Source organism: Thermobia domestica, chromosome 13 (assembly GCF_964235325.1).
Source record: "Thermobia domestica chromosome 13, izTheDome1.hap1.1, whole genome shotgun sequence".
In the NCBI taxonomy this organism is placed as follows: domain Eukaryota; kingdom Metazoa; phylum Arthropoda; class Insecta; order Zygentoma; family Lepismatidae; genus Thermobia; species Thermobia domestica.
Genome location: NC_137466.1, coordinates 199,360,345 through 199,482,240, shown reverse-complemented (window position 1 = coordinate 199,482,240; position 121,896 = coordinate 199,360,345). Strand labels below are relative to the sequence as shown.

General features: G+C 34.9%; 2 protein-coding genes across 2 annotated transcripts; one reads left to right on the top strand and one right to left on the bottom strand.

Annotated features, from left to right (window-relative positions):
• Positions 1–368: 368 nt before the first annotated feature.
• LOC145668943 (S1 RNA-binding domain-containing protein 1-like) lies at positions 369–46,015 on the bottom strand. The gene is made up of 16 exons (XM_081737227.1): positions 45,980–46,015; positions 43,823–44,212; positions 42,378–42,580; positions 39,822–39,939; positions 37,298–37,530; positions 33,454–33,769; positions 32,284–32,464; positions 29,705–29,848; positions 27,140–27,290; positions 24,584–24,783; positions 16,893–17,082; positions 15,026–15,196; positions 13,520–13,636; positions 11,318–11,403; positions 10,734–10,904; positions 369–7,257 (listed from the first exon to the last, which is right to left on the bottom strand). Exons 2-16 carry the CDS (start codon positions 44,207–44,209, stop codon positions 7,058–7,060), a joined length of 2,868 nt encoding a protein of 955 aa, XP_081593353.1. The 5' UTR covers positions 44,210–44,212; positions 45,980–46,015; the 3' UTR covers positions 369–7,057.
• A 19,488-nt stretch (positions 46,016–65,503) lies between these two features.
• LOC145667462 (uncharacterized) lies at positions 65,504–69,950 on the top strand. Its single transcript, XM_081734939.1, has 2 exons — positions 65,504–65,590; positions 69,309–69,950. Exon 2 carries the CDS (start codon positions 69,314–69,316, stop codon positions 69,737–69,739), a length of 426 nt encoding a protein of 141 aa, XP_081591065.1. The 5' UTR covers positions 65,504–65,590; positions 69,309–69,313; the 3' UTR covers positions 69,740–69,950.
• The last annotated feature ends 51,946 nt before the right edge of the window (positions 69,951–121,896 follow it).

The window sequence follows — 121,896 nt, the reverse complement described above, 5'->3', positions numbered from 1 at the left end:
CATACATTTTTTTTTTTTTTTTTTGAATGAGCATGTTTAAAATATTAATTATAGGTGAGAAGCGTCTATTTAAGAGCTCCCATCACAGCGCAATTAAAATACCTATAATTTTACAATAATTATGTGATATCTTCAAATGGATAAAAGATAATAATCGAAAAGTGGAACAAGAGCTCGAGACAATATTATTTGACATGAGATACCGTTATCACAACTCACTTATCTGCTTTCGATTTCCAGCTATTTAGATAGTCGGCATTATTTTCGCGTTTATAAATGGCTGCAACCGGAAAGCTACTAGGTAACTCGTTATAACGGTACCTCATGCAAAACAATATTGTCTAGCGCGCTTTTGTTCCACATTTCGATTTTCTTTATCTATTTGAAGATATCACATAATTATTGTAAAATTAGCGGTAATTTAATTTCGCAGTGATTAGACCTCTTAACTACATTACAAAAGACCTGTGTATACAATCACAGGGTATACATTTTTAATTAATAAGATTGCCAGCTCCAGACTATAATTCTTAAAGCTAAGAAGTTTTATATGATTATTTACACCAAGATACGACATACCAAGCCCTGTTCTCTCTCTTTAATAAGAATTAGTCAACTTACAATATTGTACACAGTTTTCATATTTTTGCTTCAAATATTTGATAATTTTAGAAGAAAAAAATAACATATAGGTATTTTGTGTTATTTTCGGTCTTTCTAGAGTTAAAAAAAAAAAAAAAAATCTAGTAAGAACAGTCCATGGAAGCCAACACAATTGACAGTGATAATAATATTTCAAGTTTGGCTTCATATACTAGAACTAGACAGGCACCGTTCACAAGCCCATGAAACATTATAAATGACCGTAGACCAGAAAACCCTAGACATGTATTTTACGATTGTGAAAATGTAAGATGTACTCACCAAATTATACATTATAAGATCATCTGTTGTTACAATTCCGCTATTGGCAACCGACAGCGCATGATTATATGCCTAGTGATCGAAAAAAAAAAAAAATAATTTTGTATGCTTGAATTTTCTCGTAATTCCGTTGTAAGTGCATAAAGTTTCGTGCCAAGTGGCAATTCATGTACGCGAAATTTGAAGAGAAGTATTATTGGTGTGGCGATAAGTATTTAGGGTGACTGCAACATCGTAACAGAAGGATGAAGAATTGAGGGAGGCTTTTCAGTACAATCTCATGAAGTTCTTGTGACGGGCATGTCGGGAGTTTAACAATCCTCACACAACAGTACGGAAAATTCTTCATAAATGTTTACAAGTGAAGTCGTACAATTGAAGTTCACTTTCAATTCCCTTCCACCCATTCCTTTCCAACTGCTCTCCGCACTTTGCACTAAAACGCAAAAACGCACACATGAGGAGAGTTTTTTAGCATTAAGTTTTAATCCTCACCGACCAGGCAACCTTTCACTTTTCGAGACAAGTAAACTGTCTGCATACGAGACTTAGAAAACCACCATGGTAAAGTCAAACATAATCCAGTTCCAGTTACCTCCCTTACGGGAGATTTATATAAAGGAAATTCCGGCCTTAGAGCCCTGTGGACTGTTTCACTAATGTTGTTTTAAATTAAAATTGTTTGAAATAAGATTATGTATTAAGATGGCTCGTGCCAAAATGGCCGAATTAGCCTGTTTTAATTATAATTGTCTTTCACACTGTTAATGTAATAAGGAAGGATAAGCGGCGCATGAACATATTGAAAATGAAAAACAGTATATTAAGATTGTAACAAATAACAAAATTGTTAAAAATATTGAAATGTAAATAGTAAAAATTAAATGAAAACTGAAAGCAAAGCTTCCCAATACTTAGGGTTTACAGCGCCATCTCTTATCCCCAAACATAATCGGGACTCGCCAAAAATCAGGTCTGCACCAGGCAACAGTTACTGAAGTGTCATTATTGAATATTTTATAGCGCTAACTTCATCCTACAGTTGAACAGCAGTTCTCACACTTCCATGTTCTAGCTTTCCTAAAAGAGGAATTGCTACATTGTTGGATGCATCGTGTATCAATACATCCTCAAGCATTCACATACTGGCCGCCACGGTCACCACGTTATACGACTTCCACAATCTGAAACAGCGCATCACAGCTACCACCGCCGCAGTTAATGAGTCTGGTATAAGCTGAATCGAACTGGGGTAGACCGTGTGACCAAAGGTGGACACATTGAACATTTGCAAGATCTGGAAACATAATTCGGTGACTATATCTTTCATTTTATAATCACTCAAGCGCATGTCCATGCTTCTTTGTGAAAAATACAGCCATTTGTATTGTTTCACGGATTCCATGAAGAATGGTGCATAATAAAAGATCAATAATGCAGGATGAGTCAGAAGGTTAGAAGGATATCCAGAATTGTTTTAGAATTTAGCATGGCAAGTGCAACAAAATAAAGTCCAAAAACACAAGACACATATTTAAATCTGTAATCGTACACAATTAGTTACTATATATGAAAAGCCTAAGGAATTACTCACCAATTTCATAGTAATTTATTTTCTTCCGAACGATTATATTGGCATATCTTATATATCTATATGTGCTGTATTTGCTGTTATAGCAGGAATTATTCACTGATTTCAAACAACAATGAACCCAACATGCCTAAAGATTCCGTTCCTAACTTGTGGGTTAATATTACATTCTTCCCTGCCTGCAAACATCTGTTCATTCTATTCAGAAATTAGTTGGAATCTATAATGTTTAGTTAATTTCTGGCTAGAATATCTCTAATACATAATCTGTAACTCAAACTACCTCTATATCCATCGTACATATAATCAAGATTTTCACCATGCTTACGTAAGGAACTGATGTAAAAATGTTTATATGTGCTGAACATTTTTTACAAATCATTTCAAAGCGATCGGTACACACAAACTTTCTGATATGATGCACTCCGAAGGAAAATTCTCCGTTCTCAGAAAATGGCAATGATTAAGTATTAATTCCACATTATGCTTTAAAGTTGTTGAATTCATTGTGTAACAATGTTATTAAATATCAATAAATATAATCTATATACATTGAATATACAATATAGCTATTATGATCATTACTTTGTCCAGTTAATGTTATTTACAGAAATACAGCAGTCATTCAGACTGTGTTTAATTCAATATAATTCTCCAGGATAATTCCCACATGGAGAAAACGCTGGACATAAAACGGTATTATAAAGCAACTTATCTACCATTTTGACACAAACAATTGTTTCACTCATTCTGGCTAAAATACTATCCTTGGCATATGGTGTGCGATCCTAAGTTTACACTGCAGATAACTATTTTCAGAAATCAGCATTTTAAACATGTCCGTATTTTACTAGTGAAGGATATAGTGGGGTTTTGACTTGTATATCGCTCATATGCTGGTCATTTTGAACAATTTCTTTCATAATTTTAGAGATATAATTAATTATCTGCACTATAAATTTAGGATATCACCATATACCAAGGATATTATTTGAGCAAAAAAATGGAGTAAACATAATGGATACAAACTAACTTCTGAGTTGGTGCAGCAGATACTTGTTAAGCAGGCAACCGAAATAATCGTCCCGAAGAAAATAAACTACCGAGCACTGAGTAATTCTTTAAGTTTTTTATCTATTAAAAAGGATGCGCACTCCATGAACGAATTTGCTAGCTACGTTATTGTTGGGAACATGGCTGTTCTGTGGCAATAGATGCTTATTTCGAGCCCCCTTTGACAAGTAAAAAAGAGTTGCTGTATACAAATGTAAATACGGTTTACTCAAATATTCTGTACAGATTTAAGAGTGAATTATTTACATTATTCACATCATTCTGACTCACCCAATATGTGAAATATACAAGAAATACACAACGAATATAATGATAGAAAAGTACAAAGCTATGACAAATTATAGTATAGAAATACAATAACAAATTATTTCACTCACCTTCAAAGATTTTTCTTTTGACTATTATGAGTTAAGAGTAAAATTCAACTATTCCGTTCAATTCAAAATAATAACTGTAAAGCTAAAAGAGAAGTGGATATGAGGCGTAAATAACTTGCCAATTCCACTGTATAACATAACGGTTGCATTTTCAAAGTAGAAATGTCTGATTTACGTGATTATCACTGACTACTGGGTGAGAAATAGAATAGAAGGTGACGTAGTAGGCAGGTGGCTAGAAATGTAGAACCAATAATGGCATGAAGTCCATGAAATGCTGTTGTTATAAGAAAAAAAGTTGAGCCGTTAATAGCATCCGCAATAGTAAAAGGGGCTTCATAATCATATGCTTGTAATGCTGTGACGTATAGTTCTAGAAGAATTATTAATAGAAAGCCCTATGTTGCTTGTGTTTGATTTGCTTCTATTAATCTGTGATTAGCTCATGTTTCAGTGATTTCTGAGGCTAGAAGAATGTGACAGTATTAAGAAGAGGTACATGTATAGAATTAAAAGATACAATTTCTATGGGGGAGGGGGGTCAAAATGAGCCAATTTCTACTGTCGGGGCTAGACTTTTGTGGAAGAAAGCCCAGAAGAATGAAATGAAGAAGAATATTTCAGAAATAATAAATAAGATTATACCTCATCGAAGGTCTAAGGTTACTTGAATGGTATGAAGTCCTTGGTAAGTGCCTTCTTGAGTTACGTCTAGTCATCATTGAATTATGGTTATAATTAATACTGCAAGAAAGAATAGAGAAGAGTCGTATTGATGAAATCATTTAGTAAGGGCAGTGGTTGTAATTAAAGCACCTAATGCTGCAGTAAGAGGCCAAGGACTTTGATCAACTAGGTGATTTTGTGGTGCTGACAATTTCTCTCTTGAATATAGTGTACCTAAGACTGCAACTACATAGGATTGAATTACTGCAAAGGGGGGAAGGGGGCTCTTTTCGGAAAAGTGAAGATAAAGGATGATATCTGAGATCATTAGAAATATTCCAAGATATGTCTAACATGAAACAATATGCTTTGACTAGTCAAATATGCCTAAAATGGCTACATTTCAGTCTGGGAGTTAAAGCGTTGAGGCAAACTTTTCACATTCGCCGCAATAAGCAGCACTGAGTCACTTACGTGAGTAATTTACACAATCTGGCCTGTTACAATAAGCTAAATTCAACATGAAAAGAGTAAGTGTCCACCGTCATTTATTTTTTCTCTAAACAGAAAATTTTCGAAAGTTTTATGCTGTCCTTTACGAAAAGAAATTACTGTGAAAACAAATAAGTTTTGAAGTTAAAGGAAATTCGTGAGACTAATTTACTTAGGAATCGAAAAATCAATCATGCGCATGTTGAACTGCTTCGATTTACTCTCTTCCATGTTATAATTTAAAATATTCTGTTGTCAAAGTCAAAATATTTACCAACTATGTACTTAAAATTCTTAAATTTTTCCTTAACTAAGTCGTGATACGTATTGTCATTTTGCTAGTTGTATTTATTGAAATTCTCGTTTAAATCTGCCTATTATTTCGCCCGATGCCCTCTTAAAATTAACCTTTCTTTCTTTCTTTTTGTATGTGATTTAATTCATGGATAATTTGACCGATTCGGACTTTAGAATTGTATTTGTGCTTACTAGTAAACAGATACAGATACAGTATCCAAGTCCCATGAATCCTGTGTACGTTCAAAGAGGACTGTCGAATATTCGCTGTTTAGGCTAAACAGAAAAATTCTTGACAAGTTACAGATTTTGATTCTATATATGTATCTTTTGTGTTAAATAGTGTTGGTCAAAGGCTATTTTGATGAAACTGTGTAGCAACACTGCAGACATGTAGCTGTATCGTGTGACGTAGCGGCTTTCACGAGGCAAGTGGAGGTGTTCTGATAATCAGTCGTAAACATGTCTCGACAGCTGTAAGTGGCGTCCAAATTGGAAATGCGTGCAGTGATTCGTTTTTTTTTTTTTGGGGGGGGGGGGCGAAAAGGTGTAACTGCACTGCAATTTATCGGCAGTTGCATGAAGTGTATAGTGAAAATGCAATGTCATATGAAGCTATCGCGAAGCGGTGCAACATGTTTGAGAACGAACAGATATTGACAACAAACGTGCGAACTTCTAACAAAGTTTAGGTGGGAAGTGCGGGATCACCCTCCTTATACCCAGACCTTTCACCATATGTTTGATCCCATGAAAGACAATCTTTCAAAGCAACGACACCACTCGGATTACGAGGCGAAAGCTGCAGCCCAAGAATGGTTATCGGACATTGGACGGGATTTCTTTGCAGAAGGCATAGAAAAACTTGTACCATGCCTCGACAAATGTTTAAATAACGGAGGTAACTACGTTGAAAAATAGACTGTGAATCGAACTTTACGATACAAATAAAGTTATTGTAAAATTTGTATCATTTTTATTTTCTTAAGCAGTGCAACTAATTTTTTGACTTACCCTCGCAGATGATATTTACTTAATTATAAAAAAAACGGACTTTCAAACATAACCATGAAATCACTTTTACACTGTGTTTATTAAAGCTTACCATTCTAGGATTTACGTGAGAAAAAAAAAAAAAAAAAAAAAGAGCAACCAAAGAGGCTTCCGATCATAAAGAAAAAATAATTATCGTTAATGTATGTTTGAATATGCAGTTTATCTACCTAGGAATATACCGTATTTCTATTTCATTCTTCGACTGATGCCTTCTGAAATGAATACCACAGCTCATTCAAATGAGCCAACGATGTATTTTACATTGGCTTAAGAACTACGTAATAAACCATGATTCTGAACACACAGAGATTACAATAGGAAAGTTTCAGTTAACAGTTATTAGTTTTGGAAACAACAGATCCCTTTATATTCTAAAACTTCCTCGTCAATCAATAGCACTGATCTAATAACGTTTACATATATGAAAGGGAAAAAGTATTAAGCCTAGAAAGCCTCTATTTGGATTTTTTAAAGCTTCAGTTTCGAATTCATTAATATTATACCGACATTTGTACATAACTGACATTCTAAGAGTTCAGGCTTTCATACAATATACATCGTTGTAAGACTCTATTACATCTTAACTAACGTAATTGTTTAATTTACTTATTAGTCTTAGAGCGATTTGCCTCTTTTTCTCTCGGATCTGCTGTACGGATACTTGAACTTGGTCTCCTGCTGACAAAGGACAGCGTCTCATTTGATTGACATGAAGTAATCCTGAAGTTCCGACTCCAATGTCCACAAAAGCACCAAATGGAGTAACATTTTCAACCACACCTATCAAGCAAAGAAAAGTTTTCATTAATAAGTAACATTACATCATAAAGCTCCCAAGACACATACACCTCTAAATCAACCCACAAAAATTAATTTATAAGCTTAAAATAATGCCCAATTGTTCAGTTGTTTAGGGAAATTAATACCAACATATATGCACTTAACTATGAAATCGGCTTCATTTGAATGGTGACTCTAGTTCCTACGTTTTCACATTCGATACAATGTTAGCTAATGATTGAATTCTGAATTGAAACTTTCGGTGCGAGCGGTCCCGGGGTTCGATTCTCGGTGGGGGAACTCGGTCGAAAAAGTGTAAAAAGCTTTTTCAGACCAGCCATCCTGAATGAGGTTTTCTTGGGTTTTCCTCATTCCTACCAGGCAAATGCCGGGATGGTACCTAACTTATAGGTCTCAGGCCGCTTCCTTCCTTCCCCAATCCTTTCTTCCCATAGTGTGGTCGCCGAGGGACACCATCCCTCATACGTGACGGGCTAAATAGCCATAGATGAAGAAAGTCCAGAAATCTAAATCCCTCTAAATTCATTTTTTTTTTTCTAATACGCGATCTCTCCCTAATTCTAGGTCCTTTTATAAGTATCTGATTACGTTCTAAATCTTGAATAGCTTTAATATACTGCGTTTCCGTGAATCGTTGCTGATGAAATCTCAGCAACAGTAGTCCTAATCATATCCAGCACGGTTCTCAGAAAAGCTCTCAACGTTGTTAATGGTACACTACAGCTAAAGAAGTGTTAGGCATTTCACATGCATTTTGTTGGCATCCCTACAGGATTGAAACGCATTGCATCAAACTGTTCTCTATCCTTTTCGGTGTTTTAGCCAATGTTGATAAAACTAGTGAAATAAATTAACAAAATTTATGGTATTGAAATGATACCAATCCTAACTGGATTGTTTCAGCAAAATTACAGGGCGTAAGAAAGTTAATAGTGTGGGTGCAGTACTCGGTATACAACCACTGTCCATCTCATCTTCATTGATGGTAATTTCAACACCAAAAATTACAAGAACTTCTTGAAGGGGTATTTTTTTACGAGCACTCGGAACGAAGAACTCTCTTCTGTAATATTTTAACATGATACTAGCTGAACCTGAGCTATTTACACAACGCAAAGTTCTAACATGAGTGTGAATCTCCTTCTCACTATATATGTGCAAGTCCCTTTACGAACACAAGTAAAGGACAGGAAGACTCTCAAAGGAAGTGAGTTGCTAGAGACAAACATATAAATGTAGTATTTTAATATATAGAATGTTGGGATAAGTTTGTGGCAAACTTGGATGTGATAAATGATACCAAATGATTATTTTTCTTCTTTCTTATAATTTCATACCCGAGAACGCCTCATTGTGAGTTCACAAGCCTTCGAAGTTGCCAGCTTGCAACAGGTTATGTCATTCAAATTAAAGCAAAGCGCCTGAAATGTCCATCAACCCGCTATACGTAGCTCCTCTACTGGTTGCCTTTCACAAGGGTATCAACCTTAACGTCCTAGTGACAATATTAAACTAATAAGGTCAAAACGACGCCTAAAGTAACGACTTTTTTTTTTTTTTTTTTTTTGAATGCGAAGTGGCCAATCTACACAAAATTTGAAAAAATGGAAAAAAAATGAAATGATATCTTTAAGTTTTACGTCCCACGTACACAAAATTTGAAATCGACCAGCGAAAACGGCACGTTTCTAGCACTTGTGGTCTTCGAGATCTCATTGTCGAAAGGATTGACCACAAACACACAAACCTAACATTTTAATATATAGATGTTCCACGCTATTACGGTTATAATATCCGAATATGATTGGTTTCCTGAAAGGTGGATAGGGCGTCTAACCCAGATGGAATAACCCTCACAGTCACCCACGAATTTAATTTTGGTGCATTTAGAGAGAACAATATTTCCACAAACTAGCAAAAATTCCCGCGAAATACTGCAAGATATAATTCTACGAAGTGAGAAGAGTTCCATGTGAGTTGCTTATATCTGATAAGGAAGGTATCACGAAACATCGAAAAAGTCTGATACATCATATATTAGACGCAATAAACAACGTTTACAAATTATTACAAACATGTGTCAATTCATCTCTTTAAGTAATCACTCTTCAGAATTGTAACCTAACATTTGTCTTACCCATTTGTGATAATATATACAGGGTGTTTCAAAACAACACCGACAACGTTTGGGAGGTGATTCCTAACACCAAAATAAGACGAAAAGCATAGACCAACCTGCCGAAAACATGAGAAAATGAACTTTAAAGGTTCATAGCTACAAAACTATGGGACCTATCGTATTCGGGTCAAGACTTCACTTAGGAACTAATACGAGCGCTATCCAAAAATTCATGTTTCAGAATCTCAAGATACTTACGCAACAATTTTTATAGAGGGAGATTGGCTACGGACATATAATTTGAAGTACTCACCATTTACTTCTAAAAAAAAATTGTTGCGGAAGTAACATAAAATTCTGAAACTTGGATATTTGGATAGGGCACATATTACTTCCTAAGTGAAGTCCGGACCCGACTACGGTAGGTCCCGTAGTTTTGTAGCTATGGACCTTTAAAGTTCATTTTATCATGTTTTCAGCAGCCTATAACTCCGAAAGGAAGCATTTGTGCACTCAGGTTGGTCTATACTTTTTGTCTTATCTTGGTGTCAGGAATCACCTCCCAAACGTTGTCGGTGTAGTTTTGAAACACCCTGTATTATTATAGAATTGTAACTTTTTTCCTTACTCTGTATATATATATATATATATATATATATAGAGAGAGAGAGAGAGAGAGAGAGAGAGAGAGAGTAAGGAAAAAGTCAGGTTACAATTCTACAATAACCTGATCATAATGACTTGATTCCCAGTAGAAGTAGAAAGCAAACAGGGTGTCTACTACAATTCCAAAATGAAATTTCGTGACTTTTTCGTGACCTTTTCTTTACCAAATCATAAAAATTTCGTAACATTCTCAAAAGCGAATTTGGGTGCGAATTAGGCCGAATTTTCATGCATGCGATAGAAGAGCGTTGCTTGCGATTTGGTAGTGTCTAAAACCGACCATAGACATTTTTGATGATGAATTTTGACGTTTTATAGAACACAATTTCCCAGTCGTACTTATATTTGTACAGATAAAAAGGAAAAAATCGTGACCGGAAAGCTAAATTTCGTGACTTTTTCTTGACTTCCATGACCGTTTTCTGATTTCGTGACTTTTTGGTAACTTTCGTGACTTTTATGACCGATAGACACCCTGGCAAACTGAATAATGAGACTATAAATCAATAAAGAAGAAAATAGCCAGAAATATTTCGTTTTATGCTATAGAAATAAATAAAATTTCGACGATATATAAACTTTTTAAGTCCTAGCAATTGTAGTTAGTTTGGTCAGACTATACACATATAAGTATACGTCCATACATGTACTCAAATACTCTTGAAATTACCTGTCAGCTTTTCGTTGATTCTTAAATCCATAAAATTACGAACTTCTTGACGAAAGAAAGGCTTCTGAAATTTGCTACGAAAATCGTGATCCAATGGCTGCTGTAAACCCTTGATAATTGAACTCAGACCTGATTCCACAACTCCAAGATCAGAAGCGAGTTTTCGCAAACCTAATTTGAGAAAGCAATAATATCAAATTATTCATAACTTACTTCATTATTACTACCGATATAAACGTAAATCATATACTAGAAGCTTATTTTAAGAACATAAAGAAAAAAATTATTGATTCTAAATTTACTTTTTAAGCAATATCCAACATTACGAAAATTTTATGTGTTAAATATGTTGAAACATTATATGAAATTCTTCTTGAACTTATACGGTAACTAATATTAAGGTGCTTAGAGTTGTGCTTAATTTAACAAGAAGCTGACATTATCAGTTTTAACGTTATAAACATATAATTTGTACTTTTGCTTTTTTTTCCTCTCTCTATAAATGAAACTTCTTTAATCTTTCATATACCAGTACCACGTTTCGACAAAATATATTTCCCTTAATTTTAATAGTACCAACGAACCTGTTGATCGAACGAATTCCTTTAGTATGTTGATAAACCTCTGACTTCCTATTTCGTTTGTGGTTAATTTACACATTGATATCAAACTGCAATGAAATGAAAACATTACGAATTAGAATCTACGTAGAAGTTCAATGTTTTTCCTTAAGCATTTTTTACAAAAAACGACTTCATACTTACAGAGACTGTACGGACTATGATTATTACTATTTTCTAACTTACTCTAATAAATTGTAACCTTTGTCTTTGTTTCCTTTGATTATGGACAATATTTCTGCGTTGATCATTTTATAATTTAGAACTTCATAAAAGCATATGTTTAATCTAAAATTATTATATTATCAAAAGTCTCTAAATTGTATAATAGTTATTATCAGATTAAAAGCTCCAATATATTTTAGACAAAAATTTTCTTGTAAGCCTTATATCTGGAGAACTACATACAGTTAGCCAAACCCAAACTATCACTTAACTTAGTATGATGTGCTTATTTAGTAAAAAATACGAAAACTCAATTTAGGAGCTGTTCAAAAATTTTGTGGTCCTGATCCAAAAATTAATTATCGCCCAAGAGCGCAATCTTTTGATCCATTTTTTTTTATTATTCCTAAAATTCTTGTTTCCACACCAAACAAACAATAAAATAATATTTTCAAAAAAATACTTTAAGATACAATTAATGAATATTATTTATTCTGCACTTTACCTATAACCTAATTCAACTTTCCAAAAGGTTAAGAAAATAAATAAATAAATAAATAAATAATAATAAAAGAACTTATTTTCAGTTAGTTAATTGGTGAGTACAGCGGTTGGTTCATTTCTCTGGAGATTGAGACAGAATATCACGTGTTTACAATGGAATAAAAGCTTTAAAACCTTCAACACAGCTTATTTTGAGTCACATGACTATATACTTCGTACTATGGATGACATCTCTTCTGTCCCTTTCTCCAAGTACAACACGTAAAAGATTCTAAATCCCTACGATTCCCGATTCTTTCCACAATTCTAAGCATGTCAAATACCTAATTCCATGTGCCTATAGAAAGAACGAGCGATTAGCGTTGAAAATCACTGGCATTGTATTTGTGGAACAGTTGAAAAGAAGAACTAAGATAGCGATTAAGTTGTTATGGTCAGACTATAGCCTGACATTTGCTTTACCCTATATATACATCAAAATTGTCAGGTTACGCTAAAGATTATTTTAAAATTTATAGGCAATGTGTTCACCACGCTGAGTATCAGAAAATTATTATATCTGATGTTGGAGAATCAGCATTGACTTATTTAGCGTCGGAGGACTGGGCAATTTCCAAATGGAACTGCCATATTCACTCTCCAAATCGAAGTAATGCAGTTAACCTGTATAATCACCAACGATGTATTTTAGGCAAGCGTCATTACACTTCTCAATGAGACATTGAATTTCGATATACAGTTTTATTCATATATTTTCTGCTCATATGTGAATAGAGTTGGAATTCACTTTCTAGAGGAACTATAATAAACAAATATACATAAAAAATTAAGGTATATGCCTGTGTTATATGAAAAATGTGTTGACCAAATAGTTACCGGTACGTGGCGTTTTTATGAGCAAAGGTGGCAACTAACTTTATCTTACTTCGTTCATGGCTGTGACTGTATCGCCCGAAATGTTTAGATTTGTCGTGGAAACAGGCTTCCTTTAATTATCTTTATCAGTGAAATGGGGTTTATCGTAGAGCATCTTTCCTATAAACCTATCGCAACAATTGGTACAGTTCCGTGGAAAGTTTCTTTAAACTCGCCCTATACTTATTGTACTAATTTTAAATTGAACAAAAACGCAGCAAGCACGGAGGCGAAACTCATCTGCCGCTATGCCAATCAATCGCTGTTATCAGATGTGTGTAGTGTTTCACTTCCAAATGTTCCACAATAGTTCATTCACATAGGGTGTACCTGCATGTGGATTTTAGGGCACAGTTGTAACCATGACATTTATTGGGAGGGTCATAATTTTTCACTGAAAATGGATGTTTTTTTTTGGGGGGGAGGGGGAGGGCGGGAATGTAAATTTAGGGGAGAATGGGCACCTATGATACGGACACCTTGCTGAGAATAATACACTCCTTTACTTCTTTCCCCAAACCATGATTAATTTTATTCTATTTTTTTCTGATCTTTTTAAGGCATATCTCTTCACGAACTCACCGTGTTGCAATATGATAAGACTCAGGATGAATCCATGTTTGGTCCAGTGGATTAAATTCATGTAATACTGAGGACTTCTTTCCAGGTTCTGTCTTCACTGGGTGATTGCTCGTATTACTGTGAAATAGAAAACAAACCTACCTCAATTCCAAATACTAAAAGAAGCTTTACACTTATTATTTACAAGAAGCACAAATAATTTACTAAAAATAAAAAATAATTTGCATCTGGAATTAATTAATTATTAATTAATTTGTAATTGTTTAATTAAAATTGAACATTACTTTAAATTTACAATACAAATATCGAGTACTAATGTAAATATTTATTGAAACAATTAAATTGTGTTCCCTGTCACAAGTCACTCGGATAAAATCCCCCAACATGGATAGAAGAGACACTTTTCAAGTGGCGTATCCTAAAAATCTAAGATGTAATTTTTAAGTTGTATTCTGACAGATTTCCGTAATAAATTACGGTATAATTATATGTTTATCAGTGGTAAACGCTATAACAGAGAAATCGCTACTGCAGTTTCTTCACGTATAATGTTAGAACTTCAAAGGCTCAGACTCAGTCCCTTTCCCCTCATAACCACAAAACAGCACCCAAATGTTGCCAAGAGAACAATTGAAACTTCTATAAAAAATAAATAAAAATGTCACAAGACTTTCAAATAAGTCCGGATCATATATACACAAGCACATACATACTGTATTTTATTATATATATATATATATATATATATATATATATATATATATATATATATATATATATATATATTATTGTACATGATGTAATTATTAATGGTTATATTTCTTATCACTACTTACTGTCTAACACTGAATTTATTCAGTTTTTTATACTTTAGTTAGCATGTCAAAAATTCTAACACGCACTCCAACCTGCACTAACTAGTATTGCCAATCACATATAATACACACACATATATATATATATACACAATAGGCAAAAATATCTCCAAAACATGGCAACACACAAAAAGTCAGCTTCATCGACTGCCTTAAGCTCGTCCATAAATAAACCCCACATTGAATTTGGTGACATTCTAAGCCACCTACTACGATGCGGCACCACTAGATAGCAACTATACACAAGGAAACCGTATCAGTATACATGAAAATATAGAAAAGAAAGTAAGAGGACTTCTATTTAAGGTTCTATTCCGGCATTTATTCATTTTTTTTTATTATAACATTACAGTTTATAATTCACGAGAAATTGGAATACTTACAAAAATCTCTTGTCTCTATTCAACTACGAATAAAGTCAAATTCATAGATTGGGAGTTGACTTGAGACCTCGCCTTCGTTGGACAATGTTGTAATACTAAACCACCGAGATACTCTTTCAGTATTTGTTTTGTAAGATTAAAGAAATTCTAGGTTTCAAATACAACAGTACTAAAAATCAAGTCAAATGAAAAACACGAACAATTCATAGCACAAGCAAAACAATTATAATAAAACTTGAAATCCATACCTGTTTTGAATAGATTCTGGCAGAATTCTTACAAAGCCAGCACACTGTTCGTATGATTTAGAACCAATGCCTTTCACAAGCTTCAGCTGTTCCCTATTCTTAAATGGACCATGAGTTTCTCTCCAATCAATAATTTTCTGAGCTTTGGTAGGATTTAATCCAGCTATTCGCCTGGAACATAAATGGTACTTTTAGAATAATATGTAAGAATGTTTAAGTGGCAATATACAAGCTATAAAAATGTAATAGCGAATAACCTGTGAAGAATGTGAAAGAGTATAATCGTGAATAATCTGTGGACAATGTGGTATAGCAAATAGTCTGTGAAGAGTGTGAGAGTACTGTCAATAGTCTATGATGGGGCATGAGTCAAGAGTTTGTGTGAGCAAGAGTGAAGTTGGAGTATATAAGTGGGTATGCCATAAGTATTATGAAGAACATTATTTAGCAGCATGAAAATAATAATTAGTAAAGTGTATTTGAAGTTTATGTGCATGTACCCCTATTCGTAAATAAAGAGTAACTTAGTTGGGAAGTGGTTATTCTTAATAAGTAAAATTAATAGAAATAAAAATGTATGGATTTTTGGCAAATTCTGTGTTTATATGTTTCAAGAATGCCTTAACGTGGATGAATAACAGAAATAATAGCAGCAAGAAAGAAATTACTTGCGAAGACCCCAGATAGGATCGAAATTATATAAAACAAGAAATAATATTTCTGAATACAAGATCAGTATTTATTTTTAAGCTGTTGTTGTATTTGCTCTTGCGAGTACTAATATTTCTGACTTACGATGCAGAGTCAACATATGTGGTCCTATCGGAAATAAGCACAGGACAACACGAATCAAAGACGCGCATATTAGTCATTTGAATAAAGGGAAATAAGTAGCTTATCAATACATTTGTTTAAGATATAGATCCAACAGTCTCCAGAATTAATACCCACAAAATTTCATCGCTATTGTTCCTTAATCTACAATATCCGTAAAATATTCTGTAATGATGTGAATGTTGGCGATTTGTAGACATAAAACGCATTGTAAGAAAGAAAGAAAAAACAAAAAAAAAAAAAAAAAAAAAAAACTAAATCTTCAGAATACAAAGGGATCTCAATAGTCTTGTACTTTATCCTCTGTTTGTGTTACTATCTAAATTATATCTTAAATAAATTTGTCATTAATACACTATTTCATTAGCAATTCATAATAATTTCTATATCAGCATTGGAATTTGAAGCTTAAAATATATAAAACCATAATCATGCCTGTTGTTTTGTATGGCTGCGAAACATGGTCACTTACTCTGAGGGAAGAACATAGACTGAAAGTATTTGAGAACAAGATCCTGAGACGAATATTCGGACCCAGGAGGAATGGGAATGGGGAATGGCGGAAACTTCATAACGAGGAACTACATAATTTATATGGTTTACCCAATATTGTTAGGGTCGTCAAGTCTAGGAGACATAAGTGGGCGGGTCATGTAGCTAGAATGGAAGAAAGTAGAAACGCTTTCAAAGTCTTGACTGGAAGACCAATCGGAAAATGACCATTAGGAAGACCTAGGCGCAGATGGGAGGACAATATTAAGATGGATCTCGCAGAGATTGGAATACAAAGTAGAAACTGGATGCAGTTAGCTAAGGATAGAAGTCAGTGGAGAGCTTTTGTGAACGCAGCATTGAACCTCCGGGTTCCATAGGCCATAGAGTTAGTTAGTTAGTTAGCATTGGAATAAAGTATTTTGTACTAAGTAAAGGTGAAAGTAAATAAAATAAATAAACAGCATATGAGTTTGAGTTCTTACTTCTTTCCTTGAAAAAATACAACAAAATGAAGCTCTCTGAAATCTCAAACTCTTACCTGAGTAGAAACAACGAAGCCCGATTTAAATCGACTCCAACGAAGCTAACACATTCCATCATGACTTCATCCACAGCAGACCGAAGTTTATTACTTGGAATATCATGCTGATACATGCCGACGCCAAGATGGCGAGGCTCAACTTTCACGTATTCTTCCAATGGATCTTGAAGACGGCGAGCCAAAATAACTACAACCAAAATTGAACAGATAGTAGTTTCAAAATATACAATTATAACTACATCGTAAAATTAGTACCAAAATAAATTAACTGTTTAAACAAGAATGGTATCGTTAATAATTTGTCTATTCACCGAACAAAACTCATTTCACTTCTTCCCAAATTATATTAGTGTATTAACATATAACAAAATGTTCTCAACCTTTTTCATTTAATCGTCTTAACTTTTCATCATCCTAAATTCAATGTTTTAAGAGGGCCGCGATGGCTCAGTGGTAGAGCGTTCACCTCTGGTGCATGAGGTCCCGAGTTCAAACCCTGCTCCCGCCAAGTGAACTTTGTGGTGGACAAACACCGTGTGCGTGGGTTTTCTCGGGGTTCTCCCGTTTCCTCCCACTTTCTTCATTCCATCATTTCATTCATTTCTCATCATCACCGTCTCCTTTAGGCTAGCCGGCATAAACGTGGTACGTAAAACTGAAAGATTTCATTTCATTTTCAATGTTTTAAGATTTTCTAAGTTAATACTTTACCACCAAACACAAGGATATTCAGTTAAGAAAATGAAATGAACTATTTTAGGTTAACGCATCATGATTATGCCCGTTAGGCTAAGAGAGACGAGGATTAAGGCAAGTGAATGATGGTGGAATGGGAAAGTAGGAGGAAAACGAACTTACTCTGGATGATTGAACAAGGGACCTCACGTACCAAAGGTAAGTGTTCTATCGCTAAGTCACCGCACCGTGGCCCCGACATCCAGTAAAGAGATATTTTATGTGATAGTGAAACAATACATATTCATGACATTTTAATATGTAGTTGTTACTAACTTCCATAGAGCTCATTAATCTTGCCGTATTATTTGATTTTTTTAAAAACACAATCATGTTTATTTCGTTTTTAATTTCTTGTTATCATCTTCTAGTATAAAACTGCCTGGGGCTGTTCAATAAACAAATTAGTTTCTATTAAATCTCGACCACTGAGAAGTGGAAAAAAAAAACATATCAACCCTCTTTTAAGCGACCACCTCTAGCTTATATCTATGAAATAAATAAATTAAAAAAAAAAATTAAAACTTGTCAGCAACTAACATTCTACACCGCAGAACATCATGTGATCCAACTTTCCTCTTATTTTTATTTATTTATTTATTTATTTATTTATTTATTCTAGGTGATGCCAAATTGCATGGGAACAAAAATGAATACTGGAGTAAACGAATTTAAGAACATCTGGTAGGAATTCACGGATATGGCCCAAAAGTTGATACTGAAGAAGCTGGTAATGATCCCAGGAATAGCACCCGTGGGACATCTGGAATCTATATATATAAAAGTAAAAGTGACTATGTTTGTGATTTAATAACTCTCGAATCACCCGACCGATCTTGATCTAATTTTCAACATAGATGAGGTTCGGGCCTGTGATTTATATATATATATATATATATCATTTCACTTTGACAGTGCAAGTTTGAGAGAGGGAAGATATATAAAAATGATCGATATTAGTGTCGAATCAATAGTTTCCGAGATCGCTGAGACACTTATGATGTCGTTTAAATCCAAATTCAGCCCACAATAGTCATATTTAATTTTTATTTATATAATTTACTTATTATTTTCTGATTTTTCATTATATTTTGTTTCTATCTACTTGAGAGCGCTTCAGTACTAGTAAAAAGTGTCTGATTAACGGAACATATTACTAATTTTTCTTAATTTAAACCAGTGAAGCGGAAATCAAATATTTGACTTTTACGTCCCACGGTTATGCCGGTAAGGCTAAAGGAGACGGTGATGATGATGAGTAATGAATGAAATGGTGGGATGAAGAAAGTGGGAGGAAACGGAGAACCCTGAGGAAACCCACGCACACAAAGTTCACTTGGCGGGGGCTGGGATCGAACTCGGGACCTCAAGCACCAAAGGTGAACGCTCTACCATTGAGCCACCGCGGCCCCCACCAGTAAAGCGGGTAATTGACGCCAGTATATATACAAGATTCTTAGTGTAGTTATACGGAAATAAAAGTTCTCTAAAATGTAAATCAAACATCTTGTTCCTCAAATAATACCTCACTTGCATTCACATTACTATACTATACGTTTTGTAACAGCAGTATTATATTTAAAAAATAAAATTGTTACTTTAAAAAAAAAGACAACCCATATTAACGACCACCCACCTTAATGAGCGGTTTTCCGTGCAACTAACAGTAATCGCGTAAGAGAAGATTCACTATACACACACAACAAACAAACAAACAAACAAACAAACAAAAAAGTCATCAACCGGGAATGACAATCGACATTACGCACATCAATACATGAACTAAACACTAGGCTCTACGAGAACAATGTTCTTTTACTTTCAACAATAACCGCAGCATAATGCAGTTGAACTATTTCTCATTTCACGATATTTGTAAGGAATTTAATTTATCTTTAGAAGAGAGACTGGAAAACCCGTTTTTTCTGTAAAAACCGAAAAAAAAGTACGTCTTTTATATAAAAATTATAAAACAGTCTACGTAATTATGTGTATATGTGGTGTATTAAAAAAGTAATGAGACTGTTTTTTTTAACGGTGAATTTTATTATTTTTACAAATTAAGGTTATTCCCTCCAAATTGGTTTCCTTGTGCAGTTACACAGCGACTGAGGCGTTGTTTCCAGTCTTCGAAGCTGTTTGAATGGCTTCTGTTGGGATACCTTTTAGTTCTTTGGTTACGCTCTTCTGGATATTAACCAAACTTCCAAACCGGTGCCTCTACAAGTAGTTTTGAGTAAGGGGAATAAAAAGTCACAGGGACTGAGATCTGGTGAATAGAATGGATAAGTAACCACAAGAATGTTTTCTTCTACCAAAAGTTCATTGCTGGAGACTGCCATGTGACATAGTGAGTTGGTGTGGTGCAGTATCCAATCCAAGTGCGCTAATGTCTGGTCGCACACGTGCACCCTTTTTCTGCGTCTTTCACAGACTTCCCAATAAAAAGTTTGATCGGCAGTTTGTTCGTGGGACATCAGGGTTCCCACAAAAAAGTGAAGATCGATTTCCCTGACACGAATTCTTGTTTTCCCTGACATAAATTCTTGAATACAAATGGGAAGATATGCGGTAAGTTCTATCATACACTTTTTTAAAGGCCTCCTCCATCCCCATAGCCGTCCAACACACACCTTTAATTACTATTTACATATTTCAATACCGTTATGTTCAATATAAGTAATTGTCATTTATACAAAATTTAACATGTAAGTATATAATAATATATGTTTGACACAGTAACACATACCTTGACATTGCATTCTTCTTTTTTTCTTGAAAAACAATAAGAAGCAGTCAAGAACATATTGCCAACTCTCTCTGAGCCTAACACTATCAGTCCTAATACTACCAACTCTGAGACATGTTAACCCTCACATTTACATTTTTAAACAGAATTTTGTTTTGCTTTCAGTTCTTGAATTTGTTCAACTAGAGTAGTGGTTCTCAAAGTAGGATCCGCGAGACCTAGCCAGGGGGTTCGCGACGCTTAGAAATTAAAATGTGTTGTAATAAAATGGAACTCACAACTGTTATGCAAGAAATATTTTTAAGATTAAGAAACTGCAGCTGTGGGCAGTACGAGTACAAAACAACTATTCATCATTTCCAGTGCTCAAGGATTTCATTTGATTTTTCAGCTGAAGAACTCTCTGCTGAAATGCACAAAATACTTGTAGAACTTGAAAGCATTAGCTGCAAGTTTTCGAGAGTATTTCCCTGTCCCACAACCTGGTAAAGGTTGGATTGAAAATGCTTTCACTAATGTAGAAATCCATGACATACAAGGTATCAATCTCCCTAACGCAGAACAAGAACTGCTATTGGAACATCCTGCGATACTTCATGGAAAAACATTTTCAAAGAAAATGAACTTTGTAGCTATGGTTGCGTGTGCATTGTGAGTATGAAGAGTTGTCTAAAAAGACACTGCAACATTTGATGCCTTTCCCTACCACTTATTTATGTGAGCAGATCATTTCTGCTCTTTGCAGTATTAAAACCTTAAAACGAAATCTTCCTAATGTGAAATCGGACCTAAGATTGATGGTGACAAAACTTATTCCAGATTTCAATGAAATTATGGAAAACACAAAGAATTTCATTCCTCACATTAGTGACCCCACATTTGAGAACTGTTTATCAAGTGGATTTCCTTTAAAAAATAAATAAATATATATATATTAAAAAAAAACTGATTTTCAGTATTGAAAGTTACTATATTTTCAATTGAAACAATCATATATCTTCAGAATAAATTACTTATTACATTATTTTTCTTGATCTCTTTCTTGTCAGTGATTTTTTAATATCATTTGAAATTTCAGATAGCATTGCAAAGAGGTCCGCAGATCACTTTCCGAATGAACAGGGGTCCGCGTTAACGGAAAGTTTGAGAACCACTGAACTAGAGTGTCTTCTTATTGTTTGCAACATAATTTCATTTGTTTCTTCCTTCTTCCAATTTCTTAACTTCAGCACTTAATTTTATTCTTTCACCTTTGATTTTTACTTTACTCTGCACTTTGGATTCGTTTCTGTCTAAAGTATTCATCATAGCATCTCCAAGCTGAACGAACAGAGAGAAGCATTCTTCGATCAATAGGAACAGATTCTACACCTCCATAATACATAACTGCATCATGTACCCGCCTTTGTGCTACTAGAGAACCTTTGATTTGGTTTTCTACAATAAGTGTCTTATTGACTAAGAACTCGCACTCCACTGAGGTATTGCCGTGGGATAAAATTACATATTTTCACAACATGCCACAAATTAAAATATTCTTGTTTCTTGGACATTACTTTTGCAAAGAAGTCATCTAACCTGATGATGTCCATCTTCTCTTCGTATTCTCTGAAACCACGAGACCTTTGAATTTCAGTACAGAAAGACATAAATTGACACTTTACTTTCTCAGCTACAGAATCAGATATTCTGTTATGCTAATGCAGAGTTTGTAGGATGCGTTTCATCCTAGTCTGAGCAAGTTCTGGATTGTTCTTTTGTAGCCTGGAGTCCAAAGCTGACAGAGCACGTACTAGTTTGTACTTCAGAGGACTTCTTTCCACTATCTTCTTGATTATAGCCAGCAAAAGGTTTTGACAGTCAAGCCTGAAAGCTAGTTTATCTTTATCTGATGATTTCAGTTCTTTCAGTAGTTTTTCTGTCTTAAAACCAGTGTCCATCTTTCTTATTTCTAGTAAATTTTCATTTGCAGTCAAATTCAAAGCAAGAAGCTTCACTGCACTGCCTGCAAATTTCATAATGTTTTGTTTGACACGACTCATTAGATTCCTTAAAAGAGAGAAAGAAGTTCTGAGTACAGGAAACAAACAAATGGCTTAAGACTCTGGAATTTCATTTAATATGGTTCACACTCTGCTGTGACAGTTTTGAAGAAACTTAATTTATACTTCATGAATTGTAATTGTCTTGCACATTTACGTTCCCTGACTTTCCATGACATTTTACGCAAAATGCATGATTTCCTTGACATGTTTTCACTTCCCTGACATTCCTTCATTTTCCAGAATGTGGGAACCCTGGATATATTTCTTGTAAACGATCCCAAGACTATCAAAAGAACAAATGCACGAGATTCATCTTCCACTTGTTAACGGCCTTGTAAAATGGATTTGTGCCATTTGAACACTTGTACCCTGGATAGGAAATTGTTATCCATAAACCTTCTTTAAATTTTTTATACGTCACAGTAGCGGATTCGCCAAGCTTTACACAAAATTTTATAGTACAACGCTGCTCAAACTTTTGACGGTCTATTTTCATAACGCGTCTCTCAAACTAACTTCACTTCAGGCGCTTTTTAACAATCGTGTAACAACTGGACCAACTTCAAACTTCTACTGAGTCAACGACAAGGCTTAACTTAACTGAAGTGTAAAAATGGAGGAGCAGCATTGTCAGCTCATGCACAATGTTGGCAGTCTCATCTTTTAACACACACACACACACACACACACACACATATATATATATATATATATATATATATATATATATATATATATATATATATATATATATATATATATATATATTTTAAATGGCTCTACTAAAATTTCACTGTTTTGACTAAACAAAAGAGAATTTCAGAGATTTTTCAACATTCTGTATATTCAAGGGACTGAGCACAACATGTTAGTTACCTCGCTTTGAGCTGTTATTTTCTAAACATAAACAAGAGTATTTATCACAGTATTGAAGACAGATCCAAGGATATGCAAGTTACATAAATATTTCCAAGCAGACTAATCGGAAATGGCAGAGCACAAAACAAAGGAAGGGCATGCCGATCATTTCTTGAAACTATTTTACAAATGTTCACGATAATAGGATAGGGAAGTGAAAGAAATCAGCCATCTCAACACAGACGTTGGCTATCAACTTAGTCCCATATGGATTTCCTTAATCAGACAGTATTAGTCACTGACCAATCATAGCCCTCCTTGTATAACGCAGATCGTATATCGTCGCTGCGCCTCGAAGAACCGTTATGTGACATTTTTGTCGAAAATGAGTTATGTCGTGCAAATAAACCAGAAAGCTGTCAGGCAGCGTCCCTTATAATGTCATAAGTTAATATTAAATTGTTTTGCAACAACAATGAAAAATTATAGATTGAAATTAAAGGCTTCTGGTTCTCATGACGTACGCATTGATTAATGTATACAAATCCTCTATGTGCTTATAAAGGCGCAAAAGGTGCTACATAAACACAAAAATACTAATAGAATACTGTTGAAGCAAGTTACAACAATATGCAGTGCATAATATATGCAGAACCAATCTTATTACATTTTTCAAGTGTTTTCGTGTATTTGGCAAAATTTTAAAGAGTTCGGAATGTTTTCTGCTTCTCCTGAAAAGTTGTGGTTTTAACACACAGCGGTTCTTCGATGCGCAGCGACGATATACACAGTTCTTCTGTCTGGTCTTTATAATATTGACCCTGCAAATGTGAACAATGTCTGTTCTCGAAACGCTGGACATCGAACGTATCAGCTGGTTGATATCCCGAGAACAGTTATTTGCAAATACAAGAGGAAATGACAATTTAATTCCACGAAAAGCTTAAACATGCCGTAGAATTCTTTTCCGTATAATATTCCCCCTCTCACTAAAGAAAGATTTAATCAGAAATGAAAATGAAATGAATGAAATGAAATTTTTGAGTTTTACGTCCCACGGTTATGCCGGTTAGGCTAAAGGAGACGGTGATGATGAGTAATGAATGAAAGGGTGGAATGAAGAAAGTGGGAGGAAACGGGAGAACCCCGGGAAAACCCACGCACACGGTGTTTGTCCACTACAAGGTTCACTTGGCGGGAGCAGGGTTTGAACCCGAGACCCCTAGCACCAGAGGTGAACGCTCTACCACTGAGCCACCGCGGCCCCCATTAATCAGAAATGAACTTATTACATTAAATACCTGCACTAATGTACTTTTCTTCTATATTCCTCAGTTCCCTGGTACCCTCGAGCGTGCGGGAAAAGACAGAAATCCCTCGAGAGTTCACGGTAGCAAATTTAATGTCCAGAGGGTGGAAAAATCCAATCTTGACAAGTCTGCTTAGCTGATTTTCTACTTGTCTCGACAAAGTACCACTACCCAGAGCCAAAGTCTCACAACTGAAAGAGAAGCATCAGGAGACATAATTACTTAAAGTCAATGACAACAAATAACTATTAACTGAGGACACAATTCAAAGATGAAAGGATTAAGAAGTATTAAATGTTAAAAGTCTTCATTTTTACTTAATATGCTTTTATCTCTATATATGAAAGAAGAAGACCTCAACGCGGAAACCAAACGGCTTAAGCTAGTCTTGAAATATTGACAGTGCATTGGATGTGTAAAGTACGCTTCAACTAAGGAAGTGTTTTTGAAAATTTGACAGGGAAGGGGGTGTGGCAATTACTATGGTAAAATGTCCATATCTCCGAATCTATGAATGATAGAAACATGAAATTTGGTACATGGACTTCCCATTTAAAATAATTAGACACAGAGTTTCACCGTTATATATATTTCCTTAGAAGGGAAGGACAAAGGTGGAGTTACAATTGTTATAACAAGATGATCATATCTCAAAATTCTTTTAAGGTCAGAAACATGAAATTTGGTACTAAGATTTTTTACTTCACTTACAAGGAAAAAAATAAAAACGAAAAAAAAGACGGTGGGTGGGGGTGCAATGATTAAAATAAGACTGCCGTATCTCGAAAACCCTTAACGAAGGTAGTAAGAGAGAGAAGGGGAACTGAATAGTTATACATACACCTATTACTATACATTTTTTTTTTTTATGAAGTACCATTGCATTTTACTGTTGTTTTTGTATGTATAATGTGTGTTAGTTTAAATGAATGTATTGGTTTTTAAAACTGAATAAAGATTAGAGGGGGTCAAAGTGGTTCCTAAGACGCTTAAATTTTTACCAGCTCTGGGAATACCCCTTTGGGCCTTTATGTTAGAGGCATGAAATTTGGTATTTAGATTCTTTGTTTAAAATAAGGGTATGTTTCAATGTTCCATGATGTTTCCCTTAGAAGGAAAGAAAAATGCGGGAAGAGAAAAGGGTGTGGGTTGCAATTATTATAAGATGACCCATATCTCGAAACCCCTTAGATTAGAGATATGTTAGGGGATATGATTTTTGGTACATTAACTCTGTATTCAAAACAAGTGGGCATATGCCAAAGCATTTCAGGACATTCCGCCACAGCGTTTCCCGAAATTCCACTTTTAACGGGAGAAGGGGAGCAATTTCTAACCCACAGACACGGTGTTATCCACTACAATATAAATTTTAGAATCAACAGGGATTTTTTTTTTTTCGATCGCCACTGATTGAGTAGCATGTTTCCCAGACGCAGGATTGGAAGAAGGAAGCCTATAGAACAGTTAATAGTACAGTCACCTAACTTTAATACTATAATCCTTTAGGATTTTTTAGTTTTCTGGGCTTTCGGCATCAAAGGCCACTGAGCCCGTCATTTTTTTTTTTTTTTTCCTTAAGGGATGACGTCCCTCGGCGAGCACACTATCCGAGGAAAGGGAAGAAAGAAAGGATTGGGGAAGGAAGGAAGCGGTCTGGGACCTATAAGTTAGGTACCATCCCGGCATTTGCCTGGTGTGAATGAGGAAAACCTCATTCAGGATGGCTGGTCTGAAAAATCTTTTTACACTTGTTTGACCGAGTGCCCCCTACCGGTATGAAACCTGAAATCCGGATCATCCCCAAAAGAAAGACAGAGAAAAAAAGAGCTGTAATTATTGTTTTTGAGACAATGTGTTCAGAATAGTGGTAGACATGTGGAGCAGGTATTCCACGTTCTGATTGGACTTCAAATATTTATTAACATATCAGACGCTTACAGAAAGAATATAGCAAGGATTTGGTCTATTAGACTGTTATTTAAGAATTTCGGTGAAATAGTTGATTATAGCCTGGTTGTAAGATTAATATATTTTCGTAGTTATGTTCCAGTGATATAACTGTGTAACGATAGGACTAAGGATGCTAGCTGCTAGCGGCAATTAAGCAATCAATATTGCGTGATAAAATGATATGAAGTATAAGGAAATACAGTAAGTGGCTATTTGGATGTTGACACAAATAAGATTGGCTGGTTGGTTTGATTTCGAGCACCAAGGCTATACCAGACGTAAACCTACAGCTTAACATGGAATCCGAACCATATGAACCCCAACCAAGAATCAAACCCTGGTTTCCAGCACCGAAGGCGCATAATCCTAACTATGTAGCCACGACGAATCTCTACACCATTAACAGTATACTGGACAGTGAACATAGAAATGTCTAGTGTTCTTTTCCATAATGCAGAACAAAACTTAAGACACGAAAGATATGATAAAATTACTAATAGAAATCAAATATTGAATCACAATTGGTTTCATAGACACATAGTCAAAAAGATTTAATGTATGTCAATTATACTTCATTTAATCTGATAGTCATACCTGTGTTTGATCATAGCCTGTTTAAGTTCCACGGCTTCTTTGGAGGACAAATAAGGCAAATTCTGTCCTTTTTGTACAAGAAAATTCACGGTGGCTGTGTGAAGAACTTCCCCAGAAGGAGAAACTATGGCTATTTTGCACGCACCAAAACCTGCAATATAATAATAATAATAATAATAATAATAATAATAATAATAATAATAATAATAATAATAATAATAATAATAATAATAATAATAACAGTTAAGTAAGAATACAGAAAAACATCCTGAAAACCGAAAAAACATTATATTTATTCCACGTCAAGAGCTCTCTTGGACTAAATGGTTTGTGTCCCAATATTTAATAAGGGAGACCCAGGTTCGAATCCCGGCGAGAATTCATGTGATTCGGATCACAAATTACACTGTAGGTTCATGCCTCATACAGACTTGGTTCTGAAATGGATGATAAACTCCAAATAAACAAATAAGTAATTCTTACAGAATTTATGATCATACAACCACGAAACTTTATATCGACACAAAAATTTGGTTATTAACTAAGCAACGAATCATACTAGGGACAAAATATTGGTAGAAATTAGGAATGAGCAAAATCGTTTTTTTATTTTTAAAAAACCGGAAACCGGTTTCTGGAAAACCGAAATCCGAAAAAACCGATATTTCGGTTTTCACCAAAACTGGTTTCGGTTTTTTTCAAAACCGGTTCGGTTTTCACCAAAACTGGTTTCGGTTAAAACTTTTGGAAAACACAAAACTATTTCTGTAGAAACGAAATCGGTTTCCGGAGAACAACGAAACACTGTTCTTTTCAGAAATAGAACCAATTTTGAAAAAAAAAAAAAAAAAAACAGCCGGTTTTGAAGTAAACCGAAACCAGTTTCGGTGAAAAAAACAAATGTATTTTGGAGAAAACCGAAACCGGTTTCGGTGAAAAAGTTTTTTTTTTTCAAAATCTTCAAATTCGGTTTCGGTTTTCCTAAAAACCGGCTTTTGTGCCCACCACTAGTAGAAATACCTGATCAAATATAAGAGGTATTGAAAACAGATACTTTTACATATCATTGGTAAAATAAAAGAAAACGCGTTACCTTCAGTTCTGCAGGTCTTTAAGACAGCGAAAACAGAAAAAAAAAAACTTTTGTTAAAAGCAACAAGTCTTACAAACTTTAAACAACTCAGATTTCAAACTAACACTAATAAAAACATACCGCCGCTGTGGCTGATCACAGCTCCAAAGCTCAATGTGGACAAAATCAAAACAGGTTTTTTTTTTTTTTTTTTTTTTTTTTAAGTATATTAACGATATAAAGTAATTTTGCATTCAACATATCGTCCAAATTATTAGAGATTGTTTAAAACTTATGTTCAATATCGACGGTTTGGAGAAGGAAAGAAGTATCTTTTAACGTCAGTAATATGATTACTTTTCAAGCTGTTTAAATTATAATCCTGCATTTTCAGTACCATAAAACATTAAAATATAGACCCGGATATTTTGAGAGCTAAGTGGTACATCATTCTTGTAAAACTCACCCGAAAGAATAATCAAAAGTGAACTGAAGGCAAAGAAAAGCTCTCATGTATAGAATCAAGCGATAACAGGGTGTCTATTAAAATTCCACAATGAAATTTCGTGACCTTTTCTTTACCAAATCATATAATTTCCTAACATTTTCAAGAGCGAATTTGGGTGCGAATTAGGCCGAACTTTCATCCATGCGATACAAACGTACTTTGCTTGCGATTTGGTAGCGCCTAAAGCCGACCATAGACATTTTTGGTGTTGAATTTTGATGTTTTATAGAACAAAATTTTCCAATCTGTACTTACATTTGCAGTGGAAAAAAAAAAAAAAAAAAAAAAAAAAAAAAAAAAAAAAAAAAAAACAGCTAAATTGCGTGACTTTTACGTGACATTCGTGACTGATAGACACCCTGGATAAGGAGCAAAACGGGTGTCCGTCAAGAGAAAATATTACGCTAAACTTGAGGTAAGTTGATATTAGTGACGTTCACACACCGTCGTAAAGAAAGTGTGGAAGCTACCTGACTTAAGAAATAGTGCAGCAGGGCAAAAAAAAAAAAAAAAAAAAATATATATATATATATATATATATATATATATATATATATATATATATATATATATATATATATATATATATATATACAGTGACCGCATATAGTGAAGCCATATAGTGACCGCATATCACGTAACATCTGGCTAGCAGAAGCCCTTCTTATTTGTTGAGCTGATTTATTATTGATATTGGAGAATAGTCTATTGAGGAATAACATACGTAATTCAAGTTCTCCACTTGGACTTGTAGGTTGCTTGTACGTATATGGCGAATTCAACGTGAGATCCAAACACGTACTCTTGTACGCACCTGTGGCGTGGGAGACCCGGGATGTTACACTCAAAATCAACTCATCTCAACCCAAACATGTACTTCTAACGGGAATCGAACTCAGGTCTTCCTCACAAAATACAAAAACGCTAATCACAGGAAAACATACACATATTATGAAAAGAAATCATACTATAGATGGCCACCTACCAGCGTCAACACCCATTATGACTTTTCCTCGAACAGGTGGTGTCAGAAGGATCTTCCTCAAATTTTGGGAGAACACTTCGACAGCAGTCTTTTCTGCTCTTTCAGTTAATTCTGTTCGAACTTGTTTGGCAATGAATGGATGAACTACAAATCAAAAAGAACAATTGTTACAAGATATATTGCCAAAAGAAATAAATAAATGAAAGAAAAGAAACACGAACTATCTGAAACGCAAACTGAATAATAATAATAATAATAATAATAATAATAATAATAATAATAATAATAATAATAATAATAATAATAACAAACACATGAATACAGTAAAACCCGCCTTTAACGGAACCGCACGCGACTTACAAAATTTTCCGTTAAAAGTAAATTTTCCCGTTAACGAAAGTAGACCTATACTAAAAAAAATTAACCCACACACATCCATACAATGGATAAGAAATAAAATAAAATGCCGTAAGTAGTTTACTCAATTACATTATTTATTTCTGCTACGAATTAATACACGCAACACTTACAAAGAACAGAAAAAAATGCCATAGTTCCGTCAAGTGTTCTACAGATAAGTTTGTTCCATCAAATCAGGACAAAAGATGTCCTTTCCCGTAGTCCCTTTTCTAGTTTTGGCTTCCTTGTATTCTATTATTGGCGTAACATATTATGCTTCTTGTATTATGTTTCTAAACGGATTAGAAAATGAGTTATTGCACTGGCATTTGAAAAGAACTTTATGAAACGGTATCTAGGCTCTTGTGTTGCGGAACGGGCTTGGTCGACTAAAAGTTAAATGAGTAAGTAAGGTAACGAAAGAACGAACTTTCTTTGCAAATAACGTTGTACATATACCTGACCTCTCGTAGGATGTCTAAAAATTTTCTAAACGCTGCATTCTGAAACTTCAAATGTTCCGTTACAAAAAATATTTTGATTCCCGTTGTTCGCGTAAGACAGTTTCACTTTAATGAAGGGAACGTAACACAATTTATCCCTAAGTTCTTGCGACCATCAAATATCTTTATTTAATATAAATTTACCGTTTAATAAAGAATACGTTGAAGGCAGTTTACACCATACACGAATAAATAATCTCACCGTAAACGAAAATACCAAACTCCGCTTCAGTTTTACATTGATGATAATTTCCTTTATGACAATGCAAGTTTGATCTTCAAATCATGGCTGAACAGTGTGTGCGTATTGGGAGATGAAACACAGCTTTAGAAGTGTTTTACATTAAGTATCAAGAATTTAGTGGATGAAAATGGCTTGATCGAGTGTAGCCAAGAAAATGGAATACACACATTTTAAAGAAATTACGGTACATGTATGGAATTGTAATACGCAATTTACTGTAACAATCTTCGCTATACTGTACGCATCAGGGGGGTTGAACATCACTAGAGCTATGACTATTTATAGACACGGAAACATCGGCCTCATGGATCAAAGCCAACCCGAAAATGCGCAAGATGATGGGCACACAGCTGCTGAAAGGGACATTTAAGATTGTGGCATCCTGTAATCTCTGAAAGAAACCCTGCAATTTAATGTATTCTTACCAAACGAACCATAACGAAACACAGGTTTCTGCATCATAAAATAAAACTTACACAAGGAAGAAAAAAAAAACTATTTCTGAAGATACGAACACTATCTACTACGCAATAATCCATTTTTAAGTTTAGGATTTAGGATTTGGATTTCTGGGCTTTCGGCATCTATGGTCATGTTGGCCCGTCACGTTTGAGGGATGAAGTCCCTCAGCAAGCACACTATTCAAGGAAAGGGAAGGAAGGAAACGGCCCGGGACCTATGTTAGGTACCACCCCGGCATTTGCCTGGTATGAATGAGGAAAACCCAGGAAAACCTCATTCAGGATGGCTGGCCTGAAAAAGCTTTTCAACCGAGTGCTCCCACCGGGAATCGAACCCGGAACCACTCGCAACGAAGGCGAAAGCATTAATAGCTACGCTACGCGGGGCCACCTATTCTTAAGTATATCTTGACGATACCAGTAAACACATGATCACATACCAATGGTTTGATTTACAACTTGTACTTAGTAAGAGTCATACACTTATATTCAATTAACAGTAACATTTTACGCTATATATTTATACACTCTAGAAGTCAGTCAATTTTCAGTTGAAAAAAAAAAATGAAATGAAATTTTTGAGTTTTACGTCCCACGGTTATGCCGGTTAGGCTAAAGGAGACGGTGATTATGAGAAATGAATGAAATGGTGGAATGAAGAAAGTGGGAGGAAACGGGAGAACCCCGAGAAAACCCACGCACACGGTGTTTGTCCACCACAAAGTTCACTTGGCGGGGGCTGGGATCGAACCCGGGACCTCAAGTACCAGAGGTGAACGCTCTACCACTGAGCCACCGCGGCCTTAATTTTCAGTTGAGAAACAGCAAGAGATATGTAGAAAAGCAAAAGCAAAATCATTATGGGTGAAATCAGTACTAGCATTATTTACGATTAGTGATTCAACGCTTCACTACAGATTTTCTTTAAAAAAAAAAAAAAAAAATATTCACCAGAAGAAATAAAATACTTACTCTTTTTATCATAAGCATCTTGAAGACTCTTAGTGAGAACGGACGTTCTGAAATCATACTGTGCACCACTATTGAACCAACGGACATTACAGAATTCTTCCACTCTCTCAAAGATAGAGAGTGGTACTACTATTTTGACAGTTAACACTTTCTGATTTTCTCCGCGATTAATAGCCAAAATCTAAGAAAAAAGAAGAAAAAAAAATTTTCAAGTGCCAGAAAAATATCGTAACAACTGTAAATATGAATCAGTTAATAAAATTCATTTTGCAGCTACTTAAGATAAACGAAATTTCAGATTTAAAGTAGATAGATTCAACTAACAGGCAACATACATAGAACTAAAATTTATTAAATTAAAATTATTTCTAAAACAGAAAGAAAAAATACTAAATTTTTGCTTCGATAATATGGTTTGTATTTCTGTGTAACTGCCTACGTCTAGATGAAACTATGCTAAGCGTGATCCCGAAAGGCACAGAACTTTTAATGTTCACTTATCGTGAGGAGCTGAGGCCGTACTGAATCAAAAGGTACTAAACTTCGGTTAAGAAAGTCAAAAATAATAACGTTCGAACCTGATCGGTTGAGTTGATTTTCAGTTTAACGTACCGTTCAGCAGCTAGGCTATCTGAGAGTGGACCTACTAATTAACGTGCAATCCGAACCACATGAGCTCCCGCCGGGAATCGAGCCCGAGTCTCCCACGCCAAAGGTGCGTACGCTAACCGCTTAACCACGAATGAGCTCTCGAACCTGATCGGCTCACAATGGGGGTACTATCTTAAACTTGAACCGTCCGGCCAGCAAAGTTCTTTTCTGAGCTCTTCGGTTTTATTAACACCAGAAGAGAAAACATAATAATAAGCTATATTAGAATTTCACATGTACCCTCCCTGTCTTAATAGTCCGAATGTACTCTAATATTAAAACCGTTTAAGAAGAAACGATACGTGTAATTTGTGAATCATGAGTTTTAACAGCGCCATCGCATGAAAGAATCGGTGAAATTAAGGAACTGGAAGGAAACGGAAGAATCCTAAGAAAACCTACGGATACCACTGCTTATCACATTCGAATATGACTAGATCTAAGCCTTCGCGCTAGAGGAAAGCGCCCCACTACTGAACTACTTTACCCCACTAGATAACGACAATACTAGAAAATCACCTCGTGCTCTTTTAAATCCTTTGTACTACGCCGAATATCGTAGTATCTTTCGTATTTCCATTCTTCTACTGGTTTCTCTTTCCCAAAAATAAATACGTTTTCCTTCTCCATCACAGCGTCTGCTGATGGATTTTGGTGGACACCAAAAGGTTCAGCCGTTGATTTTTCTTCTCCGATTTTGTTGATTTCCTGTTTCACATCAACCATTTCTTCCTTCAATATATTATTCTCTTTTTTCACAATGGATGCATTTCCAGACTTCTTTTCCACTTTTTGGAATTTCGAGCAATCCAACACGAAATCAGTAACGGGCATTCTGTGATTTTTTTTTTAAAGAGAATTTTAAAAAATCAAAACAATTTTGCAGGTTTTCTGAAATACAACTCAACAACATAATATAAACTAAAATTGCCATAAAATATAAGTAAAAATATACAAAGATGTACAGCGGGGGACACTTCTAAATGGTACACCTTAGCCGTATTCATATGGCTGTACCATTTAGAAGTGTCCCCCGCTGTACAAAATTATTAGAAATTATAAATAATATTTATGTATTTATTTATTGAACAAATTCCCAGATACAGCATAATTTTGCCATTTTACATACTAAAATGTTAACAAGCAGGGGAAGAAAGAAAAAAGAGAAGAATAAAAATAAATAAAATAAATACAACAATAACATCAATAGTGTCAACAAAGAGTGCAAAAGTAATATTATTTGGTCAGAATGCGTTTAATTGATCTGTCAAACACCGGGTAACTTGAAGAAATCAGTTGTTAGATGATTATAATAGTTCGGTATTCTGTAAAAAAAAGAGACCTCTGTATAATTGCCAATCTAGGGCAGGCAAGATGGAATTAAAGTATTCGGAGTTTTGCGGGAAGGGACATGTAAGGATAGTTCTTGAAGTAGAGTTTCCGATCTTATGAAGAAATTTCAGCTCAAAGTTATTTCTGCGTATTTCCGGAGTCTGGATATTAAGATGTCGCAAAAGTTTTTCCTTAGCTAATATGCGAAGTGCGGGAACACAAAAGCGTACTATTGCAATAAAGAAATTAAGAATAGAATCAAGTCATACATAGGTGCGGCCATGGCCCATATGGGAGAGCAGTATTCGATCTTGGGTGCTATTAAGAATGTTGCTAATGATACCATGGTGCGTAGTTCAGTAAATCGGTAAAGCAGCCCCAATATACGCACTGATTTCTTAAGTATTGAGGAGATGTGGTCAGAGAACGTGAGTTTTATAACAAATAAGTTACAAAACAAGACTCTGATAAGGTTCTTGCTACACAACATTATTAAACCCTTTTTTCTGGTTGTTTTGAGGTCTCATGAATGCTTTTCACAGGTTTTCGATTTTTTTTTTTTTCCGATTTACCTTCTCAAAATATTTTGTATTCTTATTATTAATAGGTAAAACAATGATTCTTCATTGTCAATCAATTCGTCATTGTTTTGGCATTTTATTTTTCTTTTCGCTGAATCAACAATAACAGTTCAGACAGCATTTGAAAGTGACGTAACAACAACAGAAATTAGATACACTGAGGACATCCTTATTCTTTCACTTCTGAACAGCTTCCAAAATAGAAATGATAGATAAATTAAAACATCACATCACTAAAGAGAGTGGAAAATGAAGTTATCTTGAAGGTTGAAGACAAGACAAATCCTGGGAGTTAGTACAAGTTCTGTAGCACGAAATTCAAAGGCGATGGAAAAATCACGAATCCATCCAATTTTAACGAAAAGGGAAACGTAATAGAAGGGCAGTGCTACCTCGTGAAATAAAGAGCATGTTCTGGCGAGAGCGATGCAAATGATGTATTCTGACACAGGTTGGCTGGTTTAAACCAAGGTGGTTTAAACCAGCTGTTTATAAAAAAACTGGTTTCAACCAAAAATAAGAAAAGAACGAAAAATGCTTTAAATCGTGTGAACTTCATGGTGACGTTTCCACATATCAAACCATCTGCATTAGTTTTATCTCCTTTTCACCTTTTAAGGTGTCCCAGTTCAATTCTCGGTCAAATCACAACCCTTCTTTCATGTGTAAACCAAGTAGCGGTTTGGATGTCACTTTAAAGCGAAAGTCTTCTTTATAACCTCGGTACTATATAAAGATGTTAAGCCTAAACATACGAAACGAAGCCAAATTGTATGTTTTTGCTTGCCTGAATGCTTGTTGTTTTATAAAGAAGCAAAGGTTGCCTAAATGTATTGATAGACATTTGCAAAATTTATCGACTGCCTACGTAGCTTCCAACATTAGCTTGGAGTGGACTTCATTTTAATTTTATTGAATGATATCTACATACTAAATTCGGAATTTAATACCTCGGTTTTAGCGTACTGATTATGATACGTTGACCTTCGATTTTACATGCAAAGCAATAACAGGATTTGCTTTGCATTTAAAGTAATAACAGGATTTTCCCAATGGCTAACGCGGGAGTTTCCCGATTTATATGTAATTATGTATAATGGTTTCACTTGTGCAACTATTTCTTTTTGTCCCGAAATGACTCTTGACAATTATATTAACAAGTATGTAAAAATCAGTACAACGTATTTTTATCAGGAGTCCTTCGTGAGTGAGTCGGCAGACTCATTGCATTTGTGGCCAATTAGACCCGGTTTCGAGTCCAAATGGAGGACAATTTCTCTCGGATGTAAACCGGCAAGCTGTTTGGATCCCGCTTTAAGCTTGTAAGACCCCTTCCAGCATAATCCTGTTGTTGCATAATAACAGCAAGGCGAAACAAACTTATTTCTGTCCATATGTATTATAAATACATAGAGCAAATTATTTAAACCACAAAAACCTGGTTTAAACAAAAAAGCCGGTCTTTTTGGTTTTTTCAATAAAAACCATGGTTTTTGCCAACCCTGTTCTAACAACTCAGCTCGGTATTTCGGGCCAGAAATATTTGCCTGCACTATTCGGTGAAAGTTGCTTCAGAATAGATCACTAGATAGAAATCGCACAAGAGACAACATCTAACGTTTGTAAAGATGTAGAAAACGAATGGGCTATATATTAAACAGTGTCGAATAATTGCACCGCTTCCGTTTCTCCTACTATTGATGTTGTTCTTGTTGAGTTGAGTTTAACGTCCCGTTCAGCAGCGAGGCTATATGAGACGTGGATGAACTGATTAACGTGTAATCTGAACCACATAAGCTTCCGTTGGGAATCGAGCCCGGGTCTCCCACACCAAAGGCGCGTACGCTAACCGCTTAGCCTCCTACCATTGATGTATAGTCAGAACCTATATTTCCGTTTTGTTTGAAATGAACAGAATTTCAGTGCTTTGATTTTGTTTTCTTTTCGTGAAAATTGAGTTTTGTTATTCAAAGGTTGATTCATTTATATTGAGCCTAATTTGAATGTGCCACTTACCTATGAAATGCCGTGTTTCCACCACCGTGGTATGACACAAACTCGGTTATTTTCTCTATTTATCATATATAATACAGGAAAAATGGTTAATTAAGTCAATCAATTTATGCCACTATTGGTAAATTTCAAGAATAATATAAGAATTTAAAAGGATATATTCTAAAATAAGAAGTATGAGTGATTACAAATAAATTAAACAAAATATAATATAAAAATTGATTATAAATAATGAAATAAACAGCAAGCTAGAAAAGAAGATGATCAAGAAAATGATTACTAGATCTAATTCCGAGAATATATTTTTACAGTCATTTAGTATAATATCCTCTATATGTTTACGAAAACTTCCGATAAGAATTATGGACAACACTAATCAATAGAATAAGTTACACCAACTGGTTATTAAGAAAATGTAATCATATAGTACAACTTACTGATTTCTAATCACTTCCATTAGATCTTTATTTTTATTGATTTTATCACTTATAATTTGAATGAGACTAGTTTCCAGTTCCTTTTCAGATCTCTTCCCTTTCACTTGAGCATCAATCAATTCTGAGGGCACCAATTCCTCTGTTCCTTCAAGCACAATCTCTGCAACACTTTCCAACCCCAAGTCACGAGCCTTATCAGCAATTGTTCGCCTACCTAGCTTCCAGGTAGTTGCCTACGGAAAATCAAGCAACAACATGTTTTTGAAGTTTATACACAGACTCATGTGTAAACTTACTATTATGAGTTTTTTTCTCCCGAAACGGTACGTATTACCAACACCTTTTTGCTGAAGTTCACAAGGCAGTGCCATTTCTCTAGATTTTTTTTTTTTGGGGGGGGGGGAGGTGTATATATACTGACTTCGTATCTTGCAGTTACTGTGCGATCATACGGAGACCAGCACTTTCAATTTCGTCTATCTCAAAAGCAACTCTTTGGAGTTGCCTCTCTTTACACACCTACCCGTGAATGATTCGAATAAAGAACTTCCGAATAATTTTAGCAGCAATTCTAATAAACTTCAGGTTAGCTGGCCTTAGCAAAATCCGAACTTGTTCGATTAAGCCATCACACCAGGCACGTAGCCAGGATTTTGTGAAAAAAAAAAAGGGGGGGCGTCCCATGAAATACTGTGGTCATCACACGAGGGGCTCGATCATTCAAACTATTTTACTGGAACATATATTGGTTCGTTCACCCATGATATCGTAACGGAGGGAGGAGGGGGGGAAGGGATGAAATTCTGAAGGCCCAGGAGCTCGATCAATCTAAAATTCTTTACTATCAACTTATATTGGTTTGTTATTACAATAAAATGAGGATATGTTGGTACGTATTTTCATAACAAACTATGAAGAAATCTCGAGTAAAAGAATGAAAAAACGCATTGAAAAAGATCTTACAATATTTACGTTCTTCCTCTGTTCATTCAAATATAACAATTTTCCTTTCATTATGACCTCAATTATGACAAAAAGTACATATTCACTATTATAAAAAATACATGCTCAATAATGTCTTGTTAAATATTTTACAATATCTGGGCTCCTTTCTCTGTTGAATCAGATATTAACAGAACTTTCTTTTCACATAAATTTTTGTTTTCATTATTCCGTCAACTACTGTCTGTTTCAAATGACAGGTTAAAGGAGCAGTAAAAAATTGCTTTTGAAATAACATGTTTGGTACTGCAAGGATACAATGACGAAAAATTATGATAAAAAATGTCCACGCTGTTACACAACGGCACTATGCTTTCGGAAGCTTGAAATCTCCCTGACTAGTAGCAGAAATTCTGAGAATTCCGTAACTTTTCTAGAAATTTCAAATTCCCTGACTCTTCCAGGATATCTCGCTCATCTCGCCACCATGTATTGCAAGTAATACAAATCTCCTCATAAGAAAGAGTAACCAAAAGCTTCTTTTTTTTTTTTTTTTTTTTTTTTCAACGTTGATTCTTCTTTTTCTCATTTAATTTTCTTTCATCCTTCCTTATTTTTTTTTCATTTCTGGTCTGGACAGGGAAGGGGTGGGGGTCCGGACCCCCTTTGACTACGTGCCTGATCACACTTAACATGCAGACAACAATATTATTTACATCATTACTACGAACTTAAGTGCATTCCGCTTTGGATGATCGGGGATTTTGGTTCTAATAAGCGATTGATCCTACTAACAGATATCCTTGTCAGATTGTTTTCCTTTTATAGGGCAGAGACTTTGGTACTGGTTCCATTAATCAGTGACCCTACGAAGCCTACTGTGCTAGTTTGTTCACTCAATAGGAGTGCAGTTCGGCAAATGTCTTTGAAGTTCCCATGCAGAATTTTACAATAGTATCCCTTCCTCTCTCCATCCCTCATTTTGACCGCATTTGCACGGTTGCAACGTCTTAACAACCACTATGTCTTTTTTTTCTTCCCAATGCTATGGCTAATATGAAACACATGTCAGGCAATGTAAGAACAAAGAAACTGGTCTTATAGAATCGAGCACTACCTTAAAGGAGAGCATTTAAAATTGTGACAACTAAGATTCCACGTAGATTTGACAAACGACTGTCAATTATTTGAAATAAGAGTTCTGGTTGGCCGTGTAGTTATCGGGGGTGTTTTCCGAAAGATCCCTCGGACGATAACTTATTTATGGCACGAGCCACCACACGTAGAATGTCGCATTTTTTATACACAAACTGCACTCCGATTGATGAAACAAACTGTACTGGAAAAGTTTAACATTTAATTGTCATTTCTATTACACACGTATAAATGCAAATCAATAAGAGATAAAACATTAATACGCTTTAAATGCTCCACTTAAAACAGGTTACTATTTCATGTAATAATATGTTCTCTGTGCACTATCTAACCATCAATATAGATATATTATAATCTTCTAACTTCAGAGAAGGAGATTTAACAAAATAGTCATAAAACAAGAATATAATAACTTTGTTATACTTACAATATGATCCAGTTCACCCAAAGTGCGGCAAGACAAAATGGATGTCTGTAATTCATCTGTCAAAAGACCTTTTTTCTTCAAAGAATCTATCATGGTCTTAGCTTTCTTTTGAATCAATCTGAAAGAAATAGAACAATCAAGTTAAATTGTTGGCCTACCACACGAATGTGTAGGTCTTAAAGTAGAGAAATGTTTATACACTGAAACCTTTCAGTTGACCTCTCCTCCAATTAGGTTTATTTGTGTGGAATCTTATTTCTCTGTAAACTGACAACATATGTACCTTGGAATTAGGTCGTATTGTAACGTATAATGAAATAAAAAGAAAAAGAAAAAAAAAAAACTTTTCTGCTGCGTGTATTATCTTATTAACGTTGATATTTCGCCACCTTCCCTTCTGTGAGCTTCATCAGAGGTTCAATTTATTTATGTAGTTACGTACGTCTTCTACATCTTCTCTTTATGTTGAACCTAAAATTGAGTTTATTGGTTTTCGATGTGCTTTACGCTTTGCATTACTGAAGTACAGATAAAACTATCGGATCATTCAGCCTCACTCCAGTGTCTACATTCCTGAACTCATTAAAGATATGCAACTCTATGCTCCCTAGTGAGAAATTGGCTCTTTCGTGACACGTGACTAAGTGGTCATTGCATGAACTTCCCTTCGCAACTGTTTCGAAAATTGCTTGAAATGGATCTGAATTCCTAGGCTGTAGAAATTTCTGTCGATTTAAAAATGGTGTGAAACTAGTTGGTGGTCCCTCTGAGTTACGATCTGTTTGCGACCAAAATTCTGATATTTTGCACGCATGTGTGTTAGATCATTCCTTGTAGTGTGGACAATCCGTTTCGATACACCAACAAATCACGGAACTTCATTTACTGTATGTTCGTGGGCACGTCCAAACACAATGACCTCTGTTTGGCATTCTGTCATATTTTTGCTTTGATTAATCTTTATACGAACTCAGTTCACATACTGGAACACACCCTTAACTGCAATGTTTATGAATCTGCAGTGATGACTCATGAAATTTCGTGTTACAAGCGAAACGCCATCTACAACGAAACAAACGAACTGATCGCTCTAGAAAGGTGACAAATTCTTCCTCCATTGTGCTCATTCTTTATTATTTGTTAAGGAGTTTGGTTTACTCTACATATATTTACCCTATCCGTGTGTCCATCCGTCCGGGAGATAAAAAGTGTCAAGAACAGGTTGATGGATCACCACCAATTACGGTCATATTGTAGAGGATCAGAAACTAGAAATCAAGTTCGTTGAAGGAGGTGATACTTAAATTGTAAATGATAGAAATCAACCAGTTCTGGTCTTTACATTGATCATTATAAAGCAAAAACAGTAACAGATAGTGAGAAACGGTTTTCTGCAATTAAGCGTCCTAAGAATACATTTCATCTCCGTTACTTAACTCTTCACTAAAACCGGAAATGGTAGAATTTCACTACAACTTCCGATTTCAATATTGTTCTGCATAGAGCAAAAAACGGCAAGAGTTAGCGAGAAGCGGTTTGTTTTAGAATCAATTGAATATTCTAAGAACAGATATGATCTCGCTTAACCTTCTATTCAAGACAGAAGTTGCCGAAATCAACTACTGCCCGTTTTACCGTTGATCAGGATAGAATAAAAACGGAAATAGATAACGAGAAGCTGTGTTCTGTAATCAATTAAGCGTCTCAAGAACATGTCTAATAAAACCGGAAGTGGCAGAAATCTACCACCATTTCCGGTTTCAATATTAATTGAAAAAATATCATGTCCCTATTTTCAAATTTCTTCATCGCAGATATTATATTTAACTTAGCATTGAGAGTTTTCAAAGCCATGAAATATTCAAATTCATCACCTACTCTTAAGAACATACAAGAAGCATAACACAAGACGAACATGATGAACCACACAAACACACACACACACAACGTTGAGCGGAGCGTTAACTATTACGAGAGAAAACTAAAAGACTATTATGATAGAAGAAAAAATAGACACAGAAGGGTTCTCAACCCCACATTGAGAGCTTAAGCATCCACCAACCATCCACTGTGCTTTAGAAAGAATAAAAGCTGAAGTGAGAATAAAGCTGACTGTTTCACATGTGGCAGCAAATACTGAAGAGTAATGACTAATAAGTTTCAGTCTTTTTCCATTTATTTTTATATTTTTCTTAGAAAACTGCCAATGCAAAACATGAATCACAGGAAAAGTCACTTTACCTCCCAAAAAAGTAACTTTTAGTGACAAATTTGAAAAAAAAAAGTAACTTTTAGTGACAAATTTGAAAAAAAAAAGTAACTTTTAGTGACCAACTTGAAAAAAGTAACTTTTAGTTAAAAAAGTGACTCGCTATGAGCCCTGTACTTGTTTTAATATTACACTGCTTCACATCTAAGTTTAACCTTCTTAGAGACTGGTTAGTCGTATTATTATTATTATTATTATTATTATTATTATTTTAAATAATACAGATGTCAAACACGTAAGGAGACATATTTAGATTTATTTTTAACCAACTATATGACTATACTTACTTAAGTTCTTTATAGTTCTGTTTTATGTCGCGCAATTTCTCCGGAGTCAAACAACTATTCTCTTCCTTCCTGAATCGTGCAATAAACGGAATAGAATAGTCGTCATCGAAGAGCGATTTCACATTCTGGGCCACTTGCGGATCGATCTTCTGAGACTGAGACAGCATGTCCACTTCATCCCACTCCATCTTTATTGGGACGTCCTGCAAATAAGAAATCGTTTACAATTATCAGAAATGATATAGGCTATACCTAAAGCAAGTCTTTCTTAGATGTTTCGGGACCTCATAAGAGCTAACACTCCTAACAGCTATCTGTACGGCTACAATGTCCGAATAGTCGTTGCATTTAGTTCCTGGTCTTTAGTTCTGGTGTATATAATGAAGTTTCGTTGTTGATTCAAAATTGTCAGGCAATCACAAAGATGCTTCAACTAATATGTAAAGAGTTTTAGCCTAAAAAGCCAGAAATGATTATATTCGAGGCTCACACACTACAGACCTGCATGGGCCGAATTATTTCGGCCCGAGCCCGGCCCGGCAAGTTTTATAAAATTCTTGGCCCAATTGCAATTAATCGGCCCCAGCCCGGCCCGACCTGAAAAGAAATCAGTGTGGGCCCGCCCAAGCCTGGCCCGTGTAGGTCTCTATCACACACTGATAACGCATTACTCAGTTGAAGTGCACCATGTGATTGGTTATAATCTTTCCTGGGGTGTAGCATAACAGAATGTCAACAAAATAAGGACTTCCTACTTTTATGCAATTCAATTTCTAATATAATCACCCGTAACTAGCAGACTTAACACCTTAACCTTTCCGAGATAAACAGCTGAGTTTGCAACGTTAACTCTAAACTATCTATCCTAGGAGAAGTAACACTCTCAATGCATCTATCCTGATTCTAAGTCGCACTGTATAAGTAACGAATCCAGTGGACTTTGCGTCTACTCTAATTCACCGATACACAAGGATGAACCGTTTTCAGGTTCATAAGATGGAAGCCATCTACATTATCAACAGCAGGTTAATGAGAGAGAAATATGTTCCTTGCATACACAAAAATTCATTACACTTCATTAAATACACTGTATTTCATAAATATTCAATAAAAGACTAAGATTACGACAAGATTGGCAAGTATATGTGTCTCTATGGCACTGAATATTATAGTATTTAAGCTCTATTTTCATCCCTATCACAGTATCATTAAGGCACGGTGTTAATATCATTGCCTCCATTAGACACTATTTTAATACCTCATAATGTGTCTGATAAATGTAATGATGTATTGCAGAAACTGAAACACAAAGTAATAACTATTTGTTTTGAGCATCTTGAATTTTCATTTAAATGATTCTGATCTCTTTCTGTTTGAAGAATGTTAAGTACTTTTCAATACGGAAGATGTAAAAATAACAAATTCTTTTACTTTAAAATACTTACTTCAATCTCTTTAGGCTCTTCCTTGGAATAGTCCACAACTTCCTTCTTCACGATTTCTTTCGCATCATCATCTTTCTTCTGCTTACGTTTCCTTTTCCTTTCTGTAACTTCAATTAGTTCAATATCATCATCATCATCAGTATCACTGTCCTGGGCATCAAAAACCTTCCATTGCAACGTTGGAGCTTTAGCTTCTTTCTTCTTTTGTCTTTTGTTGACAACTCCTAAACGAACTACGCTATCATTTAACTGATTCTGTTCAGTGTTACCGGTTGGTCCACTGTCATCAAGGAGTTCATCTAACTTCGTGAGTTCTTCCTCTAAATTTACAGCAAGCTTTAGTTTCTTCTGGAATTGACTACATGTCCCAAACTTAAATCTCTCCATTATCTGCAATGATATTCAAATAAATATGAATAAAGTTATAACAAGAAGAAATAACTTATAAGAAATAGTCAAATTCTATATTAAAATATTTTTATTATTATTTTTATTTAAACCACCTGTAACTTATCGTTTTAAGTAAGAGATTAAACATAGTCGTCCGTTAATGGCTAATTTCGAAATTTCAAGATCCTTGTACTACATATGCTGTATCTGAGAAAGAAAAAAATATCAAAAATTCTTACAAACTGACAATTACAACTCCAAAATTTGTAATAGTTGAAGACGGAAGAAGATATGAGTTCATTCTTATTTCATAAACCCTGCTAGATTCTCAAGGGTAACGTATCTGTTAAAGGAACTAAAAAATCGTGTTCATGTCAGATCAGCTTTTTATTTTGCATTTTTTTCAGAGCGTAATTTTCTCTTAATACTATTTTGAGGCAACAATTTTTATGTAAATAATATTCCTCTAATTCAGGAAAAGGTCATCAGAATTATTTCAAATGCAGACAAATTAGCTCAATGTAGAGCTTGTTTTTGAGTTTTACGTCCCACGTTTATGCCGGCTAGGTTAAAAGGAGACGGCGATGAGAAATGAATGAAAATGGTGCAATGAATAAAGTGGGAGGAAACGGGAGAACCCCAAGGAAACCCACGCACACGATGTTTGTCCACCACAAAGTTCACGTTCAATTTCGTGTTCAGCTAGTATTTAATCTATGCATATCGTTTTTATCATTCATTTTATTATGACATTTCATTATTAATTTAGTTATAGATTATTATTAATTTATACTTATGTACCATTATTATATCACAGTTTGACGTTGTCTATTGCTATCTATAGCTTAACAACAACAAAATTCATTATTATTATTTATTAGTTTTCTTTCTAAAATTGCGTTTTTCCTTGATAAACAAGTTTTCACGCTACTCTGGCTGATATTGCTCCTAATTCAAAGAGCTGCCCTGACCTTCAGAATCTAGATACTGAGTTGAAATTTTGACAGGAGGCTAACCCTCCATGGCAAAAACCACTTATGCGTTTGATGCATAAAAAGGGCGTAACCTCGCTTACGCTCTTACTGCGTCAAACTCCTTAATTTATATCGGTTGGAATTCATGCCAATCAAATATACCAGCGTGAATTCAGACATTTGACTTTAAAAAATAAATAAATAATAACAAACGCTTTGATTGTTTCTAATATGTACGGACTAATACATAGATGTTACAATCGTACTTTCCACGAATCGTAACATTCCATTCCATTCATTAATTGTTATTAAATGTATGTATTGTTGTTAATCTTTGCTTGTTTACTTTTAAACATTATTCGTTTAAATACGGAATTTATGTACGAGGGTACATGTTTACAATATGTTCGTTTTGTTTAGGCTTATATTGCCATCTCGATTGTGAATAGTAGTGCGTAATAAAAATTCATTTTAATAAGCAAATATTTTGACATAAACACCAGTAATTATTAACAACATTAAAATTTAGGAGGAATATAGCCTTTTCTTTTGTATAAAAATCGAAGTAGAACAATATAGAATTTTGTATAATATGATGACAATTAAATGTGACGGATGTAAACAAACATTACGTATTAGGCCTAAATCCGATATGTTTAATATGTAAAAAATTTAGTCATGCACGGTAGTAAAGCAGCAAGTCTAAGAAATAACAGGCATAATAAATTTTTATTATATTTTAGATTAATTACGAGAGTAAATTCAATCAGTTTTGTAGTATTTTGAAACTTACCCTTTGGTTTATCGTACATAACTTCAATGAAAACAAGTCATGTTTATAATCAGATAACAGGATGGACTACGTGAGTGAAAAAAAATAAATAATTTGACAAAATGAGAATCGTGTAATTAGAAATGAATATAGAAAGGGTAGTTTTCTTTTAATTAGAAAAGAATTTAAGTATTAAAATTAATGGGATTAATGTACTCCAAAATTTGTTTATAGATGTAAACATTAGTCTGCTCCCGAGAGGGCACGATGATTTACGGGCGATTACGATGTGAAGATTTAAAGAAGCTAGGATCCTGCAATTAAGTGCCCACAAAATTAATTAAAATTTTGTAGCAAAAGAAGCTACAATAGAACTCAAAAGTAATAAAAAGTGGTTGCAGAAAATATATGCTGCATTTTAGAAGTACCTAGTAAGGAGAACACAGGTAATGAGATTGACACTTCAAATAAGTTATCGTCTAAATTCGAACATAATAAAGGAGACATTATAATAAATCCTACTTCAGTTGGTCGATTATTATTCCCCAATGAACTTAATTAGATTTTTATTTTTATAAGTGACTGTCAGTATATCCGTTCTGATTACATTGAAGTTATAATGCAATATTATGAGTAAGTAATTTGTCTTCGTCCTGTCACACAAACACAGACAAGCTATGAGGGGGGGAGTGTCCTAACTTGTTTTGCTTCAAATGATGGATCCATCTTTATTATTGAAATTTATAGTTAACCAGACGTGGAATATGACTTCTTTTGGATTATGTAAATATTTGAGTTAAAAATGAACTATTTATCCACTCTATTTCGATATGAATTAGCTACTGAAGACTGATAGCGTTTAAGAAATTAATAAAAACACTCTTAGGCAGTTGTAATTAGCCGGAAGCTAATAATCATAACGCAATCAGTTAAATGAATACGGGAATAAACAAATAAGAATATCTCATTTGCTACCCTGTACTCAATCTGGATGATGCCTATGCTTTGGTCCTTAAATATATGCATATTTATCAACACTAATGAATATATCAATTATAGGATTAAGTTAGTTAGATTAGGGTAGGTAACGTTAGATTAGGTTAAGTATTATTATGTTGTTATTGGTCTGTACTATGCTGAATTTTGTGGCTGAGTCCAATACTATAATTATTGAAGAAACTTGCATAAGGAAATGAACTATGTAGTATTGATAATAGTGAGATGTAATCCTCATTAAGAAGGGAATATGTTTAACCCCATCGTCAGATAAATATATGTACCTGGAAATATGACTAGGTCATTGTATAATCCGTAAAAGAATAACAATAATGTTGAATTTACGTTTCAACCCTGTCACTAGGAACTTTGTTAATAATGCCATTACGCACATAGAACACATGTTGTAAGAAAAAACTTTTCATAAGGGACCAAGCATAGAGTATAATTCATATGCTAGGAATTCAAAGAACATCCAGAGTAAGTAGTGTAGTTACGTATTCCCTATCAATTGTCAACAACTTAATAAGGAGATTAATAAGAGGATAATAAAACAATATTAGCTTTATTGTACATAATTTAAATGTCATGAACTACTTCGTTACAAAATATTGCAAGTTAATTTACAATGAGTTACCGTATGTATACAGGACATCAAATATATAATGAATCTCAATTTTCATGTTATATGTTGTCCCAGTTTCAACAATTGTGACTTCAGTAATCCAGTTAACTTCAATAAAATTTATTTTTTAAATAAAAAATCAATTTAATTTGTTTATATCATATTCTCTATAATCTTAGAGTCATCATTGGAAGTGTCACTGCTGCATGTTCCTGGATAATCTAGAATGATACCGTTGCGCTAAGGATTTTTTTTAAATACATATACTGCTAACAGATATACTGCTTTTTATTCAGTAACTAACATATTTTTTTTATCTTTCAATAATCGATAATGTTTTTTTTTCTAACCCAGTGACGAAATTTAGAAATGTACGAGATGCATACATTCAATTATTTATTAAGTAATGTTACAAATTGGCGACTTTCAGCCAGGATTGATTTAATTTAACTAGAGAAAATTTAAATGTGGAGTGTACACTCCTGGTGAGACTATAGTCGCTAGTAGATGAGTAAGCAAATGAGGTAAGTGTTTTGTGGACGTTATCCTCTCCCTTTATTGGTCTGTCTGTGGGTGTGTGACGGACGAAATTTTTATGAAATATATATGTTTGTCGATTTTAGTGCTAGTGATATGGAACCAAAAGTTCATAAATGTTGTGAAAGGAAGAGGATTCCGAACAGTAGCGAATCCGTTGTTTGCGATAAGTGTGAGGCAATCTTTCATGTGACATGCATAAAGTTGTCGGAACTGGAAGTTGAGTCAATAAGGCAAAATAATGATAGTTGGGTATGTCAGGAATGTGTACTCGAAATTGATATTGGGGAAAGTTCTAGTGATAGTGTACAAAGTAATGAAGCAGGTTGCAAAACTGTTAATGAAACTATTAGTGGTCCAGTTCTTAAGGAAACAGCTGTGAATATTTGTTCAGGAAAAGAAAAATGCGATGCTGGACTCAGTCGACCATCTAGGGAAATAGTTAGAAGTCCACCTGAAATTGAAATTGGAGGGGGACCGTTGTTAGAAACTCTGAAATGTTTAATGGAAGGATTTCAGCAGAAATTGTCTAGAGATATTAGTTTGATGCAGGCTGAAGTAAAAGCGAATATTCGGGAGTTGGACAAATCTATAAAGACGGAAGTAAAAACGGATATCAATTCTATAAAAGCTGATATAAGTTCTGTAAAGTCGGATATTTCGAATTTGAATGACAAAGTATCAACCGAGTTGTTAACAGTAAAGTCTGAAATCCAAATGGTACAGTCGCAGTTAACGGAAAATTTAAATGATGTGAAAGCTAAGTGTTTTGAAAATTTTGATATAGTTGTTGAAGATATGGGAAAAATGAAGGAGAATTTGTTAAATATTGAAAAAGAAGTTAATGAGAATATAGTTGCAATATCAGTAAATATGGAAAATAAAGTAGATGTCTTAGTTAAGGATTTCTCTAAATTAAGTGTATAAGTAAATACTATTAAAGAGAAGTGTGAGATAAATTGTAGTCAAGTAAAAGAGCAATGTAAAAATTTGCAAGAAGCAAATGAAAAGATGTCCGATCAGATAAAAGCTTTAGAATATGATACGATGAATGTGTTCCAAAAGAGTTTAGAAAAGTGTAGTGAAAAGGAAAAGAGGTTGGATAAATTAGTAGATCAAAAGGTACATGAAGTTAATAAGAAATGCGAGAATCTTATTAAAGAAAATATTGGTAAGTTAGGAGAACGAATTGAGAAGCTTTCGTGTTGTTTAGATAAGCAGGAAAAACAGAAAGAAGGGCCTATTATTGTTGATCCTTCGTCGGGTAGTAAACCTGAACATCGATGTAATAAGTTAGGAAGATCGAAAGAGAAAAACAATGAGTATGAGACTCGGTTGAAAGAAATTGCTATGGATATAAGTAACAATAGCAGTAGCGCTTCTTCCTCAGTAGCTAATTCAGAACACGAAGAAAATAATGAAGATGAAAATAGAACCTCGTTCTGTAACCGTAGAATTAGAAATCGTAAGCGGCATGGTAGAGTACGCGGAATTAGGTCTGAAGCTCGTAGAGTTAATAGTAATTCAACCTCTAGGAATGGGGAAAGACGAGACGTTGGATGAATTTCGGGAAATGAAACTAATAAAGATGATTCATCTGATATTATATCAGGTAGACGATCGGGAGACTACTTAAGAAATCTTCATCATTTCCCCAAGTTTGACGGGAAAACCTCAGGATCTGCTAGAATTTTTCTAGATGATTTATTACAAAGTATGAGTATGTACCGACTTAAGGAAAAGGATAAAAGGTACATAGTATCTTGGTGACTCGAGAGAGCTGCCAAGACATGGTATAGAAGTGTTGAAACTCGAATCCGAACTTTTGCAGATTTTCTCAAATTGTTTAAGTTACAATATATATCTCCGCAAGTAGAGAGGGCACAAAAGCGCCGTCTCTACTCACTGCGGTATGACAAAGCTAAATTTTCATCATTATCTGACTTCGTATGGTACATTATAGATACTTACCATTCGGTGGTGAGTTCACCCTCTGACCAGGAGCTTAAGGATCTAATTTTAGATTGCCTACCTGCAGAGGAGGCCAAAATATTTAAGTTAGGAACAGTTAACACTGTACAGGAATTAACTTTAAGATTGGAAGACATGGAAGGTCATCCTTCAAATTTGGAAACACAAAATCTAAATTATCTGAAGTCTCCAATTAAAAGACCAACTATTAGACAGTCTGGAATTGAAAGGGGTAAGAAAGTAAAAACTGATAATGCTGTCCAGACTGAACCTATGAGAATAAACAAAAGATTTGGAAGGAGTAATTTTGGCAAAGACAGTAACAAATGGAAATTTGATCAAAACAAAAATTATAATAACCCTTCCAAACGTCGAAATTGGAGTGATAACAGTAATAGATATGGTCCCAGCTATTCAAACTGGAGTCCTGGTTCGGGAGGTGGACCCATTCCACTGTCAATGGCGAATTATAACCCAGTTCCTCCACCATATTTACCTCCTCATACGTATGGAATAAAGTCATTCGGACATTATCCTTCAATGACTATGTTCAATTCATCACTACCAGTCCCAGTAATGACAACAGTAACTTCGGCGTTAAATCCTCCGTATTCGGCGGTAGAAATTAATTCCAGTAACTCTAATTATCCATCAGTCGGAAATAACGGGAGATCGGAAAACATCGAGCAGTCGCTCTTAGGGGAGGGTGGCGTCTGCTCACCGGAATTTCTCTCCCCAGAAAAGGAAAGCAATTGGAACAAGAAAAATTCAAAACGTACATCAGAGCCAGTAAAGTTCATTATTTGTTTCGTCTTAAAAGATGAAGAAGAAGATGATTGTACAAATGTTGAGATCTTTCCGTCACCCATGGTTAATTGTGAAGTAGGAGGAATGCATCTGAATTGCATATTGGATACTGGAGCTGAGCTAAATCTTTTGAATTTAAATATTTGGTCGACATTACAAAATTCTTTTCCCTCAGCAAAACTCAAACCGGTATCCAGAATGCAATTAAGTGCTTTCGCGGGCAAAGATAATTTCTCAGTTAAAGGTTCATTGGAGTTAACCTTAAATATTCAAGAGAGTTTATTTAACGTCCCTGTATTCGTAATAAAATGTATGAAAGCTGATTTATTACTTGGTTCACCATTCTTTATAAAATATAATGTAATTTTAGACAGTGAAAACAGAAAATTAATTTTGAAAAATGAAAAATCAAAAACAGTGATGTTAGATATTTCTTACCCAAAGGTATTATTAGTACAGTTGAATAATAAATACCAGGAACCTTCATGTGATCCGGAAAATCTAGCCTTAGGAATTACTAATTGTAAACCCGCTGATAGGTGTAATATCCTGGCTTCTAAATCTAATGATTATGGTGAAATTTCGGAACATGAATTAGAGACTTATGTCAACGAAAGTAAAAATTTGGACCATCAAACTAAAACCAAATTACTGCAGTTATTGATTCGGTTTAAGCATTTATTTAGCGAATATCCTAAACCTATTCGATGTGAGCCCTATAAAATTGAGCTCCCAGATAATGAACCTGTTATAGGGAGAATCTATCCTGTGCCTCAGTCCATGCAAGCAGAATTTGAATCCGAAATAAAGAAGCGGATAGCATTGGGGATTGCTAAGGAAAGCCCGAGTAGTTATAGGAACCCAATCCATTGTGTACGAAAATCTTCTGGAGGAGTTAGACCCGTGATTGATCTGAGATTATTGAATAAAAAAGTCATTTCACCGAAAATTCAGGTTGAACCGATTAATGAAATACTTACCCGAATTGCTGATGCAAAAATTTTTAGTTCGATGGATGCCACCATGGGATACTATGGGGTTAAACTCCACCCTGATTCATACAAGCGTACCAGCTTCATTTACTTGGGCAGACAATATGTTCTTCGTGTTCTTCCAATGGGATTAAAGTCTAGCCCTAGCATTTTTCAAAATATAATGAATTCATACTTTGGACTCGAGACCAGACATTTTGTAATAGTATACCTTGATGATCTTTTATGTTTTAGCAAAAACATGGCACATCATTTTGTTCATCTGGAGGAAATATTTAAAATTCTAGAGTTCGGAAATTTTGCATTGAATTTCAAGAAATGCCAATTCTTTGAAGAAGAAATTTTATTTTTGGGACATGTTATAAATGGAAATGAGATAAAACCGAATCCAAAACAAAACGAGGCTATTAAGAATTTTCCAATACCGACGACTAAAAAGAAACTCAGATCATTTCTAGGATTATTATCTTGGAGACGGAAATTTATACCAAATTTCGCAGCTTTAACTGCACCCTTTTTCGATCTTTTAAAGAAAAATAATAAATTTAACTTAAATCCAGAGGTATTAGAATTATTTCAGCAATTACGGTTATTGATAAGTGAACCACCTGCTATAAGTCAACCTGATTTTGAAAAACCATTTCATCTGTTCTCGGATGCAAGCTTTGAAAATTTAGCAGGCTACTTGGCGCAATATAATGATACCGGAGATTTACTTATCATCGAATATGCTAGCAGGAAATTGAAATTACGTGAAATTTCGTATTCAGTTTTTCAATTGGAATTGTTGGCAGTATTATTCCTATGTGAACATTTTTCTTATTACATATTAGGAAGAAAAGTCACAGTTCACTGTGACAATAGTGCTGTCACTTTTGCATTTACACTTCAAAATTTGGATCCCAGAACAACAAAAATTCTATTAAAGCTTCAGCGCTTTGATTTAAATTTCCAACATATCAAAGGAACAGATAATCAAATAGCAGACATACTCAGCAGAAATACTCCAGAAATTCCAAATGAACTGACACGTTATCGTATAAATTTTGTGACATATGATCAAGAAAATTGGTTTAGATATCAGGAACTAGTGGATCTGCAATTTACAGACAATTACTGTCAGCTGCTAAAACAGAGACTAGAGAACGCTCCTGAGAATGCAGAAATAAAGTTAGTTAATAACTTAATCTTTATTAGGAAATCTAAATTGAAACCTTGGCTGCTTGTAATGCCTATTTCTCTAACAGGATTATCGCTCGTATTCATAACACACGGCATTTCGGAATAAATAAATGTATGAAAGTAGCACAAAATTTATTCCTTTGGAGAAAACAAAGAAAGATGTTTACACAATATATTAAAAATTGTGAGTTATGCGCCAGAACAAAATTTTCAAATCGAATTGTGGCCCGAGAAGAACTTCATATTAAAGCAGATAGACCACATCAGAAAGTATGTATTGACATCGTAGGAAAGTTACCTGGTAGTTATGGCTATTATTTCATATTGTCAATTATTGATGTGTACAGCCGATTTGTATGCTATTTACCATTAAAAACTGCTACCACAACAGAAATTATTAGAGTTCTTGATAAGGAGTATTTTTATATAATTCTTTATCCCAACCAAATTGTGTCGGACAAAGGTCCACAATTTATGTCTGAGAAGTGGAAAAAATATTGCGCAGACCATAAAATGAAACATATTCTAACAACCCCATATAATCCGAAAGCAAACGGGATCGTCGAACGCTCACACAGAGAACTTAATCGGATAATCCGCTTAATGTGTTACAAGAACCACACGAAGTGGAAAGAAGTGTTGAAATTGGCACAAGATCTTCTAAATTACTCTTACAACAGCAGTGTAGATAATACACCAGCAGATATATTCATTTCATATTCGGCAACCAATAAATTCAGAGAAAATTTTCCGTGGCCTTCAGAGTTAAAAGATACAGAAGATTCTAAAAGGTACATCCAAGTTCATCCCCGAATGCTAACGAAAAGGAAGAGAAAATTACAATTGAAACAACCTAACCCTAAAGAAATTCGTGTAGGAGATTTGGTAATGACACGAACGCATTTCCTCTCAGACGCATACAAGAAAATTACACATAAATATATGCCAGTTTATAGTGGTCCTTATGTTGTCACTGAGGCCCAAAGAAATTACGTGGCTTTAAAAGATGTGAATGGGAAGGAAGTTCCGAAACAAAATTTTTCAAATATAAAGTTGTTTGACTGTTCGGAAGAAAAAAAGAAGGAAATATTAAAAAATTTCAGGTAGAAAAAAATTTAATTCTTTTAAGAATTAAATTTTTTTTAAGCCGCCAAAGAGGAAAAATGTTACGATCATACTTTCCACGAATCGTAACATTCCATTCCATTCATTAATTGTTATTAAATGTATGTATTGTTGTTAATCTTTGCTTGTTTACTTTTAAACATTATTCGTTTAAATACGGAATTTATGTACGAGGGTACATGTTTACAATATGTTCGTTTTGTTTAGGCTTATATTGCCATCTCGATTGTGAATAGTAGTGCGTAATAAAAATTCATTTTAATAAGCAAATATTTTGACATAAACACCAGTTATTAACAACATTAAAATTTAGGAGGAATATAGCCTTTTCTTTTGTATAAAAACCGAAGTAGAACAATATAGAATTTTGTATAGTATGATGACAATTAAATGTGACGGATGTAAACAAACATCACGTATTAGGCCTAAATCCGATATGTTTAATATGTAAAAAATTTAGTCATGCACGGTAGTAAAGCAGCAAGTCTAAGAAATAACAGGCATAATAAATTTTTATTATATTTTAGATTAATTACGAGAGTAAATTCAATCAGTTTTGTAGTATTTTGAAACTTACCCTTTGGTTTATCGTACATAACTTCAATGAAAACAAGTCATGTTTATAATCAGATAACAGGATGGACTACGTGAGTGAAAAAAAATAAATAATTTGACAAAATGAGAATCGTGTAATTAGAAATGAATATAGAAAGGGTAGTTTTCTTTTAATTAGAAAAGAATTTAAGTATTAAAATTAATGGGATTAATGTACTCCAAAATTTGTTTATAGATGTAAACATTAGTCTGCTCCCGAGAGGGCACGATGATTTACGGGCGATTACGATGTGAAGATTTAAAGAAGCTAGGATCCTGCAATTAAGTGCCCACAAAATTAATTAAAATTTTGTAGCAAAAGAAGCTACAATAGAACTCAAAAGTAATAAAAAGTGGTTGCAGAAAATATATGCTGCATTTTAGAAGTACCTAGTAAGGAGAACACAGGTAATGAGATTGACACTTCAAATAAGTTATCGTCTAAATTCGAACATAATAAAGGAGACATTATAATAAATCCTACTTCAGTTGGTCGATTATTATTCCCCAATGAACTTAATTAGATTTTTATTTTTATAAGTGACTGTCAGTATATCCGTTCTGATTACATTGAAGTTATAATGCAATATTATGAGTAAGTAATTTGTCTTCGTCCTGTCACACAAACACAGACAAGCTATGAGGGGGGGAGTGTCCTAACTTGTTTTGCTTCAAATGATGGATCCATCTTTATTATTGAAATTTATAGTTAACCAGACGTGGAATATGACTTCTTTTGGATTATGTAAATATTTGAGTTAAAAATGAACTATTTATCCACTCTATTTCGATATGAATTAGCTACTGAAGACTGATAGCGTTTAAGAAATTAATAAAAACACTCTTAGGCAGTTGTAATTAGCCGGAAGCTAATAATCATAACGCAATCAGTTAAATGAATACGGGAATAAACAAATAAGAATATCTCATTTGCTACCCTGTACTCAATCTGGATGATGCCTATGCTTTGGTCCTTAAATATATGCATATTTATCAACACTAATGAATATATCAATTATAGGATTAAGTTAGTTAGATTAGGGTAGGTAACGTTAGATTAGGTTAAGTATTATTATGTTGTTATTGGTCTGTACTATGCTGAATTTTGTGGCTGAGTCCAATACTATAATTATTGAAGAAACTTGCATAAGGAAATGAACTATGTAGTATTGATAATAGTGAGATGTAATCCTCATTAAGAAGGGAATATGTTTAACCCCATCGTCAGATAAATATATGTACCTGGAAATATGACTAGGTCATTGTATAATCCGTAAAAGAATAACAATAATGTTGAATTTACGTTTCAACCCTGTCACTAGGAACTTTGTTAATAATGCCATTACGCACATAGAACACATGTTGTAAGAAAAAACTTTTCATAAGGGACCAAGCATAGAGTATAATTCATATGCTAGGAATTCAAAGAACATCCAAAGTAAGTAGTGTAGTTACGTATTCCCTATCAATTGTCAACAACTTAATAAGGAGATTAATAAGAGGATAATAAAACAATATTAGCTTTATTGTACATAATTTAAATGTCATGAACTACTTCGTTACAAAATATTGCAAGTTAATTTACAATGAGTTACCGTATGTATACAGGACATCAAATATATAATGAATCTCAATTTTCATGTTATATGTTGTCCCAGTTTCAACAATTGTGACTTCAGTAATCCAGTTAACTTCAATAAAATTTATTTTTTAAATAAAAAATCAATTTAATTTGTTTATATCATATTCTCTATAATCTTAGAGTCATCATTGGAAGTGTCACTGCTGCATGTTCCTGGATAATCTAGAATGATACCGTTGCGCTAAGGATTTTTTTTAAATACATATACTGCTAACAGATATACTGCTTTTTATTCAGTAACTAACATATTTTTTTATCTTTCAATAATCGATAATGTTTTTTTTTCTAACCCAGTGACGAAATTTAGAATGTACGAGATGCATACATTCAATTATTTATTAAGTAATGTTACATAGATACAACTTTATAATCGAAATCAAACTTGGATTATTACTGCTCAGTAGGTGGTCTCCCAAACTCGTCCAGAATTTACTTTTTGATTGCTCCGATTGAAGAAATCGTTCTAGGAAACTGATCCTTGAACTGTTCCGAGGAATCGCTTCCTATGAATGATCTGCTCAATGTGCCCTTTTGCCGATAACTTCTAAGATTCCAAGGTTTGAAAAAAAAACTCTTTTTTTAAAAAAAAAAAACTACCTGGACCCATATGGGTTCCTTCGGGTTCAATTGCGTCTTTTCGAAATATTTCAATGTATTTGATGTAAAAGTGTTAAAATGTGATTTATACATCAAGATTGTTATTGTCATAACTTGCAACAATTTTCTATTCACTGCTGTTTTGAAAAAAATGGCAGCCATTTTGAAATTTTTGGTTGGTTCGCCGAGAAAATCTATACAGTAAATTTAGAATGTCTCGTGCTTCTACCCTCAAAAGTCCGAAAATTGCACACTGCAGCGTGGATACCCGCTATTTTGAAACTTTACGTTGGATCGCCGCCGAAATACATACAGCTAATTTAAAGTGTCTCGTGTTTCTACTCTGAAAATTTAAACTTTAAAGACCGAAAGTTGCACCCTGTAGTGTGTGTAGTACAGGCAGACAAGCGAACAAATATAGATCGAGTCATCCTAGGAGCCGCAAATGTGAAGAATAACACTTATTAATTTAAAATAACGATATAATTCATGATTTATGAAATAAATGTTTCAAAATGTCTTATATGAAATAAATACTTTGCAGCGTAAGATAAATGGTCTTATTGTTGAAGTTTACTTCCGATACTTTGTGCGTTCACCTGCGAGAATTTCCCGAACACTTCTTTCACGATGGATTTTTTTTTTTTTTTTTTTTTTCGAAAATGTAGCTTTCTTTACTGTACATCGAAACCTCCACTAGTATGGAAGTTTGAATTCAGCGCTTGAAATAGTAAGCGTTACGTAGTCTTCGGAACTCCGAGCACTAAGCTTCTTAAATTTGACAAGAATTGTTATGCTATTGCTGATGTTGATTCTGCAGAATCCTTTTTGAAAAGTAGAAACAAATGACTGAACTATATTGTTATTGTTGGAAAACCGAATTTTAGTGAAGAATACTTGTGTTACCATCAAACATAAGAATTTATACTATTGATATGCCACACTGACTTGATCCCTAGTCTTCCGTTGCAAGCGCTGCTATCGGCTGAAGGAAATCCACTCGCTTTCTCTCGCTTAGCAACAGTTGGACCCTTATTGGTTCAACGCGTGGGTGTGTGAGGGTGTGAGCGTTAGTTCGCATTTTTGCCACGGCTCAAGTCATTTTGGCAGCACAATAACAGTTTTACAAATGTATTTACATATTTACTGGTAATACCAACACCTATTACCTTAAACTTGTCACACATATGAGGGATAACGTCCCTCGACGTCGCCTAGTCAGCGAGCACACTTTTCACGGAAAGTATTTTTTAAAATATAAAATTACATATTTTACTTCAAATAGGTTATAAGCATAATCCATACATTTTAATTTGTTCTATAATTATCTCAAGCTAAGGTAAGTTTTTTATTCATTCAATGCATTCAGAACTTTATAAAGGTCTTATGTTGAATGTTGTTGTATACATTAACGTGAAAGCATCTAATTTGCCCAAGGAAAATCCAAAATCTGATAAAAATCACTTTCAATGTGATCACCTTAGTTGTACCAATAATATACTAACACAAACATCAAAAACACAGGTGGGTTTTAAGGTGGGTCTAACCCGAAAAAGCCACCGGGTTTTCTCGGGTTAGGCACACTCGGACAAAACCTGTAAGATTCTGGGAGTAAATTTCTCTATTAAATAATTGCATATGATAGTATAGCAGGTACTAGAATAGCACATAATAATTTCCAGTGCACATTACTTTGCATACATATTAATCTCTACGCAATTATTTGAGGATGCGCCAGTATAATAATAGTCCAGAACGCCCTAGAAAATCATTTAAAGCAAGGAAAGTGAAAGTTTTTTTTTTTTTTTTTTATTTGACAGACTATTAATCTACACTAAAATTTAAATGGAATTGTACATAAATTTAAATATCTCTATTTGGCTAATGTTTAGCAGAAGTGGTCCAGCAATTTTTTCTAAAAAAATGTTACAATTCCGGTAATTTCTGCTCACATTAATGCATTAGGTTCGGTTAGTTTATGTTAGAATACGTTAGTGTAGAGGTCCAGCGTAATTCCCCCCCCCCCCCAAAAAAAAATAGAATTTCGCTTATTTCCACTAATATTAGGTCAGTTTATGTTAGTTCAGGTTATCTTAGATTAGTTTAGTTAGATTTGGTTGTGCTAGGTCTAAGTACTTGCATCATCCATTTCTTCTGTAAATTTTGTATTTTTTACGTGCTTCTGGACCCCTTCTGCTAAACATAACCCTTTTATTCTCACTTTAGGGCAAAACAATCAAGACTTCGAAAAGGGACTACCTCAGCAAATAACTTTCTGTGATCCCTGTATCCGTCCCTCACTTTCCGGAGGATCAGAAAACCAACCCAGTATTATCATACTCGGTAAACACAGGAAGTATGTGCCTAAGTGACAAATTAACATTACTCCAGCAGACGGTTCTACCAAACTGTCACACATTCCTTACATTTTGAGGTTAGGATAGATCTTTTTTTTTTTTTTTTTTTGAATACACCGGTACATTTTTAGCAGAGCATGCACTAAATGACGAGCCCCATTACTATTTGCAGATTGGTTTCAGGACGTCTAAGTATAAATATAGTGTGAACGTATGACACAAAAGCTAGTACATAAAACACGAACAAACTTGTGCTAGGTGGCCACTGAAAAGCATGAATGCTATCTGAGTCAGGGCAGGAGCACAGTAGTGGCCCGAGTGGTCATTGAGGGGGGCATTACTCGAGCAGACGGATCTACCAAATTTTCACACATTCATTGCGTTTTTTCGATTTCTACTTGCAGAGCATGCACTAAATGAGGAGCTACTGCATAAACCACGAACCAACTTGTGCTAGGTGGCCACTAAAAGCATGAATGCGATCTAACCGATTTAGAGCAGGAGTGCTGGAGGGGGATCCGAGCGGAGCGAGGGTGTGTGTTCGTAGAGAACAGGCGCGTCAGCGACGGGGGCATTACGAATAAACAAGAATAATGGAAAAGAACAAAATATCTGAAATAATTTTCACCTTCAAAAACAGTTAAATAATCGTAGTAACTCTTACTTTCAAAATGGCTTCACTGGTTTCCCGGGTACAAATGGCTCGCTGAGAGGAGAACTTAGTCTGTTTTGAATTTTTACTTCTTTTCCACACTTCGCATACTTGATTTTACGTTTCAACATACCATGACGCTGCAAAAACTATATAATATGACGCTCTTTATCACATAATAATTCTTTGTAATAAAATCATATGTTTGCATTATATCAATTGCTAACACGAACAGAACATTGCCGCCGTTTATTTCTACCAGTTTCGCATTCTTGTATTCTTCCGCTTCAGTAAATAGTTACACTTAGTGTACATTCACTCCCATTCAAAATGTATTTCAATATGATATCTAATGACAGAAATTACATATATTCACACTCTTACTCCTTTTACGAAAAGTGTTTTACATCGTATAAGTTCTGTGATGTCAAACACTATTACCTATAAATTTTGCTTTAGGTAGAGCCGTCTGCTCGAGTGAACACTTGAGGGGTGCAACCATAGGGAGCAAGCGCGTCAGTGATGGTGGGTATACACAAAAGCGAGCATAGTGGAAGAATACATTTGCACATACAATACTTTCACTATAACTGAAAATTCATTTCAATATGATGTGCATTTGCAATTATTACTTATATTAACACTTTCATTCCTTACGAAAAGTGTTTCACATCGTATTTTACCTATGAATTTTCTATTTGAAAGAACCGCCTGCTCGAGTGATTCCGATAAATTTTGTAGAGAAATAATTATAGCCACGTTTGTTGTATCTCTCGTTTAATTCACATATACTTGATACAAATGGAAAGTTGGTAATAGGATACGAGTTTCTAAGCCATTAGATGACAAATTTTGCAAAAAGCATTATATTCATAGCTATAATTGGACGCCTCCCTTAACTTTACCTGCACATAATATTGCTACTATGAATTTTCATTTTAAAAGAATAATTTCTGATAATGAATAATATTAAGGAAAGATTATAATTTTCAGTTACCTTTTTGGATTAACAACAAAGCAATTTATTTAAATCGTCGCGGCGATACGCTGCGTCGTTACTCTTTTATTGATTCGTGAGGTATGTTATCTGGTGTTGCCAATCATTCAACTCAAAGTTCCACCAAATTGGTGAACCAAATCATCAAGAAAGGATGGCATTTAGTAGCTCCCTAAAATCCATCGACAGCTCCGGAGCCTGTACTATGACATAGTGAACTGTCGTAAACGATCACTGGGAATCAAAATTAACAGTTCCGAAAACACTGATAAAACCTGGGAGCACGAATTCAATCTTCCGCAATTCATCATTCAAGGCCTTATGCAGAGTTCGCGCGTTATTAGGTCTATACTGAAGCGTTATTAGTGCCATACTAAATAATTTGATTAACGTTTCCTGCAGTAGTCAAGCTTTTAGTATTACGCTAATCATTACTCAAAACAACTGCATGATGCGGTTAGTGTTTCAGAACTATGAACGTTGACTAGCAGCAATTATTTATAAGGGTTAACCAAGGGCGTCGATTTCTCTGTAACTTTGGGGGAGCCCATTCATAAAAAAAAACATATATATAACAATAAAAAATACATATTCATAAAAATATCTGAAGGCCCAAATGAGCTTTTGGGAGGGGGCCGAACCCCGGTCATGCCAGGATCGGCGCCCTTGTCACTATGAGGCACAGTACCGATTTCGAAAATGCTGTGGCCCGATTTTCACCACCAAAACACCCCATATTCACCCACCCAACCCCAGAAAAAATGTACATGTTTGCAGAGCAATCATATTCACTTCACGCACTTTATCGGGCGAGACCCCCCAGAAACTATACTACTACCTACTCAACTCAGCAGAAAATAAATACACTCTCACAAGTATGAAGAGCAATAATCATAATCATTCAGTACACTTTGCGAGGAGTAAATTATTTTAATACTTTGATTATATACTTGAAAATCTCTCCCACTCCCTCTCTCTTGTTGTTCTTTAAGATAGATCAAAATCTCAGTACTCACCCACTTCAAAGTCAATAAGCACCTCACCTAAATGTAGCCCCAACTGAGGGATCTTTCCCAAACTTTTTGCTTCCCAGTAAAGGGTACGTTACACAATGTAATCCACAGATGTAATCTTCTTCAGTTCATCTAACCCTCGCTTGCGCAAGCGCAGGACACTATTGTTGCCTGAATGCAGGGGCTGCTAAATATGCGATTCGAACTGGCATTGGTCGCTGGAAGTGTGACGTCACGCGGAAGAGAGGAAATCGCGTCTTCTGCTTTTAGCATATACTTTTTGGGGAGTTCTTAAGTTGACATAACCACAGCAACAGAACATGACGTCACTTAATGTCGTCACTACCCTGGAACAGTTAATGCACAGTGTATCCATAAGCAAGGCAGCTCTGTTGACAGCATTACGGCTGAGATAACATGCCAAGGTGGATTATAATTTATGACATATCTGGAATTTGTCGTGTACAGGTGGACAATAAAAAACACATTATGTTGTTACAGCGGTTGTGTGAGTTACATTTTACATTCAACAAACGAACAAGATTATACACAATCAATGCACTGAATAATGCGTAAATAATTGCGGCTTGTACCATCAAAGGCGGGAAGAACGCCGGGATTTTCTAAAAAATCTCATTTCGTGCTGCGCACTGATACGTGTATCAAGATTGAAATTTCAGGTTTCCTCAGTTATGTTCTATTTTATAAGTGTACTGACATTCATGATATAACAATTTCTTTTAAAACCAAATGAACTCTTGTAGATTTAGTAAGTGTTTTGGAGTGGCAGAAACGGGATTAAGAATACGTGGACATTTTTAAAATTACAATTTAAAGGTAAAATGTGTTAATTCAGAACAAAAGACAAATGTTTAGGGAATTTATTTATGAAGGCGCAGAATATTTAAATCATTTGTGAACATAGATACAGGATGTTGCTTTCATTTCTATGAAACTCTCCATAAGTGCGTTATTCCAGGGCTGTAAACTAATGTACAAGGGACTTGAAATATGACTATTTCGCTGCCTGAACCTACGCTAACCTAACCCGAACTACTGCTACTCTACTTCTACTAGTATACTATTATTACTACTACTAAACTACTACCATTATTGCCTTACTATACTACTACTACTGCTCCTACTAGCCTATTATTATACTATCATTCCTACTACCAGGGCCGAAACCAGCTACAAAGTTTGGGAAGGCCGTGAATATATTACGGGGGGCCAAGTCATTAAAATTATCTTATAAGTATATAAATTGTGTTTTTGTATTAATAATAAAATTTTGTATTGAAGTCTGGAGGGGTCACAGAAAGTTGAGGGGGATCTGGTCCCCCTAGCCCCCTCTCGTTGCGGGCCTGGCTACTACTAAACTACTACCCTACTACTACAGTAGAAATGACTAGATTTGTCAACAACAATAGCTTTTATTGCCCTCTTAATTGCTTTTATGGCTGTATACATTTGATGTCAATATGGCCGTGTCGGCCTTGGAGAGGCCGGTCCCGTCCTTGGGGGAGGTTTCTGGGGGAAGTGGTTTTATTACTTGTGCAATAGAGGTTGTTTGGAAAAGTGGAATGACCTTCTTTCTTGTTGAAACACGCTCCTATACGATTCTTGAATCGAAATTATAATCAAATTAGAATTAAAACTATGATTTAGATAATTAGAGCATTGGTATACGTCATTGAACGCAATCCCTAGCTTTAAACATGATCCAACACGATTTTTGATTGAGGATACGGCTTTGAACGCTGTTCCTAGCTTCAAACATGATTTAATACGATTTTTGAATCGAAATTATATTCAAATTAGAATTAAAACTACGATTTAGATAATTAGAGCAGTGGTATACGTCATTGAACGCGATCCAACACGATTTTGATTGAGGATACGGCTTTGAATGCTGTTCCTAGCTTTAAACATGATTTAATACGTTTATTGAATCGAAATTATAATTAAATTAGAATTAAAACTATGATTTAGATAATTAGAGCAATGGTATACGTTATTGAACGCGTTCCTTAGCTCCCACAAGTTTTTTCCCCATTAATTTAATTATGATCTGACTTGTAAAGCTCGTAACTAATTGAACACTCTTATTTGAACTAGAAAATTATGAATAATGAATATGATTACACCCTTTAAGCTCCAATGTTTAGCAACGATTTTTAATGGTGCGTTGTTTTACGGAGTAAAGTATTAAGATAGGAAAAAGGAAGGATAGGAAGAAATATTTATTTATTTTCATTTATTTTTTCTTGTTGCGAACTGCACTTCTTTCGTTTAGCTTGCTTGGCTCTTAAATGACAGACTTAACTCTGCTATTTTTCAGCGTTGCTCAGTACGAAATTCGCAGATACGCAAGGTTCTGTGTTCTCTCCAAGCGCCATTGTAGAAGTTCAGTTTCTCACACCCTATGCAAACAACCTTGCGATATGATTGGCCATGAAAAACCAGTTTGCTCCACCTCCAATGTTTAACCATGGGAGATAGATACCTTTAGTTTGAGTGAACGGGAGAACCAACCCTTCCCCCGCTTCTCTTTCCATCATCAATGTCTTGTGTGAACAAGTTTCTACCCGCTCCCCACCCTTCCCCGCATCTCTTGACCGCATTCTGTGTGATCAGGTTTCTACCCTGCGACAAGTGACACACATTTTTTCCCCACCCCTCACTGCCACTCTTTGGCTGCATCCTGTGTGAACATGCTTATACCTTCTCTCCCCCCAACGGCGATAACTGACACATTTTTCCTCACAAAGGGTGTTTTTCAAACCAGTTCTGGTGGATGGTTTGCGGACAACAACCTCTTCCCCGCCCACTAACCTGATGGACAAACAAGTAGGATGTCCTTGTACTCATTGCCAATAACCTGATGAATAAATGGTTGTCCTTCATTTTGACTACTGCAAAACAACACACACACACAAAAAAGAACCTGTAGAATGGTTTTGTGTAATCCCACATACAATAATTATGCTGTTCTTTTCGGCAAGATACAAGTTATTGAAACAGTTGTTGAAATGATAGCTATATAGCTTACTGAATAAAGCCGGAATTTTAAAATTTAGGAACATTGTTGCCTGAACCCAACTAACGAATTTTATTGCTTGGTAAACAACTATTTGCTGTGAAAAATACGACAATTTGGCGTCTTTAAGGTATGAATTGAGACATGCTGGCGATGTTTTTCAAACTTTAGGCATTGTGTGAAAATTCCTTGGTATTACCTCTATAGAAAAGAAATATTTCCTTCGATTCGGCAAGAGACCGACAAAGGAATTCTTTTCTGATTCTTTGCAGAGCGAGGCAATGCTGTATTACAAGGCAAATTCATTTACTTTATTTTTTCTCCCCCTATTCCATTCCCCTTATGTTAATGAATAAATAAAAAAATATATTATATAAATGGAGTACACATTTCCTGTATTAACAATTTTGCTCGTGAAGTCTTCTGCCTTGCTTCTGCATTGTTTCTTTAAAGTGATTTTCTGGATTTTTCTGTGTTTGTTCAAAGAAGAAGATAATATATTCAAGTAAGTTTTATATCATTATAATTGATTAGATATATTTGCATAAGTATCGAATGGTGGGACTCCTCCTAGAAAATTAACACATATTGTTTTTCTTATGAAAATAATTAACACGGTGTAGAAACGAGCTATGAGTTTGCCAATATGTTTCAATTTGTGGGGAGCATAACGCCCCGAACCTTAGGGATTCACGTCTGACTTATATTCCCTTACGTGTTTACCGAAAATCGGGGAACTGTGCATGAGGGATAGTCCCCCCCAAACCTGAGGGAACCGCGTTTGACTTATAACAGCTTCTGTGTTTGCCAAACAGGGGAAACCATACATGGGGGCATAGCCCCCCAAACCTGTGGGAACCGCGTTTGACTTATAACAGCTTCTGTGTTTGCCAAACAGGGGAAACCATACATGGGGGCATAGCCCCCCAAACCTGAGGGAACCGTGTGTGACTTATAACGCCTTATGTGTTTACCGAAAACCGGTGGGGAAGCATACATGGGGGCATAGTCCCCCAAACCTGAGGGAACCGCGTTTGACTTATAACGCCTTATGTGTTTGCCAAACAGGGGAAACCATACATGTGGGGCATAGCCCCCCAAACCTGAGGGAACCGCGTCCGACTTATATCGCCTTTTGTGTTTGGCAAACAGTGGGTTTACCAACACCGGAAAAGCTAGCTTCCTGAACGGTCAGCACGAAGGAACGAAATATATATATATATTTTTTTTTTAAATGTTTGAATACTATGTTTGAGTTTTAATTCCGTTTCGGTTGTGTTTTTGGACAAGTTAACCACAGGAAAGAGTGAAGAATGGAACTAGCATTATTATCATAGTTAAGAATATGTGGGGACACGAAAAATATCTTGGCAGTGTTAATCTTTTTAGAGAAAAAATGCGCGGTGACATCCCTTAAGAAAACGCCAATGAGATACTTTATAGTTTTAGAAATGCGTGGTGACATCCCTTAAGAACCCCCAATGACAGATGGACTTATAGTTTTAGAAAATGCGTGGTGACGTCCCTTAAGAACCGTCAATGAGGGTTGGACTTATAGTTTTAGAAATGTATGGGGACATCCCTTAAGAACCGTCAATGAGATACTTTATAGTTTTAGAAATGCGTGGTGACATCCCTTAAGAACCGCCACTGATGGACTTTACGGCAAAAAAAAAAATCAAGTGTGCAATTTCTTTGAATCTTTATAACTGAAATTGTGATTAAACAGAATTGCGTACTGTCCAATATTTTTGATGGTAGATTTTATATAAATACATTGTGTCTGAATGATTTGTCATGAATCTGTATTCATATTGGGATGTCTATTCGGAAAATAAGCAATTTACACATAAAGAACACTTTTAGAACAGATACATATTCAATATTTACTACAGATAATGTTCAAAATATATTGTTTAGTGTAAAATAATTAAGTTCAACAGAAAAGATAGACATTTGTTTGCTTGTATCCCCAATATTTAGAAAATCAGTCAGTATTAAGTGTACAGATGTATTCACAAAGTGTTCAGAAGTGAACAAAAAGTGTTTAGATCCGCGAAAAAGTGTTTTCACACTGAAAAATGTACTTATATAAAGAGTTCTTAGTTGTAGTGGATGCAATTTCCAAGATACATGTGAATATTGCAATTTTTACGTAAATGTGTAGACTTTTCTTTCCCACAGTTAGACTCGAAAGAAAAGAACTACGTTCATTGAATCATTTTGAATCATAGCAACGGACTTTTCCCTTTGAATTCGTATTAGAATGGGTTGTTCATCACGAAACGTAGTGAATACTCAAACGGTTCTCTTTTCCAAGACATGACAAATGAAAGAATGTAATTAAGTGAGAGAAATTTAAGGTTCTTTATTTCTGAATAAGTGTTGGGAATATGAACTTGCGTATTTTTAACATGTGTTGCAGTATTCAGAATCTTAATCATATGGTACTCACATGGTTTTTGTACATACTAACTTTATATTAAGCAAGGTAATGAGTGAGAAAAATAAATATTGGCTTTGTAAAAATGAAATGAAATACGAAATATTTTGTTAGGGGTTGCAGAAAGAGAATCCAATGCAGTGTGAACGCGCTCGTTTGCGTGGAGGAAGAGGGGGGGCTATACCCGGAGTGAATTTCCCCTCATAACTTTTCCAAATAGTGAACGCGCTCTGTTGCGTGGTGAAGAGGGGACACTATGCCCGGACTGAATTCCCCCTCACAACTTTTAATTACTGAATGCCGTCTTTTGCAGTGAGAGATTTCGGTTTTATCCCGTCTTTTTTTTTTTTTTTTGGCACTAGGATTTCAATGTAAACGTATGCAGCAGTACTAGTAGAGGGGGTTATCCCCCTGAAAGACTGGGGTTCATCCCCCTGAAATGATGTGGTACCGCACCACTTAAGTAAATATTTGCTCTGTCACTGAAAGACTAGGCTTTATATTCCTTATTTAACCCAATAGTTTTACTTATACTTTGATAGAATATTAAGACCAACAGAATATACAAGCATGTGCTATGGTTTATTACACATTGAAAACATATATACTATACTCACCTGAGAAATATACGGAACTTTGTCACACACGCGTCAGCACTGCGGGACTTTCAACGCACAACTAATCTTTAATTATGACTTTTGCCGCTAGGTGTCACTAGTAGTTCTATTAAAATAGTATTAATCACTATTGCTAATGTACTGGTTCTGATTTTTTTTCTTGGAAACATATTGGTAGTATTAGTATAAAAAGTATAAGGAATCCGCAGAAATAGTGTTTGTTCAGTTGGTATGACCTAGGATTGAACTACAGACCCCTAAACATATAAAGTGAACACCTTACCACTTTTTTTTAAATAAATAAATAATTTTGTATGAATTCCGTTTTATAACATGTTGTTGGAGTGGACTCATATAAGTTTTTTTAATCGGGATTGAGATATATAGGATTTTACAAGTGCAAGAGTTTTTTGCGGGTGAATTAGATTTATCTTTTATACGATGATGAAAGATTGATTTGATTTTATATTTCCGATCTCTAAACATTTTAACCTGTGAGATCAGACAATTTTCAGCAAGCACACTATTCGGGAAAAGAGGGAAATTAGGTGTCACGCAAGACATTTGTTTGGTGTAAATGAGAAAATCATTATTATTATTATTTTTTTGACTGAATGCCCCGCCGGTAATTGGACCAGAACCGTTTGCTTTGAATGCGTTTTCGGGTACGTCCGCGTCGCGACACCTTTATACCGGGAATCGGGCCCGGGGCCGCTCACATTGAACGCAAAAGCGAAAGCAAGTACGCTACGCGGAACCATCCGCATTAAAGCCAAAACGCGTTAGCGACTACGTTGTGAGGGAACACTAGTTCCCCATACCGGGAATTGAACCCGGTGGTGCTTGCACTGAATGCAAGAGCGTTAGCAATTATATTGTGAGGGAACACTAGATTTGATCTTAAGTTAACGGTACGTTTAGCTTTGGGTCTTACACAACACAGATAGTTTGCTTGTACAGATTTATTGAGAATTCGAAAATGTATAAAGTACTCTGCCAGAATTCTACATAGCTTTTGCAAACTAAAGATAGTTTTTATAGGCTAAAAGAAACTGATTTGTACGTGGATAGAATAACAGAATTTTTATTTCTATTAAGTATAATTTGCACTATTTTGGTAAAATTATGTTGTACTAATAACATTTTTTTTTATTATTTTCCAGAAGAAATGGAGTCCCAACACCAACCATCAACATCATCATCCGCTTCTTCCTCCTCCCTTAACCATATCGAGTGGTTTGAAAAAATACATAATTTATTAGATGTAGCAGAGGGAAAGAAAAGGAGAAGAGATGAGGGGACATCACAAAGGACGAAAAAGACGCGCTACTCACCAGTGGTAGAAGTGGTTCAAAAAAGAAAAGAAACTACACCAGTGGAAGAAGTAACAGTGCCACTAACTCAAGAAAGAAAAGAACTTCGACCAGTGGAAGAAGTAGCAGTGGAAATAGTGGGGGAGCGGGGTAATAGCGGGGCAGCGAATGAAGCTGATATATATTTGAACGATGGGGAAGATTGGGTTATAGTGAAGGCAGGGGAAAAGTGGGATCGATTAGAGAAGGCAAGAAAATTGAAAGAAAAATTTTTGAAATAAATAAGTTGTATATATATTTGTAAATAAATTGTGTGTTTTTGTTGAATGGGTGCTGGGAAATTTGTGTTTTCTTTCCTCTGAATTTTTAAAACCTTTCCAACTTTTTAACAGTGCTGAGGTATTTTGATAATAGTCTCAATAACTAATGTGCAAACATATAAGGTTTCTTCTTCCTTTATATATACTTGAAATTAATGCAGGTTCTATTTTGATGAATGGTTGAATTTTGAGTTTATTTTTCAGCAAGAAGTCTCTATTTTTTTCTAAATTCTTAGAACATTCCTTGTAAGAATTAATTTGTTGTCACATGACCTATCTTCGGGAATCGAATCCTTGACGAGTGATATTAGAAAATGTTTTCGTACAAATAAAAATATTAAATGTCCAACACTGATGTACTATTCAGTTAGCCAAGACGATCATACTAACCACTTGGTCATGAAACAATTTTAGTTGGTACAGTAGAAAACAAACTGTTCAGGGAACTATACTGTACAAACCTTGAAGATTTCAAAACAATTGAAAAGAGAGAAAGAAAATTGCTTATTTGATTTTTCACCAGTAATATTTCTCTTTGTCTTGTGGTAAACTAATCAAAGTTTAAACTTGGATAGGCTAAAGGAGACAGTAATTATGAGAAATGAATGAATGATTTAATGTTGTTTCGTCTTGAAAAACTCCAAGAGAGTTCACTACAAGTCTAACTGGTGGTACTACCACTGAGCCACTGATGTCTTATATTGAAATTTGAAATCATATTCTTTACTAGTTAAATAAATAAATAATTAGTGGTCTCTCTTCGCTATGTATTGAAATGATTTCCCCTTGACTGTGTATTAAAATGAAATGTGATACCTCACAATTATTTTGTTTAGGATAAAGCAATTGGTAAAATGAAGAAACTCTGAGGGGAACGCTTGGAAAAGTTACAGACACAATATGTTCAGTCATAATTTTAGTTGGTCAACCCGGAATCTCAACCATCTAAGGTGAAGTTTGGTTCCACAATTAGTTTGAAAATATGTATTCGTGAGGATAGAACAGTAAGCAAGTGTATGTCAAGTCTCATTTTAACATTTAATTGGTGTAAACCTCCCTTGGTTTTGAATTTGTGAGCGTAATGTGAAAACAATCTTATTTTATTTGACATCACATTTGCGTGGCACGATTAAGGAAAACTTTACGTAAGATAGTCATGATACGTATGAATTTGTTTGGAGTTTGCCATCATCAAAGCTATTTTCTTTGTACTCCTTAGACAGTAAACTGATAGACTTTGAAGTTCTTTTAAACATTCTACTTGGGAATCGAATCCTCTTATTACTTATTCTTTTGAGTATTTCTTGTATTGGATTATCGGCTTTGCGGTATGTATTTTGACTTACCAATTACATTTTTAACGAATCGCTTGTTCAAGCTCTGCTTTTGTGTTATTTCGATTTTATTAAAACTCAGCTTTTGAATTCTTTCGTGTTATTTATAATAACACTAAAGTCTATGACTATATTAAGAGCTACTTGTGAAATAAATGGAAAATGATATTAGAAAACTATAAGTACGAATAAAATTTAGATGTCAAAGACATGTACGCTATCCGCTTAACCATACAAACTTTTGTTTCATCTCGTCTCATATCATAGGCAAGCTAGAACAAAGAGAAAAACTATTCTTATTACTTTTAGTGTGAAATCGATACATTGATCATTTAGTGTAATCTCCTTTCCTTATGCTCTGTAAGCTAAGAGAAATGAATAATGCTGACAATCAAAACAAAACAAAATGTACATTTAGAGGAAGAGAGAGATGAATAGAGAAAGGTATAGAGATGGAGGGAGAGAAGTTCAGAGAGAGAAGTACAGAGGGAGGTCCAGAGAGGAAGGGGGAGAGAGAGGTCCAGAGATGGAGAGAAAGGTGCAGATAGGGAGATAGGGAGAGAGAGAGAAGTTCAGAGAGAGAAGTACAGAGGGAGGTCCAGAGAGGAAGGGGGAGAGAGAGGTCCAGAGATGTAGAGAAAGGTGCAGATAGGAAGATAGGGAGAGAGAGAGAAGTTCAGAGGGAGGTCCAGAGAGGAAGGGGGAGAGAGGTCCAGAGATGGAGAGAAAGGTGCAGATAGGGAGATAGGGAGAGAGAGAGAAGTTCAGAGAGAGAAGTACAGAGGGAGGTCCAGAGAGGAAGGGGGAGAGAGAGGTCCAGAGATGGAGAGAAAGGTGCAGATAGGGAGATAAGGAGAGAGAGAAGTTCAGAGAGAGAAGTACAGAGGGAGGTCCAGAGAGGAAGGGGGAGAGAGAGGTCCAGAGATGGAGAGAAAGGTGCAGATAGGGAGATAAGGAGAGAGAGAGGAAGAGAAAGAGGATGAACACTACAAGAAGTTTGTATTCAATAATCTTCATGGTTTTGCGAAATATGTTCCTATCTTTCTTCCCAACATTACGATCTTCAGAGTGAACTGAATTTCTCATAAGCAATACGAAGCTAGAACTAACCTAATGATGGATTTGTCAACAATTTCATAGTTCTCACTGTAATTTTTCGTATTATTTTAGAGTGCATATGCGTAGCAGACTCCTTGTTAAAATTGTTTGAACACTAAATAATGATAAGTAAGCACTTCAAAATTAGACCTGATATATAGCTGAAGCTATTAAATACCAACAAGTTGAATGGGCTCAAGTCAAAAAGTATACTTGAACTGAAATCTTTATTTCTAGTGGGTATGAAGAACACCTCTTAAGACATGTGTGTGAATAAATGAAGGAAAACATGGGTGATGGGAATCGAATCACAAACTACCACATCAGAGATGTGTACCCTATTACATATAAAGCTATTTGATTGTACAACAGATAAATAGGCGATATACTACACTTTATCCGTAAAATAAATTCCAAATTCATGAAACGTAAGAAGGAAAGGGTGCAGAGGCCGATGTTGGAAACTTTTATAATTTACTCAGTTTACTTTAAATATTATTAGGAATTAGATTTTTTTTTTCTTTCTTTGTTTGAGCTTATCAGTATTTAAGGACATGTTAGCTATGAAGGTCTCAGTATCTATTTATCTATAAAAAGTGTACTGCACTCTGATCAATATCGTCACTCGGAGATTTATCAAGTGAATATGAGAATTTGTATAAGTTTGTAGCAAAATAGCTGATTTGGACAGCGAGTACATCTGCAACATATATTCGCAACCTACACTAAACAATGCTGACAAACATTCTCGTTCTCCTTAAACAATGAAATAAATGAAATCTTTGAGTATTACGTACCACATTTATGTCGGTTAGGCTAAAGGAAATGAATAAAACTATGAGGGAAAACGGGGAAAATTCCCAAGAAAAGTTACGAACACAATATTGTCCGGCACAAAGTTTACTTCTCAGATCCTTAAACAATTTATTACTCCCATTTGATTTTGCCTATGACCAGTATTATTTTAGGTAATGTTTTGTTGTAGCCCCATCCGGTTGACAACTCTGATGAATTTTACGCTGGAACCAAGTCAAAAGCAATACCGAATGCAAATAGAAATGGGGAGTAAACCGCTAAGGCTTCAATGGGTAATAGGATAGGACGACTGTGGACAAAGTAGGAAACTCAGCATGAGAGAGAGAGACTGGTCAAAAGTAAGAAAATGATAATTAGATACAGCTTAAGATAATCATTATTGGAAAATAACAAGAGCAAAGGACTACTTAAGAATCGGAAAATCTAGTAGACATTGTTAAAATCTTCCCTTTAACTTTTAAAGGGATTATTTATGGATCAAATCAAACTGTCACATTGCGTTGGAATCCAATAGTCTAATTAAAACAAACACAGGCAAAGGATCTATTGGTGTCCAGGTATCGTGATTTCTAGTTATTAATCTAAATGTCAGTATATAGAAATTCAAGCAAGCGCGGGTAAACGGGACGGGTGACTTTGTCAGTTATAAGAAAACTGTTGCAAAGATGTGATATTCAAGCAAGCGCGGGTAAATGGCATGGGTGACTTTATCTGTTTTAAAAACTGTTGCAAAGATGAAATATTCAAGTTAATTTGAATATAAGAATCACTTCATAATCATAAAAGAATAGCAACTAAAACTAATGGGGATGGAAACTATGAGTTTCAGGTCTACTTTAAACTTGTTCAAACCTGTTTTCATTGGTTAATCCAGATAATACAATACATCCTACTGCGAAACGTATAAATACCAGGGTTAACAAAGGTACATATAATAATCTTGTGCCGTTGTAGTCGAAAAAGATTTCTTCTCCGTATGGTGGGCAGTGAAAATATTTGTGCCTAGTGTTTTAGAAAAATACATAAAAACAACAATATTTTCAAACTGTTGAAAATTTAAACTGAAAATGTCTAATGCTGAAAACGTATGGCTTTGTTTCTGCGATAACATTCGCATAACCACGCAGTGCTTAATAAATGCGTTTCAAGTGTGGGAATCTAAAAGAAGAGGTATGCTTCTTTGCAGTGGATGTGCACGCGGATTAAAAGACGCAATAAACCATGACTGTATTCTGTTAGATAAAAATATATTGAAAACAAAAGTACTAAGTATTGTTATGGATATTGATACACAGGATGAAATTTGGCATGAGTTTCAAAAGATGCACGGCAATACTTTTAATAAATTAGAACAGTTTTTTCATATATATGATGATGCCATTCATAATGATACATTTCTTAATCAACTGATAGAAATATTCTTGCAGAAAGATTTTAAGAAATTCTTAATTTGGAATAAAAACCATATTGATAGTGATAGTGTTTGTGATTGAAAAATATGAAGAAATAATAGATGTATGGATAAAATGTTACTCCTCTGTAGGCATATTACACATACAAAGTGTAAAAAGGATTTGGTATGACTTGATTTCTTCTGTGAGCGTAAAACTGATAACAAATAAATCTAACTGCTGTAATTCTCTAAGAAACTTGACAATAGTTACTGCATAGTTCGGTATAGTGCGATAATTTTAAAGATATGTTTTGATAATGATGAAAAGAATGTGGTAAATGCTGCAAAGAACTGATTAACACCAATACAAAATGAAAACTATGTACAACCCAATTTAAAATAATGAAAGATACGCTTCTGCTAGAATTATTTGGGAAATAAGTGTTTATAAGTCTTGATGAGTTGTTAGCATGTGTTAAAAGTTTCATAATGTAAGAATGAATAGATAATTTTTACTAAATAAGTGATAGTAAGATATTCAGTATAATACATTTAAGATCCTACAAACAATAACCACAAAAACATTGGGTTACAAACGTTTATGTATGTTAGTTATCAATTGGTTCTCATACAAGGTGTAAATTTTGTTTGCCATCTTTAATTCACGGATATATTATACTCTTAACTCATTTGTTCTTCTCATAAATAATTATCTGGTGTTCAGAGGTTAGTTTGTTTTCGAACTTCTTCGCATCTGCATTAGTACAACCATGTTAATGGTCAATACTAACATTGGGATCAATGCACAAATCCTTAGTCTGTTTTAATACTAGCTCAGGATAATTCTTTAGTTTGTACATGCAGTTACGACGTTGATCAGTCTTACCCATTCCGAGGATGACAATATACATTGTTTCTCCAATGGGATGGAACACTATTTCCGAAGCGCTGCATAATCTTCTTATTTGACCGAACCACGGGTTCAACCTTTTCCCATGCATGGATCTCCCTTCTTTCCAAATGTTCATTACTATTTAAAACATTTTCAACTATATGGAACAATACATCGGGTTTCAATTCCTTTTTTAGGATGTCATGTTATGTACATCGTTTGTTTAATTTTGACGCGAACTTTCAATAGTAATACTGATAAACATATCATCATCATTGAGGTCATTTATCCTATATTCTTGTACAAATTCGAATAATAAACGAACATATGTTTGCGGTTCTTCGATACCACTAGTGTGCATACATTCAATGGTAACTTCCTTTCCACGCAGACCAAAATAAGGATAGTGCCTAGTTTTACTATTAACAATGCGAAAATAATTCCGACTGCCTGTACCATACAATGTAGAACATATACTATGTTCTGGTGCAAAACTCGTGCTAACCTCCCGAAAAACACCCATTAACTAGTCGGAATCATCGGTAGTTAAGCCAGTAGTCTTCCCTACAGACACAAATTCACTATTTTTTTTTCACACGTAGGTTTCAACATATTATCTTGACGAAAGAAGCCTACACAGTACAGATCAATAATATCTTTTGCGGACTTGCAACTTTTCAACACAATAGTCGGTACACAGCCAAAATGCAGGAATGCTGCCTGCAGTAAGTTTACATATGTTTACCCTCAGACCCGTAGCATAGCGTTGCGTTAACACCAAGTAAAACAAAATCTTTTGTTTTGCAGTAAGTCTGATCGTTATGTCCATTTTCCGTGCAATGAAGTGTAGATTGTTTCATGCATGGGTTCATCCTAATGTTATCTTCCATTAATTCTATTCCTTCATATACATGATACTCTTTCATGTATTTTTCTTTGTCTCCTTTGATTTGACATGAGGTAAAAATCTTAAAGCTTCCTGATATATTTAAATGACTAAGCTCAGAACCAACAGTTCAAATTCCCATACTTCAATAATTTGCAGAATTTTATATCCAGTCTTTAACGCTTTATGAAGTACTGGGGTACAATATGTATCTGTTAAGACATGTTGAGTGTCACAATGTGTGCATTCAATGATACCTTCTTCCTTACATGTGCAACATAAGCCAAACATAAGTTAACCGTTACACGTATATGTCCACTGTTACATGCATATTTCTTTACTTTGTGTATATGTTCTGTATCATGAAACATTACAAGTGGATATAGTACTGTAACATTCAAATACTGAATTGTCATCCATTAAATCTGTATGAATAAAATCATACTTTCTCACACTATATTTTCATAAGATCATGTATATAATTAATGTTATTCTTAAGTTAATATTATATTCAATCAAAATAAAAAAGTGCAGTTAGTCTGACGTATCAAATTAAATATTTTTTTTATATTTAAAATACACAGAATCTAATTCAATACGTAAACAAATATTGTAATGGGAAAAAAAACTTTTAAAATATTCATACTTATTTTCTGCGCATTTGTTTCGCGCATCCCCTACCTTTGCACTATAAATCCTGCGCATGCGTGTACTTGTACTAACACAAATAAAGTGGATGATACGTTGTTAAGATGTATAGTCAAAAGGTAGATGTTTCAGCAGTTGCAAAGCGAGAAATAAATAAAGACCTGCATAATGTTAAACAATTAAGAACATATTCTTCTTTTCATAATAAGAAAAGGAAAGGTGAAATTGAAACCAATCTTTCCTTATCGCAAAGTAAACATGTAAAGTACATTTCACCACGTGAAAAACGTTTTGAACTTGAAAAACAAAAGAAAATTATTGTTGTACATCCAAATGATCCTGACATTCCTGAAGAAGACGCTGAAAAATATAGGATTATTTATCCAACACAAGAAATTAGCATAGACGATACTGTGTATAGACGAAATTTCAGATACCCAAATGAAATACCGTTTGAAGAGGAAGTAGTAGTGGTAGATCAAAATACAATTTCTAATGACATTCTGATATTCAATGATGTGAAGTGTGGTTGTACTCCTAATGAAGTAAATGAAGTTTGTGTAAAACAGTTACTAGAAAAATATAAACTTTCTGAACCATTACTTTGTGAAAGTTGTGCAATTCGTAGTGAGAAAGAAACTGAGCATAAATGTGTAAGTGAAAGTGATGAAGAATTAAATACTACTGTGTGGAATTTCCTAATTAAGAAATCAACACGCGAAGAAATATTAAAACAATATCTAAAAATTCATGTGAAATATATAGACGTAAACATTATTCCGCATCTTATAAACAAATTTAACTATACATATCAGGAGATTACATTCAATGATTATCACATTTCTGATTTAAGAGAAACATATCTTGAACACGATAAAAATGTGTATCAACAATCCATACTGTGAATACCAATGTCGTTTCCTAAATACATACAATTATTGTGAATATCGGTGTTCTTCTTTTTCTATAGATGAACAGTGTTTGTTATTATGTATTGACCGTTGGAAACCACAGCGAGAACTTTTGTGTTACGGGTGTTTTCAAAATCGCGCAAATTTAAATGAACATGAGTGTATTACTTTAGACTATGATATGTTATGCTATAATGCATGGCGTAGAATGGTAAGCACACAAAGTTTTGATGACTTATATAAAGATTTTGCAACAGTACATTGTGATACTGAAATTGATGATTGGACATTTACATATACATTATATAACATTTTGTTAAACAAAGATAACATTCAGTTAATTACAGAGTTATTCTTACAAAAAGATTTACATTATAATATGCACAAAAAGTAATAATGGAAAATAAAAACTTTTCTGCTAATCAATTACAAAATAATAATAATAACAATGTGTATAAATTAACAAAAAGAAGTGATAAAAGACTTTCAGCAAAAAATTGGCCAATATGTAATTGTACATATACTAATATAAATATAGATTGTATTAAACAATATATCAAGGAATGTTAAAATCACAAATGTATCTGTATGTAAGCTATGTATATCTATATCTTATTGTAATTTGTAAATAAAATTTTATCATTGTATATTACTTGTTTTCATTTATATTATTTCCTTAGATGTATGATTTTAAAACTTTCTTTTGTGTAAATGCGTTTTACATTATCGTACTTAAAATTATTTCATACAACTAAAAACTTTAACATGTGCATATGAAACTTTAACATATGCATATAACAAAAATCCGTATGTTATGATCCACGTGCCTAAAATTTGTTTGTACACTTTTATATTGCATGCATGTGAAAAACTTCACATTTTCATTTTGACAAGTTGTATTTTCATTTTGACAAGTTGCATTTTTATTTTGACAAGTTGCATTTTAGTTTTGACAACTTGCATTTTCATTTTGACAAGTTGCATTTTTATTTTGACAAGTTGCATTTTCATTTTGACAAGTTGCATTTTTATTTTGACAAGTTGCATTTTATTTTGACAACTTGCATTTTCATTTTGACAACTTGCATTTTCATTTTGACAAGTTGCATTTTTATTTTGACAAGTTGCATTTTCATTTTTTCACAAGTTGCATTTTAGTTTTGACAACTTGCATTTTCATTTTGACAAGTTGCATTTTAGTTTGACAAGTAGCATTTTAGTTTTCGTAAGTTACATTTTTTAATTTTAATTTTGTTCAATCACTTCATATTTTTACGGATCGTATGTTATACATACTCTGAACAAATTTATTTGTGAACGTTTTAAAATTGGTGTTAATTATTTGTTTTTGAAAAACACTTTTCGACATTTATACCACATGTATGTGAAAAACTTTTTGCATGTTATGATTTGCGTTTGTAAAAAAACATTTTCTGCATGTTATGATGCTTGTATAAAAAACACTTTCTGCATGTTATGATTCGCGTTTGTAAAACATTTTCTGCATGTTATGATGTTTGTATGTAAAACATTTTCTGCATGTTATGATTCGCATTTGTAAAACAATTTCTGCATGTTATGATGCTTGTATGAAAAACATTTTCTGCATGTTATGATTCGCATTTGTAAAAACATTTTCTGCATGTTATGATTCGCGTTTGTAAAACACTTTCTGCATGTTGTGATTCACTTTGTAAAAACATTTTCTGCATGTTATGATTCGCGTTTGTAAAACATTTTCTGCATGTTATGATGTTTGTATGTAAAACATTTTCTGCATGTTATGATTCGCATTTGTAAAACAATTTCTGCATGTCATGATTCGCATTTGTAAAAACATTTTCTGCATGTTATGATTCGCATTTGTAAAACACTTTCTGCATGTTATGAATCGCGTTTGTAAAATTAGTTTCTGCATTTTTATATTACATGTATGTATGTAAAAAGTTGTTGCATTTTTTAATCATACTATAATATTAGTTCATAGTATACATATTTAAATTCATTATTAGATCAGTTTCTGTTTTTATATGTATTCTTTTTTCCCATTGCAAAGTCGGTGTTAATTTTTTGTTGTTGTTGTTGTATTATTTAATATCTCGTAATTATTTAATCGAACACTTTGTGTGAACGTATTAAGAATGCGATGAACAATCTTCTTATTTCGTTTTACTTACCGTAATACTCTTACATCAACATAGTTATGTAGTGTTAAATAATTACTATGTAAAATACTAAGGGCAGTTAAGTGTGAACTTAGAAAATCCTTTCTCATTGCAAAGTCAGTGTTAATTTTTTTTTTATTGTAAATATATTAAAAAGTTTCTGTGGAACTCTGAACAATCTATGATTGTGAATATAATAAAAATTCTTGCAGAAACTCTGCTTACTTTTCTTAACACAATACTCATAAAGTGTAATTCATCAAATATTTGTTGCACAAATTCGTTCTTATTTATTTATGTGGATCTTTCGTTACATAAACTCTTCTTATTCAGGGTATGTTTTGTTTGTTACACAAACTTTGAGGATCTATGTTTCAAATCGCAAACTTGTAAAATACTCACCAAACTTTTAAATACTTCAAAGTATTAGTAAAATCAAGAAAAATATAAAACACTCATCAAATACCAATTTTAAACTATAGACCATAAATGAGTTTCACCTTGTAAAATGTCAATGATAGCTTTTATTTAGGAAAGTTTCTTTTATTAAATAAAAATCAAGAAATGAAATTCGTATATATTTATTTGGAGATAAAGATATATACAAGCAAACAAGTATAGAAAATAATATACATGTACAAACACACACACACACACACACACACACACACACACAGAAATAATATATACAGATTATATTACATACAAAAAAGAAATCACTTTGTCGCGTTTCTATCTTTTTCTAATAAAATGTTCACTAGTCCTTCAATATAATTTGGGTTCTTTAATAAGTTGTCATAGGTTTCATGAAATAAATGTTCACTTCTTTTGTTAGCAGAATGCAATTTCACATAATTTGAATACACATTGTCTCTCACATTTTTGCTTGCCATAATTTTCCATGCTTCTGCTTCGAGAGTTAATATATTCACAAGAAGGCACCTGTGCCCGAACTGGTTGAAAAAATTTAGGGTACAACCAGGGCATAGTAAAACTGTATCTGGTTCCCACTTTAAAATACTATCTTTAACACAGGTTTCACTTACAAAGTCACTATTACACTCGCACTGGTACTGCACACGCAAATCCAATGGAACCTTTTGGGGTGAAGATGGATAGTCCAACGGTGAAACACTTGGTGATGGCGTGCTGGGTTTGCACTCTTCTATCTCGTTGAATAACTTACAAATTTCTTCCTCCTCTTCCTCATTAAATAAATCAGGAGATGTTGATCTTCCTTCTTGTTCTTCTTCTGCAAGTGTCCACTTTATCGTTGGAACTTGAAACTTTTGCTCCTGTGTTCCTGGTACTGGTACTGGTGAAGTTGTTCTTGATCCAACGGGCGAAGTTGGAATTAATATTGGCTCTTCTCTTAAATCAATGATTTCTTCCTCTATAATAACATCTGGAGAAGCCGGTGAGCAAATTTCTTCCTCTATAATGACATCTGGAGAAGCCGGTGAGCAAGTTTCTTCCTCTATAATGACATCTGGAGAAGCCGGTGAAAAATAGCAAGTTTCTTCATCAATAAACAAGTCCGGAGATTCTCTATGCAATTTAAACTTTTTGTTGGGAGATTCAACATAGTCAAATGTAGAATCCCAATCTACTTCGTTGCAAAGTTGAATTTCTCGCTGTACTGTACTGGCAGACGAATCCATGATGATACTATGTCAGTCTTCTCATCATACCCAGTATATAAGGAAAACTTATGTCGACGTCATATCACGTGGTACTTTAAAACACGCCCATTACATCATTTAAAATATTTTCAAATGTACTTCCCCAATTCTCTATACAACTTTCAATAGGTATAAGGGACGGAGAAAACATATACTTACATTTCATTTATGTTCTCATGTATCATTTATTGATCAAACATTCTTTTGAAACAACATTGTCAATATTATTTACATTGTGTTACGATCATTCACATCTTACAACGGTATTCCCTCAATAATGTTATTCATATCCTGTACTAATCACTTAAAATGTTATCTACGTACAAAGAAAAGTGTCAACACAATTCATACTGCAAAACTTCTTTTGTGTTTTCATTCGGTATCATATCAATGTAACAATCTTCTATTGCATTCAGTACCGCTTCATGTTTCAACAGGATCAACAGTTCTTTTGTATTTCCGTTCACTATCGCGTCATGTACCACCATTCATGGTACCAAACTTCTTTTGTATTCTTCGTCAACAATGTTTTATTACTGTGTTATTATCTACCGTAACCTTAATCTTAACCTTTGTATTCACCATCGACATTGTTTTGTGTTCACCTAACGCATTACCAAACTTCTTTTTATTACTCTGTTGGCACTCTGTGATGTTTACCTGTCACGACCTCAATCCTCTTTGTATTCTTCGCCGACAATGTTTTTTATTGTCATTTCACATACCAATAAACTTGTTTTTATTACTCTGTCGGTATTCTGTGATGTTTATCTACCGCAACCTTATTCTCCTTTGTATTCACCATCGACATTGTTTTGTGTTCAACTACCCTGACGCCAAACTTCTTTTCTATTACTCTGTCGGCACTCTGTGATGTTTACCTGCCACGACCTTAATCTTCTTTGTATTCGCCGTCAACAATATCTTGTGTTCAACTACCATGACGCCAAACTTGTTTTTATTACCAATTAGCATAGGGGCATGATTCAACATGTTTACCTGCCACAACATCAATCCTCTTTGTATTCTTCGCCGACAATGTCTTGTATTCACCTACCCTGACGCCAAACTTCTTTTATTACTCTGTCGGCACTCTGTGATGTATACCAAACGTGTCGTCGGTTTTCCTTTGTATTTGTCTTCATGTTTTAACACGCACCTGTTACCCAACAACGCCATCTTTCCCTCTTGCCCAACGAGTTTCCAAAAAGCGCGCGAAAAGTTCAGTTCATGTCTTAAGTTCACCAGCGAAAGACGTACAAGAACCACGCTCTGTATATGTACCAGCAATGCTTATCATACCGCACTATACATATTCTATACACGAAATTTCTAGTATGCTCACCGAGTATGCTATGCATACGATCCGTCAAATTAAGAAGTCCCGCATGAATAAAGTTTATTCCCTCCAATTTATAACAACGAGTATTATTATAAATAATACGAAAGAACAAAAAATACAAGCTGCTATGCAAATGGTCAAATTAATTAATATAATCACAATCAGAGATTGTTCTATGGAGTATGCTTTAGCATACGATTTGGGAAAAATAATAAGGAGCTTGCAGGGCAAGCAATCCGTAAAATAAGATGTTCCAATTAATTTATTAAAAGAATTAATTAATATAATCACAATCAGAGATTGTTCTATGGAGTATGCTTTAGCATACGATCCAATAAATAAGGAGTTTGCACAGCAAACGATCCAATAAATAAGCAGAGTATGCTTTAGCATACAATCCAATACAAATTGTTCCAATTAATTTATTAGGAAAATACAAATAAAAAAAATGAGCTTCTAATGAAGCGATCCAATAAAAAAAGTTTGCAGGGCAAGCGAACCAGTACAATTGTTCCAATTAATTTATTAAGAAAATACAAATAAAAGAATAATTAATTTGATCATAGCATAGCTGTTAGAAACAACCCTATCAAAATCACGTGATACATGTCCTTCAACCTCTTTTCTAGAAACTACTCCATCCCTCCTAACACTCAACCTTTTCCAGGAACCCGTCTAACCACCTAACAAACAGGGTAATAAAACAACCTCCCCCTAAAACCTCCCAAGGCCGACACGGCCATATTGACATCAAATGTATACAGCCATAAAAGCAATTAAGAGGGCAATAAAAGCTATTGTTGTTGACAAATCTAGTCATTTCTACTTACTACTGCCTTACTACTACTATACTATCATTACTACTATTACTACTACTAAGTGTGCACCCATAATTTTTTTAAGTGTAATTTTTGAAGAATTATCTCTCGTTGCGCCCCTGAATTTTACCTGTTCCTGGTGGATCACTGGCATGCGCCAACATATGTACAGTCTAGAAGGCGTGATGACACTGTTTTCATAAAGAAATGTGAGTTTCAAAGTAATATGAATTTGTCCACGTATTGATCTGAACTGCGGACACTGCTCTATCCCAATTTAAGGATGCATATTAACACTGATGTAATAAAGTAATTATGCAGCCTATACCTAAGCTACACGAGGTTTACGTTTACGCACCCACTGGCTCAACTTTTGAAGTATTTCGTTTTATTAGCTTATCGACGTCGACCATACCCTAAACGCCGCATGGACAAAGTCGCATATAGTACGAACTATTCGCAAAATCAAAGTAGGCGAATCACTTATCGACAATTTTCGCATTTATTACTGCCTTAAAATGGAAAGGTCATTAAGTGACATGAATTCCCGCCTATATATCTGTAAGCGTTGTGGATTACACACAACATTTAATGGATTTATCAAGAAATACTGAACCCACAGGTTCAGCACCCACATAACTGCATTGCTTATGAACAAGGGCCCCATCGAAGGGGGGACAAGGTGGGGCGCTCGCCCCCTAAGAGGAAATTGTACTTGGGAATATTGAAAACCCAATAGAATTTTTACATTACTTACAGCAAAATTTGAAACTATATTTGAAACGTCGCTTATACTTGCCCCCCCCCCCTTGGAAACCACAACATGAGCGCCCTTGCTTATGAACTGCACACTATGAAAAATCCGTTCTCCGGACAGCGGTATATTGTACAAATATACGAAATCCTCTTGCTTACTACAGAAATCAGTATGGAGCATATGCTACATACGTACTGCCCTTAGATGTTACATCATGCCATTCCAGGATGTCTAACATCTAACAGTTTTCCGTATATCACCTATGTTACATTCTGCAGCTATATTCTATTCTACTATGGACATTCTGCGTCGATTTGTATGTGAGATCCTGACCGCCTATATTGTTTCATACGGAAAATACGTATAGAGAGTAGTATATGGAAAGTATTATAAAACATGCGTTTTCAGTTATACGTTTGCTGTACGTTAAGTCCAAAAACTACAGGAATTACGCATGTTATCTACCGTTTTAAGTACACTACCTACAATTTTTTCTCAGTACATGCTTTGAAAACTAGCCATATGTCGGATTACGGGGAGAAAGCATTTTTTGTTGAAAATCATTGCTGTTTTCTTAAATGTTTTTGAGGTTAATCTACCTAAAGCCAAACATACCACTAACTAAAGAGTTTCGGACAGTATAGCTGAGCATGAGTAGTTGCTAATGCTCTCGCCTTTGGTCCTGGGCTCGATTTCCGGCAGGGTCAGTCGATCGAAAAGGTGTAACAGCTTTTTCAGGCTAGCTATCCTAAATGAGGTTTTTCCTGTGATTTCCTCATTCACACCAGGTAAATGCCGGGATGGTATCTAATTTACAGGCCTCAGGCAGCTTCTTTCCTTATCCGTTCCTTATATCCCTCCCTGTACCGTGATTGTGTGCTCGCCGAGGATGTCATCCCTCCAACGTGACGTGCTTAAGGCCATAGATGCCGTAATGGCCATGACTTGTATCAGTAAATAAATAAATAAATATTGACGAGCGAGCGCTAGCAAACGAAGTCGGGTTAGAACGCCGCAATGCACGTTGTATTCGTCCATTCTAATTAATAGCAAATAGTAATTGCAAAATTTTCCATTACGCACACGGCATTTCCAGTCTACTCAGTTCACAAATTACTCACATATCAATATCAATTATCTTTCCGCAACATGAACTCATTCCACCTATAAACATTGTATTTATACGTAGTTTTGGTCCCCCGTAATCCAAAGAACCCGAGAAATATATTACATACTTCTTTCGTAAATTTTGCAAATTCAAACTCATAAAATAGGACAGCACCATCGTTTTCTACATACAGTAAACGTTATATAATTTTTAAAAATTAGTAGTACAGTCCTCTTTCACACGCAGTCATTCATTTTAATCATAAATTACTGTTTCTATGTTTATGTATTCTACACCTGCATCCATTTATCCAGCACCGTAACTTAGATTTTTCTTGGGAGGGGGGTAAGCATTAATACGCGCATTTGGTGCTCCTAGAAAAAAGTTGTTTCTCTAATTCTTGGGCTCCCTCTTTCCATCTTTCTCTTACTCTTTATGGGCCCGGGTCGTTAGTTACACCTTTGGGCCCGTTCGATACATGACAAATGAATTAAAGGGACAATATTGACAAATATCAAAGCCATACGAATAAATATTATTTCTAGGGCCCCTAATAGTAAACTTTTTTATTGAAATGGGCCCACGACTGATTTTTGTTTTATTTACCTTTTATGTGTTGTTTTGTTTATGTAATATAGTGGACATATTCGATGCTTGATTTATACTTTCATGTTCGTATCGTATACGGAGTAAGAAAATTTTGTCTTAAAATGGGTCCCCTCGAACAGCGGGGAGCTTCCTTGGGGATGCATTTGCCCCCTCCCTCCTCAAGTTACGGCCCTGTCACTTATCACATACTAGGCTGGTAGCCAGCCAAAAAATCTAGGGGAAGCCCGGTAGAACTTTGGGAGGGGGTCCCGATCCAAATATATTATAGTTAATCATCATATTATAGCTCAGCGCACAAATTTTCCGGTCGCAAAGTCGCCATTGGCGACTAGAAATCTAGAGCTGGGGACCAGTGTTCAGTAGGAATGGTTTCTGCCTGAACTCACAGGGCAGCGCATTTTCTGTTTCGTAAGAAAATAATTGTCACTGAGTGAGAGAAAACACGGAATGTGAAGTCTTTCTTTGGCAAACCAAAGGTCGTTTGGGGGGGGCGGGACATCTCAATTTGTACGTGAGAGATACTGGCGACCATTATTTTTGGATTGGCGAGTGCGTCTGACTTTGAAATTTTGCACCCTGTGATAGTTCATTTGCAAGCGTACTGTGAAAATTTTAGGGGACCAGTAAAAATTTAGAGGGGGCCCGCTCCCTTAGACCCCATGGATACGGGCCTGTCACATACTAATATGATGTAGACCTATCATTAATTTTTATGTCAATTATATATTGTGGATCTCCAAATTTTTTGTAGCAACAAATCTTCCGCGGAGCACATCATCAAATTTCGCGTATGGAGATGCTATGTTTTCACACAAATATACAAATATCTCTTTAAGTATATTACTTCATAACAGATAATCATTTTTAAACATATTTTCTTTACCAGTCTGTTACTCAAGTATAAAATTAATAAGTTGACACCAAATCAGTTGCAAACACTGCTCAACTTACTATCACATTTAGTGACGTCATATTGTGTGGTGCTCTGGTTTTGTCAACTTAAGATCTCCCATACTTTTTGTATACTCCGAGCAGCGTTGCCAGGTCTACAGATTTATCTGTAGATCTACAGATTTTTCGTAGCAATACGGAAAATAAGAATTTTTGGTATAATCTACAGATTTTCTTTTGGGTTCATGAGAACATCGTTCAGCTCAATACACGTGTTAAAATTCCAACGCTAAAATGAGGTACAAGCTGAAAGAAAACTTTTTTTTTTTTTTTTTTTTTTTTTAATGTCAATGAACTTTTATTGAGGCGTCGGTTGCAAGAAAAAAATGCCTGGACTTTGGGTTACAAAACTTTTTTCCGCTCTGCCTTTCTCTTTCCTTCCCTCTCGCTTTGTCACTACTGGCTCATCCTCAAGACATTCTCAGGTTTCTGGGCACCCTATCCTTGTTTTGTAGAATGAGTTGTAAAAGAGAAAAGGCTCATTGATAGAAAAAAAAATCAACCGTACAAAGAGTCTTGCCGACATACGTATATGGTCTAGCATGTTGACCTTGGAGATTGGGGTTGGTTCGTGAAACGCAGAAGCTTATAAGTTACTGAAATGGCAAATAAGTCACATCATTGTTCATCGGCGAAAAATCTAGAAAAATATACTCATTTTTCTCTCTTTTATTCTTTCCGTGTTCCTTTTTTAATTACATTTGGTACCGGACCGGATGGACATTTACGACCCCTTCAATAGTCAATATCCAGTAACGGTATTTGAAAAAGATTTTCTCCAGTATATGAAAGAGGCGCCACAGACCTAACTCATGAAACATCCCGACGAAAGGGGGATTTTTATAACAGCAAGTGTTTCTCTCTGTGTATATTTGTGTCCTATGTCTCTTATAAAAAAAAAAAAAAAAGAAAAAAAAGAAAAAGAAAAGAAAGAAAGAAAGAATCCATTGTTTCTTGTATCTTGATTGTTGAATTTGCCGCTGTGGTAAAATTCTTAACTTGCCGAAGTTGACAAATAAAGCGAGTGAGGGATGAAAAAAAAGTATATCCTAAACTTCCTCTATTTCTTTTCCCAGTAACTGGTATCTTCTTTCGAATCAGAAATCATTTTTACTTTTAGTTTACATGTGACTTGTGTTACAGGATGCTGTGTTCATCTCGACGCTCCGTGTGTGTGTAATCGTGTGAAAGTGTTGTGCTGCGGGTTCGAATTTCTCAGCATGAGTTCTTCGGAAAGTACTGGTGAAAGTACAAATACTACGCAACCATTAAGAAAGAAAGCACGATACAGCCAAAAATACAACGAGGGGTGGGAGAACGATCCATGTTTCAAAGGGTGGTTGAAACGAAGCAGCAAGGGGCCATTCTTTGCTTATTGCCGCGCATGTGACTGCCACTTATCATTAACGTCTGGAAAAGCATGTTAATGTAAAAAAACACATTAAAAATTCAAATTCAATGGCTAAGCAACGCACTATCTTCGAAATGACACCAAACGTATCAAAATCGAAAATAGACGATAATGTGAAATCTGCAGAGATACGTATTGCAAGTTTCATTTGTGAACACGATTTACCACTAAAAGCGGTGGAACATATCCCTAAACTTATACAGGCGGTATGTCCGGATTCTGAAATTGCGAGAAAGATAGATTGCGGTAGAACTAAAGCAACCGCAATTTTAAAAAATGTAACTGGGCATGAAAGCTTTAAGAACTTAATTGAGACTCTAAAGGAAAACAAATTTTATCTAATTGTCGACGAATCTACAGACAAGGGATGTGTAAAACATTTGTGTATGGTGGCACGAGTAGCTGTGAATAGTGAAATTATAGATGCGTTTCTTGGTCTTATCCCAGTTAAGGATGCAACAAGTGACGCTTTGTATGCGAGTATTGTGAGTTTTTTTGAACGATTAAACATACCCTACCGGGAAAATATGATAGGCTTTGCTGCTGACGGTGTCAATTCAATGCTAGGGGCAAATCATTCATTAGCTACTTTGTTAAAACAGGATATTCCTCATCTGTTTGTAATGAAATGCATCTGTCACTCGTTTGCATTGTGTGCATCGTATGCGTGTCTCAAACTTCCACGAGGCATTGAAGATCTTGCGAGAGATGTATATAATTTTTTTCAATGTAGCCCAAAACGTTTAGGGCAACTTGCAGAATTTCAGGCTTTCGTTAACGTAAAGCCACACAAATTGCTACATGTAAGTCAAACACGCTGGCTTTCCCTATCTGCAGTTGTTCATAGGCTTCTGTAGCAATATGAGGCATTGCGGTTATATTTTACGAATGCTGTTCTCAGCGAACGGCTTCTAGCATGTGAAAATATTTTGGCTAAGTTAAACGACCCTGTGACAAAATTATACTTACTCTTTTTAGAGTTCATCTTGCCGTTATTTAATAATCTTAATTTACGAATGCAATCAGAATCGCCACAAATACATGTACTCTACTCGGAGGTTGAATCGACACTAAAAACTATTCTAGATTGTTACATTCAGAATGACCATTTGTCGATTACGCCTCTGAAAGACATTCAATACAAAAATCCAAATAAATTCAAACCACTGGATGAAATATACTTGGGTGCAAAAGTGGAAATGACTAATTCAAAAAGTGACCAGATAAATCCGGCCCACATCAAGGATTTCAAATTAAGATGTTTGGAATTTCTGATTGAAAGTGCGAACCAAATTTACAGACGTTTTCCATTCAAAGACGATACAATGAAAAAGCTTGCAGCACTTAACCCAACGGCTGTAAAAAAACAAATCATTTGCCTCAATTGCATCTCTCGCGTCCGCCTTTCCCTCTCTTATAGATGAATGCCAATTACAGGAATTAGACACTGAGTGGCGAATATTAAGAAACACTAATGTTGATGTAATAACTGATGCATCTCCAAAGGACTTTTGGCTGTCAGTAGGAAATTTAAAAAAGGGAGATGGATCACAAATGTTTCCCAGAGTTTCAAGCTTTATGATGCAACTTTTGTGCCTGCCACATTCGTCGGCTAGTGTAGAAAGGGTTTTCTCGCAAATTAATAGAATGAAGACGAAGCAAAGAAATCGGCTAGGTACGGACACTATGGTGGGATTGTTGCATTCTAAGAGACTTATGAAGAAATACTCGTGCTACGATTTCCCTATTTCGAAAACCTTGGTTGCAGAAGGTAAATAACAAAATGTACAACGATGAATTATCCGACGATAATTAAAATGTCCCTTTTTCTTATTTGTATAAATTGTACAGCCTATATATGTATGTGTATATGTGTGTATATATATCTATATATTCGTATCTGGATTGCATCGTTGTTTATCAGGAACAGACATATAAACTTAAATTCTCAAAAACTATATAAAAGGATTGGTTTGTGTTAGAGAGTTCTGTGATGCTTTTCAATGCTACAAAAGGAACCTTTTCACTTGTTTCTATTGAACATTGTCTATTAAATAGGCCTACTGTGTTGAAGAACTACCAGGAAACTGAGGTAAGTACAAAAATCATTACATATATTCAGAAGTGCAGATAGTTTATATATACAGGCGTCTGGCGGAGGAAGACGTGCCCCCCCCCCCAATATTTCGAAGTAGAAAATATTCAATATTCTATTTTAATTTAGTTTATTTTCTAACGACAATAACATATAAATAATAATAATTATATTTATTTGGAATTTAATATTCAGGCTGTGAAAGGATTATAACAGTTCTTGATATGTCTCAGGGGGTCCGTAAAGGTAAGCAGAAAGGTAACAAATGGAATCGAAAATAATAAATAGATTGGGCTAGGTACTACAATTTAAATCACTTTCTTTGATGTCCCCCCCCCCATTTTACATGCCAAAGACGCCAGTGTGCAGATATATATACAGCAAATCCCATCCCCTCTCATGTGTTACTGATGGCAATAATTTACGTTTTTCCTTCTGAACCTTGCATATACAATTCGTCTGAACTCGAAGTCTTGCTCGAAATTCGAACGTATCATATAGGAATCATAGTGAACATCCTCCACATTTTTTTCTTCCCTTCTAGACTGAATATCAAAAAACCCTGAAAGACACGTTTCATTATTTCAAATGAAACGTTCAAATGCCAAATTTCACATATCCAACTTTAAATAACTCCGAAACATGAGTATATTATTGTAATAATTACTACTCCTATTCAGCCGCGTCATTTCAGACTTTGCTTTGGGGGGGAGGGGGGCAAGAGCTCCACCGACATAAGACTTTCACGTTTTGTACTAGTATATTAGTAGGCAATCGATTAAAGTATATGTAATCCTCAAACTCTTGGGGGGGGGGAATTGCCCCCTCCTGCCCTCCCTAAATGACGCCCCTGCTCCTATTCCTCCTTTCCACGTCGAATTAAAAAAAAAACTTTTTTAGTGGTATCTTACGTCACAAATCCTATGGTGCATTTAATCTATCAAGCAGTCAGTCAGGATTTTTTCTTATTATATATGCATATACAGGCGCAGAATTCAAGGGGGGCTATAGTCCCCCTTGACGCAAGATGACCAGAACTTTTACTTTCAAAAACGGGACGCATACGAATCGGCGACCAGGGGGGGGGGGATTTATCTGACTTCCACATTGCATTTTGGGACTCAGTGTTTTCAATTTACAAAATATACAAGTAAGAATGATAACACACCGTTTCCAACTTAAGTACAACCCAACAATACTTTTAACTACTTGAACACTCAGAATTCCAACTCAATTTCCACTTGAAGCACGGAACACTCAATTCCCATTTGAACATTCAAAAGTTCCAGGCACGGCTGAACCTTCCCAATGAGTGCTGGTACGGAAGAGTAGAATTTGCATTGACCATTTATATTTTGAATAATAATTACTTGACACCTGGGTCATTTTTGCTTAAAAACGGGACATTTAGGCATCCCGTTTGAGAATCAGATAAAAACGGATATTATATTATCATACATAAATTATTTATCATAGTTGTATTACGTTTATCAATATTTTAGTTAGAAAAATGCTCACTACTGAAGAGGGGGCTAGGGGGGAGGCAAGTTTTTCAGTAGGGGTCAGGTCCCTTAAGAGCTTTGCCTCTACAGATTTTTCTCCAGATTTTTTTTGTGTAAAATACGGATTTTTACAGATATTTTACACCATGTCTACAGATATTTTGCCTTCCTGACCTGGTAACGCTCACTGGGAGGACTTCAAACGAGTTCTAAATTATCGTGAAATGAGAGTATTCTTTACAAATGTGAACCAGTAGCCATGTGATAAATGTGAAACAGATTGTGTCAAGTGCCATGTTGAGAATGGACAATGCACACACCTAACACTATCTGTCCTTCCTTTGCTTCGTTTTCTCCAAGACCCTTCCATTTCAAGAAATAGAGTTAGTCGTGTGTTTGTATATATAAGACTGGCCACCCTGAAAAAAATCTTCACAGCCGGGAGTGGGTGGAGAAACTCAGCTGGAAGGGTCGCGAAGATCGAATTCCGTAGACTTGCAACCTCCTGAGATGCGGCCTATACCTATGATGTTCTCGCGTACGTTAGGTTTTCCTGACTTGAATTACTTTCAAAAAGAAGAGCTGTTAAGAAATCTTTGAACCAACGAAGTCAGAAATCTTTGAACCAATATCATGCCTTACAAATATAAACTTACGGAAAATAGACTGCACCACTGTATTTCTCGTAAAAGTCTACCCCAATTTGATGACTCACATGACTCCCTTCGTATATAAAAAAAAAAAAAGTCGAGCGAGATACAAGATGGCCGACTTCAAGACAGCGACCATGATAAGCATACCCTCAAATAGATGTCTACTTCCTCCTGGTGTCGGTTAATGTATTTCTGTTTTTCATCTCTACCCGTTTTAAAAATAAAATTAAGTTTTCAAACTACAAATACATTGTTATAGCTAGAGGCATGGGCGTCTCTGGCGGGGGGACGGGGAGGACGCGTCCCCCCCAATATTTTGAAATACGAAATATTCAATATTTTATTTTAATTTAATTTATTTAGATACTCACTAGCAGTTAGATCATTTCCTTTGATGTCCCCCCCAAATTTTACATGCCAGAGACGCCAATGGCTAGAGGTCTGCGCGGATGCGGATATCCGCATCAAAATGGGTATTTGCGGATATATATCTCTTATCTGTGCGGATAGCGGATAAAGTTGCGGATAATGTTTCCTACATTTTTTCTACCTAAAAAAATGCTGTGAATTTTCTGATAATGGTGGAAAGAGCACTAGAAACGTTCGTTTTGAAACCAGTTGAAAAATACTAAAATCAAAATTCAAGTGTGTTTGAAGTTTGTGACTCAGTGACAGCAAAAGGACAAAAAATGACACGAGAGAGTTGTCCTTTTATTGCTGTTTTCAATATTTTTAGCAGCCGTTTTGTAGGTGAATGACATCTCTGACCTAAACAGAAAGAAACGACAGGCCCCATCGCTATTCCTCAAGTACCGCTATTTGCTGTAAAAAAAAAAAAAAAAAAAAAAAAAAAAAAAAAAAAAAAAAAAAAAGTAATTGCCGCCAAAGCCCCTCTGACAAAGCTGAAAATTTTCAGACCATTCGCCTTGAAGAGGAAGAAATGTCTTCAAATAAAGTTCTTCTAGCCTGAGAGGTCAGGAACCAATACCCTAATCCAACACCGCATCCCCTTCCATAAACTGAAAACTGGTCAGCAGAATTATCTTTGCTTTTTGTGACAAACTGGAGAAGGGCGTAGGTTACCGAAATAGTGAACAAATCACATCATACGCTCATCTTTCTCTCTCTCTTAAAAAAAAAGAAAAAAAAAACTTCACTGTTTCCTTTGAAGTATAGCAGATACTGAATACACATTTGCGACCCCACAGATTTCTCGCTTCGGAGAGGTGCCACGGATCTCAATGAACATTCCGAGGGATTGGAGTTTTATAACAGCAATTGTTTCTCTCTCTCTCTTTCTTCTTGTGTGTATGTGTATATGTATGTATGTTCTGGGCCTCTGTCAAAGAAAGAAAGAACAACCAATGCGTTGTTTCTCCTACCCTAAATGTGTCCAACAATGAGTCGGGGCTGCAAAGAAAAGCAGTAAATTCTAAACTACCTCTATTGCTTCTTCCCAAAATTAACGGTAGGGTCTTTATTCCTATTTGCATTCGAAGTTATTTTCACTCCTAGTTTCAGTAAAAGCGTGATCGTGAAAGCTTGAGTTGATTTTAAGTTTAACGTCCCGTTCAGCAGCGAGGCTATATGACACGTGGACCTACTGATTAACATGGAATCCGAACCACATGAGCTCACGCCGAGAATTGAACCCGGGTCTCCCACGCCAAAGGTGCGTACGCTAACCGCTTAGCCACGAATGAACTTGGTCGTGAAAGCATGCATTGTATTGCGTTGTTAGTTTCGTCACTTATTATTATTTTTTTTTTAATTTAGTGCAATTACTGGTTCTATTCTCTGTTTCACATAAAAGGATAGGAAAAAGAAGAAGTTTTTTCCCCCACCACGCTCAAGTACAGGTGAATGTTGGTGTTCCGTCTTCCACCATCAGCCCCCGCACACGGAGGTATAGAGTGTATTTAAATATGTCTAGGCCTAAATAATAAAATACAACTTTCATAATAACATTGAGTATTTTAAAACACTTAATGACATTTACCTGCATTAGTGAGTAAGTAGCACATGTGTCATTTTAATGGAAATTTTATTGAACAGTTGTATTGTTTATTTTCCTTCTTTTTTGGCAGTGGGGGTTATGACATAATGTTGGAATGGCAAGGGATGTCAGGGTTGGTAATTGAATTGGTATTTACTGCTTTGATACATGAATGTTATAATATAAAATCGGAAACCAAGTACAATGTGTATGGGTAAATTATCAGTGCGTTAAGATAATAACAATAGAACCTGAAATAATAATAATAATAATAATAATAATAATAATAATAATAATAATAATAATAATAATAATAATAATAATAATAATAATAATAATAATAATACACTTCTTGTTTCCTCTCTTATATACATGTGTTCTTACATTAAAAAGAACCAGAAGAAAAATAACCATATGTATACACACTGATAATAGTGAATAAATGCGTCTCGCCCCGGGCGCCTCAACTCAGGCAAATGCCCTGGTTTCTATTGATTATTTTTCAATGAAATCATTTTCCTACGTTTTTCTCTTCGTACGTACACCTGATGTGATGGTGGCAAAGTATCTTTTTTTGTTTGTTGTTTATTAATACGCGGCGATAAATTTACGGTAAAGCATCATACATACAAGATTCATCAACATTGAAGTCTTCTGAGTTTATTAAGGGGGAAAATTTGTTATGGTGGACTTAGAAAAACAATCCCAGATTGATTGAAGCCTGACACGCAATAGTAACTGCAGATGCTACGTAATTTGAACAGGCCCATGTCTGAGTCTGTCGTTTCAAGCAAAATTATAATATTGGAGCTTAACCATCACAGTGAATTTGACGCCCCTAAAATCCCCTAAAATTTGGCGCCTTGTGTGGTTGCAATCCTCACCCAGCCCTTTCGTTGGCCTTGAGTTTAGCCAATTGATAATAGAGGAAATTGATTTTTAAATTGTTACTTGACTATTTTAATAAAAACAGTCCTGTTGTCAACAGTCCTGACGACCGTTGAGGGGGAGGGAGAGTAACAGATGTTTGGAAATGAAATTAAATCTTTGAGTTTTACGTATCGCAGTTATGCTGGGTAGGCTAAAGGAGACTGTGATGACGAGAATGAATGAAACAGTGCAAAGAAAAAAGTAGGAGGAAACAGGAGAACTCCGAGAAAATCTGCAAGAACAGTGCTTGTCCACCACAAAGCCCACTAAGCACGAGCTGGGATCGAACCAGGGCCTTATGCCCCAGAGGTGAACGCTCTACCACGGAGCCACCATGGCCCCAACAAAAGTTTTTAGTTCTCACAGAACTCTTGTCTGGAGGTCAATGCAATTAATGGGTGCTATACATACTTGAATTTCATTATTTTCAACAGTCTATGGAGAGTTGAGTGAGAAAAGCAGGGCAGTTCATCATCGATATTTATAGCTATCAGAATTTTATTTAACGTTGGCAATTCATTACGGGAAAAGACCTGATGTACCTTTGATCGAATTGCCGATTTCGTGAAGTCGTCATAGTTTTCCGAGAGGGGAAATACTTGTACGCGTATTTTTGGGACTTCTTAATTTATTTTCATTAAATTTAGCCTCCCGCCTACTTCTATAAACAGTTGCCTTTCCTACACTTGTCTGTTTCCCAGTCATGTCGGCGAATTCTTCAACAGTTAAATTAGGGTGTTGTTCTCTTAAAGCATGGAAGATATTCAAAATGCAACGCTTCTCACCACTTCGTAACGCTGTCCCGGGCTCATGTTTTATCGCAGAACTACTGCAAGCATCATGAATTGTTGCTTCACAAAGCACTAAATACGCAATTATTTACAATTTAATATGCACTAAAATTTGTTTCAGATAATATAAACTATACAAAACATAATGGATACAGAATACAATTTAATATGCACTAATTTCACACGACACTATATATAATATAGTTACCACACACGCTAAATTCATACAATATTTGCACAGGTCGATAGTCTGCGCACTCGATACTCAGACAGCCAGAAGATTACCTTCCTTGAAAGTGTAAATAAAGACAGAATGTCGACAGGATTGGTTTGCTTTCTCTCCCGATTCTTAAGTGAAACAATGATGGAAATTAACTTTATAACAAATTAGTTCTTATTTTTAGAAATGCAATTTAATAAATAGGACTAAAGCCAAAACTTTAATACATAAATAGTAAAAAATACTTTTCTTAAAGACAACAGTTAAAAACAGTAATTGTTTGTTATTTGGGGTTGACAGGTAAAAACAGCAGTCAGTGCTTTCTCACCATCAGGTGCGAGCGAATTGACGTACGAATTTAGTGTGTACACGATTTTGTTTATTAGAAAAGCTTCCCTCCCTGTGAAGGTCAACGGCTTGATTTCCCCTCCGTACTGGAGAGTGGTGGGAGGAAGGGGAGTTTCCTATCAGGTTGCCTGGAATAGATCTTAGTGTCAGTTCGGGATATGCGGATGTGTTTGCGGTCCTGTGATTAATTTTTATTTATTAATAACCATTATTTGTATTTCGCCTTTGTGTTTAGAACAAATGCCCCCTTTTTTTTATGAGTAATGATGAAGTTTAAAAACTTAGTGACGTGCTCTAAAACTAGTCGATTGAGGGGATATTACCTACTTGGCATTATTTTGGTCCGATATCTACATTTGAATATCTCGGGTAAGTATATAAAACGTTCATTAATTTTTAATTTGTATCTGCACGGTTTATATTGCATTTTACTTATCGTAGTTGGTATTTGATCACGAGGAAACTGATATATTATTTCGCTTGATTCAGAAAACTACGTGTATTATAGAATATGTAAGTTGTATATATTTGCTACCTCATTATCTGCGGATGCGGGTGCGGATAGAGATGTTGCGGATGCGGGTGCGGATGCGGATAGAGATGCTGCGGATGCGGTACGGATGCGGACAGTGGCGGCGTAAGGCAAACTGGGGCCCGGGGCCAGTGAAGTTGATCGGGGCCCCTTCTCGAACAATCATGATTTATATACTGCTATTTTTGACATTCATTTCCATAACCATTCTCTCTGTTTACTCCTCCTCTCCCTTTCCCATTAGTGTGTGTGTTTAAATCATCTTAATTTAGGATTTATTAAATACATGGGGGTGACATTCAGCATCCCTGTCTATTTTTTAATGCTCAGAACCGCCTTTAGGATGGTATCTAAAAATAAACCGGACCAGGGCTATCATTGCATATTTTTTTCTTTTTTATTCATTTTTAAACAAAGGACACGATAGAAAAGGGTTAGAGGTACAAGTGTAACGGAAACTACAACAGAAATAATAATCTTAAGAACAAACAAAACGTAACAACAAATAATCCAGAATTTATCCTACACTAAATTATACTATTCTAGTTTAAAAGTGTACTGTAATTAGATGGAATAGTGGAAGTAATGCTCGTAATAATACATTTAGAAACAAATACGTACAAAATGTAACAATGAGCTGATATTGAAAAAAAAAAACTGCAAATAATAATATAACCGATGCGATTTCTAAATGTAAGCTCTAAATTTTCTAGAATTTTCTTGTTCGGTTCTCGCCTTTGGTGTTTTTCTGTGAAATTTCTTATTTGGCTAAGTTTATTAATGGTTTCTCACCTGTCTGAGTTTACGCTACATCGGTTTTATTTGATTAGATTTTTCTCCTACGATTAGCCCCATTCACTTTAATATTCAGTTTCTCTCCAGTGATCATGCACGATACTTACTTACTTACTTATTTTTTTTTTTTTTACTGGACTTTTACTAGGTTCCTCTCCAATGATAATATACAGTCTATTTAGTTCCACTGCTTTCGCCGAAATATCAATGAATAGCTAAGCACTAGAATGTTTCTCTCCTGCTTCTCTTTTTGGATCAAAAGATCCAATATAGTATATTTCAGTCAAAAATTTTCTTGTAGGCCTTATCTGGAGAACTACATATAGTGTGGCCTAACCCAAACTATCACTTAACTCTGTATGATGTGCTTATTCCGAAAAAAAACACGAAAACTGAATTTAGGGGCCGTTCAAAATATTTGTTGTGCATGATGCAAAAATACATCAAAAGATCCTATATATTTCAATAAAAAAATTTCTTGTACGCCTTATATCTGGAGAACTACATATAGTGTAGCCTAACCCAAACTATCACTTAACTCGGTATGATATGCGAATTTCGAAAAAATATGAAAACTCGATTTAGGGGCCGTTCAAAAATTTTGTGGCTCCTGATCTAAAAACTAAATGTTGGCCAAGATCGCAATCTTTTGATGCATTTTTTTTATCATTCCTAAAATTCTTGTTTGATATAATTTTTAGATTTCACACTTGTTTTATGATTACATTATTTTGTATTTAATAATTCAGTCAAATTTATATTCTGTCACTTATGACTGTTTCCATTACCAATTACTAACACAGTATTAGAAAATATTATAACAAAAAAATCCTGAATATATTGAATAATTAGGGTATCATAGATTAAATATGCGAGCACAGAACTCGACTACGGGTTGTACCGTACCATCCTACTTTTCATTATCATCCATCACCAGTCAATTGACAGATCTTGACGGCTTTTTATTCTTTTGGTACTTTTGTAATTTTATTGTCTTGAATTGATACATGAAACTACTTTCGACGATAGTTCCACTACTTTATTAGCCTATGTTCCACCAGCATCCAGAATGCTACCTTCCATGCTTTGATAGGTGTGAAATTCTCAACTATACTATAAAAATCCAAAGTAAATGCTATTTCATTTTCGATAGAAAGAATGACCAGATTCGTGAATCTTTCCTGACTCACTGTGGAGAGCAAGTATGATTTTATCAGCTTCATTTTACTGCAAGACCTTTCACATGATGCGACAGATACGGGCAATGTCATCAAAATATGAAGAACGGTTGCCAAACTTTTAAAAGCTTCAATCCACATTGAAGACACATATGTCAGATGCATTGTGGGGAAAAGTCAAGTTGTTCTTCAGCTTTCTGAGCACACCTTAGTTTATCCTTACAATCCTGAAATAATTCTACGCCATCCAGGTCATTCAGATAGATCAAAGCCAAATCAGGGCAACATGTTTATAGCCATTCCTCGCTCTCACCGTTTAACTGCTGCACAAAGTTGGTAAAGTAAAAAAATAGTTTTTTTTTTCTTTTGAATATTTGAACACTTGGTTTCTTATTCAACATTTTCTTCTCTCTAAATTTGTGGACTGAAATGTAAATTCATACGCCAAAAAACAAGAGCAAAGAAGAGGAAATCAGCTAAGCAAAAGGGGTTCACTCGCTAAAAATTCGACTTGTGAAGGATAAAAGAAAAAAAACAGAAGAAAGGAAAACAAAGTGAATCAGTGACTGCAGCGTCTGCACCAAAGAGCTTTTTAGTTAGGAACTGAATGCTAGTACCATAATAAAGCATTATGTACAGTACGTTGATCTCTTCTTTGCGCCTTTCCCTTGAACTGATAAATAAATCTATAATATATATATATATATATATATATATATATATATATATATATATATATATATATCAACAGTGATATTTTAGGAAGCAGGCTAGCATACGGGCCCCATTACTTGCATCATAAGACCTTAGAATGTAAACAGCACAAAACACTTCGATTTCTCCTTTATATTTATTATATTGTAATCTACATTCAGCTATTTTCTTTAAATTTCTTTGGGGCTCAAAGAGAGTGAAACTTTTATTTATTTTTCAACTACATTCAGCTTTTTCCTTTATTTTTTTTTGGCTCCCAAGAGAGTGGAACGTTTGTAGTTTATTTTTTCACCTACAGTTATCCTTTTCCTTTAAATTTCTTCGCCCCCCCCCCCCAAGATAATGAGAGTGTTATTTTATTTGATTTTAATCTACATTCAGTTTTTTCTTTAAATTTCTTTGTAGGTCCCCAAGAGAGTGAGACCTATAGAGACCTATAGTGTGTTTAGCTTATACGGAAATCCGGCACTGATTAGTTTTATTAGACAGATATTTCTGTTGTTTCATCTGTTATTTGGTGTAATATTGATTGACAATTAATTGCGTTTACTTTTAGAGAAGGTGTGGAATATAAATCTTGATGGCCCTTATATGGCTCATGCTAACAAGATTCTTTAGTATTTTTTTAGCTACCGTTCGGGGGCCCCTACAAAGTGGGGCCCGGGGCGGAGGCACCGCTCGCCCCGCCCTTACGCCGCCACTGGATGCGGATGCGATATTTTGTATCCGCGCAGACCTAGCTTATTCTGATCAATCAGGTTTTTGGCCACTGTGGCTAGCTCAGGGGCGTCATTTCAGACTTCGCTTGGGGGGGAAAGAGTACCGTCGACATAAGACTTTCATATTTTGTACTAGTATATTAGTAGATAATCGATTAAACTATATGTATTCCTCAAACTCTTGTGGGGGGGGGCAATTGCCCCCTCCTGCCCTCCCTAAATGACGCCCCTGGGCTAGCTATATGGACGGAAGCACTTTAAATTTTGCTTTCGCTCGTTTCTTGATATTTCACACTTCTCTGCCAAGTTCGGTCAAGGAACTAAATTTCCACATCGATAGGTTTACCTGTAAGAGAATAAAACTACGAAATACTGTTTTAGAACCTTCTTGAAGAATTACGTGGCACAATGCTGAAATATTTATTTTAAAATTCATTCACTTCTGCATTTGCATTTGAGTTATTTCTCTGAAAAAATAGCTGCTATATGCAATGAACAAGGTGAACGTTTTGACCAGAACATCGAAAAACGTTATAAAGGAAATGACCCGTCCATTCTACCAAAGGACTGATACTGTTGTTCCTCCTCAAAGAGGACTCCACAACATAGAAATGGGAAAATTTTTCGTAACTATCTTTGCCGTTAATCATTTTTCCTAATCAAGCTTATAAGTAAACATGCAGGTTGTTCCGGGAATAAACTGACAAATTTATCATATGTATTCAGGATCTCAGTATAAGAAAAATGTTTTTCTGCCACTTTGTTCGGAAACTCTTAAGAGTTCCTATCACTGCGAAATTAAAATACCGCCAATTTTACAGTAATTATGTGATATCTTCAAATAGATAAAAGATAATCGAAAAGTGGATCAAGATCTCCCTAGACGATGTTATTTTGCATGACGTACCGTTATCACGAGTTACCTAGTAGCTTTCCGTTTGCAGTTATTTAGAAACGCGGAAATAAATGCCGATTTTCTAAATGTCTGGAAATCGAAAGCAGATAAATGAGTCATGATAACGATATCTCAAGCAGAATAATATTGTCTAGGGAGGTCTTGTTCCACTTTTCGATTATCTTTTTTCTATTTGAAGATATCACATAATTACTGTAAAATTAGCGGTATCTTAGTTTCGCAGTGATGAGGCCTCTTAATTACAGAGAGAGAGAGAGCTAATTAAAAGTAATTACTGAAATTGGTCATTCCTCTTACTAGTGGCGCATTTAGGATTTTGTTTCGGAGGGGGCTATGCACAACACGTGAAAGCAAGGGGTAATTGCCCACTTGAGTTTGAGAATTAAAATATATTTTAATTTATGCATAAATTTTAGTTTTAATGGCAAGAAATTCTTTTATTTTATTCATAGAATAAAAAGGAAGCATCCTCTTGGCCTACCTAATTTCCCGGCCTAGTTATTCCCTCCTCTTAATTTTCTTTAATTCAAACATTTACCTTTATAATTAAACGATGTAAATATTCCTTTGCTATAATAACTATAGTTCCGTTATGTTGGTATCTGTGCAAGTTGGTGTGGGACACCAGTTTCGATTATCAGCTCCTCTTAGTTTTGATATTACTGACGAGGACGACAGCTGACTTACATGTATATCACAACAACGGTCGAACTTATGATAGGGTGGATGTGCCAGTCTTCGACCACCCTCTAGTTGCCGACCACTTTTGACTTTAAAACCGTATATTAGGCTTATTTTCCGATAAAAAAAGCATGATTTTCCGTTATAATTGAATTGTAGCTTATTCTGAGCCAATCCTAAAGATACTGTCAAAATACATTGCACGTACATTCGGTAATAGCCAATTAAATGTGTGCTTTCGGAAGAAGCGCTGGGTTTTCGACAGCTTTAATCTGTTGCAAATGGGAACGACAATGTTCTGTTTTTCGTAATTTTATCGCACCAGGTAAGAAATGCACATACTATTCTGTTGCATGGAACTGTAGAGCACATTTCAGTAACAAAATTTTAGTGATAACTGTAAGATTTGAAGAACAAATCGATAAAATGTAGTGGTCGGACAATGACTTAGGAAATATTCTTTGTTAACTAGTGCTCGACCACAGGGTGGTCGAGCACTGAAAAATTGTAGAAATGTCAATAACGACTAACTTTCGATTCAACTGCATGAAATGAGTTCCTAGTTACCAATTCTGAAGTTATAATGGTGTACAAAAACATTTACTAGTGTTCGACCACTACTTTTCATTATACATCTGTACTGGTCGAGGATTAACTTTTTTTCAGTGTCCGATCATGCTTTGCGTTTGTATTTTCTCCCAGAATTCCTTGATTCAAGCATTAATTAAGTGATCAATTTACATCTGTATAAGCATCTGCTGAATCTTATTGTTAGTAACGGAATATTCATCGAACGGCCGTGGTTCAATGGTAGTAGTCTCGGGCTTCGGATCATAAAGCGGCAATCTACTGGGAGTTCGAATCCCTCTGAAGAGCAAGGATGTTTTTAACTGTCCTTAATATTTGTGTTCGTGTCCCTGTCATAATTAGATTGCGCCAAATTGGCGGAGGAGCCTTAAAGCTGAATGTCTCGGTTAAGACGACCTTTAAAAAAATGGTAGAGCATTGGCTTAGTATTCGGGAGGCAATAGGTTCAATCCCAGCGGCCGACCATCCTGACTGAGGTTCTACAGGGTTTTTCCTCAGTCACACCAGGGAAACGCTGGGATGGTACCTACAAAATAAGCCCTGGCCGTCTACCTTCCATGATCCTCTCCTCACCCTATCCCGATCGGAACCCTAGATGCCTAAACGCCATAAAATAAATTCAAATTCAAGTTAACTGAACGCAGTTTCCCTAGATTTTCATGCAAAATTAACGGAACTGTTAGGATATGACATTTCATTTGAGTAATAAATTTATATTTGGTCTAATTCGTTTAATACTGAACTACACCATTCTTGCTTCGTCGTGGAACTGCATTCAAACATTATTAGCGGAACCTGGAATACGCCTGTTTTCCTTACATGTTCTTAAGAATTTTCCTGTTTCTTTCAGAAACAATGAGTCTAAGTAGTTTCTCTTTGTTCAAACGAAGATTTACAAAAAGCTCTCGAGGCTTGTCGCAAATAATAGCACTCCATACGAAAGGCATCAGCAATCTATGGAATCTATAACGAAATACTTTAGTTTGTATAATATTTACCTGTACCGTGGGCAAAAAGTGCTCATAAATATGTAATATACTTAGTAGAATGTTCATTTTAAATTAACAGAAAAGAAGAATGTTTTTAATATCTGTAAGAGAGATTATTATGGGATAGTTGTGACTACGTACATGTTATGTGTTGACCTAGTCAAGTGAATTTATGTATTTTACGGTCTTAAAAAGAATATTAAGACATATAAAGCAATAAAGGTGAGACTAATAATCTTTAAATATCTGAGTTGATTTTTGCATAGAGAAAAGTAATTATCGCTTCGTAATTTATATGTTACAAAACGAACCAGGTTGACGACGCTTTTCTATAGAGTCGTTATAAAAATTTGGTGCCGAAACCCGGGACTTTTGAAAATTCAGTTCCCGAAGAAGGAAAGTAGGGCTGAATTTACTTGGATATTACCATTTATGAATACGAACTTAACCGTATTACGAAGCGGTAAGGTCATCAAAAGAAAAATGGATAGTGAAATAGTGCAACAGGAATCTAATACCAGTAATCCAGGTGAAATTAGTGCAACACCAAGTTTGTCATCTGAGGATCGACTTTTGTTAGCTGTGCAGCGACAAATTATGCAAATGACGACTGAGATAAAACAAACCATGGAACAGAAGCTCAATGAATCTAACACAAACATGGAACAGAAGTTCTATGAAGCTAACCAGACCATGGAACAGAAGATAGAACAGAAGTTCTATGAAGCTAACCAGATCATGGAACAGAAGATAGAACAGAAGTTCTATGAAGCTAACCAGACCATGGAACAGAAGATAGAATTGAAATTCAACGAAGCTAGCAAGCAGTATGAAGAATTAAGTAAACGAATAGAACGGATAGAACTGAAATCAGACGATACGAAACAAACAATCGTCCAGGTGATGAACGACATATCCTCGCAGTTTGAAGAGAAGTTAAAAAGGTTAGCCGATGAATGTCAAGAAAAGCACGATCATCAAAATCATGAAATCTGTGCTGTAAAAAAGGATTTAACGTCAATAGAATCTTCCGTTAAGCATCAAAAGATCCAGTTGGCTACTATGCAGGAAGAAATTAAAATGTTACAGGCTAGAGATAACATTTATCGCAATAATCTGGGCAGTGATCGCTTCGAGTTTCCCCGATCACCGGATATAAATACGCCTTCGCCGGAATCTGAGGAGGATATTATATTAGAGGAAAATTGCCCGAAGATCACTGATGAACGAAATATAAATGGTATCATGACACGGCACGCTACGGACCGGAACAATCACACCACAAGAACAAGGAGTGAGAAAAGAAAGGTTAAGTTAAGTGTCAAGATGAGCGAAATCAAAGCCATGAGTAAATTTAGTGGTAAGTGCAATGAAAATGCTAGTTCTTTCTTAGAGAAGTTCCAAGACGAATGTAATATAATGTCTATCGACCGATCACAATACATGAAATTAATACCCCATGTATTACTCCCACCTTGTTCCTTATGGTTTAAGGCAATACGTGATCACATTAGTACATATGAGGAATTTAAAGCGGCATTGATCGCGAATTACGAAAATGACTTTTTGCTGGCAAACAGAGATGCCACTCTTAGAAATCAACATTTCAATCCTCGATTGCACAAATCTATTGTAGAGTTTGTTGTAAATGTCTATAATGAATTAAAGGTTGTTAATCCCTTGCAATCGGAATCAAGAATAATTGCATCGATTCGCAATTTGCTTCCATTTAAATTACAGCAGATCTTATTTTCCACACAGTGTATGAGTTTCAGTCATTTATTAATGCTTGTACAATGCTACGAAACTCAATATCATGCTATGAATCTAACACAATCAGGAACGGGTAAAAATAAGAATAATTCAGATCATTTGGTCCCTGTTCGGAATTTGGATATCCGAAGTGTGAATAATACTGAACCGAACCTAAGACGAATATACTCTAGCAATCAAAATGAACAAAATAGACAAGGTTATGTAGGGAATCCGCCTAACCTAATCAACCGAAGTAGACACAAAATTAATAGAAATACATATCGAAATCCTAGAGATGCTACCAATCCTATGTATAGATATAATCATTGTTCACGAGATGGTACTTCGTATCCAAATTCAAATCACGATGAAAGACATGTACAACCTAATGTAGAACCTAACCACGATTGTGCGGTACAATGCACTTTATTAGATTCATATGCCAGTGCGAATGTAACATGATTACCGTTAACGAAATTAGGTTAAACCCATGTTGATTATAGATTCTTGTGAATTTTCGTTTTAAAGTTTGTGTTAATATTAATAATGAAAACGATGGTTATAAATATTTGAAATGCATCTAGTTAAAGAGTTAGTATCACCCAACATTCTTGATCAAATAAATAAGAATGAAAAATAACAATAATAATGAAAAATGTGTTTATTTAATAACAAAAGGGTGTCTTTTGCTTCTGTAAAATAAATTTATTTACTTCCATTTGATTATTCAAACGTAGGTTATGTTTAATTTTTATTCTTTCTTATTAATGTGAAGAATCATAATTCAATTTATAATTAGTTAAAGGCAAAAGTTATTTATATTAGATTGATTTGTGTTTAATTATCAAAGATTATGTTAAGAATAAGATCCATTCTATAAAATCAATTATTTAATGACTACTTTGAGTGAAATTCTTTTTTTTATTTTGGACATCTTAGTGCTACTATGTATACATTGCTATTGCAACATCTAATTTATTTGTTATACAATGCGCCCGAAAAGAACAAATATTATTTGTCATATCATCGTTTGTAATAATGATCGAAACTAGTAATCTTGATAGTTTGTATTTCACCCTCGTTAATTATATTTCTAAGCGACGATGTTTTTAATGATAAAGAATAAATAATAATGTAATAAAAGAGAAATATTAATGAAATCAAAGATTTATTGTAAATGTATTTATGTGAATGATAATAACTAATATTTTATATATATATGAGGGTTAACCAAAAAGTAATGAAGATATATACGAGGTGTGATCAAAATATAAAAAAAACATATGTAATGTACGAACATTAATCTAACCAGACCAGTGGTTCTTGAATATAAAAGCCAAGCCCACTCATGACTTTTATATTCAGTCCCTTTATCGGGCGACATTTTCTATAACGAAATACTTTAGTTTGTATAATATTTACCTGTACCGTGGGCAAAAAGTGCTCATAAATATGTAATATACTTAGTAGAATGTTCATTTTAAATTAACAGAAAAGAAGAATGTTTTTAATATCTGTAAGAGAGATTATTATGGGATAGTTGTGACTACGTACATGTTATGTGTTGACCTAGTCAAGTGAATTTATGTATTTTACGGTCTTAAAAAGAATATTAAGACATATAAAGCAATAAAGGTGAGACTAATAATCTTTAAATATCTGAGTTGATTTTTGCATAGAGAAAAGTAATTATCGCTTCGTAATTTATATGTTACAAAACGAACCAGGTTGACGACGCTTTTCTATAGAGTCGTTATAAATCCCTCGGGTAACGCTGATGAATAAACTTCATGATTGCAGTCCCGAAGAGCGGAGAATAGGTCCAGAACCACACCTAACACAGAAAGAAGAGGGATTATCAAACTGGCTCATTAATATGAGCAAAATGGGCTTTCCACAGAAGAAACACGATCTTCTGAAGTATTGTCGATGCAGATAAACTTAAAATGCAGTTCAAAGACAATCGATCTGGTAAAACCTGGTACCATGCTTACACGATAAGACACCCGCAAATCGTGTCTCAAACTTCCGAAACTTTGAACAAGGCGCGATATGCTGTAACCGAGAAAAAGAGTAGCTTGTGGTTTCAGGACCTTGAGAAATACTTGGAAGAAACGGGGCAATCTGATATCCTGAATGATTCTGAGGGAATATTTAATGCTGACGAATCCAGTTTTAAACTGTGGATCTCTAAAGGTAAGATAAAGGGTTTTCATTTATAGAGTGGCTAGGTTAGGACCAGTCAGGTCCGTATTCACGGGGGGTCTATGGGGCGGAGCATCCCCTAAATTTTTGTTGGCCCCCTAAAATGTTCACGGCAGGCTTGCAAATGAACTTAATATAGTGATGAACTATAATATTGTTGGATCGCCCCCCCCCCCCTACATTTTCGGGCTGGCTACTGGCTTGCGGCCAGCCATCTATGTCACAAGACCTACGGTTTAACATTCTATCCGAAAAGACGAAGCCTATTTGTACTGCATTCCACTGAACCTTAAATGAATTTGGTGATTCCTTTCTTGACAATCACAAAATTACTTATTCTCAACGAATATTTGCGAAACTGCGAAGTGATACCTGAAAAACTAATGATCTGCAGATGTTATTAGTTAGGTAAAGTTATGCTTTAGCCTTCATACTGTAATTAAAAACACATTAACCGAGTAGTGGTCGGTGGCTAAATGGTATGCGGTCGAACAGTAACGAAAACTGGTCGAACACTAAAAAGAAACAGACATTGGTGTTTCTCTGACTAATATTACGTAAATGGTATAAGTTATCTCAGTTTTGGTTAAAATATAGATAAAATATAGCTTTAGGAACACATGTGAGCTAGTTGCATCCTCCTAAGTTATTCCAGTCAGTGAACAACGATTAGGGACCATACGAAAATGAGTTAGGTGGTCGAGGACTGGCACATTTACCCTAGGACAAACGAAAAAAAAGTAACAACTAAGGAAAAGAAACAGAAGAGTAGAATGAACGAAAGAAAGAAAAAAGAATGCAGTTCTTATATGGAATGAAATTAGACAAATACAGTATTATTTCTAAACAAAGAGCATATGAAACTGAAAAGTCAATGAAATTCTACCGGAGTGATTTTGGCAGACGTTCGTCCGCAGACAATTCAACAACTACCAGGGTTGCCAGTAATATAAAGAAAACAATTATCTATATAGACAACAACAAACAACTACTGTAACTAACAATTTGTGCTATCCACGAAGCATTCATCCACTACATATATTTATTAAAAAGAGAAAAATAGTATCAAAAACAGCTCTTTTAAAATACTTGCAAAATCTCCTCAACACAAAATTAAACAAACTTGAAAGGATATGAACTTGAAAGAAGTGAAATTACCCCTCTCGAAGTTTCATTATCTTTTGATTTTCCAACAGAGAGACACTACATACAGCACATATGTTAAAATAAAAGTGGGGAATTAATATTTAAATAAGATATGTACGAGGGAAGTTACTAAACTTCCTTAAGAAATATTATATCGAAATGGGCTAACATTAGGTCAATTTACCCCTCTCCAAATTTCATTATCTTATGATTTTCTAACAGACAGGCTCTACATACAGCTCATATGTTAAAATAAAAGTGGGGACTTAATATTTAATTAAGATATGTACGAGGGAAGTTACTAAACTTCCTCAAGAAATATTATATCGAAATGGGCTAACATTAGGTCAATTTACCCCTCTCCAAATTTCATTATCTTATGATTTTCTAACAGACAGACACCAGATACAGCACATATGTTAAAATAAAAGTGGGGAATTAATATTTAAATAAGATATATACGAGGGAACTTTCTAAACTTAATCAAGAAATATTATATCGAAATGGGCTAACATTAGGTCAATTTACCCCTCTCCAAATTTCATTATCTTATGATTTTCTAACAGACAGACACCAGATACAGCACATATGTTAAAACAAAAGTAGGGAATTAATATTTAAATAAGATATGTACGAGGGAAGTTACTAAACATCCTCAAGAAATATTATATCGAAATGGGATAACATTAGGTCAATTTACCCCTCTCCAAATTTCATTATCTTATGATTTTCTAACAGACAGACACCAGATACAGCACATATGTTAAAACAAAAGTAGGGAATTAATATTTAAATAAGATATGTACGAGGGAAGTTACAAAACATCCTCAAGAAATATTATATCGAAATGGGCTAACATTAGGTCAATTTACCCCTCTCCAAATTTCATTACCTTATGATTTTCTAACAGACAGGCTCTACATACAGCTCATATGTTAAAATAAAAGTGGGGAATTAATATTTAATTAAGATATGTACGAGGGAAGTTACTAAACTTTCTCAAGAAATATTATATCGAAATGGGCTAACAATAGGTCAATTTACCCCTCTCCAAATTTCACTATCTTATGATTTTCTAACAGACAGGCTCTACATACAGCTCATATGTTAAAATAAAAGTGGGGAATTAATATTTAATTAAGATATGTACGAGGGAAGTTACTAAACTTCCTCAAGAAATATTATATCGAAATGGGATAACATTAGGTCAATTTACCCCTCTCCAAATTTCATTATCTTATGATTTTCTAACAGACAGACACCAGATACAGCACATATGTTAAAACAAAAGTAGGGAATTAATATTTAAATAAGATATGTACGAGGGAAGTTACTAAACATCCTCAAGAAATATTATATCGAAATGGGATAACATTAGGTCAATTTACCCCTCTCCAAATTTCATTATCTTATGATTTTCTAACAGACAGACACCAGATACAGCACATATGTTAAAACAAAAGTAGGGAATTAATATTTAAATAAGATATGTACGAGGGAAGTTACTAAACATCCTCAAGAAATATTATATCGAAATGGGATAACATTAGGTCAATTTACCCCTCTCCGAATTTCATTATCTTATGATTTTCTAACAGACAGACACTACATACAGCACATATGTTAAAATAAAATTGGGGAATAAATATTTAAATAAGATATGTACGAGGAAAATTACTAAACTTCCTTAAGAAATATTATATCGAAATGGGCTAACATTAGGTCAATTTACCCCTCTCCAAATTTCATTACCTTATGATTTTCTAACAGACAGGCTCTACATACAGCTCATATGTTAAAATAAAAGTGGGGAATTAATATTTAATTAAGATATGTACGAGGGAAGTTACTAAACTTCCTCAAGAAATATTATATCGAAATGGGCTAACATTAGGTCAATTTACCCCTCTCCAAATTTCATTATCTTATGATTTTCTAACAGACAGGCTCTACATACAGCTCATATGTTAAAATAAAAGTGGGGAATTAATATTTAATTAAGATATGTACGAGGGAAGTTACTAAACTTCCTCAAGAAATATTATATCGAAATGGGCTAACATTAGGTCAATTTACCCCTCTCCAAATTTCATTATCTTATGATTTTCTAACAGACAGACACCAGATACAGCACATATGTTAAAATAAAAGTGGGGAATTAATATTTAAATAAGATATATACGAGGGAACTTTCTAAACTTAATCAAGAAATATTATATCGAAATGGGCTAACATTAGGTCAATTTACCCCTCTCCAAATTTCATTATCTTATGATTTTCTAACAGACAGACACCAGATACAGCACATATGTTAAAACAAAAGTGGGGAATTAATATTTAAATAAGATATGTACGAGGGAAGTTTCAAAACATCCTCAAGAAATATTATATCGAAATGGGCTAAGATTAAGTCAATTTACCCCTCTCCAAATTTCATTATCTTATGATTTTCTAACAGACACCAGATACAGCACATATGTTAAAACAAAAGTGGGGAATTAATATTTAAATAAGATATGTACGAGGGAAGTTTCAAAACATCCTCAAGAAATATTATATCGAAATGGGCTAACATTAGGTCAATTTACCCCTCTCCAAATTTCATTATCTTATGATTTTCTAACAGACAGACACCAGATACAGCACATATGTTAAAATAAAAGTGGGGAATTAATATTTAAATAAGATATGTACGAAGGAAGTTACTAAACATCCTCAAAAAATATTATATCGAAATGGGCTAATATTAGGTCAATTTACCCCTCTCCAAATTTCATTATCTTACGATTCTCTAACAGACAGACACTACATACAGCACATATGTTAAAATAAAAGTGGGGAATTAGTATTTAAATAAGATATATACGAGGGAACTTTCTAAACTTAATTAAGAAATATTATATCGAAATGGGTTAACATTAGGTCAATTTACCCGTCTCCAAAATCCAGGTTGATGTTTCAAACGTCTTTCACTATGGCCCACACGTCACACAAAGATTCGTATTTTCGTTCTACTCCCTGCAATGGAAGATCTAATGCATGATTACTGCAATGAATGTATACAGCTTTCGGATGCTGAGTCGAAGTTATCTTCTGCACACCATTCACTCGTCCTGACATGATAGCTGCACCATCATGACACTGTTCGTGTATATTTTCTGCATTCAGGTTAGGTTTCGTTACAATATCTTTGATCGTGAATTCTGTTTCCGATTTTGTGCCATGTGGGGTGATCATTTCCATAAATATTTTGTTGGGTTTGATAAATCAGAGTCAATACAGCGCACAGAGAGACAACTATTCTTTCTTTGAAATATCAGTCGTGGAGTCGGCTATGATTGCATAAAATGGAAAGACTAACTTCTGCTACCAAGTCTCTCTATATTGCGTGTCCCATAATCTTTAAAATTTCATGTTTTCAATCAGCACTAAGCCAGTTATCCTGTCGATTAATCCATTGGTTGAGAACAGGCACACCCATTTTTCTTTCATCCAGGAGTGACATCAAATTACCCGTACTATGCAAATGTCCACTGATTGTTTGACCACTGCGAGCTAAATATCTAACACTAATAGTTATTATAAGCAGTGACTGTCTTCCTTATTCTTGTTTACAAACTTGGTCTGAAAGGAGAGCTGAAATAGATGTTCTGTTTCTGCACTCATATCTTAACCCTTTCACTACCACTGGGATAAATGTGTCCCACGATACATTCTCAGAGAACCCCTGGTAATTTACCACATTTTATTGCTATGAATCGATGTTCCACTGGTAAAAAGAAGCCCGCTAATGGTTCACAGAATTCTTATTAACATTATCAAATAGACAGTAGTGGAAGTGAACATGAACAACGAAAGTGGTAATAGAACAGATGAAAGTGAGGAACAATGTACTAGTGATAAAGCAGTGGTTGAATGTACTGTAATTTGGAAAAGGATTCCGAAATGTAAAATATATGTAATCATAAATACGACCCAATTGTTTTTCTGACAATATACGGTTTCATAATTGAAAATACAAGATGATCATTCATGTCAATACCACTGAGACATATAAGTCCCACGTAAAAATATCAGAGGGATACATCATGTCCCACCCTTCCCACGTCGAAAAACGAAACGGTGAAAAATGTTTTATATATATATATATATATATTTATACGTTTGAAAACAACTTAAAATAGTCATATATTAATATTTCTCACTCCGAAAAAAATGGTAGTGAAAGGGTTAAACGAACGGAACGACAATAGAGTTCGCATTTTTCATATGCTCTGAATTATTAATCCTACCTTATACATTTTTCCTCCTCACTATAAAACTTACTGCGCTCTGCATATTGTTTGTAAGAACATTAATTTAACTTTATGGAAAATGTATTTAGACCCTAAATATCCTGTTACTCATTTAAACTGTTATATTTTTCAAACTTTAAAATCTCGCTCGACGACTCGTTTCATATTACAGACTTACGATTACTTAAACAACAATTTTAAAAGAATTTACAGTGTTTTGAGTATGTACACCAATGGAAATAAAGAGAATATTCAATTATTTTTCCTAACTCTTTCTGTCTAACATGGGGGCAGAAAAAGCGCCAGGTCTCTTGTTTCAAAGAGAAAGATGAATCTGGAATAGAGAATTTTTTTTCACATTACTATAAAAAGCAAAATTTAGTTCATATAATCAGTGTTGTGTGATGTTTCTACAGTCTGAAAGTGAGGGGACAAAAAGGGTATCTTGCCCCCTTTGAAAATTTCAGGACGGGCAACTGCCCCCCTTGCCCCCCCGGTTCCGGCGCTCCTGATAGGTCCTATATAGATTGAGAGAGAGAGAGAGAGAGAGAGAGAGAGAGAGAGAGAAAGTCTTTTAAAGAAATAGTATACAATTTATTCTTTTTAGATTTGCATGTTAAATATTATAACTCAACTCCGAGCATTTTTACGTATTACATTACTTTCAATTAGCTAATTATTTGACTGAAGAGAACTAAAGTAAGCACGATTCTTCCCCTTTCCCCTTCTCTACGTCCTCTCTGGTTCCGTGATTTTTTCCCCTTGAGGTTGCTTTTCAAAGGCCTTTTCTTTTTTTCGTCACAGCGGCACTCTTGACCGCATGGTGACCAGGTCCCCTCGTAGTACATGTTACGTGTCTTCATAAATTTCTAAAGATGCCAGCGTGTTCTGGGAACATCTCCTTAAAATGACCACACAACTTTCTTTTGGTACGTGTTTGTCATCATGCGGTTTGATGCTTCGCATATTGGTCCAGTAATTAAAATTCTTTTCTAGTGTCAGGTCGTGCTATTCTTGACCCCCTACGTAGCGGAATTGGTTTCTTTTCCGAAGCAAAGTATCGGGCTCTCATACGGTTAGGTGCTATTTTTTTACCATGTGTTTCAATTGTTGCCAAATCTCTACCCGTCTAATTCCAATAGTACATTATACAGCTCATTATCTCACGCTCGTCCCTCTACTAAATAATATTATCCTTTCCCGGCAATGTTACCTATTTCATTATATACTCTTAACAAGCGAAGTTTTAATTATATACTACAACTTTCGTGTGCTTATTTCTTTTATAAATTTGGCACCGTATGGTCATTTTTATTCCTGTTTCTTCGTCCCCAGTTAGTCTGAAATGTGCGAGTGTTAATTCTTTTTGGGAAGTGCCTCCACAGTGGTTTAAAATCGCATTTCTGTCTGCTGTACATATGGTCATTTTCTCGAAAGTATCTTGGTGACAATGTACAAGTAACACTGTCAATAAATTTATTGTTTGCCTCGTGTATCAGTCGATGAAGTGTCTTCATTAAAATTCCTCTCTGAGATAGTAAAGGAGCAACAATTTAAAATTTCACGAAAGAAACCACAGAACTTACAAGCTTGGCGACGCGTTTACTCGTGTGTGGCTAAAAATATGAGGGCTATCTTCTTTCTTTCTTTCTCTTTTTCTTTTCTTTTTTTTTAATAAAAGGACGAGAAAATTAGATGTATACGGAGCCAATCCGACTTGTTTATTTTTAACCAGGGTGGATTGATTTAAATCAGTCTGATTTAAATCACGATTTTAATCAAGAATTAAATCACTTGATTTTTTTAAATAAAAATCATTGATTTAAATCAAATTCCGAAATGAATTAATTTAAAGTGAAAGTAAGTAAAATCCCGTTTCTCTTCTGTTATTTCGATTATGGAAGATAATAATCATAATACAATGAGACTCAAATGTATGTAAGCACAGTATGAAAACGAGTATCATGTAGGGAACGATCAGGGAAAATCCCGTTTGAACGGGTTACGGGTGAACCCTGCTTTCTTCTCTTTGTAACACAGGGTTTTAAAATTTCTATTCCAACGGGGAAATCACCATGGACATTTAAGATGAAAACTCTTTTGTGTCCACGTCTATTTGTTTGTTTCCAGATAATAGGGGCGTATTTAGAGGGGCCCGATCCCCTCTCCGAAACAAACAAACAACAAAAAAAAGATTTTAAAATTTTGGGCGAAATTTATGTACTAAATACATAGAAGTTCCTCGGGATCGTAATACGACAAATTTTGGATGCGTTAAAATATCGAATAATACTTTTGATAAAGTAGATACTTGACCCCATTGCAGAACATGCCGCGATCTGCGATGTGATCGCAGAAAATTTGCCGCGCCTGTGCAGGAAAAATTGTTAGAGGAAATAAAATAGCTAACAGAAAAGTATAAAAACATGCCTGCTATGTATAGATGTCTTAAATGCACGGACAACTCGCATTTGAACTGTTTTTCACGTCACATAAGCATATTTTTAACAATCACAAATGTCTGTCCTTCTGGAACTGATCATCTTAATTTTTTTTATTTTGGAATTCCTGCAGGAATTCGTGTTATTATTCAGTTCAAAATCTCTTATCGTCGCGAATTCTGTCGAGGAATTTGAAGCTTAAAATATATAAAACGATGATTATGCCTGTTGTGCTGTATGATTGTGAAACATGGTCGCTTACGCTGAGGGAAGAACGCAGACTGAAAGTATTTGAGAATAAAATCCTGAAACGAATATTCGGAACCAAAAGGAACGGAAATGAGGAATGGCGAAAACTTCATGATGAGGAACTGCATAATTTATACCATTCACCAAACATTGTTAGGGTCATCAAATCTTGGAGGCTCAGGTGGGCAGGACACGTAGCTTGAATGGAAGAGAGTAGGAACGCTTTCAAAGTTTTAATTGGAAGTCCAATCGGAAAACGACCATAGTTGGCAGATATCTGTAATTGAAAAGAACTTTGGAACTCACCTCGTATATAAAGTATTTAAATATTATTTCCCCCTTTTTATATTAATATATGTTGTACAAAGGACCTTCCTCTTTGTAATGATAAACAGTTTCTTGAAATCCACGGGGTGTAAAATAGTCTTAAGGTGTCAAGTTTGCAGATATCTGTAATTCAAAAGAACTTTGGAACTCACCTCGTTTATTAAGTGTTGAAATATTATTTATCCCTTTTTATATTAATATATGTGTTAAAAAGATTCTTCCTGTTTGTAATGATAAACAGTTTATTTAGATTGACGGGGTGTAAAATAGTCTTTTGGTGTCTAGTTGGCAGATATCTGTAATTCAAAAGAACTTTGGAACTCACCTCGTATATAAAGTATTTAAATATTATTTCCCCTTTTTTTTATTAGTATATGTTGTACAAAGGACCTTCCTCTTTGTAATGATAAACAGTTTCTTGAAATCTACAGGGTTTAAAATAGTCTTGTGGTGTCAAGTTGGTACATATCTGTAATTCAAAAGAACTTTGGAACTCACCTCGTATATAAAGTATTGAAATATTATTTCGCCCTTTTTATATAAATATATGTTGTAGAAAAGACCTTCCTGTTTGGCGCCGATTTCTCTGTAACTTTGGGGATCCATTCAGATGCAGAAGGTATATATGAGGGTTTTAAGACAAACTGAATTCAAATTGTGCAAAATATTGTATATTTATAAATAGAATGCGGGGTCCACATGAACTTTGAGGGGGCTGCCCCCGGCCCCCCAGGATCTGTGACCTTGACAGATCACCGTGATCACGATAAGCAATGAAGAAATGGTTGGGGTATAAACATACCAGTTGTATTAACACACTGCCAGCCAGTGATGCCAATTCCTTCAGAGCCGTTTTCCCTTCACAAGCTTCAGAATTTCCCTTTTCCGTACAAAATTTCCCTTCAACCAAACCGTTCAAGTACTGTATTTAGTAAACGTATTTTTAATCGTTTTCGCTACCACTCCCTCACCCAATCTTATAACCACATACAAGCAGATACCTGACAGCCTTTCTTTGAGCTTACGCAGAATTTGAACTTGATTTGTTGTTTAGGTATCTAAGGCGTCGCGATAGTGGAGGGGAAAGGATACGAAAAGGTGTAGGCCAGGACCTATGTTAAAGGTGCAATCTCTGCATTTGCCTGGTGTGACTGAGGAAAAACCCTATAAATACCTTGGTCAGGACGGACAACCCAAATAAATCATAAAAAATATAAAATAAAATTATGTAAATTTAATTTTTATCCTAGATATCATGATAGATTTTAATATTAATGTAACCTAAAGTACAAAGAAAATATTAAGTATATATTTGATATGTACTTACTTAAGAACAGCAGTCCCATATTTACTGAAACGAATACGAACAGTTACAAAAAAAAAAAAAAAAAAAAACACTAGCTGCTACTGTCTTTGGCTGTACACGAGGAATGTTCGTAAGCACAATACAAACTAAATCAAAGTTTAGAGATGCGGAATTCTTAAGAATTTATAATTCTGTGCGCACAATCACCAGAAATTTTTTTAAACTTACACAAACACACATACACTAATGATCCAGTATTCGCCCATATATACATATTTACATTCACGACACGCAGATTTTCTTCTCTTACATCGATTAATCCTCTTCACAATCAATTTTCTGGTTGGGAAAAACATAATCTGATTGGGAAAACCAAACTGTTATAATAGTTGGAGTGATAATTTAATTGAGAAATATTTCATCTTATTGCATTGCATTTAATTCAACAATGGAAAGATTAATTTTGATAAAATATTTTAAATAAGCATTGCTGTAATGTTTCGAATTTAACTGAATAGGTTGATCGATGTGTAATGTTGATAAATATTAATGAATGCAAAGCATGACAACTTGTGAGAATTTATGTGAAATATGTGCAACAGATTATGTTTGGAACAAATACGATGTTGAATTTATACTGAATTTTAATTAGATTAATCAGATACGTAACTACATTCAATCTATAAATGATTGAAGAGAGGTTCAAATTTCCCTGCAATAGTGAGAGATTACAAGCAATTTCCCTTTTTCCCTTTTCTCCAAAATTTACTCAAAATTTCCCTGCGCCAAGGGAAATTTCCCTTCAATTGGCATCACTGCTGCCAGCTCTACTGCCAGAGTTCTGCGCTCAGGTACACGCATAATCGGGGATTCCCCGAAACACACGCATGATGGGAATTTCCCGATGCAAACGAATGATTTGCAAGCCCTCACGCAAACAAAAACGTACATGATTAAGCAAGTGTACAAATAGATGTAGGAGGAAGGAATGCAGTGATGCCAATTGAAGGGAAATTTCCCTTGGCGCAGGGAAATTTTGAGTAAATTTTGGAGAAAAGGGAAAAAGGGAAATTGCGTGTAATCTCTCAATATTGCAGGGAAATTTGAACCTCTCTTCAATCATTTATAGATTGAATGTATTTACGTATTTGATTAATCTAATTAAAATTCAGTATAAATTCAACATCCTATTTGTTCCAAACAGAATCCGTTGCACATATTTCATATAAATTCTTACAAGTTATCTTGCTTTGCATTCGTTAATATTTATCAACATTACACATCGATCAACATATTAAGTTAAATTCGAAACATTACAACAATGCTTATTTAAAATCTTTTATCAAAATTAATCTTCCCATTGTTGAATATCCTTTTAATAAAAATATTGATATGAATACATACTTATCGCGTACTTAGAAAGAAGATTCATCATGTAGAAGGCATTATGACGTTATTAATTTCAATTTGCTTTACAACTTATGTTTGATTTATTGTACGATGTTGTTGAATTAAATGCAATGCAATAAGATGAAATACAGTATTTCTCAATTAAATTATCATTCCAACTATTATAACAGTTTGTTTGGATTCGTGTTCGGGACGTGTCGTGAATGTAAATATGTTTATATGGTCGAATACTGGGTCATTAGTGTATGCGTGTTAGTGTAAGTTTACAAATTTTCTGGTGACTGTGCGCACAGAATTATAAATTCTTAAGAATTCTGCATCTCTAAACTTTGATTTAGTTTGTATTGTGCTTACGAACATTCCTCGTGTACAGCCAAAGACAGTAGCAGCTAGAGTTTTCTTTGTAACTGTTCGTATTTGTTTCAGTAAATATGGGAGTGTTGTTCTTAAGTAAGTACATACCAATTATATACTTAATATTTTCTTTGTACCTTAGGTTACATTAATATTGAAATCTATCGTGATATCTACGGTAAAAATTAAATTTACATAATATTTATTTTATATTTTTTTAATGATTTATTTAGGTTGTCCGTCCTGACCGAGGTATTTATAGGGTTTTTCCTCAGTCACACCAGGCAAATGCAGAGATTGCACCGGTATGCACCTTTAATATAGGTCCTGACCTACACCTTTCCATATCCTTTCCCCTCCTCTATCGCGACGCCTTAGATACCTAAACAACAAATCAAGTTCAAATTCTGCATAAACTCAAAGGAAGGCTGTCATGTTTCTGCTTGTATGTGGTTATAAGATTGGGGCGACGGAGTGGAAGAAAAAACGATTAAAAATACGTTTACTAAATACAGTACTTGAACGGTTTGGATGAAGGGAAATTTTGTTCCGAAATGGAAATTCTAAAGCTTGTGAAGGGAAAACGGCTCTGAAGGAATTGGCATCACTGAAGGAATGTTTCGTCGCTGATTTACTCGACCTTTTCTCTCCTATCCACTGTTAAGTTTGAGTTGCGTTTCTTTAGCACTAGATGGTGAAGAGCATTGTAGGGCTGTTCCTAATTCCGGAATTCCGGAATTTTTCGGAACGGAAATTCCAATTCCGGAATCGGAACACAGTTTCAAGACGTTCCGGAATTCCGGAATTTCGGAACATTCCGGAATTTCGGAACATTCCGGAATTTCGAAACATTCCGGAATTTCGAAACATTCCGGAACTTCTTATTGAAAAAATAATTTTTGCTGTTACCCCGAACTGAGAGGTGTGCGCAAAGCTTACCTTTGAAACTGGATATTGATTCCGCTGTGCTGAAGGAAGGAGTTTTGGTCCACGGCAACTGAGTAGTATTGATTTAGTATGGTAAACATCAAAAGACTTGCCGCGCCTTGATAAGACAGCTTATCAATTGTTTAATTAAGGATAAGGGGAGTATCGAAGGAGGTGATGAAATAGGGTCAGGTTTTTTTTTCCTGGAGATAGATGACGAAAGGAAAGGTTGAATGACCACTACGAAGGTCACAGTGGATGGTCCCTGGAAATGACCCCCAGGACCCATAGCCCCTATGCAGGACCCATGGCCCCTACGCTTCATTAGAAGCTACCTGTTAAAAAGATGTGAGAACTTTACAAGCTACATGTTAAAAATGTGAGAGCAGATAAAAGGAAATGGACCCTTCCCTGCCTTGCAGGGCCCCTGGAAATGACCCCCAGGACCCATAGCCCCTATGCAGGACCCATACGAACAGTATGTGAGAACTTTACAAGCTACATATTAAAAATGTGAGAGCAGATAAAAGGAAATGGACCCTTCCCTGCCTTGCAGGACCCATTGCCCCTATGCAGGACCTATACGAACAGTATGTGAGCATATATAATTGATTAGAAGCTACCTGTTAAAAAGATGTTAGCATATTTTAATGTTTTGTATGGCAAGCCATACTCCTTGTTAAAAAGGTGGGAGCAAATAAAAGGAAATGGTTCCCTTTCCTGAATGCATGACCCCTGGAAATGACTCCCAGGACCCATTGCCCCTGTGCAGGACCTATACGAACAGTATGTGAGCATATATAATTGATTAGAAGCTACCTGTTAAAAAGATGTGAGCATCCCTCGACTTGAACAACGTGAAAAGTTAAAATAAGCCCCCCCTCCTACAAGTATACTATGAAAAGGGTAATATTTATTAAAAATTATTTTTTTCTTACTTGTGAGCTGAAGAGTAAGTGGCATAGACGTCCTTCCTTGAGAGCCGTTGAAATTGAAATGATCGAGTGAAAAGCCGTTTGGCGTGGCTTTAGTGACGTCAAGGTTAACTTTGTACCGTATCAGAATGATAAAAGTGATTATAGACTTTACTTGTTTACACGAATCACAGATTAATTGCAATCATCTACAAACATTTGTATGATTTGAACTTAATGAGAACTCTGAATAACAATCACGTGCAAGGTTAAAAACCTTTATTATTGACAACCATGAGTGATATCTAACAGAGTTAATCA

Coding starts and splice junctions, on each gene's coding strand:
- LOC145667462 (XM_081734939.1), top strand. CDS start 69,314: ATGGAGTCCCAACACCAACCATCAACATCATCATCCGCTTCTTCCTCC.
- LOC145668943 (XM_081737227.1), bottom strand. CDS start 44,209: ATGGAGAGATTTAAGTTTGGGACATGTAGTCAATTCCAGAAGAAACTA. Junction 15,197..16,892: donor GCTTCGTTGTTTCTACTCAG/GTAAGAGTTTGA, acceptor TTTATGTTCCAG/GCGAATAGCTGGATTAAATC. Junction 7,258..10,733: donor AATCAACGAAAAGCTGACAG/GTAATTTCAAGA, acceptor TTTGCTTGATAG/GTGTGGTTGAAAATGTTACT.